This window comes from Peromyscus eremicus, chromosome 10 (genome assembly GCF_949786415.1).
Source record: "Peromyscus eremicus chromosome 10, PerEre_H2_v1, whole genome shotgun sequence".
Taxonomy (NCBI): Eukaryota; Metazoa; Chordata; class Mammalia; order Rodentia; family Cricetidae; genus Peromyscus; species Peromyscus eremicus.
Genome location: NC_081426.1, coordinates 23787954 through 23918640, shown reverse-complemented (window position 1 = coordinate 23918640; position 130687 = coordinate 23787954). Strand labels below are relative to the sequence as shown.

The 130687-nt window shown below is 45.7% G+C and overlaps 1 protein-coding gene across 4 annotated transcripts; it reads right to left on the bottom strand.

Moving 5' to 3' along the window:
• Positions 1–26052: 26052 nt before the first annotated feature.
• Nudcd3 (NudC domain containing 3) lies at positions 26053–127476 on the bottom strand. Of its 4 annotated transcripts, none has more exons than XM_059275492.1 (6): positions 126972–127476; positions 121148–121452; positions 65659–65791; positions 47037–47180; positions 33540–33728; positions 26053–28506 (listed from the first exon to the last, which is right to left on the bottom strand). In XM_059275492.1, the coding sequence occupies exons 1-6, from the start codon at positions 127161–127163 to the stop codon at positions 28396–28398; spliced, it is 1074 nt and encodes a 357-aa protein (XP_059131475.1). In that variant the 5' UTR covers positions 127164–127476; the 3' UTR covers positions 26053–28395. The 4 variants fall into 4 exon arrangements, 3 of the variants coding, with proteins under 3 accessions (XP_059131475.1, XP_059131476.1, XP_059131477.1); XM_059275493.1 differs by having other exon boundaries at positions 26053–26217; XM_059275494.1 differs by lacking the exon at positions 126972–127476 and adding an exon at positions 126812–126900.
• Between the last annotated feature and the right edge of the window lie 3211 nt (positions 127477–130687).

Below are 130687 nucleotides of genomic sequence, written 5' to 3'. Positions count from 1 at the left end.
TCCTACTAGTTCACTTCCATTAATCCTCTCTCCTGTTTCGCCAACACTTAAATCCATCCATCTATTCTAAGTATCAACTGTATTTCCACACACACAATATACATATATATAATGTATTATGTACACACACACTATATATATGTATGTATTATGTACCACACTGTATGTATGTATACACACACATACTTATATATTATATATGTTACTGACAGAGGTTGCTCTTGTCTTCGAGGGGCAGCAACAGAGTGAGAAAACTACTATAAGAAAGACACAGGGCTGTGGCCCTCGTGAGCTTCATTGTGCAGGAACATTGGTCAGACCTGCTCCTAGGGTGCTGCTCTCCACAGACCCAACTAAGATCTTGAACTCCATTTCCATCTCGTCAGAACCAGGGGGGTCATTGAAAACTCCACTCAGCTTTTCACCGACTTTCTTATTAGTTGTAGCCTCTCACCATGTGGATTTAATACACAGACAAGCCCCTTGGGTCCTGGCTGGCTGGTTAACCTTACAATTAAACTTGTCTCCCTTCCTTATGGAATTCCTGGAGTTCTGCCCACTTCTTGCCCCATGCTGGAATTCCTAGATGTCTCTTTTTCTTTTTGGCCTTTTTGAAATTACAATTTTATTTTTTGAGATTATAGTATAATAACATCACTTCCCCCTTCCAATTCCTCCCCCAAGCCATCCTATGTACTCCCTCGCCTGTGCTCTCTCAAATTCATGGCTTTTTGTGTGTCCGTGTGTTCCTAAACATGTAAATTAAAAACTGCTCAGGCTGCTGAGCAGTGGTGGCGCACGCCTTTAAATCCAGCACTCGGGAGGCAGAGCCAGGCAGATCTCTGTGAGTTCGAGGCCAGCCTGGTCTACAGAACGAGATCCAGGACAGAATTAGTTCAGATTAGTCTCTTTCTCATAAATAAAAACATCCAGGGGCTAAAAAGTGTGCTTACCTCACACTATCCAGTTCTCTTCTTGGAAATGTAGCTCTTTTAAGTTCTGGTTGTCTGCAGCTGTCCAATTCATTCAATTAACATTTTAGCCAGGATTGTTCTAGCTATTCTCAATGTTCTCCTCTGAGAACGTTACTTTAACCAAGATTTATTTACATGTGTGTGCATCTGTGTGTGTATACCACATGTGTGAAGTGCCTGTGGAGGCCAGAAGCCTGTGTCAGATCCTGCAGCCATGGAGATACAGGCAGCTGTGAGCCACCAGATGTGGGTGCTGGGAACAGAATGTGGGTCCTCTGAAAGAAGGAAGTACTGGTAACTACTGAGCCATTTCTCCGGCTCCTGTGGATATGTACTTTTCTTCCTTTTCTTTTCTTTTTTGAGACAAGTCTCACTTTTTAACCATGGCTGGCTTAGAACTCTCTCTATAGACCAGGTTACCTCAAACTCATAGAGATTTACCTGCCTTTGCCTCCCGAGTTCCGGGATTAAAAGTGTGTGGCAGGAAATGTAGTTTAAAAAAAGATTGATTATTTTTATGTACATGAGCGTTCTGCCTGTATGTATGAGCACTGTGTACACCTAGAGGTTGGTGGTGGAGGCCAGAAGAAAGCACGAATCCCCTGGAACATGGTCGTGACGTACCATGTGAGTGCTGGGAACCAAACCAGGATCCTCTGCAAGAGCAGCAAGATAAAAGCCCAGAGGTAAAAGAGAGACGGGATAATTTAAGACTAGCTGGCTAGGAATAAGCCAAGCTACGGCCGAGTAGTCTTAAGTAAGAATAAGAGGGGCCTGGAGAGATGGCTCAGAGGTTAAGAGCACTGGCTGCTCTTCCAGAGGACCCAGGTTCAATTCCCAGCAACCCATGGTGGCTCACAACCATATGTAACTCCAGTTGCCTTCTTCTGGCCTCTGCAGGCAACCCACACAAACCGTGCGACAGACGTACATGCAAGCAAAACACCCATGAATATAAAATAAAAATAAATCTTGAAAAAAAGAATCAGACTCCATGTGTGATTGATTTGGGAACTGGGTGGCGGGCCCCCCCAAAGGAGGCAAGAGTCAAAGAACCAACTACACACAATTTTTCTTGAGACAGGGTCTCTCTGTTAGGTAGCCTTGGCTGTCCTGAAACTCACTATGTGAACCAGACTGACTTCAAACCCAGAGATCACCTGCCTCTGCCTCCTGAGTGTCTGGGATGTGCCACCACAGCCAGCTTCTTTCTACATTCTTGACCTTGAACGTGTGTTAGATATATGATCGCAAATATTTGATTTCATTCTGCAAGTGGAAGTGTAGGTTATGTTTGCCTTCTTGATCATGTATTTTGATGTGCTAAAAGTCTTGATTTTCTTTTTTGTTTTTTGTTTGTTTGTTTTTTGTTTTTCAAGACAAGGTTTCTCTGTGTAGTTTTGGTGCCTGTCCCAGATCTCACTCTGTAGACCAGGCTGGCCTCAAACTCACAGAGATCCGCCTGGCTCTGCCTCCCGAGTGTTGGATTTAAAGGTGTGCGCCACCACTGCCTGGCTAAAAGTCTTAATTTTAATAAAGATCACTTGATCTATGCCATATCAAAGAAGCCAGAGCCAAATCTAAAGTCAGGAAGAGACTTATGTTTTCTTCAGATGTGTGTTAAAGGTAAGAGTTCAGCTCTTATATTTAGGGCCTGATAGACTTGGGGTTCATTTCTCTTTGTGGTGTGAGGTAGAGGTCCAACTTTATTCTAAGAAACAGGAAAATGTGAAGAGGCAGAGTCAGTGAGTAGCTTGACTGAGTCGGCTTCGTGGGGGTGGGGAGTGGCTGCCAGTGGCTCCAGGATTCTTCCTGGGGTGAAGAACACAGTCTAAATTTAGGAAGTGGTAAGGCTGCAGAATGCTGTGAACATCCTAACGCACTGGATTGGACACTTAAACAATGGATTTTATGCTATGTGAATTATACCTCAATAAAGCTGTTATTAAAGGGAGCAAACAGAAAGAACAGCTGGCGGCCAGATGAGGGAGGACAGACTGACGCTCCTGCCTCTTCCTTCGAGGAGAGAAAATGTGCTGTGGCCAGACCCCCACCATGCAAGGGGCATGTTCTGGAGTAAACAGACATCCCAGGCTCTTCCACTTCCACAGGGTCGCTCGCTCCTCGGGGAATAAGGGCTCTTCTTTCTCTCTCCTGACTCGGGCTTCAGGGCTGCCACTAGCTCTCAATCCTGGCAAATCACTTCACAGGAGGAGAATTATGGAAACACCTCAAGCACTTGTCTCTCTCCTCTTGGGAGTGGATGGTCTGAGGAGAGGGCAGGAGCACTGGCCACCCAGAGAGTCCTGGCAAGAGGTCAAAGTGAGACACAGGTCTCCCTCATGTCTCCTGAAGGGGCTGTTTCATTGCTCTGGGACAGAAGCTGGTAAGGAGGGGGCTAACTCCTGTTTTGGCCTTCACGTACTAATGAGCCCACCTTAGGTTACAACTGGGATTTGAACATGTCGACTGGCTGGTGCAATGAGGTTTCTTTGTGGACGGTAGGAGTTGGAAGTATGTTGGGGTCCAAAATTATCTCTGTAGAGTATAGCATGACTTTCTGAGACCAAAGTCCATAGGACCCACCATAGTTCGGTCCTTGGAGGATAGAGAGTGAGAAAGGGGTTCAGTGTCCTTCTAACGGCATCCTGGTGGCCTTCCTAGAAGGAAGGTATTGACAACAGCAGACCACGGTGAGGACTAGGGATCTGCATTTGGGTCCCCAAGGGTTGAAGAAAATCTGGCTGATGGCACTGCTGTATAGATCCTGTATGGGCACAACCTGGGAAGTTCAGACCCCTTCCAAGGCCCCAAGCTCTCTCTGGATTCTTGCCCCCCACCACAGAAGTGAGAGCAGTCCCTAAGGTCTGAAAGGCCATGAAGAGTCCCCAAATTACGGCTGGCTTCTCTGACGGGCACTGTACCCCCTTCTGGTGAGCCCTGAGACCCCAAGTGGCCTGGTTGGCCACTTGGCTTTCACATGGCCATTTGAAGCCTTTCACTGGGTCTAGCTAAAGATCTGATTTCACGTTTTAAGTCCAGCTCTTAAGATACCCCTGTGCCCACCTGACCCTGGTGGAGCCCTTCCTGGGTCCCTCACGCAGCTCCCCATCCGTTCTTCCTGTCTCCTTGTCCAGATCCCCAGCTGGAGAGGCCGTGAATCCTCCTTTCATGCCTCGACCAAGGTCACCTCAAGGGTTAGACACTGCAGATGGAAGTGGAGGGGACAAGGGCACTTTCTCTGAAAGTCCTCTCCCCTGGTGTCTAGAGCTACATGGTGTTCGCTTCTCTGCTAAGGTCCACGCAGCTCTTAGGGTGGTCATCATGGTGACACGCCACCCTGAGTTCATCATGTGCTGTGTGTCTTTTTAAACCATCTGAGGCAAGCCTCCACAGCTTTCCACACGGTTGAAGGCAGCTTTGCTGGACTAGTCCCTTCCCATAAGCCAGATCTTCCTTTCTGTAGTTCAGTGGGATCTGCGTCTTTGTTTCTCCTGTCTGTCTGTCTGGCATTAGGGGTTGAAGAGCTGATAATAACCAGGCTATACCCCATAAAAGCAACAGCCAAATGCCTGCCTTCTTGCGCCTCCTCCAGGGGCCCAGAGCTGGCAGGCAGAGAGTCTGATTCCCGGGAAAAGCTGTTCAGGCAAACTTAGCACAGAATAGCAATTCAGGAGCTGAACTCTACCTAGCAACAAGATTAGCAGCTGATTTTGCAAGCTGGTATTTTTATCCTAGGATGGGAACGGCTGAGAGTGGCCACCTCCTGCTCCTCTGAGTGCCGCTCCCTCCTGTTCCACCCAGGGACCTTGCTCCCTGCAAATCCCTCCTGGCCCCACGCCCAGCTCTCTCTTCCCTTCTTGCTATGGCAGTTTCTGATCCACTGGAGGTTTGGGTGGGGCCTCGGAGCTTCCAGAGGGAAGCATCTACCCTGGGTCCACAAGAAAACGTCAGAGTCCAGGGCTCAGAGGCCCAAGTTGGCCTTCCCTTCTCCCCACTGCCTGCCTTCCTTTGTCCCGTCTTCTCTACCCCCCTTCCAAGAGCCCCTGGCACTCTGTGGCCTACCAGACAGGGTGCTCTGTGGGAATGGGGTTCCTTCTTCCCATGGGGCACACAGTGAGCTCCTGGTGTCTGGTGGTTTCTGGTCCATGACTTCTGCTTGTACACTCGGCCTGCTCTCACCAGCCTTCACAATGACAGAACCTTTTGACACCCGAAAGCCCAGGAGCTTTCTGTGTGAACTGCCACCCACAACTACCCTCTTTTTGGGGAGGAAAAAAAAATACCATGATGTGGTGGTGAAATATGGCAGAATAGGACTTCCAGTGTGAGAACAAAATAATGTCGACTCACTTTCCCCAGGTCTTCTCTTCCTTGATGTCATTCAACACACACCAAGGAACCTGAGAGCTGTAAAGAACGCGGCAGGCGGGCTGGGACCGACGGTCTGGAGAGCTGGACTACGGCAAGTCTCCAGAGAGGCTGTCTTAGTTCCCACATGCTTAGGTTAGACACAGAGAGTCCTGCAGTGCAGAATAGCTGCAGGAATAGACAGAAGAAGTGAGCCGCAGGAAAAGCTGCATCTTGTCAAAGGATTGGGAAAGAGCCCACTAGAGCTGGGGCTGTGCTCCCCAAGGGCTCTGAAGAGAGGAAGAGTCAACACAACCCATCTCTCCACCAAGTGCCACAAGAGCCCAGGCCCAGGGGAAGGACCGTCTGCCCTGGCAAGCAGCACACCACAACAGGAACACAGGGTCTCTGAAACTTCCATGTCAATTTTCCCCCAAAGTAGTCGAGATGTTCACTTAGGTTACACCTAGAAAGGACTACCACCCGCTAAAGTAACCGAGACAGGAGTGAGAGTCCCTAATGAAATCATCAGTTTCCGTGACAGAATCTAAGATCACTGACAATACTAACAACCAGGAAAGCCACAGTTTAAGAGAAGCAGTCCACTGATGTTCACGCTGGGAGAAGCCGACACTAGAATGATCTCACAGAGAATTGAAAGCAGCCATCATTCAAATGTTCTGGCAAACAATTACGAATTATGTTGAATTAAGTGTAGAAATAGAGAATCTCAGCAAAACATGGATACAATTATTTATCGATTGATTGTTTTTTGGTTTTGTTGTTGTTGTTGTTGTTTTTCCAGAGAGAGTCTTTCTATGTAGCTCTGGCTGTTCTGGAACTCACTATTGTAGACCAAGATAATCTTAAACTCAGAGATCTACCTGCCTCTGCCTCTCAAGTGTTGGGATTAAAGGTGTTAAGACACCACACCCACTGGGCAGTGGTGGTGGTGCATGCCTTTAATTCCAGCACCTGGGAGGCAGAGGCAGGTAGATCTCTGTGAGTTCGAGGCCAGCCTGATCTACAGAGTGAGTTCCAGGACAGGCTCCAAAGATACACAAAGAAACTCTGCCTCAAAAAAAAAAAAAAAAAAAAAAAAAAGACACCACATTCAGCTTTTGTAAGTTTATTTTTTTTAAGATTTATCATTTTAATAATTTCATATGTATATCTGTGTGTGAGGTATTTGCATGTGTGTGAAGGTGTGCTAGGAAGCTAGATTCCCTGGAGCTGGAGTTAAAGGTTGTGAGCCACCTGTGCTGAGAACAGAACTTGGGTCCTTGGGAAGAGCAGTGCATGCTCTTAACTGCTGAGCCATCTCTCCAGTCACTACTCTTACGTTTTATGAAAAGAACCATGTGGAAATTATAAAATTGAAAAACGCAGTCCTTGGATTTAAAGCCTTGCTATATGGACTCCCGAGTACCCTGGTGACGACAGGGTTGGCAGCCCTCAAGACAGGTCAACGGGATTTACTCGTCAACAGCAGAGGACACAGACCAGAAAAAGAAATGGACAAGGCCCAGGAACATATGGGGGAAAGCAGATGATCCTACATTCTTATCACTGGAGTTCATTAAGGGGAAATAGTAGAGATCAAAAATATCTATCTATCCAAGCTGGGCGGTGGTGGCACACACCTTTGATCCCAGCACTCGGGAGGTAGAGGCAGGTGGATCTCTGTGAGTTTGAGGCCAGCCTGGTCTACAGAGTGAGATCCAGGACAGCCAGGACTACATAGAGAAACCCTGTCTGGAAAAACAACAACAAAAAATCCAAAACGTAATGTTTGAAAACATTTCAATTTTCACAAAGGACTCAAACCCACAATTTTAACAAATGAATCAAATGCCAAATAATACAGACCCAAATCAATTCACAACACATCATTAAACTTCCAAAAACTCAAGGCAAAGGAAAAAAAGCTACAGCAGCCCAAGAAAAGCTAGTATGTTGCCCACAGAAGAACACCAGTCCACAAGACAGCAGGTGTCCTGAATTCACGGCAATCAGAAGCAAGCAAAGAAGTTTTTCAAGGGATGGAAAGGAAGACTCCTACCTGAAAACTCCATATCCAGGAGAACCACACTCCAGGAATATGGAGAAAAACACATCCCCAATGAAGAAGAAAAAGGAGAAAGGTTGGTAGCATCCTAACCTCAGGGTTAAATGTCCCCGGACAAGCAGAGGGTATCGGGAAAGGAAAGCAATGGGCAGAAGAGATGGCTTGGCAGTTAAGACACTTGCTGCTTTCCCGAAGGGTCCCAGTGGGATTCCCAGCACCCCGTCAGGCAGCTCCAACTCCAGGGGATTGGATGCCGTCATCTGGCTTCTGTGAGTGCCTGCATACTTGTACTCTCACACATCCACATAAATAAAAAAAAAATCTTTTTTAATGTAAAGAATAAAAATAAGGTGAGCAAAGCAGACTGTTCCCTCACGGATTTCTCTAATCACATTCAATGGCTAAAACAAGCATTGCAGCACCATCCGGTGTGTTCCTCGGTGCTGGAGGAACCCTTCAACAATTACACTCTGAAATCTCAGAGGTAAAGGGACACTAATGGAATTAAGGTTCAGACACAGTAGAAATGACGAGGTGTGGACACCATCACTGTAACAAGTCGCAGAGGTACATGGTCATGCCAAGAGCAACCGCTAAGACCACTATAGACAGCAATGCACTGAAACGGGACAGAAAACAGAACGGAATCCTTACAGTAGTTCCAAGCATCTGCAGGAAAGCCAGAGACAAAAAAACTGGGAAGAATGAACAAAGAGGCCACACAAAAGACAAAACACCAAAGGCAGGACAATACCTAGTGTACCAATAATTAAAGGTGCGCCAATTAAAAGACTGAGCGAGTAGATTTAAAACAAACTACATTCCAGCAGTCAGGAGGCAGGTGGACCTCTATGAGTTCAAGGCCAGCTCACTATGGTCTACATAGTGAGTTCAAGGATAGCCAGGGTGATGTATAGAGATCTATCTCAAAAAAAATGAACAAAAGACCCACTAAACAAAAACAAAACAAAACAAAAGATCCACTGAACAAGAAATCCACTTCAGATAGATATGCTGAAAGTAAAAAAAGGGGGGGGGCACATTGTATAAACATTGGTTAAAAACATTTAAATTCTTATTAATATAGGCAGGAATGGCTATACTAATGCTGCATAATTGATTTTAGAGGAAAGAAATCATTAGGAGTGAAAATGGACACAGAGAGCCATCTACCAGGCATGGGGTGGTACAAGTGGGTCTTCCCAGCTATTTAGGGACTGATTCAGGAAAACAGTATTCGTTCATTTTCAAGAATTCAAAACCAGCCTTGGCAATATAATGAAACCCTATCTTAAAAAAAAATCTACCAAGGGGCTGGAGAGATGGCTCAGAGGTTAAGAGCACTGGCTGTTCTTGCAGAGGACCTGGATTCAGTTCCCAGCACCCATGTCAGGTGTCTCACAAAAACGCCCTCTTCTGGCCTTCATGGGCTCCAGGCATGCACATGGAGTACACAGTAGGTAAACACTTATACACATAAAGTAAAAATAAATAAATCTTAAAAAAAAGTAAATCTACTAAGAAGGTAGATGTCTATGTGCATGTACACACATTCATGTGTTTATGAGAGAGATTTCTGTCACTGTGATGTAACAAACTACCCGAGAATACCCACCTAAAGTAGGAGGGATTTATTTTGACCCAAGGTTTCAATTTCAGGTCACTTGGCTTCACTGTTTCTGGGTCATAGTGAGGTGATACCATGGTGAGAGGTACGGGACAGGACAAAGCTGTTTAGTTCACGGAAGCCATGAAGCAGAGAGGTAGAGAGGGAGGGAGGAGAGGGAGGCAGAGATCAGGAGAGGGAAGGGACCTGAGATAAGATACAGCCTTCAACTGCATGTCCCTAAGGATGCTCTCCTTGGGCTACAGCGATGGCTCAGTGGTTAAGACCGTGTGCTGCCCCTGCATAGCTGTGTTCCCAGCACCTACATGGCGCCCACAGCTGCCTGTGACTCCAGCTCCAATGGATCTGATGCCCTCTTCCAGCCTCCAGGGCACCTGGACTCATGTGCACATAGGCACCACATACAAACACATACATTTTTAAAATGGCCCTTTCCTTCTAATTAGTCTTCTCTTCTGTTTCTATTGCCTTCCAATAGCTCATCAACTTCTGACCCCATCAGTGAACTAATCCATTGACAGAACCAGAGTCTTCAAAATATCCCACTCTGAACACTGCTGTACTAGGGACCAACCTTCACTGTATGATCTGGGTTTAGCAAACAGGAAGAAAGAGAAATTTCTTCAACCCTAAAAGGGTCTACCAAAAATTGTACGTCATAGTGGCAGACTGGATAATTCCCTCTCAGTTCTGAATAAGTGAATGCCCTCTCAGTCCTTTCCAACATAGTCCTTGAACTCTAGCCCCTGCAGCAGGAGGTCCTAGAACTAGGGAGTTTGTAAGGTCAGAGGATCTAAAACCAACACACGCCAGTTTGCTTCATCTCTGTAAATTAACAGAAAACACCAAAATCAATATATATGATAGCTACTCTTGGATGTCAGCTTGACTCCAACCACAATCAACTAAAACCCAAGCATCTGGGCACATCTGTGAGGCTTTTTTCTTGGTGGAATCATTTGAGGTGTAAACCTAGGCCATACCTTCTGTTGGCAGCCAATACGAAAAGACATGGATGGAGGCAAGCTTCTGGTTTCTGCCTGCTTGCCCTCACTTTGGCCATTAAATGATCCTGAGACATTCTTCCACCTGTATTGGAACCTAATCCTTTGGGATCCCAGCATATACTGAAGATCACCTGAGACATCCAGCCTCATGGACTGAGCAACTATTAGATTCTTGGCCTTTCCATCAGGAGACAGTAACTGTAGGACTAGCTGGACTACACAGCCTGATTGGACAAATTAGACCAATAATAAATTTTGACTGCTGGACCTTGGTGTTTTGTCTCAGGAATGAGTCAGTGGCCAAATAAGGAATGGACCTTGGGCTCTAGCTTTAGGAATGGAACAGTTTTTAGCAAAGGAGAGGGAAGGGGAAAGAGCTAAACCTGTCTGCAGTGTTTGCTGTGCTCGGGCCTGTTAGAACCTTCAAAGGTCCAATTCTTCAAACTGACTTATACATTTAATCTGATTCATATACTAGAATCTCAACAAGGTGCTGGGCATGTCAGCACCACACTTAGGAGGCTGAGGCGGAGGACCGTGAGTTTGAGAGCATCCTGGGCTCCAGAGCAAGAGTCTGCCTTGAAAACATAACCCCCAACATGGCTTTTTGTAGACATACATATTTGTTCTAAATTCAAAAATGTATAGAGAAAGAGCCTACAATAAACAAAATAGACATGAAGAGAGGGTTCATGATGTCAAGGTTTACAAAGTAGCTATAGAGTTAAAATGGCGGCACTGGTGGAAGCGTAGATACGCAGATGAGTGAAACTGAACAGAAACCTCAGAAACAGAAAGTAAATATGCCCATGCTCCTCCTCCTCCTTTTGGTTGAGTATTTCAGTGTCCCAGAATAGTCTCTGGGACTCAAGTGATCCTACTGCCTCAGCTTCCCCCGTAGACAGAACCATGTACACTCACCAGCACTCCACAGCAAGAGGGTAGGTTGCTCGTGAAGAGAGAAAGGCATCGAGATTGACATAAAAGCCAGTTACCAGCAAGACTGGAAACCACTCCTCACAAGGGTTCCAAGTAAGGGACAGGGCACGCTCTAGAAAATCACCATAGACACAATGCAGGTGTGAGCGGATGGACGGTATGGAATGGCATGACCTATGTAAGTCGTGGCTCTGGAGGCGGGGCTTTGGACCGTGGATCTGTCCCAGCTCACTTCCATTCTGAGGAATCCTTTCCTTTTTCTATTTTTTTTTTTATTTAATTTTTTGAAGGTCTTGCTATGTAACCTTAGCTGTCCCGGAACTCGGTATGTAGACCATGCTGGCCTCAAATCCATAAGAGAGCCTCCCAAACTGGCCTCTGCCTCCTGGGTGCTGGGACTAAAGGCCTGCACCACCACACCCAGCTCTTTTCTTACACTACCTCATTTTTATCACTATCCATATGTCCCTCGTCCAATTTATTCAGAAACACAAGATTCTGGAAATGTAAAGGGTGTCCCTCTGGGCTCTGATCCATTGCTATTGTCAAACCTCCTTTTCCAACCTCTTATTAATCAATTGTGTGTCTGTTTATGCACACGTGTGCACTTGTAGAGGCAGAGGACAACCTGCCAGTTGATGCTCTCCTACGATGTGCGAGACTCGAACTCAGGTTGTCAGGCTTGGTGGCAAGTACCTTGACCTGCTAAGCCATCTTGCCAGTCCCCTCAGTTCATGTTGAAGAGGAAAGGGCAAGTCAATGGCGGGAAGGCAGTCCTTTCAACAAACAGTGCTGAGTCACGGAGACATTGGGAAAACAGGGAAAGGCCTGAAATACAAAATCCTCACGTTTTATGTACAAGTTGACTCAAAGCAGACTGAGGGCTTCGATGTAAAATACAACAACAAAACTTCAAGAAAACCGTAGGAGAAAGTCTTGGAGATCTAGGATAGGAAAGAGATTTTTTTAGACCTGACACCAGAAGCCTGATTCATAAATGGAAATTTTGAAACACTGGATCTCATCAACATTAAAAACTTCTGCTCTGAGCAAAACCACGTAAGAAGGATGGCAAGACTATAGAAAAGGATGAATTACTAACTACTATGATGTTGTAAAGTATATATTTGGACCTCTTATAGATTCTTGGCATGCAAACTCCAAAAGTCCTTAGAACTTGTGGGAGTGATGGGCTTGTGTATGCTAATGAGATAACTTTGGGGTTGGTGTGACCCTGGTAGCTTAAGGATGGGGGATGACCACTATAAAGTTCCTGTTGGGCTGATAGTCTTTTGTATGCTAACGAGATAACTTCATGGCTGGTGTATCCTGGGTAGCTTAAGGATGAGGGATGGCCACTATATGGTTCAAGGCAGGATTGGAGGATTGAACTTTAAACCTCCCAGGGCAGGGAAGGTCTGAAAGTTAGACTGACCACCAATGAGCCTTCATCAAACCATTAAGACATGGTTCCCAGTTTCAGAGGTTCTGGACAGTTATAACCTGTGAGGGTTCCTGGGCTCTAGTTCAGGAAGGCCCCTGCCCCCACACACTGCTCTATGACTCCATCTGTACATTCTGCCAATGCTTTTAAAGTACACAGGAGTTTCCCTTAATTCTATACCTCGCCCAAGCAAATTAAATGAACCTGAGCAGAGAGTTATGGGAACCCACTTTATAGCCAATCGCTCAGAAACACCTGGGGCTTGTGATTGACATCTGAAGAGGGGAGAATCATGGAGACCAAGTCCTCAATCTGTGTGATTCAACACTATGGCCAGGTAGACAGTGAGAACTGAGTCAAATCAGAAGATATCAGCTTGTTGATTATCGTGGCATAAAAGTAGACACATATATAAACATATATATATATATATATGTATATATACATACCATGGGAAAACATTAAATTACATAGCCAGCAAATGACTTTTATCTAGAGTATATAAAGAATATACATAACTTGACATTTATAAACACAGTGGATTCAATTAGAACTCGGCCAAGACTCAGCAGATTTCTCACCATGTGAGGCAGAAAACACATGAGAGATGCTCAGTGCTCAGAATCACTAGCCATCAAGGCATGCAAATTAAGTGAGGAAATGCCTTCACATATCTATTAGAAGGGACCAAAAAAAAAAGTACTGAGGGCAGATGCCGTGGCACACACCTTTAATCCCAGAACTTGGAGGCAGGGGTAGGCAGATCTCTATGAGTTCCAGGCCAGCCTGGTCTACACGGTAGACCTTGTTTCAAAAAAACGAAACAGTCCTGTTCAAATTTATATCCTTTCCGGCTACCTCTGTAATAGACTGTAACAAAGTTAGACTCTTATGACAGCACAAAGGATTCCACAGTCTAAGAGGTCAGACATCCAAAATGGGTCTTCTCAAGTATATGACCACTTCATCCACAGAGGCAGGTTAAGCATCCATGGCATGTGTTCTGACTCTTCTATATCCCTCTTCCGTGTTTATGGAGCCAGGTGATTATTTAATCTGTTGTTCAGGACAATTGTACCAAAACCCCAATTCTTCCTGTCACCTTGATTCTCCCTCCCCTAGCGCAGGTTCTGGGGACTGGGACGGGTCTTGTGTGGAGCTGCCACTCTGCTTATCACAGCATCAGTCAATCTGGGCACCGATGCAGGGAAACTGAAGCTCTTGGTGTTGCTAGTGGAAATGCAGAATGGCGCAGCTGCTCTGGAAACAGTTTGACAGCTTTAATAAAGTTACACATACACTTAAACATATGACCCAGCAACTACATTCCTGGGTATTTATTCCAGAGAAATAAAAATGTCTGCTCATTCAAAAGCCTGCATATGAATGTTAATAACAGCTTTATTTGTGATAGAAAAGGAACCTGGAAACTGTCATTGGCGGCAGGGACTGACACTCAGCTTCCCAGTGTCTCCTCCAGCACTCTTAGGTGTTCCTTTAGTCTGTAGGGACCTCAACTCAGGTAAAACTCAATCCTTGACTTCAATGCAGACAAGAATTTCATGATAAGCCGGGCGGTGGTGGCGCACGCCTTTAATCCCAGCACTCGGGAGGCAGAGCCAGGCGGATCTCTGTGAGTTCGAGGCCAGCCTGGGCTACCAAGTGAGTTCCAGGAAAAGGCGCAAAGCTACACAGAGAAACCCTGTCTCGAAAAACCAAAAAAAAAAAAAAAGAATTTCATGATAAGCGAGCACAAGCAGAGTTGGAGCTCATTAAAAACAGACAGGCACCCAGAATATACATACCTTTAAAAGAAGAGTTGCAATTAAAATTACATGTGCATGTGTGAGCATGTGGAAGCAGATGCTGATGCCAGGTATTTTGTCTACATGTATGTCTGTATACCATGTACATGCCTGATACCTGTGAAGGCCAGAAGAGGGCATCAGATCCCATGGAACTGGAGTTGCAAATAGTTGTGACTCACCTCATGGGGGCTGGGAACTGAACTTGAATCTTTTGGAAAAATGCAGCCAATGTTCTTAACTGCTGAGTTATCTCCCTATCCCTCTTTACCTTATTTATTTTGAGACAGCATCTCTAACTGCACCTGGAACTCTCAACTGGTTACACTGGCTGGCCAGCAAGCTCCAAGGATCTGGTGTCTGCCTCCCCAGTGCTGGGATTATAAGTGTGTGCCACCACAACTGGCTCTTTAAGTGGGTGCTGGGAATCCAAATAATCTTTGGCAACCACTGAATGAGCTAAGAGTTGCTAAATATTAAAATACTTAATTTTTTTTATTTATTTATTTTTGTTTCTTTTTCGAGACAGGGTTTCTTTCTGTGTAGTTTTGCGCCTTTCCTGGATCTCGCTCTGTAGACCAGGCTGGCCTCGAACTCACAAAGATCTGCCTGCCTCTGCCTCCTGAGTGCTGGGAGTAAAGGCGTGCACCACCACCGCCTGACCAAGACTTAGTTTTTTAAAAAATGGAGTCTCACTATGCAGCATGAACTGGCTGCATAGATCATGCTGGCCTCGAACTCACAGAGAAGTGGCTGCCTCAGCCTCCTGAGTGCTGGGATCAAAGGCGTGAGCTATCACACCTGGCAAAAGATATTTATTCAAACATATTTTCATCAAGGGGGGTAAGAAAAAAGAGACACTCAGGGAAAGAACAAAACATACCCTAATGTGGGTATGGGCTTCTCAAGGAACAGCCAGAATTATATATCTTAGCATTAGCTATATGTATTATTTTAGTAGCATCCAAGTTATACCAAAAGGGTTGCTAAGAAATTTCTCTCTCCCACCCCCGGGATCTATGTAGCTGGAACTTGCTATGTAGAGCAGGCTGGCTTTGAACTCACAAAGCTCCACCTGCCTCCCCCTCCTCAGTGCTGGGATTAAAGGAGTGCACCATAATGCCTGACCCTTTCTCTTTTGATAAATGGGATTATAGGTGGCTCTGGGGGTGCCTTGGATTGGATTAAAATCTGGCAAAGTAAAACTATGCCACTTGAGTTGCATAAAGGGTTTAGGATATCTTTTACTGTAAATGGGGTTTCTGGTGAGATTCCTAGAAAATTGCAAGTTTATAGATGGGAAAGAAGGCCAGATGGTGGTGACACACACCTTTAATCCCAGCACTTTGGAGGCAGAGGCAAGAGGATCTCTGTGAGTTTGAGGCCAGCCTGGTCTATAAAGTAACCAGGACAGCCAGAGTCACACAGAGAAATCATCTTGGAAAACCAAAACCAAAACAAACAAACAAACAAAAAAGAGAAAAATAAATGGGAAGGAAGAAAGGCCTTAAGCAAACGTTAAATATGCTAAAATTCTTGATTCTGAGTTGTTGAGAGCTCAAGCAGATTACAGATTTGGGGGTTGGGGAGGCTTTTTCCCCTTCCTTTGTCCCCATACTTTTTCCTATCTTTCTATTCTGTCTCAGAAACTATACAGCCCAGATGTCCTTCGATGGGTGGATGGTTAAGCTGTGGAGCATTCACATACTCTGTCAAGCTACTCTGCAAGAAAAAGGAATAAACCACAATACACTGGGCAACCTGAATGGGCCTCAGGGAAATTCTGGTGAATGAAAATGCCAGCCTCAAAAACATAATAAAACACTGCATAATTCTACATAAACCACACAGGAAACAGAGCAGCTATAGTGAAGTAGCCTCCAAAGGTTAGGGCCAGGGCACCTATAAAGAAGTGAGGAGGAGCCTTGTTGTGACCAAACTCTTCCATATTGATCCTGGCAGTGTTTCTATGGGGCTGTGTGCAGCTATACACACACACACACACACACACACACACACACACACACACACACACACGGCGGTGTTTCTGTGGGGCTGTGTGCAGCTACACACACACACACACACACACACACACACACATGGCAGTGTTTCTATGGTGCTGTGTGCAGCTACACACACACACACACACACACACACACACACACACACACACACCTGGCAGTGTTTCTGTGGGGCTGTGTGCAGCTACACACACACACACACACACACACTCAGACTTGGTGGGAGCTGCATGCACTCTGGTTTTGATCTTGTGCTGTTCGCACTGGGTATGTGTGTGCAGCATCTTCACAACTGTGCAGTTGCAAAACCAACCTAGGATTATTTTTGGCTACATAACAAAGGTAACAATGTGTCAAAGGTAATCGTGGTAGGTTGACAGCAAAGCCTATAGGACCAGCACCCTGGCCATCTCTGGCCCCATGACAGGCCTGCTGCTCAGCCCATCTCTCAGCTACATCTCAAACTGCAGACACTCCTCCCTACACAGGGACCAACCACAGACCTGTCCACTCTCAGTTGGCCATCCCAAGCCTCACCCAACAAGTTTGTCAGTAGATTCTCCCCGGTTACACCCTCTGAGGGCTGGATCATGTTGTCCCTCTAACCCAGATGCTCACACTGGGCTCCAGTGCCTCCCACTGCTGTGCAATAACCAACTGGGTAGGCTGGCTGAAGGTCCACAGGATCACTGTCCCTTACCTTGACCCTGCAGGGGAGCTGTGATGGACCAGGGAGAAGCAGGTACTGTGGTGGTCAACCCCGCCACTTGCTACAGGCAGCTGCCAATACAGTAGGGACCCACTGGCATAACTTGGGCCTTTAACTCTTCCAAGAGCCTAGAAAATGACTTTTTGCAAAATTTCATCTATTCAATGCCAGCAACAAATTAAAGTTTAATGTTTTAAAAAGTTCTGGTGATGGATGGTGGTGGAGGCTGTGCCACCCTGTAAATGTACATGCCAATGAGTCATATGCATGGTCGAAGTGAGATCTTCAAGACGGCTCAGCGCGCGCGCACACACACACACACACACACACACGCACGCACGCACACACAATAAGTGTAATAAAAAACATGAAATAATTTCGTGTAATGTGTATTTTGTCACAATAAAAATGTAGGCACCAAACCTTCCTGACGGAGGTGGGAGAGTATGTCAAAGGTGAATGAGAGAGGGAAGGGTAGGGGTCGGGTTTTCCAGGTATGGGGGGGGGGGGGCTGAAGCAATGTTTGAAGCTTTGTGGTCTAGCAAGCAGAGGAAGCAAAGGTGGGCACAGGGGCAGCAGCTGGAAAAATAAGGACTAAAGGAGAAACTTGGATGGGTCTAATGCACTCAAGGTAAGCCCCCGGTTGGAGAGACTAGGAGACCATGGGGCCTCCTAATTGTTGACCTCCTATGGTGTAAATGGGAGCCATCAAGTGCTCATTCGTTTGCAGTTTAGGTAAGTGCAGGACTAACTCCCAAACCTCCTGTGGGGACAGCTGCCTCTGGACTAGGAGTCAGACCAACCACTGAGTAGATATCCTGGAAGTGGATACCATCTAGCTGGTATAGAGACAATGGAGAGATGGGCATGCTGCGTCATAGATGGCTGCTGAATGTGAATCTGGAGAAGGTGCCTAGTGTCTGGAGGAATAGGTACATTTGCAGTAATATCCCCACACCTTGTGGACACAAGGCCCAGGCCTCCAACTCCCCATGTCCTGGGTCCAAGTGTCCAGCCTGAGAGCCCTGGGGAGAAGAAGATAATAAGAGGAAACCTGGAGCAGGAGGAGGAGGGAGGAGACAAGGGGGCTCAGAGGCACTTGGAGTCATAAGTCCCGGGCAGTTTACAAGCTAGGTAGCTGGGGCTCCAGTGTGCACCTCTCCGTGCTGCTCAGCAGACAAGGCTACCTGCATGCCCTTTACCACTGGATGTGCGTGTTTGCTCATGGAAGCATCAAGGATTAGCACGGGGACTGAAGTTATGTCACCTCTTCCCGTGAGTCTATACTCCATGGTTAGTCTGGGCAAAGCCTGAGGCTGAGCCCCTGCTGGACCACTGGACAGCCGTGAAGACTCTGCTCTGGAGTGTGGCTGGGCTGGGGTGTTTTGGAGTACCAGCTCTGAGCTCTAGCAGGGTTAGAGCAGTGTTTTCACCCTTCCTAATGTTGTGACCCTTTATTAACACAGTTCCTCATGCTGTGGGGACCCCAACCGTAGGATTATTCTTGTTGCTACTTCATAACTGTCATGTTGCTACTGATATGGATTGTCATGTAGATATCTGATGTGCAACCCCTGAGAAAGGATCATTTGACTCCAGAAATGTTGTGAGAACAACTGAGTTAGAGACTAGTGGACGACAACATGTGGATCAAGGTGAAGTGGGGCCAAAGGGCCTCCCTAGAAGGGAGGAGAGCGTCTGTTTGTGATCCCTGGCGGGAGGGTGGGAAGGCTCCCATCAAATGCCTTCTGCTGTGGCTTCCTACTTCTCTCTCACCTAGTTTTGGACCCTGCTAGAGGCCACAAGCTCTTCTGTCACCCTGTGAGGAAGGGCCTTGTATGAGGACACTCTATGTCAGCACCACTGTCCCAAGTGTCCTCTCAAGGTGACAGTGCCTCCTCTATCATCATTTTTACAAATCACCTGGTCTGTTATTAACCAACATCAGGCACAAAGTGCAGGAGAGGAAACTCCTGGGGCTCTGGTACCTTCCTGTGTGCTTCTTCAGTCGCTGCATGGGCGAGGGGCAGGGCCTACTTAGGATACTCAAAGCATCCGAGTAGGGAATGTCTGCTTCCCATCAGATGAGCCATAGCAAGTGATGCAGGCTGCAGTCAGGATTCCACTGAAAACTAACAACGAGGAACCACACTGCACGGCACAGTGGCTAGGGTGACTTCCCTCGGGAACCCAGCTTATACCCTACACACAGGAGCTAGAGACTCAGTGACTGTTTCTCAAAACACAAATGGCTCAACTTTCAACAAAACCTTATAGAAATACCTGTCATGTCCAATCCTATCCTGTCCAAATGTCCCTCCTCTGTGTTCTCCTGTCACCTGAGTATCCTGTACTACATCCCTCACGCCATCAGTGTTCTTGTGTCTATCTCCAAGTATCCCACTCTCTATCCCTGCTGGCCTCTTGCCCTCTGCCTGTGATCTCTTATATTTTGCCGTCCACTCTGTCCCCTTTGCTGCATTCTTGGTGGCTTCTCAGTCCCAAGTGGCAGGTTTGGACTCTGCTCCCACATCCAAGACCAGGGCTGTGTGTGAGGTAGACTCTGAGGGGTGTCAGTTCATAAAGAAGCTGGGCCTGACCCACTCCTAAAACACTCTCTGACTGTGGGATACTTAACCTGTTTCACCGTGTGCCTTAAGGTATCAGATGTCTCTTGGGGGATCTGAGAAAAGGCAGGATCTAGGTGGGACATGGGGGCTGGGTCCTTTGGCCATGCACACTCCTATGCCTTCTCTTGTATCTATCCCACCAGGCTTGGGTGCACTGCCATCCCACAGGCGGGGCAGAAGGGGCCGGGTTGCAGACAGGCTGGATGCTGGTGCTTTGAACTTCATCACCCAAGCTGGTTGTAACACAGAAACCTAGAGTAGCTTAAGCATTTAGTGCCCTGTGATGAGAAAGAGTCCCCAAAGGTAGTAGAGGCATTTGTCTGCCAGCAAGGGAGCATGGGAGCTGTCACCAGCCACTGGAGGAACAATAGGCTTGGGCCTTGGAGACAAGGCCAGGATAAAAACAGCTCTAACCTGTCTTTGGTGTTTTAGTTAGGAAATAAAGATAAAACGCACGAAGTACCCTAAAGACACTGAAGTGATTCCCAAGAGTGGTGAAACCTGTAGGAGCAAGGCCTGAGAGTGAGGAAGAACTTCCTAGGAAAATATGGGCTTCCGGCTGGCCAGTTCTGGAGTCTATATAATGCACACAGGTGAACAATCATACTCTTACTAGTCATGTGTACAGCTATAAGGAGATAAAAACGCATTTAGGAAGTTTGTACAAGAAACCATCTAATAAAAGTATCAAAGCCCAGCCAGGCAGTGGCGGTGCACACTTTAATCCCAGCACTCAGGAGGCAGAGATGGGTCGATCTCTGAGTTCGAGGCAATTTGGTCTAGGAGTTCCAGGACAGCCTGGGCTACACACAGAAACTCTGTCTCACAAAACAAACCAAAAAAATGAAAGCCTGCTTGATTTCACCACAAAGTGGTGATGAACAGCACTTTTAACTCCACACCCAGCACAGAACTATCACCAGCCACAAAAGACCACTAAAAAAGGAAAAAAAAAAAAAAAAAGATAAAAACCAAAGACCATCAGGATGCAAGGGGCCTGCAGGAGACTCTGGCACAGCTCCACCCCACCTTCAAGCCTCGCTCAAGAGTAAGAGAAATCCAGACCAACCCAAATACTCACCAGTAGGAGATAATTCACTTCAGAAAGCCAGAGCCAGTCCACAGAGGCAAGGGTGAACGAAGTGAGGACAAGCAGCCACTAACTTACGTATTTTTTAAAATTTATTTATTTTTATTTTATGTGCATTGGTGTCTCGCCATGGGTGTTGGATCCCCTAGAACTGGAGTTACAGTTGTTAGCTGCCATGTGGGTGCTGGAAATTGGATCCAGGTCCTCTGGAAGAGCAGTCAGTGCTCTTAACCACTGAGCCATCTCTCCAGCCCCTACTTATACATTTTTTAAGAAATAACTAAGCAGCAAAAACGCCATCATGGAAAATTCTGGTTGTCATTTTGGGGCAAAGACAAGGCTGCCAGGGGGTTCCTAAGATTCCAAACTGCCGAGGTTGGGAAATGGGGATGGCAGCACCAGCAAGATCAGGGCTGAGTCCACAAGGCAGGCTGTTCCCAGCACAAGGGTCTAGCCAGAAGAGGCTCCCAGTGGTGGCCACCAGACCCTGTGCGGTGAAACCACTGCTCTAGCAAACGTTAAATTCTTGATCATTTTGAACAAGGGCCCATACATTTCCATTTTATACACAGCCTCAAACCTTGGTTTCTAAAGGACAGCATGTTCCTCTGCAACCTGCTACAGACCTCAGAAGGACTAAGTTCCAAGACCCACAGTAAGGTCACAAGACTCTAGGGTGTAACAGGGGAAGGCAGGGAATAGTGTATATATATATATACATATATGAGACTATAGGGTAAAGAGCGAGAAGCTATGGATAGTGTATGTGAAACTAAGGGGCCTACTTAGAAATATGAGTGGCTGAAAGCTGCCGGGTGGGGGTCCGGATAGTGCAAATGACTTTTGTTTTTTGAGATATTGTTTCTGTGTAGCCCTGGCTGTCCTAGAACTCACTGTAAACCAGGTTGGCCTCAAACCTGCTTCTGCCTCCCAAGTGCCCGGATTAAAGGCGTGCACCACCACCACAGCCCAGCGTCCAAATGACTTTTTAATTCTGTAGGGTGTGATGTGTTTTATTAGACAGGTTTCTTGTGTCAACTGTCTGTCTGCAATCACCAGGTGTCTCCCTCTATTTTTCACCTTATTTTTTTAGGCAAGGTTTTCTCACTGACCCCGGAGCCTGCCTACTTGGTGAGACCGGCTGGCCCGCAAGCTCTAGGGACCCTCTGTCTCTACCATCAGGGCATGCACCACCTCACTTGGCGTTTTTTCTGGGAATCCAAACTCATCCTCACATTTGTGCAGCAACATTTACCAACCGAGCATCTAGATCCTCAGGCCAGGAGAAACATCTTGAAACTGGCTCAAAATCTTCTACTTCAGAAAACAATCAACCACGCCACGCGGTCTCTACAGCTCTCTCTCCAAATTCTCCTCTTCCCCAGTGGGCTCCTAGAACCAGTGCCTTTGCAGAACCGCTGTAAGACACACTGGAATCTGACCCACCTTACGAGTGGAAGTGACCAAATGGTCCAGCTAAACTATCTTTTAAAAGCTTCAATGTCTATGTTTCAAACAACCTCCTGCTGGTTCAATCAGGAGCAGATCCGAGGGCAGTGGCCACCTCCGCCCTGTGAATGGCCACACAGGCAGGGCAGTGTCTGCTGGCAGAGTTGATGTTAGGTGCCCATGGGAAACCAAGTCCTAGTAGTGTGGACACGGGGGTCCGGAAGAGGGGACTTTGGAAGGGCAGGAGAGCTCGTAAGTTATGGAGGGGGCAAAGGGCACCAGGGAACAAGATGGAGACACACCCACTGGGGGCAGGCTGGAAGGAGCCCATCAGTCAAGAGATAAAGGTGTCTCTGCAACCGCAGGTAGCTTCCTGAAGACAAGCGGCAAGGGACAACACCGGGTTGTCCATTTTCCGGGTTTCATCACTTTCGGTTGTGGCTAGTGCTTCCTCAAGTTTCTGGGGATAACAAAAGCCTGAGGTGACTCCTGCCATCCTGGAGCGGACCACCTCTGAAAACGCTCACTACCACACATGAAGGACAGCCAGGGAGATGGGCTGGGCTTGGCTCTGGACTTCTCAAAGGTGTTGGGAAGACCAGAGGCTAGTAGCTGCCAGTCTATGCCCTAAAGGATAAGGGAACACGTGATTTGGGGGGTGGGGTCTCAAAAAAGCAGGTACCACACGGAGTTAAGGGTGGGGAATAATGAGGTACAGAACTAGGGAATTTCAGCACAGAGGTGTGAGGTTAACTTTGGTCTATGCTGGGAGAGGCTGGTACATACAGAGAGCAAAATAGTGGCAGGCAGGCAGGCAGACGCAGTATCCACGTTAGGCCCTGTGGCCCAGGTGCTCTGCTGCTGGAACAAAGTGGACAAGGCCTCCTTGATGCTCCTGATGAGGGGTTGAGTCTTTCTTTACCTGGCTCTCCCCACAGTGGGAGGGCAGTGAGATGATACTGTCCAGATGAAGGCTGCCATCACCCTTCTAGCCCTACCCCGGGCTTTTGCTCGATTGGACCCTTCTGCCTGATGGACTGAGTAGGTCTGGCAAAGTCAGCTAACTCACCTTGAATTCAATCATGTTCTGCACAGAGCCAGGCTTAGAAATGTTGCCTTGGAGTTAAAAAAAAAAAAATCACTTCTCTGACCTTTAGATTAAAGAGTGGTGGCCACTCAGTGATGCTGGAACCTTCCAATGGCCAAGGTCTGGTCTGTAGTCTCTAAGGGCCACTATGTATGACCGGTGTCCTATGAGCTGGAGTTCCATATCTAAGGCCATTTGTTTCCACAGATAACTACTGAGGGGCTCCCAAACTGCCATGCTGGCACCATTGGGTCACAAGACGGCCCTGAGCCCAGTTCTGTTAGTCAAGCTTCCACCATGGATCTACAACAAAGCAGCTTCTCTGCCTACGGGAAAGGCCACCTCGAAGCCCTGTCTTCTGGTGGCTCTGTCCTATCCTGGCCTTATACAATGCCTCTACCGAAAGGTAGACCCTTCTCCTCAGCAAAGGGTTGGGGAGCCAGTGAGGCACCTGTCTAGGTTGTTGAGAGCTCAGAAAAACGACAGCTGGGGCCAGAGAGAAGCTGCCTGAACCAGTCTTATGTCAGGTGATGAGGGTGACTGGAAACCGATAAAGTAGCCACAGGTCACACAACTTTGGGGGTTACTTGCTCCTGTAACTAGCATGAAGAGTTGTATAAGGACGTCCCTGAGTCCTTGTCCAACTCTTTGCAAAACCTCATATGGAAAAGCAAGAGGAAGTTAGGCAAGGCGACTTCCCCACTGGAAGTCTACCCAGTGATCCAGAGGTTGACCCTGCAGTGATGTCCACAGTCTGGGCTGGGTATGACTCCGTTCCCACTCTGCACACCATCCCTGCAGCCACAACGGTGAGCTGGCCCTGTGATGGGCTCTGCTCCCCGACCCCACCCTGCTTCCCCACAGGGACAGCAGGGAGCCACGGGGTGCAGGTGGCAGCCTGCTTTCCCTGGCACGAGGTCTTCTGTATGTGTAGTAGGGAATCTTGGGCTCTTGACTGTGAAGGGATAGACAGTAGATCCAACACTGAGAGCTCAGGTATGCTGGGGCTCTGTCTATTTGACAAGTCAATTTTCAGTCTTAAGAAATAAAACCAAAAGCCGGGCGGTGGTGGTGGTGGTGGTGGTGGTGGTGCACACCTTTGATCCCAGCACTCAGGAGGCAGAGCAGGCAGATCACACTGTGAGTTCAAGGCCAGCCTGGTCTACAGAGTGAGTTCCAGGACAGCCAGGGCTACACAGTGAGACCCAGTCTCAAAAAACAAAACAAAACACAAAAGAGAAAGAAAACCAAAAATAAAGCACTTTTTAACACCTTGAACAGTTGCATCTGAAAAGGAAGAATATGGATTTTTTTTCTTCTCACCTGGCAGTGACTGTAGAAACACTAGGTAAGACGGGGAGGAGGCACCCCAGGCTTCTAGACCACATCCGCGCAGTGTCTTCTGGTGCCCGGTAAAGGCTCCTGGGCAGTAAGCTGTTCAGACATCTACTCTCCAGACCTTCAGGCAGGTAGGGGAGATCAACTGCAGTTGGCCACAGCCAGTCCTCATTCTGTGAGTACCCAGCTTTGCATCGAGGCACCACTGAGCAGGGCCACTAGGCCACTGACCAAACAGGAGAGCTTACTGGGGACTGGCCAGGCTCTGTACTAACTCCATGCTTTCTACTCATAAAAGCAGGCCATTCAGTTCCTGGCTGAGCTGGCTGCCAGCTGGCCCGATAGAGGAGCAGATTTGAGGTGGGGTGAGGGTCTGTTCCCCAAGCACAGTGTTCTGGCCAGTGAGTTCTCTGCACAGCAGCTGACGCCTCCTGGACATATTTCCACACAAAATGCTTGACTGTGCTCACTCATGCACTCTCAGGGCCAATCAATGAAGATGTCTTTTTTACTTTATTTATTTATTGGAAGGTTATTTCTGGTCCCAGGAATTAGATGGGCCATTCCAGTGTTCTTCATTCATTTAAGAAGCTAATTTTCAAGTCCACAGGCTCTGCCTATTGAGAGTAAGCAGGGTCAGTGATGGATCTTCTGGAATAGGGTAGAGCACAGGAAAGAACAGTCTGAGATCCGAGAGGATTCTGAGTCAGATACAGGATTATGGACTGGTGACAGCCTGTGTTCTAAGGGCTTGGGAGCCTGGTAAACAGTGAGAGGGGATAGTGCTGGCTTGTTTTATGTCAACTTGACATAGCTATAGTTATCTGAGAGGAGAGAATCTCAGTTGGAAAAGTGTCTCCAAAATCTGGCTGTAGACAGGCCCATAGGGCATTTTCTTAACTAGTGATAAGGGAAGACCCAGCCCATTGTGGGTGGTGCCATCCCTGGGTTGATGGTCCTGAGTTCTATAAGGAAGCAGGCTGAGTAAGCCATGAGAAATGAGCCGGTAAGCAGCACCCCCCTCCATGGCCTCTACATTAGCTCCTGCCCAGCTTGAGTCCCTGCCCTGACTTCCTTCATTGATGGACTGGAATGGGCCTTTAGGGTACAACAGAAGCCCAGAACTTGCCTGAAATAATACAACTGATTAATTGCTTATAGAATTTTTCTTTCTTTCTTTTTTTCTTTTTCTTTTTCTTTTTCTTTTTGGTTTTCGAGACAGGGTTTCTCTCTGTAGTTTTGGTGCCTGTCCTGGATCTCCTCTGTAGTCCAGGCTGGCCTCGAACTCACAGAGATCCACCTGGCTCTGCCTCCCCCGAGTGCTGGGATTAAAGGCGTACACCACCACTGCCCCACAGAATTTCTATATGTAGTGACAGCCCAGATAAGAAATAACCCAGAGAATTCAGTTTTGGTGTTGACTATGTATAGGAACTCAGGACTCATGGCTAGAAGTCAAGGATAATGGCCACTCCAAAGTGTCTTGGCAGTGAATGTCACAGACAGACCCAGACTTGCTTAAATACAGATTTTATTGCAAACCAACACCAAGGAGCCAGAGCAGCTTTGTACGCCGGACACTCAACTCTCCTGCGTCTTTGGACAAAGGGGGTGGGATCACCCTGCCTTCCTCAGACCTCAGCGGGTGGGATTTAGAGACCAAATTGTGGCTGTCATGTCTAAAAAGAGAAAACAGGCAACATGGCAGTTTCAGCGGCTGGGCGAGCGAGGGCAGTCAGTGCCTTAGGACAAAGAACGATCTACTTGGCTGGCTGGGACTGAGCCCCACCGTGATGAAGACGTGGATGGAGCAGCCACCACCACACCATGCACTATACATGCCACAGGGATCCCTCAGAGCACAGGTTCCTGCCCTATGGCCTACACCTAACACTGTTCCCAGGCTGCTTTTTCTACACCGGCTTCTTTGTGGAAAACAGGGCAAGGACAAAGGAGAAATGCAACACAGAAAATAAAACCATGCCGAAGGAAGGTAAGTTGCCACAGAAATGAAACATTGTCTCAAATAAAAAGATGCAGGGCTCTCCCACTTCAGTAGTCTTCTCTAAGACCACCCACAGGATGAGGGTCGAGAGAGAGCCAACAGGATTACAGAGAAGACTGGAACTACATACACACCATGAGACTTCTTCCTTCATTAGGTAGGACAGCTTGCATGGAACAGGCATGTGCAAATCCTAGGATCTTGATGGAAACTTCAGGAACAAGTAGCGCAAGTGTCCTGGGGATCTTGTGAATGTGACAGATTCTTCTCCCAAGGGTGACCTCTTCAGAGAGTTCATCAACTCAGTGACCAATGTCCAATCACAAGCTCAGGCTCCAGAATTGCTCTTTGGGGCCCACTACTCTCCCCTGACCACAAGTGTGGCCTATGTGGACCCACAGATTAACTCCTAGTACGGACGTTTTACAAGAGCTGCCAACCGTAAACCAGAAATCCCTCAAACGGCTGCTGTGAACCAGGTCCTGTCTACACAGTTGACGGAAAGCTTCTTGAAGTAAGTCCTCAACCTGCTCTTCCAGTGGCTCCTTCGGAGCATACAGAAACTACACTTGGTACAGGGCTTTTTCCAGAGGGCAGGCTGCCTTGGCTTCGGTGAGTGTTAATTCTCGATGGCTGTATGGTTACCAGAGTACAGAAACCTGTACACACACACCAAGACAAAGCCAGGCAAATGGAGATGCCAGGCAGCAACAGGCACAGACAGGGCCCTGTAAAGGGTTGGGACACCTGGGTCCCTGCTCCTTCGTCAGGTCCTCACACCCTGGCTGAAGGTGGTCTGCAGTCACAGAGGCTCTGAGCTCCAGGGAGCAGTCTGGTGATCCACACAGGGGAATCTTTTTTTTTTTTTTTTTTTTTTTTTTTGGAGACAGGGTTTCTCTGTGAAACAGTCGTGGAACCCACGGGAATCTTCATTTTCTTAGACTCAATTGTAGTTGCCTTTAAGCCAGTGGATAAGTTTTCCTTCCTGAGGCACCCTTCAAGGTCAAGGCTGCTTAGGGAATGTGGGTGACACGATCTGCCGATGGACTACTAACGTGCTGTGATCTCTTCCTGAAGGTGCCCAGGCTTTCCCGCAGCACACCAAGCGGAGGTCTTGTAAGGAGTAAGTAGTGGTGGCCAGGCTCGGCTCACCTCAGCAAGAACCAAAGCCAGGCAGCTGCAGTCAGGAGACAGTCTCCTTGCCACAGATGGGCCAAAGGCCAGAACCTCAGACTTTCTCCCCACATCTCCACCAGGCAAACAGACCCCAGGTTCTGCTGCGCTGCCCATGAAGCTGAGGCTGGCTAAGTGTATTCACAAAGAGATGAGCAAGAGTGAACACACACACACACACAGGTCTCAACAGGTGAGGTCCCACAGCAGCCTAGAAGCAGCTCCAAGGCCATGCCCCCTTTGCCCTCATGCAAGTGCCTGGCCACACTTCAACTTAGCTTTGTCTGAGAGCCTAGTCATTCCTTAGCCCCAGTCAGAGGACGAGCAAGCAGAACAGCGTCAAAACAACAGCAAGCAGAGAGAACGGGGAGGAAGGAAATGCTGCCTGCAGTGGCTGGTTGCTGTGGAGACAGAGCATGTGCTCCCAGTTTGCTGGGACATGTCCCTCCCTAATTTCAAACACCTTCATGTAGTGCTGGCCATAGAGACTACCAGGCAGCAGCTGGCTGTGCACCTTCTCTACAACAGTCTGAAGGTGCGAGGTCAGCAGGGAAGGCCTGGCTCATCAGGAAAGAAGAGATGAGGATTGATCAGGAGGAGCGAGTCCCTGACACGCAGGGAGTGAGGGGAGCAAGGTCTCCACCTCCCCAATGATGAGGGTTTCCTTTCCTTCTGGTCATTAAAACTGCACAGCCCCAGGGGAGATGTTGAACATGGCCGGGTCGAATCGCTGGCCTCGGAAGGGAGAGCCTTCAGCATCCCACCCCTTCTTCAGCATCTCATGGACTTTCTACAAACAGAAAATAGAGAGATTAAAGGAGATCACAAGGCACTGCATGCTTTCTCCTAGAACAGACTGCCTGTAGGCACAGAGCCATCCTGCCTCCTCAGGGCTTGAGGATTTACCTGCTAGGACCAACTGGCCAGAGGACTGCAGGCCCTGCAGTGGTTTGTGCCCAAGGGCGGCATCCTGGGACTGCCAATTCCTCTGCAAGACTCTTCTCCCCAAACTGAATTTCTAGCCTTCCAGCTTCAGCCTCCAGTAAAGCAGTAACTGCTCTGTATGGTTCATCTTCTGTCCCTTTCCCACTAAGTCTATCCAAATGCCACAGAACCTACAGTAATCTCCAGGGAGATGATTAAGATAGGAAGGGGTGGTGCCTCAGGCCCACAGGGACACAACTGAGGTGTGCAGAGGTGTTCTAGCACCCCTTTCCCAAGGAAGTTCTTGTCGTGGAGAAATGCATTATCAGACAATATAGGTTTGACCCGAAACGTGATGCTGCAGAGGAGGGGAGAGATATCAAAGCATCCAGCTGTGGAACAGGCAGTCAGAAACACCCTGCTGCCTTTTGAGGACACAGTAAGAGCCGATGGACTCAGCTCCTCCCAGCCTATGGCCTCTGTTGAACTATCTAGCCTTTGAAGGTAAGAGGCAGACTGGAGTTGTGTAGTTACAGCCAGGACAAGCTGGGAGGCTGTGCCCCTGAGGGCAATACCTGTACCTATGCTGATGGGCTAGCCTTCCTCTGAGCATCTGCCTTCCTCAGCTGCCACCACAAAGGTGCCCTAGGATGGGCACTCTCCCCTGTCTTCCAACCACAAAAAACCACAAAGACTAACAAGATGCGCGGCTAGACATTACCCCCCAGTGGAGGGCCTGCTGCAGACAGCCCCGCAGAACAGGTGCAGAGGTCACAAAGATGACAGACTGAAAGTAAAGTGGGAAACTGCCACTGTCAGCACAGTCACTGGATTCTCAGAACTACGGACTGTTAAACAAAACTCAAGCTTCCTGCGGAGAGGTTTTGTTTGTTTTTAAACCTAAGTGAAGTAGCAACAAGCACATCAAAGACACTTAGTGCACAGCAGACTTCCATCTTTGCCCATGAGACAAGTGACCGGTACAGTTTCAAACAAACCCAAGACGAGACCAGCCAGATAACCGAGGCTCAGCCAGCTGCAGGGTGAACAGCAGCTCTAAGGCCCTGGTGGCTGGGTGGGGACCCACTGTAGCAAGCCCAGAGGGCAAAGGGCAGGCTTCGAGGTTTGTTTTCACAATTGAGGGAGCCCATGATGCCCAGATAAATGCTCGGCTCTTTCTGCAGAGCACAGGTCAAGATCAGACCATCCTGTGTGCCACCAAGTCCACTCACAGGAAATGCTGGCACCTGCCTGGGCAACGTCAGTCACTGTTTGTTGGAGGGTAAGTGCCACCAGGCTGGAGGGATCCTAGACAGACTCATCTAAGTGCAGACAGAGCAATGGCACCTGTGTACTTCTTCAACCCCTTCTAGATGAACACCTGCTCGAAGAATCTCACTAGGGAAAAGATGAAGAACATTCCATTTCCACTTTGGAAAGAAGTGACATTATGGCAACATTAAAGACTTCAAAACGACAGAAGAAGTATATTACCACTTCAAAATTAAAATGCTTCAAAATACAAAGCACTGGTGGCATTAGAAGCACAATTTAAAATTCTGGCAAATTTAGAAAACTTCAAGTTTACACCATAAATGGGCATCACTACAGAGCACGTTGGGAACTGTGGCTGCCAATGCGCATAGCAGATGGAGGCTGATAGAAGAACCTGGCCCCATTTCCATTCTCTCTCTCTTAGTTAGGACTGGCAATCCTAGAGAAGTGACCTCAACCACCCACAAAACCCCTGCATACGAGTATTGATTATGTGGCTAACCTGCTGTATCAGGAAACCCAAGGCCATGGACCTCCCTTTCTAGTTCTGTTTCTTTGTTCAATAAAAGAAGATGCTAAAGATACTTTACATGGAACCCCAGAGTGCTGTACACTGAAGATGTGTCTTCAAAGCATTTCAAGCCTACAAAGGAGCTGAGACTTCAGCACTGACACCAGCCAGGATGTGCTAGAGTTAACACAGCCCTAACAGCTACAGGGCTGTATCACGACTACCCATAGCCAGAGGCTTCCCCGGCCATCCTGATTAGTTCCGCTCTGGCGAGGGAATCACACTGTATTCTACCCATGCACTGCTGGCCCTAGGCTCCTTGAAGGCCTTGCTGGGGCAGCTCATCTGGACAAGCACACTCATTTCCTCTATGGTCCTTGCCAGGTCCACGGCAAGTCCACAGCAGAATCAATGTAAACTCAAGGCAAAGCTCTTTCTATTAGACCACAGCATCTTCAAGGTTTTTCTTGGGGTTGTTGTTCAGTCTCCTCAGTTTCTCAGTGTTGGATAATAAACAGCTGTGTGGAAGCTGCTCACCAGCCATGGACAAGTCTTCTATGCACAGTTGTAAGAACCTTCCATTCCACACTCAGGTTTCTGCAATGTCTTGTGGGCAGAGGGCAGTCTTCATAGAAAGCCAACACAGGACACCCCCAAAGCCTTGCCTTTGCAGTGAGCCAGCTTCCCAGCAGCAAGTCACGCATGGGATGCTACATTAAGTGTATATGTGCACAGTGCACACACATGTTTAGCACTGTTATCTTTTGATCTTTTTGCCAGCATGTTTCAAACTAGCAGTGAGGCTCCTGGAGGCCAGAACCTTCAGAGAGCTAGCTGCCTTTGTTTACTGGAGATAAGTACACTACCCTATTCCCAACCCTGAAGAGTAGGCTGGGAGGTAGCCACTAGAACAAGAAGATCTAAGACCTACAGAGATGGGAACAAAGCAGCCAGCTCCTGCAGAGGACCGTTGTTGAGACTGGAAAACAAGGCTGAACTGTTCTCTGGATAAGATCAGATTCAAGAGGCTGGTCTCTTAACTCCTCGAAGACAGTCACATGCTTGCCCTCACTGATGCAGACTGAGTGTTTTCCATCTGTCCTTGAGGAAGAGATACTAGGCCATGCCAGAGGGCATCAGCACCAAGGGAAGAAAGGAGAGCTGTGTATGTGTGCAGTGAGTGCAGGGATCCAGGGGAAGGAAGAAGACAGGGTGGGGGTGGGGGCCTATACTGCTGCTAACTCCAGACAAATGACAATGGGTTGTTGTCACTTGTGTGTCCTGCAAGGGATACGATCCCAGGGACCTTAAGAATAAGAGGTGCCAACAGCTGGAGAACTTCTAGCTTCTCCAAAATCTCAGTCACAGTCTACAGAAGACTTCCTGGGGTGTGGCTAATGCACAAAGGCAGTTCAAGCCACAATGACTATCCAGTCTAGTGTTTCTCTACAACCAGTCTGTCCAGTCTGCGGCACAAGATGCTCAGTACCCAGGATGACGGACTCACCTCTCACGAAACACTCTCCCCTGGCAGCCACCTTACATACACATCTGAGTCCTTTTGTGGACAAAGCCCTGGTCCTGGACACAGGAGTGAGCAGATCCGTAAGGACTCAACCTTCTGACCAGTGGACAAGGCCACCATGACCGGATTACACTGTGACCAAGCAGGTCTGGCAATCTCTGCTAAGATGAGGGCTCTAAGCTTCCTAGTTGCTGCCTAAGGACCTCTGCGCACATGGACCCACAAAGATGTCCTTCCCCTCACCTCACTTGGGGGCAGGACAGAGAAGTAAACCCCAGCCCCTCTGCTAGAGCTCCTCTGAGGCACAATATATACTGAGACATCAAAAATTCCACCTCCTCATTGTGAAAAACAGACCATCCAATAACCAGGGCTGCTGTGCAGAGCCTACAGCCAGTCAACCTACCCTGCCCAGCATAGCGCATGCTTAGGACATGAACTGGTAGGGCCTGGGGGAAGAGGTAAAGACGCCAGTACTGCTTCAAAGGCTTCTTGACCTTACTCACAGGGACATGTCCTTGAAAAGACACTCCAGGGGCTGGAGAGATGGCTCAGAGGTTAAGAGCACTGGCTGTTCTTCCAGAGGTTCTGAGTTCAATTCCCAGCAACCACATGGTGGCTCACAACCATCTACAATGAGATATGGTGCCCTCTTCTGGCCTGCAGGCTGAACACTCACTGTATACATGATAAATAAATAAAATCTTTAAAAAAAAAAAAAAAGAAAAGAAAAGAAAAGACAAGACACTCCAGTGGCCAATGCAGCAAAAGAAGCTATCAAAGACACCTGCTCCCACGTCCAATGCTACTCTGAAGGGAAGGAGGGACAATTCACACAACCCATGAAGTAAGGCTCCTTCAGAGACAACAGGAAACACACACTAACTCCTCTAGGGTCCTGAGGGCTGGCTTTCCGTGGTTTTGTCCAAAAACACACCGTTGGTGATCCCTGTCTGACCCATGCTTGGTCTACACACACAAAAGCTTAGGTGCTGCATGGCTGGGCATTTGACAGTAAAAAGAACTCTCCGGATTCTTATAAGGAAGGACAGACAAATGTGTTTATCTAAGCAATCATTCTTTGGCACCGGAAGCCTGCCCCTGGGCACTACACAGGTCAGAGCCAGCCTTCTGCTCTCCCAGAAGCTGCTGACCTCACACTCTCTCATTACAGCCCCAGCACTTCACTCACCCACCTACGTATTTGCTCTGCATTGGCTGTTGTGTCAGAACCTTAGTGGGCCCTGCAGCCTGGCCCTCCCTCCCTCCACCAATGGGGCTCTAAGGCTCCAGTGGGAGCCATCAAAACTAAACAGTTCTGGGCCATGCTGTGGTCAGGGCACATCTACAAACACTCTCAAGGCTGTGACACCAGAGCTTGCAGCTCAGGTATGAGATGTGGCTGAGTAGCAGTGTGCAGCTGTCCTCAGGTAAGGAATAGAAGACATGAGCAACTGGGCTTTCCTAGGCAGGACACTGTAGAAGTGCAGCAGAGACTAAGCCAGGATGAACTTTTCTTCATGCCTTCTTCCCCACCAGCACGACCCACCCGCCTGCAGACGGTACAGGAGAGCCACGGTGCTCATACCAGCTCGTGGCTCTGCGGCTTGCCCTGCAGCTTCTGGTGGTAGTCAAAGGTGAGTCTGTCCAGGACTGCCTGTTCCTCCTCGTCCACAGTGGCCATGGAGCGCTCCTTGTTGATCTTGTCGATGTCAATGGGCTCCTCTCCCTCCAGGATCGCATTCCACCAGTACTCGCCAACCTTGCTCAGGTTCACCTGGGACAAGCAGGGAAAAAACTATCAAGCATGGCAGGAAACAGCCCAAGCCACTGGGGAAAGAATACTTAGCACTGTGGACAGGGCCGACTAGAGGACAGGCATACTGGGCTGGGACAGAGCAAAGTATGCGAGGGGCAGATATCCCAGGCTGAGCTTAGACCTACACAAAGGCAAGGTGGCTGCATGAGTAGGTATATGAGATCACACAAGGAACCTCTGAGCCAGGGGTCATGTTGATCTAGTATCTATCCTGTAGATACTAGTCCTTAGAGTCAGCATACTGTCTACCACATGTGCTCACACTTACTAGGCAGACATTGTTTTCTAAAATTCTCTGATCCAGCAGGACCTGGCCCTAGGCTTTCCCATGCTGCTGCATCCCCACCATGGAAAGCCCTGCTTGGTAAGGTCTTGTCTCTGCCCAGCTCAATCAAGTTTCTCCCTTGGCAATGATCTTTCTTTCTTCCAAGAGCAACATGCAATCTCCTGCTGCCTTTAGGGGAGGTGGGACTTCTGAGATGAAGGGTGTAACCCAATAAATGACAGAATCTTTCAAAGATTCCTCCAAAACTAGGGGCCCAGATGCCTGTTCTTCCTCCTTGGTACCTACAGGAGTTCTCCAGCCCCAGTCCTTACTTCCAATGGTCCAGAGAGGAGCCCAGGAGGAGCTGAACTCAAGCTGCAGGATAGTCTAGACACAGTGTGGTCAAGCACAACAGTATCATGCAGCAGCCTTTAGTATTGGAATCTGTAAAACTTATCCCATGAGCACAGAAACTCAGAAGCCAAGTGGAATTTGCGCAAGAGTAGAACAGAGAACATCAGAAGCATCTTGCAAAGCTGGTATTCAAGCAAAGCTGCTACGGTGACAAGGACACAGTGTAAGACGCAGGGCACACCATTCCCCGAGGCTACTGGTCACAGGGACACACACAAGACCCTGGAGGCACTGGCAGTTATCATTTATGGTTACTGGCTGGACTCATCAGAGTGGAGCAAGGTGATGTTTGCCCACACTGTATGATGGCTCTGACAGGATAAAACCGTTCAGTGCTCACAGAGGGGGATAAGGGTAGCTGGCATTTCCTTTGGGCCACCAATCAGCTACCAAATAAAGACACAGAGACTTATAATTATGAATGCTCAGCTCAGCTTAGGTTTGTCCCACTAGCTTTTTTAACTTAACTTAACCTGTTTCTATTCATCTATGTTTTGCCTTAAGGCTTTTTACCTTTCTCTCATTCTGTATGTCCTACTTTCCTGCTTCCTCCGTGTCTGGTTGGCTGGCCTCTGGGGTCTCTTCCCCTGACCCCCCAGTCTAAATTCCTCCTCCTACTTAACTCTCTCTGCCTGGAAGTCCTGCCTATACTTCCTCCCTCGCTATTCAGCTTTTTATTAGATCAATCAGGTGCCTTAGGCAGGCAAGGTAAAACAGCAACACATCTTTACATAGTTAAACAAATATTCTGCTAAGGCTGACCTTTAGAATCCTGGGGTCAGTCCACAATATCTAGGAGCATAGGCTAGCGGTACAGGAACATTCAGTGAAGGTTTTCAGAAACGAGTAAGAAAAACAACACAAAAACTTGTGTCATCATGACACGACATCAATACCTCAAAACTTCTCCTGATACCCAAAGCAAAAGGGAATAAAAATAGACAAGGGGTGCTGGAGAGATGGCTCACTGGTTAGGAGCACTGGCTGCTCTTCCAGAGGACCTGGGTTTGAGTCATAGCATCCACGTGGTAGCTCCCAAATGCCCATAACTCCAATCCCACGGGATCTAACACCTTCTTCTGGTCTCTGTGAGCATTGCACATATGTGGTGCGGACACACACACAGGCAAAACACCCCACACACAAAGACAGAAAACCACCTTTTTTAATAGGGGAGAGCACCTGCCTACGGTGGCAGCCCCACCAGGAAATGACTTCTGCTGTTTGGTCCCCTGTCAGGGACAAGGACAGAATCTCTAAGGACAGGCAACTAGAGCATCTTACAGTCAGGTTGCCTAGCAACAGGACATTGAGGCAGAGCCCTTGACCCTTTCACCCTGTAAACATCCTATACAAACATCCTGTTAGTTTGCCCCACCTTATGCAGATGACAGCTTCTTGCTCCCCCCACCCTGCAGGAACTATATAAACCCTCTTGGAGAAAAATAAAGTTACACCTTGATCAGAATCTAGACTTGGTGTATTTCCTTTGTATCTCCTGTCCCTATCATTCCGTCCTTAGGGTGGTCGAAAACCCGTTGAAGCCCTGCAGGTGGGGCAAGCTGGCGCCCAACGTGGGGCTCGAACCCACGACCCTGGGATTAAGAGTCCCATGCATGGGATCTAACACCTTCTTCTGGTCTCTGTGAGCATTGCACATATATGGTGCAGACACACACGCAGGAAAACACCCACACACACAAAGACAGAAAACCACTTTTTTTAATAGGGGAGAGCACCTGCCTACGGTGGCAGCCCCACCAGGAAATGACTTCTGCTGTTTGGTCCCCACCTTAAAACAAAGGTATTCTAGATATCCCGGCCCCCTGGCCTAAAAGTGATGTGCAATTTATGAGGTGGGAACCCTAAATAAGCCCCAGAGACCCTAACGCTGAGAATTCTGCTCTGTCTTTACCAAGCCTGAGCGGTGAAGAACCTTTGAGTAGGAAGCTTTCTCTACTCCAGAAGAGATTCTGAGATGCTTACAGAACTTCAAACTGCTAGAAAGAGAGCCTTTTGTCTTTAGGAGTAACAATCATGAGATCTACAATAAGAGACTATCAGAAGCCCCAGGCTCTGGAACATACACATTGGTGTGCCTATTTAAGATAAAGACAGCTCTCGTAAGTCAGGGCTGTGTGAAGTGGAGCCTCCTTCAGCTACCAGCCCACCAGGAGCACAGACCGAGCGCATCTGCAGTTCAGTTATTGCTAGACGATCCCCCACAGACCAGACTCAACTCCACACCGATGCTCCACAGGCATGGTGAGCACTGGAACAAAGGACAAGTCACTGGTCTGTCCCGCAGGAGAGAGTGGATTATATCTGCCAGGAGGAAGGGAGAGGTCTACTTCTGAGTCTAGAGTGCGGGGATAGGATGGGGCTCACCTTATGCCAGGTCCACATGTGTACTCAGCAAATCTAATAAAATTCATGATGAATCCTAACCCTTTTATCATTAGAAATAGTTTATCTGTCTTTAATTTCACAGAATGTCTAACTACAGGAACATGCCCAAGTTATTCCAAAAATCCTCAAAGGTTTTTGTAGCAGTCAGGATCAAACTACGGCATTGTGCACACCAGAGAAGTAATCACCACTGTATTACATTTCAGGCTTTTTGTGCATGTGTGTATGTTGCATGGACATGAACAAGTGTGTATGCCTGTATGCACAAGTGGAGAACAGAGAATGCTGGGTAATTTTCCCCTACTGCTCTCCACCCTATGGAGTTAGGCTAGCTGGCCAGTGAGCTCCTGGGATCTGGCCCCACTCCCCATTACAAACACAAGCAACCATGCCTGGTTTGGGCTGTTGTTTTCTATTAAAAAATAAACACCCACAACATGGACATTGGAGACTCAAACTCAGGTCCTCATGCCTGCACAGCGAGTGCTCTTACCCACTAAGCCATTGCTCAAGCCCCTCAAGCACCCCTCTCCCGCTTCTGTGAGACAGGGTCTTGTATGTAGTCCAGGCTGGCCTTGAACTCATGATCTCATGATTCTCCTGTCTCTGAGAACTAGGATTAAAAGTATGCGCCACTCACAACAACCAGCTAAAAGATTTTAAAACATCTTTAATTAAAATATTCCTTAGTCGGGTGTGCATGTCAAATGCTAAGTGGATATTACTAGAAGCCGAGGGCTATTGTACCAGAGAACATAGTTTCAGCCACAATGGTAACAGGTACCACGCAAATGTATCACTTATTTATACTGGTAAGAGATGTCAGCCACCTTGTTAAAAAAACAAAAAACAAAAAGAAAACACTTTTTTTTAAAACTGTGAAAGTCCCATAACTTTTTTTCAAAAGTCAACAGTTGAATGCCACTTGGTACATCCACTTGCAACCACCCACATCTGTATCCTGAAACATTTCCATCACTCCAAAAAGAAGCCTTGTACCCAGTGGTATACTCTTCATTTTACCCTAATAACTTCTCTCTGCCCACCCTACTAATGCTTTTGTCTCTTCCGATTTCACACAAATGTCTGGCTATGTCACTTAGAACAGAGTTTTGGAGGATCGCCTGTGTTGCAGCATGTATCAGAACTTCATTCCTCTCCACGTGTGAACAGCATTCCACTGAATGCACTTACTTACCACAGTCTACTGATCCCTCCTGCTGATGGACACTTCTCCACCTTTTGGCTACTGTGAATAATGCTACCACTTGTATGAGTTCCTAGTCACAATTCCCTCGGTATTTACCTAGGAATGGAATTGCTGGGGCACTTGGTACATCTACTTCATGTTTCAAGAAACCACCAGATTGTCCCCACTGGGGCTGTACCACTTCCACAGCCTGGCACTGCACAAGGACGGCCTTCAGGTCTATACTCCCTCACGGACACTCGGGATCCATTTCCAAGGATGTGGGAGCTCACTTGTTATTCTTTCGCCTGACTACAGGCAAGCATACAAGCTCCAGCACCTTCCTCAGTGACTCTCTCCTGCTACGGTTCAGGCTGCTCTTGGTGCTGGGGCAACAGACAGCACCGAAAGTTCTTGGAAACCCAAAACTTTTTTGAATACTCTGAAATTATCTTCTGCTGCTGTGTTTTTTAAGGATGAGCACACCAGGAAGGACTAAGTACGGCTGTACTGTCGGTGTGACACCAGGAAGGACTAAGTACGGCTGTACTGTCGGTGTGACACCAGGAAGGACTAAGTAAGGCTGTACTGTCGGTGTGACACCAGGAAGGACTAAGTAAGACTGTACTGTTGGTGTCACACCAGGAAGGACTAAGTAAGGCTGTACTGTCGGTGTGACACCAGGAAGGACTAAGTACGGCTGTACTGTCGGTGTGACACCAGGAAGGACTAAGTACGGCTGTACTGTTGGTGTCACACCAGGAAGGACTAAGTACGGCTGTACTGTCGGTGTGACAATTGCCCTTGTCCTTCATTGGCCTCCTTTTCCACGGAGCTTCCTTGGAGCATTTCATGTTCTGTTCTGGCTCCTTACCCTCACACTCAGTCCTACCCCTTTCTCTGTAAATAGTTTCATGTCCCAGAAGCCTTAGCTGACAAGTTCTGAACATCCCTGACTTCCTTGGAGTGCTACTTCTAGGGAACTCAGGTAAGACACTCTGGGAACCTAGTCTTCTAAGCAAACTATGTGGTTAGAATACACACAGGTCTCCAGGGGTAGAGTCGGGTGTTCTCAACACTCAAGACAGAACCAGAGTTGGGTGAGAACGGAGGACAAACACTCTTCGAACAGGCTTCAGGGGTTGCTGGCTAGAGACCACACCTTCCCAACGGCAGCCCCACGGCTTGCTGAAACTGACTGGTTTTGCTTGAACACCGGGTTACTTTTGAGGAGTCAGACTTGTGGAGGTGCAGTTTGCACACAGTAACTCACCCTGGTGCGGTTCGTTTCCTCAAGCCTCCGCTACAACCCACCCACACCAGGCCTCCTTCCACTCCAGTCTGCAGCGCTCATCTCGCAGTCCAGCTTGTCCACGTCCAGGATGTCTTCTTCCCCACTGACACCCACCGCTGTGGGCCTGTATGCATTTCCTTTCTGGAGCCTGTGGGCTATGACGCTCGGCCAGGCCATTCCATGATGCAGGTGATCGCTACCTGGCCATGGCACGTAGGTGTTCCTAGGTTTGGCAGTTAGGCGGGAAGCTGCTGTAAGGATCTTCACGACTCCACTTCTCGGGAGCGCAGCGCAGGTTGGCAGGGCTGCTATGTGAGCACCCTGGCTATGTCCACCGCCTCTCTCTCACGTCAGCAGTGAGGAGTTCAAGGCATCACAGCTCCTCCTTAGCAGCCACTCTCATGAGTATAAGGGCATCTCACTGTAAGTTTTACTTCACTTCTCTAATGATTCTGAGTTTCATCGTGTGCTTGCTAGACCGCTCATTTCTTATTTGCAAGTAACTTTGGACTCACACACTGCTCAAAGCACAGATAACCACACAGACATTTAGCAGCTGTGTGTCTGTACTGTGCCACTCTGTATGTGTATGTTTGCCTAAAACGTAAGAAATAATGGTGTCTCTGAACCATTTAAGAGTAAAGAACATTGTCTTGGCCCTTTCTCCCAAGTTACTTCCGAAGACTAAGCAAGTCTTCGGAAGTAACAGCCCGGCCTCAGCTTCCCTGCAGCACAGGACTCTGGTCCTCTCTGCTCTGCTAAGGACCACGCCCACAGTGTTCCTCTCCTGAGGTGTCTCTGGCCTACCTGCAGGTATCTCACAGAACGTTTGTTCTCTTGCTCCAGGCCTTCCCATACTGTCACCAACACACAAGTGTCATCCTTCTTAGGACCGTGTGAGGTCCCCTCTCCCTGACAGTCCAGGGAACCTGACCTTAAAACCAGTCTCTCCTTACTGACAGGGCATGGGCACTGCTAAAGTGAGCACCTTCTCTATAAGGAAACTACGTGCCGCCTCCCGGCTTCCTCCTTTCTCAGTGGCTTAAAAAGTCACTCTGAACCATCCTTCATTGGGTCAGAATTAGATGGTGCTCTACAAGGTCACTGTGACCTCACCATTTCCTGGATACACTCTCATTTTCCAGGTCCTCTTTTATCTACCTGGTCCCAGAACACAATAATTTCCCAGAGGGACACCAGACTATCACTGACTAAACAGTGCTCCCAAAATGTCCTCACAGAAACTTCACCCTCAGTGTGAATAAACTTACCTCAGCATCCCCCGATCTGTACCGATGACTCACCAGCATTTATATCCCTTTCCTTCCTTAGTAACGGAACCTCATTTCTATTCAGGGAAGCACTGTGCCCAGTGAGGATGGCTTTGCTCCTCGCAGCTGCCCGTGTGATTGAGTTTGGGCCAACGGGAATGTTGTGGGACGTTCCTTCCAGGAAGGCACCTTGGAACAAGGGCAGATAATGGGGTGAGATGACAGCATGGCGGTGCACCTGCTCAGCTCGACACCCACTGGGGGAAGAAAGATGTGGGCAGCCTCTGACTCCTGTGGATATGCTGCAAGCCACCACTGTACAGAGAGTCTCCTGATTTTCAATGTCATCAACCGCCTTTGTGAGCCTAAGACATTAAAACAAAACTAAGACACTGCACAGGTCAGACAGGACACAGCCATGGATCTCACCCAGGGAGGCACAAACACCTACGCTCTACAGAGTGGGCACAACAAAATGAGAAAAGCTATACTCCACTTTCTTCCTAGCACCCTGGAGGAGGGTGAAGGCCCACCCACTGCTCAGCACAGTCCTGCTGTCATCTGGAACAAGGAGTCTTAGCCTTCTGTGTGAGCTCCAAGCCTCAGTTCCTCCCTACTGGCATCCAGGGACAGAATGATGTTAAGAGTCATGATAAAAACTGGAAACAGGACTCGGCCTGGAGATGGCATCAACTGAAGGTGGGCTCTCATTCCAGTTCACATACATCCCAGGTTCGGGGCGCTTGCCAAAATGCTAAACTAACTTAATCTATAGCTTCCATTCTGGATTTATGAAGGGGTATAGTAAATGATACACAAGGACATCCTCACAGGCCAGGAAAAGCTGCTACATCAGGAAAGATGGCTTGTGAGTCAGGAAACAAGGGACCAGTTATTTCATCCTTAAAAGAACAACAAGAGATGTCCAGACAAACTGGCAAGGAAAATGAAGTAGTCCCTGGCTGGGGAGACACAGGGATGCCGGTGCTGACACATCACTGGCACCACTCTAGAAATGCTGCACCCTTCAGGGAGAGTCACGACAGTAATCATCCCGGGATTCCACATTTGAGAAATAATAACTTCAGGAAATCATCTCAATACAGGCAGGGAGGTGCGGCTTGTATAAAAATACTCACAGGGCTAAAAAAAAAAAATCATAAATAAACACAGTGCAGTAAGTTTTAAAGCCTGAACTCCAGCATCTATTTATTCAGAAAATATTCTAGAGCTATCTAAGCAATGTTAAATAGTCTGTGTGTATGATGTCAGTACATGAAGATGTGTGTGTGGAATGGCATTCACCTCCAGGCAGCTCCAACTACCTTCCCAACACAGCACTGTCTGAGTGCCCCTGAAGCAGAGCATGCTGCCTGCCTACAGCTACCCACACAATGCAGAGGGCAGCCAGCTTGCCAGCTCTCCACAGGGAGGAAGAAACGAGGACAATGCACTAGCTCAGTGCCTGGCTTCTGGAACCGAATGAAGAATCAGGAAAAGTAGCTGGTGCTGTTGCCACGGCTGATTTTACATCTCCGTAACCAGGCAAGGAGCTTGCCTGAGTCAAGAAGTCTCATTTAACATTCTCAAGTGTGGGAGGGAGGGAGGCAAGAACTGTCACACGGTTTTAGCTGCCACCCCTGCCTGCCCTGACTGTCTGGTGTGGGATCCACCGCAGAAGGGAGGAGAAACAGGCCACGTGGAAGGTGCTGAGAAGCAGGCGGCACGGTCTGCACCCCCTGCCGTGAGGTGAGGAGGTCAGAAGCTCTTATGGCAGAGTCTGGGGTACCAATAACAGCTCCAAACTCCACTCCTCTTCACAAAGGCTGCGAGGGCCCTATGCGAGTGTCTGAAGGCTGCTGTGACAAATACCAGATTGGGCCAGAGGAGAGGGCACTTAAAAACGTCACCCATCCATTTCTTGTAGTTCTGGAGACCAGATGTCCCAAATCAAGAAGTAGGTATGGTTGTAATCCCCTGCAGGCTTCAAGGAAGGATCCTTTGGCTTCTTTCAGCTTCTGGCAGCTGCTGGCATCCCTTGGTTTATGTCCACATCATTCCAGTCTTTGCCTGGTCTTCATGAGGATTCTCGGTGTCTGTCTCTGCTGCCTCTTTCAAGAGTGTCTTTCACTGAATTCTGGGGTCACCCAGAAAATCCAGAATGATCTCATGCTGAGATTCTTAACTACGCCTGCAAAGTCCTTTTCTCCAAAAGAGGCCATCTTCCCAGGCCTAACAAGAAGCAATAAGTAGGCATGTGAAGACCAGGAGCCAGGTGCTCATTGAAAGGATCATGCCGAAGTCAAGCATGGCTACAGGGACAGCTCACAGGCCAGCCCCCCGATAGTCAGGCAACCTTTGCTTAATACACATGCCGAGTCCACAGAGTAGATGCAATGTGCTAAGTGGAACAAAAACAGGCCCTTTATGAATAAAAATAATCTGCTCGGTAATTTATAGGACTGTCTCATGTATGTAATCAGAAGAAAAAACTGGCCCCAAGAGGTCATCAATAAATAAAGCAAAAACACACCAAACTTTTCATGTCTGTAACTGGACACATTCCTTAACATACAGCACTTACTTGCTGAGGCTGCAGTCATAAAGGGTGGAAGACCAGCCTCGCACCTCTCATTGGGAAGGAACCCCAAGTACAGGCAAGGACCTAGGCCGAGAGAGCCAGGAGAAGTGGTTATAACGCCCAAGGCCCCCCTTTCTCAAATCCCTTATTGTCCACAAGTGATCCTCCCCTAAAAATAAAATCCAGCCAACAACAGTGCCAGCAACTCTGAGGGACAGGAACCGATGGGTGCGGTATCTCAGGTCCAAGGGGCTTCCTTTGGCTCTACTAGAGATGGCATAGCACCCACAGATGCCATGTTCATGGCATCATCTGAATGCAGCTAGCTGTTTCTTTTCATAAACTGCAGACCATAGGTATCTGGCAAAATCAAACTAAAACCCTAATAGCAACTGGAACACAGGTAAGCAAGACCATAGCAGAACATGGATGAAGAGGATTCAGGGGGTCTGCAGGAAGGGAGTGTGTGCATAGATACCAGGAAGGAGGTCCTTACATCTGACTGTCCTCTACAGGACAGCTGTCTAGCTGTCTCCAGCCAGGCTAATGAGGGTACAGGTACAGTACAGGACTCTCTCCAGCCTGGGGAAGGTGTCACCACATCAAGGTGACACGAGAGCATCTCACAACCATGAGGATCATCTCCCTTCCCTCTTTGCCTTTTCCCTTGGCTGGAGAAAGCGTCACTTTCCCAACCCCAGTTAAAGGGGTTAGACCTTTTCAAGAGAAAAAAGTCCAGCCAGCCAGATATGGCTTTGAGGCTCAGTCTCACACTTGGGCAAATAACAACCCCATCTCAAAGTCTCAAAGGCCTGACTTCTAAGATTCTGCAAACAATGAAAGAGTACCATGTACCTCATAAAGTACCTGTGTTAAATATATGTTGGCAATTAATGTAAGATGCTAGTGTTTGGGCCATCAGCCATATTCTATTCCATTTTTAAATTTTTTATAGATTTTTACTGTTTATATGGCTCCCTCTCTCTCTCTCTCTCTCTCTCTCTCTCTCTGTATACACGTGTGTGAATCATGACACACATACAGAGGTCGGTCAGAGGACAACTTGTGGGAAATCAGCTTCCTCCCTTCACTGTATGAGTGCTAAGGTGAATTCAGGTCAGCAGGCTTGGTGGCACACACTTTTACCAACTGAGCATCTTGCTGGCCCAGTGTTTTGTTTGCTTCCTCTTTTCTTGAGGTATTTTCTTGCTATGTAGCCCCAGGAGGGTCCAAAACTAATGGTAAGCTTTCTGCCTCAGCCTCTCACGTGCAAGGATTATAGGTATAAAGTCACAATAGATGACTCTATCCTATTCCACCAGTATGGACACCCCCTCCTAAAAGTAACATGGCTCTGGACTATTTAGAAGTCAAAGTTGGATTTATCAACAAAAGCTCTTAGAGGTAATTTAGTAACAATCATATTTATAGACATAAAGCAAAAGCAATGACTAGTATGCAGATTCTAATCCCAGTGGATTCTGAACACAGATGGGGTCTGTGAACCCAAAGACCATTCCCTTGGGGAATGCTGCTGCTTTTGAGTGACACAGACCACTTGGAAAAGGCTCCCAACAGTGAGCTGTGCAGAGAGCTGGGATCCTAACTCATCCCATACTCTGCAGAGAGTTTAACTAGCCAAGGCAGAAGACAGGGCATCACAGAACTCTCAGTTCGTGGAAGGCAGCAGCCCTAGAATCAGAGAACCCTAGCATGGTGTTCACAGCAGCCATAGGCAATGCCTTCCAAGAGCAAGGCTACCAGTCCAGCACTGACATGTTACTCGTGCTCCAGAACCACCTGACCATGCAAAGCTCAACAGAGACTGGAAGAGCACCTGGAACTTCAAGTCGCATGCCAAGGAAAGGAGCTGGGGTGTTCAGATCTAGAAGTTCAGTACAGCACTATTAATATGCAGGTTTAAAGGTCAGGATAAGGGGAGGGGACTGAGCTGCCACACTTAAAAAGGCTGCATTAGGGTTCTCCAAAGAAACAGAACAAGTGAGATCTCTCTCTCTCTCTCTCTCTCTCTCTCTCTCTCTCTCTCTCTCTCTCTCTCTCTCACACACACACACACACACACACACACACACACACACACACACACACAGATATATAATACACATTAAATTGGCTAACATGATCGGAGGGGCCATCTGCAAGGTGTGAAGCCAGGGATGTCAGACCCTCAGAAGGAGAGAGCTCTATGGTGTACAGACTTGGTTAGATATTGAAGACCCAAGGGTCACCTATACAAATCCTAAAGTTGAAAGGACAAAGAATCCGGAGTCTGATACCCAAGGCAAAATGCATGCCTGCTTGGGAGAAGAAAGGCAGAGAGAGGCCAAATGTCTCTCTTCCCCCACATCATGTTCAATCTGAGCCTAGCCTATTGTATTGTTCTGTGCTGCCCAGATTCAGGGTAGGTCTTCCCCACTCAGATCACGGACACCCATGAAAGTCTTCTCTGAAACATCCTTGCACACACACCCATGCCTTACCAGTTCCTTCAACCCAATCATGCTGACACCCAAAGTCAACCTTCAGAGGCAATGAGTATACCATTGGCAGAACAGTACTTTTGTTTTCTCTGGCTGTGGAATGCTGCCCTGCCAAGGGATGTGCATCAGTGAGGTACAGAACAATCAGACAAACGCAGCCTATACATGGCTGGTGGAGCCCTGAGTCAAGTCCCTAGGGATATCACCAGTACTGACCATTGGCAAAGGTAGGCCTGGGTGCTGGGACATTCAGAACACAGGACAAACCAGATCCAGCCCCACCTCTGAAAACTTCACAAGCTACCTATCACATGAGCCTTAGGAGACCTCAAGAGGAACTGAGGCAGGTCAGGACCTGGAAGTCCTTAGGCACATTCCTACATGAGGGACCATCTCCACATGAGCAACAATAGTTCTATTTCGGATCTGACAGCAAGATGAGGCAGAAGATACTCCCAATCCCCACAGGCACTGAGTGAGTCCTGTTCACTCAGTCCCTAGCCTATGCCTCCCCCTGAAACATGGGGGTAGCTAAGACAGAGCCACTGTGGGCTTGAGAGCTTTCTTCTTTACCCACCAGCACCAACCTGGATACCCCAGAGAGGCCGGCCATCACTGAGCACCTCTTGTAAAATCTAACAGATACTGTCTTTAGTTTATGTCACATATGTGAAGAAGGCCTGAGGATTTTTTCATCCAAAGACTTAGTGTTTTTCTTTTCATCTTTATCTCTCTTACCTAACTTGTTCCCTCTGGAGGAAGAAAGAGGAAACAAGTTAATCCAAGGTATATTGTGCCAGTTTTCCTCTTGGGTGCCAGCATACAGTCAGTGACCACTCACAAGGGTCAGAGCTGCACAGGAGAGAAGGATGAGCTGCACACATCTGGCCAAGCAGCACACAGCCCCAAGTGTGGGGTCTGCTGACTACTACCAGGTGAGCTCTTCATTCAGATTCACACCTCACTGTCCTATTCTTGAACTTTACCTTGTGCCTTGCCAGGTGCTAGGTGAGATCTCCTTGGGGAGCTTATTAAGACTGGCACCTAGGAAAAATGCCACCTCCATTTTCATTTTAATGTCCTTGTTTTTGCCTTGATATATAGGAAAGTGGGTTCCCAGGAATGACTAGGACCCTGAGGGGCAAAGGATACAAACGGGAAGGCTCATGGAGACAAGACTCTGAGCAGGAGCTGGGTGCTAAATATGCAAAGAATTAATTAAGTCTGTTCCAATTACTGTAATTAAAGGTCTCACTGCTCATTGGGAAGACTTGGCCAAAGGGGGCATCACAGCAGGTTTAAAACCCACCTGGGAGCTCTGCACACAGGTGACCACACTTACCAAAACACACCTGCCCGGCTCAAGGCTCCAGAGGGAAGTCTCTGTGTTAATCTTGTGGGTGAGCTTCCCTTCCATGAGGACACGCTCTCCAGTTTCTTCCAGCATGGCCACTCGGATGGAGCCACTGCTAAGGGCCACAGAGACCTGAGAACACACCAGGAGAAAAGTCATCTTGCTTATGAAGGTTAGCAGCTACTGCATTCCAGCTGTGCACACACTGTGACACTTGGGCTCCCCAAGCATCTCTGTGAAGAAAACCTTCCAGCCTAGTCCACACTCCAAGAAACCTGCATTCTATCGGCTCCTTTAGGCAAATCCACCAGAAAGATTTCAGCTTTAGTAGAGCTGTCAGTATTATGGTGGAAGCTGCTGGCTTTCCACCCAAATCCTTTCCCGTCTGCAGTTACAGACTCTGGTTCTTGGGCTGGAAGGCAAGTGGAGAGATAGGAGTTGGTGCTTCCTTTCACCTTCCCTGTGACTACGTAGAGACTGCAGAAGCCTCGGCTCGAGGTTCCAGAGGGAACCCTTAGAGCTCTTATAGTGAGCTTCCTTTCCATGATGATCCACTCTCTGTTTTCCCCTCAAATGGCCACATAGACAGCCACCGGCGAGAGCTCTCTCTCTGACCTCTTAAGGCCCTGGGCCACTGTGCCTAGAATAACTGAGCTGCTTGCTCAAAACTTTCTGGCAAAAGACATGTGTGGCCTCTTCTTTCTCTGAGGTGCTATAAAGGATGTGACCATAGCTTGATCTTCATCCAGGAGAGTAAAACTAGTTCCTTCAATTCTGTTTTTGTCTGTTTGTTTGAAACAGGGTCTCACTGTGTAGCCCAGGCTGGCCTAGAACTCACTACATAGATTGGACTGGTCTCGAACTCAGAGATCCACCTGACTCTACCTCCTGAGTGCTGGGATTAAAGGCCTGTGCCACCATGCTTGGCCTTTTACCTTGGTTCTTTATGAAGCTGAGCCCAGCCACCTTTCTCCCTCTGAGCCTGCACTGGGCAGAAACTGTCTATGTGTCTACTCTGTTGTTGTGGGTAAACCTCTTCCTGCCCCGAATGTATGTCTCTACGATGAGCTGGGAACTAACTGCTAGGAAAGGTTCCCCACTTCATACCACACAACCAGCCAGCAGATCCAAAGCAGAGTGCATGACCCCAGTAAGGTGTACGTTCAATAATTAGAAGACAAACTGGAGCTTGTATTTGTGTCACTTACTATCTTACGTGCATGTGCATAGGTGTGCACCATATGCATGCTGGTGCCTGTGGGTGCCAAAAGGAACTGGAGTCCCTACAAGTGGAGTTACAGGTGGTTGTGAGCCCCTGATGTGGATGCAGGGAAATGAACCCAGGTCCTCTACAAGAGTAATAAGCATTCTCGAAACACTGAGCAATCTCTCCAGGCTTGCATTCATTCTTTTTTGGAGTATTTGCACAAATGCTAACTAGTTGCACCTCCTTAATCTGAAAATTTTGCACTAGAGATGTTCAACCTGTATTTGCATAATGCATACTAAATAAGACACTGGGAACAAATATATTAAGTCTATTTTTCTAATAGGTGTATGAAATTAAAATTCAGAGACTACCTGGTAGATGCTCATTAAATACTTAAACTCTTAATTTTCCAAGTCAGGTACCATTTGCTGATGAATTACCATAGTAAAACCTGTGTAATTTTGTGTATATTTGTGTTGGGGGGCACATGTGCAAATATCTGTGTATGAGTGTGTGTGCATGTGTATTTGCATGCATGTGAAAGCCAGAGGACACCCTTGGATGTTTTTGAAGCAGGGTCTCTCACTGGCCTGGAGCTTGATGATTGGGCAAGCCCCAGGAATCTGCCTGTCTCTGCCTCTCTAGCTCTGGAATTATAACTGCTTGCCACCATTCTTGGGTTTTGCTCCTTTTTTTTTTTTTTTTTTGTTTTGTTTTGTTTTGTTTTTTGAGACAGGGTTTCTCTGTGTAGCTTTGCACCTTTCCTGGAACTCACTCTGTAGCCCAGGCTGGCCTCAAACTCATAGAGATCTGCCTGCCTCTGCCTCCAGAATGCTAGGATTAAAGGCGTACGCCACCACCGCCTGATATTTTTTGAAGAGGGCTCTAAGGATCGAACTCAGGTTCTCATGCTCGCATGGCAAGCATTTTACCAACTGAGCTATCTCCCCAGCCCCTAAATGCATTTTTAAATATCCATCAAAAAAAAAAAAAAAAGAGGAACCCACTGGAGAGACGACTCAGTGATTAAGTGGCTGCTCATCCAGAGGACCCAGGTTTGATTCCCAGCATCTACGCACACGCAGCTTGTAACAGTCTGCAACTCCAGTCCCACCCAAGAGGCCCAACACCCCCATTCTGGCCTCCTTGGGCACCAGGCACGCTTGGGGTACAAGAATACATGCAAGTAAAACACCTATACACATAAAAAAATAAATAAAAATGAAGTGGGGGAGGGGTTCTCTAAAAAAAAAATCGGGGAGACGGTATGTGTCAGTGATCCCGGCTGACACTTCTCAGTGAAAATGCTGGGGTATTGGGCTGGAGAGATGGCTCAGAGGTTAAGAGCACTGACTGCTCTTCCGGAGGTCCTGAGTTCAATTCCCAGCAACCACATGGTGGCTCACAACCATCTGTAATGAGATCTAGCACCCTCTTCTGTATACATAATAAATAAATCTTTAAATAAAAAAAAAAAAAAAAAAAGAAAATGCTGGGGTATGCTTGGGGGAGGAGGCAGTAGGAGGACTGCCTCTACTGCCAGAGCCACACCGCCAGGCATGGCTCAGCTCATTCCTGATGATCATGATCAATGGTGACCAAATTAACCCAACCAGGAATTTCTACTTGCAAAGAACACCAGACCCAGGTCCCTTAACAAACTCCCAGTAGTTTTATATAACATGCTAATTTCCAAATTTGGGCACGACTCTTCCAGAACCTAACCAGAATAAGGAACGAACTCCTCAAAGGTGGTGAGCAGACAGGAGTAGCAGCAGCAAACAGCGCTTTGGGAACAGCTCTCTAATCTTCTGAGGCCCGACAAAAGGACAGTAACGAAGAAAAGCAGCACCCATGAAAGAGACACTGAAGGGAAGAACTGATGAGATGTTAGCACATCTGTGAAGACAGGAACAAAGAATGACACATGGCCCAGATGCCAGAAGCTGGGGGACACATCTGGCAGCAGCTAGAGGCTCTGGCTAGAAGGCAGGCACAAAAGCAGAGAGGCACATGTGAGAGGAGCTTAGAGTCAGCCCTGAGGACTGGCTGGTTCTGCAGAAGCAGCCCTCCTTCAGAGACTGACCTGCATTCTGAGGGGCTGGTGTGAGGACCGTGTTCTAGGTAAAATAGGAGTTCCTCAAACACAGAAACCATCAAGGCTTCGCACCCTGTCAGGAAAACCTAACTGTCAATTCTCTCAGCTGACAGATGGCAGGAAAATCAGACCTTTGAAATACAGCAGAGAAAACCATCAATAAAGCCCTACACTCAAGACAATGTGGAAAAATACTAAATATCAACAAGAAAAATAAACCTAGTAGGGAAGTGAGAACTCTTTCTCATGAAAAAAGCCAGAAGTATGGTGTGAAGAAGAAAAAGAGCCAAAAAGCAAAATCAAAGATGACAGACTTAATCAGGAAAAGTGTATTTAAATATTTCTATTTTATAACTTTGCAGAATCTAAGATGATATGAAAAATTACTGAACCAAAAATAAAAAAGAACTAAAAACATAAGTGCAAAAAAATAAAACTTCAATAGAAAGGCTAGAAGATTCAAGTCAAAGAAATCAGATAAAGAGATCAATTTACTAAGACGATACGATATTCCAGAAGTTACTAGAATTCTTATTAACTAATTTTCTAGAAGTATAAAAAACTATGCCTTTATGTTGAAGAGACCCCTGAGAGCTGAGCAGAATGAATCCAGGATGACTTAAACTCATGTACTTTGGTAACATTGTTTGAAGAAGGTCCTATTAGTTCTGAAGAGGACATGATAAAGTTTACTCACGGAGAACCCAAGTAGCTGAGATATTCCGGATCAGTAACACTGGATATAAGCAAGAAGAGGGTCACTGGGCTGCTCAGCAGATGTTGAGCCTGATGATCTGAGTTCTATCCCAGAGACTCACTAGGTGAAGGGACAGCACCAATTCCCAAAACTGTCCTCTGACCTCCACATGCCATGGCATGTATGTGTGCACATACATGTAAGTAAATACATAAATAAACAGATACATACATACATACATCATACATACATACAAATGTAATTTAAAATTTTAAAAAAAAGGAAATGCCTTTGGCACACATCCAAACTGAAGTAAATAAAATAAATGTATTTTAAGACAAACAAGATCTCTCTATCACATATCATGTAAGGAGGGTGAAAAAGCCTAAATGAGAAAACTAAAAGAAGAAATATTCAACTGGAATCCAACACAGCAGTGCTTCAGTCTCCAAGTTCCAGGTGCAATTGGAAGCAGTCAGTCATACTGGGACCAGAGGAGAGAAAGGTCGTCAAAAAGGAAGTTCATTTCTGGACAACACACGGTATGATTGAATCTCAATGACTTCAAAGTCATGAGGAAAGCACACTGCTTTTTTTTTTTAATTTTATTTTACAATATAATTTAATTCTACATATCAACCACGGATTCCCTTGTTCTCCCCCCTCCCGCCCCCCTCCCCTTCCCCCCAGCCGACCCCCCATTCCTATCTCCTCCAGGGCAAAGCCTCCCCCGAGGACTGAGATCAACCTGGTAGACTCAGTCCAGGCAGGTCCAGTCTCCTCTCAGGCTGAGCCAAGTGTCCCTGCATAAGCCCCAGGTTCCAAACAGCCAGCTCATGCACTGAGGACAGGACTCAGTCCCACTGCCTGGATGCCTCCCAAACAGATCAAGCCAATCAACTGTCTCACCTATTCAGAGGGCCTGATCCAGTTGGGGGCCCCTCAGCCATTGGTTCATAGTTCATGTGTTTCCATTCGTTTGGCTATTTGTCCCTGGGAAAGCACATTGCTTTTGACAATATAAAAAGAAAAGGCAGTAAGAAACCACTAAAAAACCAAAATGATAAGAGAAATTCCTAATTCAAAGGGATGTCAGTAAACAGGAAGGGGATCCTAAGAAGCTTTCTGGAAAAATCTGTCAGCATCCACTTCTATGAACTTTGGAAACTGGCCAAGGACAGCTACAGAAGAAAATCAGCAAGCTCTGCAACATCCTACTTTGCCCGCACCTCATTCCACTCTCTTCCCTGGCAGCTCCAATGCCTCTCACCACCACAGGAAGCAGTACAGGAGCTCTTCAAAGCTCTGTTCTCAAAGAACTACCATTATCTAACCCATCCAAGGTTCTGTAGAGGACCCTACCAACAAGGAAGGGTATGTATGCGGGTGCGGGTGTTCACACCTGGCTGTAAGGTTGTTTCACAAAAGCCTTTTCCCAGGGAATGTTGGTTAAAAATCATTACAGGCAATTGTTTGAACTCTGAGGCAATAGAAGACAAGAGAGGAAACTGAAGCAAAGGCTAGGGAGTAAACGTCCAAAAGGCTTTCAAAAGCTCTGGCGTCCTCCAGAGCAGCTAAAGGCAAACATATGCGGCTCAATGCCTGCCCAGGAAATACTAAAATGACCTTGGGCTCATCTGTATACCATCCTGCCTTGTAAACAGACAGTGCAACGGTCAGGGAGAGTTGGTAGTTCTGGGGGTTAAGGACCACTAAATTCACCAAGTAGGGAGAGTGTACTAGCTCTGCAGAAGAAAGACTATAGAACTCACAGAATTAGTTCAAGAAACCATTCAACAACTACATCAAGTACCAACAAAAATCAGAGAGAGGAACCTGATTCCCAGTGCAGCCATGCTGTGTTACTTTCAATAAGGATCTCTTTCTTTCTTTCCTTCCTTTCTGTCTTTCTTTTCCAAGACAGGGTTTCTCTGTGTAGCCCTGACTGATCTGGAACTTGCTCTGGAGACCAGGCTAGCTTTGAACTCAGAGATCTGCCTGTCTCTGCCTCCTGAGTGCTGGGATTAAAGGCATGTGCCACCACCCAGCTAATACTAAGATTTAAAAATTTGTTTTTTTTTTTAGTTTTTAAAATATTTATCTTATTTTATATGTATGAATATTTTGCTTGCATGAACACCTGAATATCATATGCATTCTGGAACTGGAATTTTGGATAGTTGTGAACCACCATGTGGGTGCTGGGAATCGAATCCAAGTCCTCTGCGAGAACAGATGCTCTCAACCACTAAGCCATCTTTCCAGCTCCCACAAAATGTATTAAAAAACAAAACAACAAACAAACAAAACAAACCAGAAGTGTGGCTCCTATACAGGGGTAAGAAAGCAATGAACAAATTCTGTCCCCATGAAAGCACAGACAAGGGCTTGTAAAAAAATTTTTTTCTATTAAGTAAGTAAATAAATAGATAAAGTCTACAAATCAGCCATTTTAAAATATTCTCAAAAACTAAAGAAACCACCTGGAAAGCACTAAAGGAAACTATCAGAACAAAGAATCCTAAGTAGAACACCAATAAACACATTGAAATTAGTAATCTTTAAACCAAATAGGAGTTGTGGAGTTTAAAAGTACCTGGAAAAGGGAGTAGACAGCTCAGCTTGTAAGAGTGGTGTGCTGCTCTTCCAGGACCGGAGTTCAATTCCTGCTACCCACACAGGGCAGGTCTCAACTGCCTATAACTCTGGCTCTAGATCTGATGCCCTGGTCTCCTCAGGCACTTGCAATCAAATGCACATACCCACATGCAGACACACTAATAAAAATAATTTTTAAGCCGGGTGGTGGTGGCGCACGCCTTTAATCCCAGCACTCAGGAGGCAGAGGCAGGTGGACCTCTGTAAGTTCAAGGCTAGCCTGGTCTACAGAGTGAGTTCCAGGACTGCCAGGGCTACACAGACAAACTCTGTCTCAAAAAATTTTTAAATTCACTGTTTTCCAAAGTAGATCTCAGCATTTGGAAACAGAGTCAGGCAAGCTTAAAGTTGGGTTGAGCCTGAGGACCAGAAGGAAAATGAAGAGGACTTCAGAGCCCACGAGACACCATCAAACACACCGACACTTTCAAAATGGGGCACACAGATAAAAAGGGAAAGAGAAATGCCAGAAACTACTTGAAACAATAATAGCTGGAGACTTTCCACATCTGACAAAATTGACCTACACATCAAGCCAGTGGATTCTAAGTAGACATGAGCCAGCCACCTAGAGCAAAACAATGCAGTGGTAGCCAGATATATGGTAATGGAGCTGCTGACATTTCCTAGGGTTCCAGCCATTACTCCCTCCCCCTGCTCCAAGTGACCTCAGGAGATTACGACTCTGCACAGAAATGAAGGCTGGTTAAAAGTGGGCTTCCGGGATGCAGCTTCCATGAGGTCTCCATCCATAATGGGGTGTGACTTTATTATGGCACAGCTGATTAGGGGGTCACCCGTGATCCTTGCCTGTGCTCTGTAAGAAAGCCCAATAAATTCCTTGGAATCGCCAAGTTGGACTTTGGTAATATCATACTTTGGTCTGAAATTCCAGCTCCAGGAGATCCAATGAGGCCACCCACATACATGCACCCAGACACACACTAAATAATTCATAAATAGTTTTTTTTGTTGTTGTTCTTTGTTTTTTCAAGACAGGGTTCCTCTGTGTAGCTTTGGAGCCTTCCCTGGAGCTCACTCTATAGACCAGGCTGGTCTCGAGCTCACTGAGATCTGCCTGCCTCTGCCTCCCAAGTGCTGGGATTAAAGGTGTGCACCACCGCCACCCAGCCATAAATAATTTTTACAAGTTTAAATTGTGTATCTGTGGGTGCATGTACCCATCCATGCTCATGGAAGTCCGAGGTTCCAGACACCCTGGAGCGGGAATTTAGCTGGACATGAGCTCCCCCTCTGGGTGCTGGGAATTGAACTGGGGGTCTTCTGGAATAACAATATGTGTTCTTTACCAATGAGCCATCTCTCCAGCCCCAAATAAAAAAACTTTTCAAAAACTCAACTCAAAATGTATCAAAAAGGCTTATAAGAAAACTGTAACTGACAAAGAAGCAATAAAAAATGTAATCTATGGTCTGAGCATGGCACACACCTTTAATCTCAGCACTGAGAAGGTAGAAGCAGGTGAATCTCTGTGAGTTCAAGGCCAGCTTGGTCTAAATAGGGAGTTCTAGGACAGCAAGGCTGAAGAGAGACCTTGTCTCAATCAAACAGTTCTTAATAAAGAAAATAAAACTATGTAATGAGGCTGCTAAAATATATGATTAACCATAAATTTTTAAAGAAAAATAAATTGATGCTAGTTTTTAAAATATATATTAAACACTAATTTTTCGTTTTTTAGTTACAATATAATTACATAACTTCCCCTTCTCTTACTTCCCCATATTTGTGTGTATGTATGTATGTATGTATGTATGTATACACACATAACTTGTTCAGTCTGTTTAGTGTTACTTGTACACACAACTGGATGCTAGTTTTGCTATCATACCTCAATCTATAAAAGTGATGGTCACAAAGAAGCCAAAACTATACAATGGAAAAAAGAAAGTATCTTCAACAAATGGTGCTGGCATAACTGGATGTCAATATGTAAAAGATTACAAATAGATCCATATCCATCACCATGCACAAAACTCAAGTCCAAGTGGATCAAAGACCTCAACATAAATCCAGTTACACTAAACTTAATAGAAGAGAAAGTAGGAAGTACACTTGAACACATTGGCACAGGAGATCACTTCCTAAATATAACATCAGCAGCAGAGACACTGAGCACAACAATTAATAAATGGGACCTCTTGAAACTGAGAAGCTTTTGTAGGGCAAAAGACACGGTCAATAAGACAAAAAGACAACCTACAGGATGGGAAAAGACCTTCACCAACCGTACATCTGACAGAGGACTGATCTCCAAAGAATATAAAGAACTCAAGAAACTAGACATCAAAATCCAATTAAAAAATGGGCTAAAGAGCTAAACAGAGATTTCTCAAAAGAAGAACCACAAATGGCTGAAAGACATTTAAAGAAAGGCTCAACATCCTTAGTCATCAGAGAAATGCAAATCAAAACGATTCTGAGATACCACCTTACACCTGTCAGAATGGCTGTGATCAAAAACACTAATGACAGTCTATGTTGGAGAAGATGTGGAGCAAAGGGAACACTCCTCCACTGTTGGTGGGAATGCAAATTTGTACAACCACTGTGGAAATCAGTATAGTGGTTTCTCAAAAAATTGGGAATCGATCTACCTCAAGACCCAGCCATACCACTCTTGGGCATATACCCAAGGAATACTCAATCATACCACAAAGATACATGCTCAACTATGTTCATAGCAGCACTATTCGTAATAGCCAGAACCTGGAAACAACCTAGATGCCCATCAATTGAAGAATGGATTAAGAAAATGTGGTACATCTACACAATGGAGTACTACTCAGCAGAGAAAAACAATGACAGCATGAAATTTGCAGGCAAATGGATGGAACTTGAAAATATCATCCTGAGTGAGGTAACCCAAACCCAGAAGGACAAACATGGTATGTACTCACTCATAAGTGGATTCTAGATATAAAGCAAAGAACAATCAGACTGCAACCCACAGAACCAGGGAGGCTACATAGCAGGGGGGACCCTAGGATGACTGTGGCTTATAATAAGTTTTGGTTTTACTCAATTACTGGGCAAGCCTCAATGAAACATTTCACTATCACTATTAGGATAAAAATTTATACTGTATCAAATAAATAAATAAAAATGAAAAAAAGTGATAGTCACATGAAAAAGGCTTAAATGTGTGGGTGTTCTGAATAACAGCACTGTGTTACACTATCTAGATCTCAGCAGGAAACCTCCAAAGAAGAGGAAAGGACACATAGGTTCAGGAATATGGTTAGATGGAAAAGTATAAAAATGACTAGAGAAGCACGGTCCGCTGAAGAAGCTGCTGCCCCGCTTTAAACAAAGTGAAAGAAACTGATTCAGAAAAGAGCAAGTCTTCACTGCACTGAAACTGGGCTTTGAGGAAGAAGATGCCCAGAGGGCCTCATTCATGAAAGTGCAAAGCAAGCACCAGGGCATGGAAGGGCAGATCTGCCAGGGTCTGTGTGGCAATGAAATCTGACAGATTACACAACAAAGTCAGGCAGCGAGTCAGAGGAGACTGCATGAGTCTCAAAAACAAAAAACAAAATTATCTGCCAGTGTTCTGATAATCTAACCAGGAAGCGTGGGTGACAGCCATATTGTTTATGGAGTGGTTCCATTAGTGTTTCATCCCAGAAGTGGGGGAAAATAGTTGGAAGAAGAAAAGTTGGAATTTAAAGTCCTATTAATGATAGATGAATCCATCTGGACTTTCTGATCTGCTATGAAAACGTCAGTGTGGACGTTATACTCTTGCTCCAAACACAACCTCAACATGTCAGCCCCTTGATCAGGACATTATTTCATTTGTCAAGGCTACATACATACAGTGGCGCAAGGATGAATCCTACCAGCAACTGATCCAGACATAAGGCAGTTCATAAACCACTTACTGTTGCTGAGGAGGCAACAGTCAAAGCCACAAGGGAAAGTTAAAAGCAGAAAGTAAATGCTTACTGGAGGAACCTCCAGGTAGAGGAACTATGAATGGGCTCAAGTGTTCTTCCACGGACTGATGGAAGCTGGGAAAGTCCTAAATGCAGCAGGACAAGTGACTCTTCCGATGCACTGGACGGAGGCAGTAAGAACACGCTGAAGTGCATGGGGAGGTGACAATAAAGGAGGAGCTGGGAGAACGAGTGAGTCACCTCCAGAGGAAGAAGAAGGCAAGCCAGTGTGGAGACCCGCACTGACATTAAAGAAGACGTGTTGTGAAAGTCACATGATCATAACAGACAGGATGAAATGGCTCAGCAGGTAGAAAGGCTTGCACAGAAGCTTGACATCCTGAGTTCCATCTATGGGTACCACAAGGTAGCAGAAAAGTGACTACCAAGAGTTGTCAACTGACCTCTACACATGTACACTTGCCACACACACACACACACACTGACACATATATACACTAATGCTTTTTTAAAGAGGCAACTTGTAATTAAAATGTCCTTCTAAAAGATCTCAACAAAATAAAAATTTAAAAAATCAACAATGAAGATCCCTAGGCACTGACATCATCGTAGCTTAATAATGGAGACTAACTGAAAGCAAATGGTTCTGCTTTTTGATACATTACAAGGTGAATTAGCAGCCCAATGCTACAACTATCACATAGACACTATCATCTCATAACAGTGATTATAGTGTATCGGGATATTTTAAGAGAGAAAATTCACATAACTATTACAGTACACTTTTAAAATGCTATTTTATTATTATATACTGTTAATCTCTTACTGTATCTACTTTTTATATTAAGCTTTATCATATGAATGCTGCATAAAGAAAACAAATCACATATACAGGTTTTGGTGCCATCTCTGGTTTTAAGCATTCCTTGGGGGTTTAGAAATATATCCTAAGGATAGAGAATACATACATTTATTCATACATATATATACGCATCATACATATACATACATACATACATACATACATACATACATATAAACAAAAACCTCACAAAACACTGACCTCTCTATCCACAGGGAGCTCCTGGAAAAAGAGCAACAACACAACAGAAAATGGGGAAGCGGGGAGAGACAGCATTCAGAGAAACGTAAGTTCACACTGGATCTAGAGGTTACTTCTTAAATTTTGTTGCTTGAGACAGAGTCTTCCTATACAGCCCAGCTGGCCTGACTGCCTCCGGAGCACTGGCCTTACAGGCATGCATCTTCACACCCGTTAGATGCTGCAATGATATTTTTCACCTAACTTTTACAAGGCCCAGAAGTTTGAGTAAGCATATTGTCGACAAATTTGTTGAAAAGCAGCAGCTCTTGTGCATTGTAGTGGGTTTTGGCATGAAAGTTTACTATAGCACTACAAAGGCAATTTTGTGGTAATTACAGGAACTGATCTGGTCTTGCAACTGTACTTTACAAAATTTATTCATATGGAAATGCAGATGCAAAACAAAATGTTAAGGAGCATTGTTGTTTATAGCAAGAGCTGAAATAACTTCAGTATAGTTTAATGATCATCCTGCTGCTTGAAGGGGGTAAAAGCAGAGGATGGGAGCTCTGAGTGCCAAGGGTAGCCATCTGAGCCCGGAAACTAGGGGTACCAAGTGTACCAAGAAGGGGCACTCAAGGATATGGAGATAAACAAAAGTGACCACAGCTGCCTTAGTGGGGCTAGGTGGACAACGGGGAACTTACCTGTGCTAAAGAAGGAATGCAGAAATACCTATACTACTTATAACATTTATACTTGATTATGTATGCATATCTGCTAAAGTAGACCCCAAACTAGTGGGGTTTTGACATGACCTCACAGCACAGGAGGCACCAAGCCAGGCCAGGGACTCTCCAATGGTCACATTTATAAATAGTGAGGTCAATTCAAATGCAGCCTAATAGCCTTTTCTGCTACGGAAATTTCCTGTAATAAAGTCTTCCTAACTTTTTTTTTTTGGGAACTCTCTATTTAGCCCTGGCCATCCTCACATTCACAGAGCTCCACCTGCCTCTCCCCCCCCCCCCCCCAGTGCTGGGAGCCATCACATCCCATGATCTTCCTACATTTTTTCCCAGACCAATTCTAAGAAGGGAACACAGTATGTTAACGCTTTCAGCACCTGTATCAAGCTCAGGAGAATGTAACTACAAGTCAAAGCCTGGGGACCGAGTGGCTATTCCAAGAGGCTCTTAGTGCAAGGGCAAAGCCAATTTAGGCATGCACAGGGCCTGAGCACCCACAGCCTCTGAGAGAAAAGAAAATCAGGAGACAAGTTCACTAGTTGTCCAGCAATATTCAATAATGACTCTGCAGTTAAAATCCTAGCACTTCCCACTCAAAGGAAGTCAAAACAAGGTGAGTAAGAGCTTGGCTTCTGGTTCCCACTCCAGTGCCACCTCAGCAGGAAGAGTTTTCTCATGTGAAAAACAAAAAACTCCACAGTCTAAGTCTCAAGGGGCACTACAAGTCTATGATTCAGTGAAATGCCAGCACTCTGACCTGAAGTGGGCAATCATGGACCACCATTCCTTGTCCCTACTCTGAGGCTTTATATAAGAAGGGAAGAGAAGTCTGCTGCTCTTCCCAAGCAGCAGAGAACAGTTTAAGCAAAGAATATGGTAAAGGCAGATGAAAAACTTCACATGAGGAATCTTTCCTATATATGCAAAATGAGACACTTTCTGCTTTTCCTCTGAAGAACACAGGCACACCCATCCATTCTCAACCACCCTTGAAAGGGCAGCGTGCTGTCCTCACACTCACTTCCACAGAGAGAAGGTAGTGAAAAACAGCTCAGGAGGCAACCCAAAGGGCCAGCACTGAGCTAGCCCTGTGAACAGAGCCAAGGCTCTCTACAGTGCTCCCCCCTCATTTAACCCAGTCTCACACCCACAGAGCACCAAACAGATAGCCGCCTACACAGGGCCTCTTCAGCACCACCCAGAACCAAGCCCAGCTCCATCTACCAAAGCTGCTACAGTCACGGCTACCGTCATGATTCTATCTGATGGATGCCGGAGACACACCAAAAATAAACCACTGCTGACAGGCAGCTGTGACAGGTACATTCAGGGGACAACAGGAAGGGAACCAGTCAGGAAAGAAGTGCAACTCTGAGGAAAAGCCCTTAGGCCAGAGGAGCCCAAGAGACACAAGAGAAACTTATTTCAAAGTTTTAAGAGAGGGCTGACACAAACTCTCAGCAATCCCTAAGAAACTGATCGGCCAAGACATTTTTAAAGCTTCAAATAAACATATATTCCACATCAAGCATATGTTCCTTCATGTCCCTTCCTCCTCCCCCAATTAGTCTCTGTTCCATTAGACAGCTTCAACATTATTTTCATGTCATGTATGTGTATACAAATATGCTTTACGTATGTATGTATGTATGTATGTATGTAAGTATATATGTATGTATGTAGTATGTATGCGAAATACAGCAACTACAAAGAGAAAACACACATTTGCCTTCCTGAGACTGGCTTAACTTGATCTGATGCAGCTCCAGCTGCAGCAACTTTCCTGCCAACAACGCAGCTTCCTTATGCCTGTAAGACTTTGGTGTGAATCTCTGTCAGACTCCTCTCTCCACTGCTCTGTTGCTCACCACCCTGCTTGGGTCCATCCTAGCTGCTGTGACGGTGCTGCACAGCACTGCTGAGTACTCCACACACTGACTGGACCTTCAGGAACACAGGAGTGACTGTGCTGCACAGCACTGCTGAGTACTCCACACTCTCGGGTCTGCTTTTTCTGTTTGCTCCTTTGTTCGTTTGAGCAACCTGCACACTGACTCCACAGTGCTAGACTAGTCTAGGTTTCCACCAGCAGTGTCTGCATTCCCTTTCACTCCCACATCCTCACCAGCACTGGTTGTCTATTTTCTTAACTGTCATTCCTGACTGCAGTGAAAAGGAAGCTTGGTTTTTGTTTGCTTTAGACAAGGCCTCACTCTGGGTTGTGGTTGGCTTGGAGTTCACAGAGATTCGCCTGCCTCTGCCTCTTGTAGTACTGGGATTAAAGGCGTGCGCCACCACCATGTCGTTTGGATTTGCATTTGTATGGTGGCTGGTGAAGAACAATTGTTTCCTTATGTTTATGAGAGATACATGTTTAATGCCAATCTCAGTGACTCAGTCTGCTTCATTTGTCTACTTACTAGTTGAATTGTTTCATTTCTTGTTGTTTAACTCTTTGTATTAGTCTTCTGTCTGATGCATAGCTAGCAACTGCCTCCCGTTCTGTAGACTCTCTTCACCCAATCAACTGCCTCCCATTCTGTAGACTCTCTTCACCCAATCAACTGCCTCCCATTCTGTAGACTCTCTTCACCCAACCAACTGCCTCCTGTTCTGTAGACTCTCTTCACCCAATCAACTGCCTCCCTTTCTGTAGACTCTCTTCACCCAATCAACTGCCTCCCATTCTGTAGACTCTCTTCACCCAACCAACTGCCTCCTTTGCTGTACAGAAGGCTTTTCATTACATGAGATCCTATTTGTCAGTGTTGGTCTTATTTCCAAGTGAGGGGAGCCCGTTTAGAAAGCTCTTGCCTGCACCTATTTCCTTATTTTTTCCTCTAACAGTTTCATAGTTTCAGGTCTTACATTGAGCAGACCAGGGATTTGTAAGAGAAGTTTGTAATATTATAAGCAGAGCATGGAAAAATATTAGAAAGAAAAAGAAAATGTCCCACCACATGGAGAATAAGGATCTTCACAGGTAGAGCTCCAATGCAAGCAGCATCAGTAGGTGTCACAAAATGCCTATATTAAAGTTGACAGCAGATCTGGTAAGCTCCCCACACCATCCCAGTGCCTTAAAGAAACAGCCAAGCCTGTGTTGAGTGAGGGTAGCTTTGGCTCTTGCCTGGGCTCCCATGAGTGGATGGTGGGCCAAAGGACTAAGTCACGGAGATGCACATTTCACCTATGCTGGACATACACAAACCACCACTCTGCCAAGCATTACTGCCTATGTAATGAAAGAGAGAAATGTTTGATGCCAGAGATCGATCTTGGTAAAACCACTGGGGCCATGTGCTCAGACAATGTCCACAGAAGAATGAGCCAGACCCAGGACTGCACCACCAGGGAGATCAGAGATGATACACTAGAGAGAGACAGGAGTCTGAACTACATGGTATGGCAACAGTTCTGTACCATGGTGCCTGTGGTACAGGGCATGGCTCCAACTCCCACAAGTGAGCCAGCATATCTGAAACCTGTGTCCCTAGAAGCTGTCTGGGTTGCCAACACAGGTCTTCTGAGTCACAGAAAAGAGGAACTAATTTTAAACTGTGCCTACTACGAACGCTTTCAGAGAAACCTGTAGAGGTAAGGTTCTTGCAGAGAGGATCTGAGTTCAATTCCCAGCATCTATGTTGGGTAGCTTACAACTGCCTGTAACTCCAGCTCTAAGGGATCCAACCCCTTCCTTCTAGCCTCTGTGAGCATCTACACTCACATGTACATACCATACACAAATACACAAAGATATACATAATCTAAAATTCAATTAAAAATTTTAAAGAGTTTATTCAGTGTATTTATTCAGTGTACAGGGGTATATATTCAAGTATATGCATGTGAATGTGAGTGTGTGTGTGTGTGTGCGCGCGCGCGCAATATCAAGGTTGGTGTTGGGTATCTTCCTCGATTTCACTCACCACCTTATTTCTTCTGACAGGTCTCTTACTGAACCTGGAGCTTGTTGATTCAGCAATGCTGGCTAACTGGTAAACTCTCAAGATCCTTCTGTTTCTGCCACTCTAGCACTGGAATTACAGGCACCCAACACGGCTTACATCTTTATGTGTGTGTGCTGGGGATCCGAATTCAGCAAGCACTTTATCAGTGGAGATATCTCCCCAGCCCTTAAGTTTGTTTGTAATTTATTGGCAATCCCACCACAAAATGAGATGGAAATCAACACCTGACCCACTAACATGCCAAGAAGATGTTAGACAAGTAACTTGGGTAAGATAGTCAGCACCTGTCCCAAACCATCCAAAACAGACAAGGTAAAGTGAGCCTGGTGGCCTGTTATTATGTGGGGTTTAGGGTACCAGCCAGGCTGCCCCACTGTCCCCTGAAAACTCGACTTCCACGTTACATGTTCTACACAACTCCACCTTCCATGAGGTCAGGAATTTATAAAGTAAAAGGTAAGACTCAAAGAGAGGCTAAGCTTGGGACAGATAAATCTGAACCAAAACGTAACTGTCCTTTCATTTATTCAGCAATTCGTCCACTCACAGAGGTATCTAGAAGCCCCATTTGCGTGTAACAAGGGAACCAACATTTGATAATTTAGTAATTTCTCTCAGCCTTAATTTCTCATCTATAAAGCACAAAATTGCTGTGTATATTTCACGTTCTCTTGAAGATTAAAATAAGGAAAGTTTCTGACACATGCCAAACTTTATTACAATGTTAATTCAATTCTGTAATATCCTATTTAGATCTGTTACCTAAGATTATTTTAAGTGAATCCTGATTATTTATAACAATCTACAATAATGTTATTTTTGCCATGGTTTCCTAAATAAACATCTTTCTCCCTGTAAAAAATTATGAACTAAGCCTAAGTTTAGTTTTAAACCTCAGAAACCCACCTAAGTTGGTAATATCAGCTATACATACCTGACATAGCCCCTGCCCTGTGGAAGAACCACAGGACGTAAGTCAAGACCCTCATTTAGTTAGTCACTGTAGCCTAGATTGATACGTGTATGTGTGGTGTGTGTGGTAATGCCATCCATGCACAGAGAGGCCACAGGAAAAGGGCAGGTGTCCTACTCTATCACTCTTTGCCCTATTCCTTAGAAACAGGGCCTCTCACTAAACAGAAGGGGTAGGCTGGTAGGCCAGCAAGCCCCAGCAATCCTCCTGCATCCATCCTCCACATATTAGGACTCTGTAGCACCAGCAAGCTTTTTCATAGACTTGTACTCAGGTACTCAGGCTTACACAGCAAGTGCAAGATCTCCCCCAGGAGTCACCTCCCCACCCTGACTTCTTTGCTCTCCCTCAGGACTGCTGGAACTGCAATGGGTACATACATGATCTGACACAATGGGGGGGGGGGGGCGCACAGGGAGTTCTGTGCCTGAAGAAAAGAGCATGAGGAAGTAGGATGTCTTTCCATTGGCACCCTGAGGTGCCAATGAGCCTGAGCACAGACAAGGTACATCAGGTAACACCACATCAATGGACCTCACAGAAATGGGATGTCCTCTGGTGATCTCTAGCCAACATTAGCAAAGAAAGAGGCTTGTCAACAGGAAAGCTTGCTCTCAACACATGTCTATGTGAAACCAGCAACACTCGGAGACAAGGAAATGTTAATGGACAGTAAGGAATGCCTGTCCTTCCTTCCTGTGTTGTCCTTTCACTGTCTTGGACAGTTTCAGTGTCAAGAGCACCCACACAAACTCACACTCTCCTCTTCTCTCTTCAGGTATTTATTCACCTCCAAAGTACACAAGGATGCTCTGCTGCCCCATTCCGTGTGGAACACTGGGCTGCAGGGCAGTACACAGACAAGACAGTCACTACGGCAAGGCACCTTAGTCCCCACTGGAGGTCAGCTAACTGGAGTTTGCTTAGGGAGGCTGAAGGCAGACTCTGTCAAGGTAATGTCTGGATCTGCTCTTGAAAATCAGGAGGCTAGTTGTCTACAAGGAGGCCCTGAGAGTGCCTGTGTCGTTATTAAGAGGCTAAGACATCAACCATGTGGGCTTTTCTCCAGCTTATGGCTGCTCAGACTAAGACCAGGGCTCACTGTCTCCAGGGAAACTTGAAGACCAGGTGGAAAAGGCTCACAGGCAAGGACAGCAAAGGCAACCACCCCCTGGGGGACAAGGCCTCAGACCCCAAAACCAATCCTCCCTAACTCTCTTGCAGTCAGGCCGGCTCCACCCCTGGAGCTCAGGCTGGCTGTGGCTCCGCCTGCCCCAGCCTGTTACCTGCTTCCCCTTCACCACATGCTTGGGCACCGGCACCCTGACCTCCAGGTCAGTGTAGTCTTGGGACCAGATGTAGTTCTCCCGGATGGCACCATTGTAACTGTCCGGATTTTTCTGGAACTGCTCTTGAATCCTGAGAAAGAACAGGAAAGTGAGATGAAGCTCAGCAAATCCAAGCAGAGAAGTCCCAAAGCAGCGTCACAGGTGTTACTCCTATGCCCCAGGGAGGGGTCAACACAAGTCTCAAAACAAAAAAAAAGAAAAAAGAAAAAAAAAAAGCTTACTTGTGGTGGTATTGTGTTCCCCAAAATATTGTGCACGCTAATAAACTTATCTGGGGTCAGAGACAGAGCAGCCACAACATTAAACAGAGGTTAGGCAGTGGTAGCACATGCTTTTAATCCTAGCATTCCAGAGGCAGAAATCCATGTTTCAAGGATACAGCCAAGCATGGTGACTCACGCCTTTAATCCCAGAAAGCGAGCCTTTAATCCCAGGGAGTGATGGTAGAAAGCAGAAAGGTATATAAGGCGTGAGGACCAGAAACTGGAAGCATTTGGCTGGTTAAGCTTTCAGGCTTTTAGCAGCACAGTTCAGCTGAGATCCATTCGGATATGAGGACACAGAGGCTTCCAGTCTGACGAACAAGACCAGCTGAGAAGTTGGCCAGGTGAGGTTAGCTGTGGCTTGTTCTGTCTCTCTGACCATCCAGCATTTCACCCCAATACCTGCCTGGGTTTGATTTTACTAATAAGACCTTCTAAGATTCCCTCTACACTTACTTGCTTTCTGCATCTGTGAAGGTCCCTCTTTGGGGCAATTTCCTTTGTGACACTCCCATGTGATCTCCCAGGAAATCACAGTTCTGCTTGCTGCCAGTTCAGAACCAGGCCTGTTAAGCAGGCAGCCACCTTGGTTAAGAAAATCTGGCTCATGAGCGCTGGGTGTGATGATGAACTGCTGGAAGAACTTTTCAAAAACCTCTATCCTGCAGCTGCTTGACTTCAATCAACACTAAGCCTCTCTTTCCTCCAGTAAGTAAATCAAAGCCCAAAGGACTGCATTTAACTGTGCACATCATTAGTAAGAGGTAAGCAATCCATTTAATGAGATGGTCTAAAAAACCTAGTCGACCAAATCCTATTACATACCTTCATTACAAACCCGGCACATGGACAAAACGGTCTAGCCAGGAAGCAGGTGTTAAAGATAAGATACAAAATCTGTCACAAAATTTACCATGTTAACCAAAGAAATGCCTTTTAAAGATAAGTTCAGACTCACAAGTTCACTAAATGAGTTGAGGATCTAATTCACAGACAAAAGCTTTGTCAGCTGACAAACTGGCAGGCCGGGAGCTCCACACACTATAAGGTGTGCATGTCCTTCCACTCACTCCAGAAAGCACAAGGCTGCAAGTGCCTGCATCCGTCCTGATACAGAAACAAGACCAGGATCAGGGAAGAGGACAGACACACCTTTTCTCACTCAAGTTCTAAAACACGATTGTCTTTACCCACTGTATGTGTACCATGTCTCCATACAGTCAAGAGACGTGGTCTCCAACATGGCCTGAATTCTCTGGGCCAGGTAACAGGAAGCTGTTGAGAGATGATTTGTGTCCTCCCAAATGATATCCTTGAGTCTTAACCCTGAGGTCTCAGAAATGATTCAGTTACAATCAGGTCATTAAGGTGGGCTTTAACTCATCATGACCACTGTTCTTAAAGGGGAGACTCTGGACACAGACTGATCCAGGAAAAAGATGTAAAGGCAGCCATGAGGGACAGGCAGAGGCTAGAACGGTGGGGCAAGAACTGTGGGCCTCTGTCCAAAGCTGGAAGGCCAGAAGGATCCTTCCCAACAGCCTTCAGGAGTGAGCCCGACCACACTTGATCTCAGTTTTTAGTCACAGAGTTGGGAGAATGAGTGTCTGACTTAGGCATCAAGTCACAGTACTCATGTGGTAACACAAGCAGAGAGCTGAGAAACGAGCAACTTTAGCACCCAGCACTGTGAGACCAGGCACTGACAATCAGCACGGACACGGACTTGAACGTCTAGGGAGGCACTGTGCAGCACAGAGAAAACACACCTGGCTCCATGACTGGACCGAACAGAGCAAGAGGAAGGCACCGAAATGAAGAGCATGCATAGAACAGGTCCAGCACTCCAAAGACTGTGGAATGGGAAAGCTTTTAACACAACAGCAGACTGAAGGGGAAAGACGTGTAACTTCTCTATGTGGATGGCCTCAACTTTCAGAAGAGGAAATGAACACACATGCCCAAGCAGGTTTGACTTGTGTGGTAAGAGAGTCTGGACCTTTTTGTTCCCTTAGGTAATATTCAAATCCCCTACCATATGCAAATATTTTAACAACCAAGAGAAAAACAGTTATTGTAACAAGCATGGCAGAATGTACCTGTGGCCCCAGGATTCAGTGGTCATCCCAGGGCCAGCAATTGCCCCAAGCCCCAGTCCGGCCCCTAAAGTCCCCTGGAATGGACTACAGAGAACGCAGGAACAGGAAGAAGTACTGCCTAGCCATCAAGCTTCCACAAGGCTCTCCCATATGAGACCCAGTGACAGTACTGGGCGTCCACGGGCATGGACACACATGAATATGGGGTGGGATCTCTGAAAAAAAACAGGGTAACAGTGGCTACCTCTACAGCTGGGAAGTAGAAAAAGAGAGCTCTCTCCACTGACAACCCTATCCATGTTACCATGTAAAAATAGACAAAACTAGGAAAAACAAGGACTAGAGACATGGGTCAGTGGTTTAAGAGCATTTATTGCTCTTACAGAGCAACTGATACCCACATGGTGGCTCATAACCATCTGTGACTCCAAGTTCCAGGGGATCTTGGTCTTCTGACCTCTGTAGGCACACAAAGGCAAAACACTAGCACACATTTAAAGAAAAAGAAAAAAAAAACTTTAAAAAATAAGAATATGAAAACATAAATAAAAGCCATCCCACATAAAATTAAATAAAAACAAAATGGCCCTAGTACTTGGCAGAGATCTGGGAATAATCACAAAGACTTCTCAAAAGGTGGGAGAAGAGTCTGTACTAGGGAAAAGGCCCTGGATAGCTGTTTCAACATATCAGATCCTCATGCATACATCAGTATGGCATGTGGGCTCACTTCTTCAGGGAGGTAACTGCCGGTCTCAGCCTGACCCCATATTAGGCCCCCCAAAGCTCTGCATTCCCATTAGAGGCTCTCTATTTGTTGCCTGGGACCTGCCGGTTTATCTTCCCACTATGACCTTCCAGTAGACCCCTGGTCCCCGGCATAGGCCTCACAGCCTCCATCTACAGTAGGCAGGAAAATTGCTCCTAAAACAGCCCTAGCAAGTCGCTGATTGCTTTTTTTAGCACCCTGAATCTACATTCTCTTTAAATAAAGTTGATTATTTCCAGCCGACAGTATATAAAAATATGTGTCCTGTCAAGTGCAGGTGGCTCTGAGCCCCACCCAGCAACTCCAAGGCCACCCCTGCAGCTGTAGGCTGGGGGGGGGGGGGGGCAGGAGGCGGGGGAAGGGATGAGCAGCAGTGCTTCAGCAGCAGGGTAGGAGTGAGGCGGTGAGTCAGCAGGCAGGCCTCACTGCAGCTCCCACTCTGCTCCTGCCGAGCAAGGGAAGAAGGCTCTGGACAGAGTAAAAGAAAACACAGAGCAGGCCCCACATCCTGCCGGGTACTATGGGCCACAAGCTCTAAGTCTCCTTGAAGACACAGCAGTTTTGATTGCTAAAGCCTTCCCAGCAGGCCTAGACACCACAAAGTGGGGCATACTGGGAAAACAGACTCACCTGCAATAAGTGGGCATGGCTGGTATTGTGACCAGGAACCAGCATCATCTCAGGGAACAGGAACAAGACTCATGCATGGGCAGGAGCCCAACCTACTTTGCCAGCCTGAAGCCCTGTCACTCAAAACAAACAGACCTCTTTGCTTCCGCTTACTATTTTTCAGTGTTAGGGGCTTTTTTAAGATTTTAAATCAATAGGTTATATGCTCTGCCCACTATTTCTTTCCCAGAGAAAGTGTGAATACAGTAGGAATTTGCTACATGATGGGAAAGAAATAGAGGGTTGGCTTCCCAAGGTCATAACCAGAGCAGAGGTGGAGCTTAGTGCTGCCAGGACATCCCTCTCCCCTAAGTGAGCCGTTCTTTCATACCTCTTGCAATCAATCCTGTCCACACTATAAACACTCACTGTGATCCTGCATAATGTGATGCAAAAATCACTGACACTGTGCATGGGTGACAATGTCCACCATCCTTGTCAGCCTTAGTCAACCTAGATATGATGAATCACACCTCACCACCCTCCTATGGCCTCCACTGTCCACTGAGTCATCAGGAGAGGAATCATATGTATATGCAGTGTACATATGTGTGCTATGGTCTGAAAATCTGTGTCCTTCCAAAATTCATGTGTCCTGTCCAAGCCTCACCACAACAGCATCAGAAAGTGGGGTTTGGAAAGTCTAGTGAAAGGGATTCAGTGCAATGAATAAAATGGCTAATGTCATTATCAAAAAACCCTCAAAGAGACCCCTTACTTTTTCACCATGTGAAGACACAGAACGCATTGTGTATGAGGAGCATGCCCATCAGACACAGAACCTGCCAACAACTGGATACTAAACTTCCAGCGTCTGAAACTGAGAAACAGGTGCCTGTTGTTATAAACCACAGACTATGGCATTTTGCTATAGCAGCCTGAACAGGCTGAGACAGAGTGTATGCACACACACTGTACCTATGTGATACATACACACGTGGGGCATATCTGTGGCATGGGCATGCCATGGGTATGAGGCGGTCAGTAGAAGGTAGCCATTCTCTCCAACTTTGAACTGTGTGTGTGTGTGTGTGTGTGTGTGTGTGTGTGTGTGTGTCTGTCTGTGTGTGTGTGTGCCTCTGTCTCTCTCTGTCTCTGTCTCTATATCTATCTATCTATCTATCTATCTATCTATCTATCTATCTATCTATCTATCTTCTACCAAGCCACTGTGACTGTGTGGGCCTCAACAACTCCTATCTATCTATCTATCTATCTATCTATCTATCTATCTTCTACCAAGCCACTGTGACTGTGTGGGTCTCAACAACTCTCTGGGCTCTCTGTGGCTTCAGCAAGCTCTTCCAGATGAGTCCTCGTTCCCACTCCTCCTGCTTCTGTAAAGGACTCTTCCTTGTCAACTCTTCCCTGGCTGTGCTAAGTTTAACCTCGATTTACCAAAGTCCTTTCTAACTGGTGGAAATCCAGTAACTTTTCCTCATTGCTGACACTTTATAAACCAGACACTGTTAGAAAAATGGTGCACTGTCATGCTCTGGAGTCCTTATACTCATGCCTGCCAGGCCCTAACCCTGCTTCCCTTCCTGTGTTCAATTCCCAGCACCGACATGGTGGCTAACAACTTCTATAACTCTAATTCCAGAGAATCTGATAACCTCTTCTGGCCTCCACAAGTATCAGGAACACAAGTACTGCACAGACATATATGCAGGAGAAACACACATACATATAAAATAAAATTTAAAAAAGAAGAAAAGAGCCTGCCATGGGCTGTTCTGAACAGTCTGGAAGATGATCTACAATAGCAATACTTTTGGTTTGAATGAGTGAATTTATTAAGGATATAATAAGTAAAAGTAAAGGGGAAAAATGAAAGAAATGGATGGAAAGATAGACAAATAGTAAAACATCATCAAATCGGGCACTCAAACATCCAGCAGAAGTTTACTGGGAAGACCTATTAAAGGCAGCCACCCGGAGTTCTCAATAGAGAGAACACAACCAGCCAGCCAGTCCTGGATCTGGAAACTATACTGAACAATGCTCCATGTTTCTGTGGGATGGGATGAAAACAGGGAAGGGAAATTATGAGACTCAGGAGACCTATCAATAAAATTCACTGACACTCCGCTAAAGTGATGAAGCAGGGTAAAAGTTTCATGGGCGCTCATTATGCTACTCTTTCCTTTCTGTGAATTTGAAACTCTGAAGAATTTGTATTGCATATGCATGTGTGAGAGAGAGAATGGAACAGTGTTCAAAGGTGTCAAGTCCAACCTTAAGAGAGAATGCTTAACTGTTTTTCAGGTGATTGACTGTCCTATTTCACCCTAACTAGCAATGTGGGTAATGCTTCAAAAACCCACAGCATCCATGTATCATTCTATCAGACAGTAAAACCTTGCAACTACAATAAACAGTAGCTTCTCAGTATAGTCTTAACTCAGATTTTCCTGCAGAACAGCTCTTCATTATGCTTACTGGCCACTTACATCCTCTATAAGATTCTAGCTCCAGCAGGACAGTGGTGGCACACATCTTTAATCCCAGCACTGGGAGGGAGAGGCAGGCAGATCTCTGTGAGTTAAAGACCAGCCTGGTCTACAGAGTGTACTCCAGGACAGGCTCCAGAGCTACACAGAGAAACCCTGCCTCTAAAAACAAACAAACAAAATTCTAGCTCCATCTTTGCTGTTATTGTTTGCCATTTCCTCGCTTTATGCATCTCTATATATTTTGATAAGGATTCATTGATGGCTTCACAGTTTATAAACACCTTCCTAGTCGGTAAGTTGCATTCATGCTACAAAAATGTGTAAACACAACTCTTCATTTTAATATAATCAAATAACATCAATCTTTCCTTTCACATCAGCTCTTCTATCCTCAAAACTCCTTCCCTCCTCGAGAACTAAAGAAACATCAAACCATGTGTGTGTGTGTGTGTGTGTGTGTGTGTGTGTGTGTGTGTATTTTCATGTGTGTTTAGGTGTGTATGCATGTGAAACCTGTTTTGCCAGAAGATTCTCAATTTTAATTTTCTTTTTGAAGAATCAACATCAGGTGGGCAAAATGGCAGAGTGGATACAGCCCTGGCCATGCAAACCTGGGGGCCTGAGTTCAGATCCTCAGATGTACAGTCAGATACAGCAGCACACACCTGCAGTCCCTGTGGGCCTATGCTAAGCTGGGAGGTAGAAACGGGAGAGAGAATTCTCCGACTCTCATGCGCTCCTAGCCTAGTGTATGTAGTTAGTGGTGAACAAGAGACCACGGAGGGTGTTCTCTGACCTCCACATGTGTGTGTCATCACACATGTGCCATCACACATGCGCACCTGCATTCACACACACATCACACACACATTGTGTAAAAATCAACTTCTGCCTTTGTTGACCTGTGGTGTGCCATCTTTAGTCTGGCTGAGCCCATTTTAAGCTAGGTTAAAAACAAACAAACAAACAAACAAACAAACAAAAAACACTACATGAGTCTGTATTTAATCTAAAATAAATAAAGCAACATATATGTGATCACTCATAATATACTCATGAATAATTCATAAGACTAACATGAAAATTTAGGGAATATATTTCAAAACATACATCAGTTGGCCAATCAATATCAACAAAATTAATATTCACTACAAAACTATTTTAATTAGCAAAAAATAGAAGCCTGTATAGTGACTTTTTCTTAAATTATGTTAATTTAACAAAGAAAAGAGGGTATTCATTTTTTAGAAGCATAAATATTTTTTAAATATTAGATAATCTATTCCCCCTAAATACTCACTCTGAATTATATAAGCACATCAGCCTCTGATTCAACTTTCTTTTCCTATACAAGCAAAATCAGAAACATTGACTAGCTTTTTACTTCAATTCCCTCAAAAAAGAAAAAAAAAAAGTCCCAAATGAGAAATGATTAAGCCAAGTCACCTTCACTATTCACACTATTCAAGACTATGGACTCCCCATGTCAATTTCTCAAAAATAGCCTCAGAAGGGGTTAGCACGATGGTTCAGGGGTTAGCACCTGATGACCTGAGTTCAATCCTGGGGACCCATGTAAGGGTAGAGAGAAAGAGCTGACTCCACAATTGTTCCTGACACCCCTAAAGGCCCCTTCCACACATCACACATCACTCACACACACACACAGACACACACACACACACACACACACACACTCTCTCTCTCTGAAATTTTTTTTTAAGATTTTCAAATGTGTGGCTGGAGAGATGGTGCTCAGCAGTTAAGAACACACTGGCTGCTTTTACAGATAACCTGGGTTTGATTCTCAGCACCCACATGGCAGCTCACACTCCAACTCCAGTCCCAAGGGATCCAACACCCTCTTCTGGCCTCCAAGGGCATCAGGCATACAGGCAATGTATAGACATATAAGCAGGCAAAACGTTCACACATATAACCATTTTTTTTAAGTTTTTAAAATTCATTAAAAGGAGAAAACACAAAAGGTTCAGGTATCTGCAGTCTACCCCTAGCCAAGAGAAGGGAAATGCAACAGGGATCCAAGCCCCTTCAGCAACACCCCACCTCCATCCCAGCATCCTCCCCTTATCAGAATAGGCCTGTTCTCAAAGCCATAGACAACAAACACTTCTCCAAAGAGCCACCAGTGCTCCAATGGGTAGCAACTTCCAACAGCCATCAATTCTTCCCCTCAAAACATAACTTTTGGGTTTCACTAATTCTGAATTATCCCCACCCAGTCTTAATCCGGACCTCAGCCTCAGTGTAAGAAAATTACAGCAAGAAGACTACAGTCTTCAGACACTACTGGAGAATGTAAACGTATACTCCAGGATACCATTTTGTATATATAACACCTATCCAGCGGTACAGAACAGAACAAAACGGAGTCAAAGTATGAAGACACACTATACCGGCAGAGCAAGCGGTTTCTCCAAACTGCCACTATGCAAGTGTGTATGCAGCTGGGAGCCTGTAATATGCATTTCTCACTGTGACTGCAGGTCACAGCCATAGTCAGTATGAAAACCTCACACAAAACTGCAGTTCCTGCTACACCATGGTAGGGGAAAGGAAACACCGGAGACCATCTACTGGCCAGTGGAGAGAGGTAAACAGCAACTACAAGCAGGACAGCAAAGCCCCAGAGCATGAAAGAACACAGTGAGCAAGTGATCCCAGGCCAAGGCAGAAGAGGTAGGAAACTGAGGCTCATATCCATACCAACTGTGAAAGAGAAGACACAGGATTCTGTGGCCAGCAGCAACCCACTCGGCAAAGGCACTGTGCAACAGGACAGTAAGCATACCCATGTCCTTGGTGGCCCATATACAGGGCCTAGAATAAAGCAGAAGCAATGGGCCTTGTGAATGCCTACATCTTGGTTTCTCAATATTGTTCCCTAATAAAATGAAATTTGAAGATTTTAGGATTGAAACACAGAAGACATGGGTAAGTCCAGAACATTTACATTTTGTGCCAGAGACTAAAAAAAAAAAAAAAAAAAGCTGGAAATAAATAAGAGTATGGGGTGGAGTGGTGGTAGGGGAGCTGGAGAGACGGCTCAGCAGTTAAGAGCACTGACTGCCCTTCCAAAGGACCCAGAATCAATTCCCAGCACCCACATGGCAGCTCACAACTGTCTGTAACTTCAAGTTCCAGTGGATCTGACACCTTCATGCAGACAATGAGCATTGGCAAAACACCAATGCATATAAATAAATGTTTTAAATGAGTTTAAAAGAGAGAGTCTAGGGATGTCAAAAGAGCACCAGGAGCTCCCCTGAGAGCCTACACGAGCCAGAGCTGGAAGAGGGTGGGCAGTACGGCAGGTAACAGCACTGAATACAAATGCAAAGAATGGAACAAACACAAGAAGCCATGCGGACAGAAATAGCCGAATAGACTAAATGAAGGGGAAAACACCGTTCTTCCTTATACTGAATCCCCAATAAATGCCGGAGGAAATGAGAGGAGTGAGAAATAGCAATTAGAGTATCAGAATAATAATGCTGGAAGAGCTGGCGGGGAGGGAAGAACCTCAAGAAAACAGCAGCTGTGTAATGCTGAAATATCTGCCCCAATAGGTTTACTAGACACTGGTAGGTTTTAACATGTCCACAAATTCCTGTAACACCGTTATCCTCTTCAGAGGTTGATTAACTCATGACTGTGATGTGAAGGGACAGGCCCAGGGGCTCTAATGAACTGAGAACAGATGTAGTAGAAAAGTCAGGCCCGCTTCCCTTTTCTTCCTAAATCCATTGCCCTCTTAAACACAAGAAAGCACCAAATCCAAGTCAGGAAGGTCCCACAACACAGCTGACCTCTTCAACATTGCCACAGTCATGAAAACCAGAAAGACAGAACTTGCCACAAGCTGAAGGAGATGAGACCTGATGCCTAAGAGTAAGGTAGATCCTGGACCCAACCCAATCCTGCAATAAAAAAGATGGCTAACTAGTAGGGAGACCAGAAGGATCCAAATATGGCTGTGCTCTGGTCAGTAGTAGTGTACGGTGTAGATGGTAACTGGTTTTGACAAATGTACCCTAGTAATCAGGAAGGAGGAGGAAGTTCAAGTCTATAGCCAGAACCATTCAGGCTATGGGGTTCACACAGGCTCAGAGCCTGAACTTCAGCATTGGCCTCAGTTTCCCCAAAGCCTGTTTTCTCATCTTTAAAACGAGGCCAACAATGACCCCCAACTCGTTAAGTGGTAATATTTTTAAGATTTTGTCGTATCAGGAGCTCTCTTTCATCAGCACCGGTTATGTGTGAGACACCATTCCTAATACTCTTACTAATGTGGACCATCAATACCACTGTATTAATTTCTCTTCTATTGTTGTGATGAAACACCATGACCAAGGCAACTTACAGAAGTAAGGTGTTTGTTGTTGTTTTTGTTTTGTGATGTTTTTGTTGTTGTTGTTGTTTGTTTTGAGATAGGGTTTCTCTGTGTAGCCCTGGCTGTCCTGGAACTCACTCTGTAGCCCAGGCTGGCCTCAAGCTTACATAGATCCACCTGCCTCTGCCCACCCCACCCAGCCTGGAGGGTTTTTATTGGGTTCATGGTTCCATAAGAATAAGAGTTCACCACCACCACCATCACAGTGGGGAAGCACAGAAGCAGGACAGCTGAGAGCTCACATCTTCAGCCGTAAATAGCAAGCACAGAGAGGGAACTGGACAGGGCAAAGGCTTCCGAAACCTCAGTCCATCCCCAGTGACATACTTCTTCCAGCAAGGCCACACTTCCTAATCCTATTCAAACAGTACCACAACTAGGGACCAAGTTTTCAAATGCCCAAGACTAGGAAGGCATCTGTCTATCACCAGACAAAACAGAATCGGGTATTCTAAAACAAGAGCTCAGAACTTTACAAAGTGGTCAGAAGGTATTGCAAGGTTAGAACAGGGACTGACATCATTTGATTGTTTTAAAAGGTCAAGCCAGGCACAGGGACACATGTCTGCATCTGGGAGGCTAAGGCAGGAGAACTGTGAGCTTAACAACCAGCCCAAACTACATAATTAGTCTCAAATAAGGAGAAGTAAATAAATAAAAGGCCATCATACAGCTGCCATGTGTGTTGGTCAGACGGCAGCGCTTGTGCCTGGCCGCCGCTCGAGGTGCCCATGCCGGAAGAGACCACTGGATGCCGCGGTCTGTGGAAGAATCACGAGCCAAGGGGGAGAGGGAGAGGGAGAGGGTGGGGGGAGGGGGAGAGAGATGGGGGAGAAAGAGACTGCACGGAGGAGGGAGAATACAGAAGGAGAGGCGATACAGAAAGAGAGGGGGCACAGAGGACACGCCTGCTTTTTAGGCTGGGATGATGTTGCAGGCTGGTGACGTAATTAAGGACACAATCCTTACAATGTGGAGAATGGACTATGGAATGCCAAAAAGAGTAGACCATGCAAGTGTTTGCGGGCACTAGAGTAGACCATGCAAGTGTTTGCGGGCACTAGAGTAGACCATGCAAGTGTTTGCGGGCACTAGCCTAAAGAGGGCAGAAGCCAGAGGCTATAAGAATCCCTTGGGGTAAAGGACAGAAGGCGGAGCCAGGGACGGACGATCAGAGCTAAGGATGGAAGGCAGCCGCAAAGCCTTCCCCATTTGTCCTGGGTCCTGTCACTCTCCTCTTCTCTTCAAGCCTTCATCAAACTCAACTCCCATTCTAACCAAGAGGAAGTCTTTCTGCTTTCCTTCACAATGGTTGCCTCTGGAATGAGGAGACGCAGTGGCTGCAAGCTCACATCCCACCTGCCACTTTGCAACCTCACATCACTGCCTGGTTAACTACTCCCAGTGCCACCAAAACAGTAAAACAGCCCTTCGCTCCCTTCTTTCTGAAAAGGCACCCAAACAAAACAAGTTTTGTTTCCTCCAATCCTTGACGGTCCCCTCCCCCCAACTCAAGTGTCCCAGGCCTTGGGACAAGGAAGGGTGTGTAAAGACAAGACTCTGGGGCTAAGGCGATAGTTCAATCAGTTAAGTGTTTACCATGCAAGCATGAGGACCTGAGTTCAGACAGCTACATAAAAAGCACCCACATAAAAAGGCAGAAAAAGGGCCGGGCGGCGGTGGTGCACACCTTTAGTCCCAGCACTCGGGAGGCAGAGCCAGGCGGATCTCTGTGAGTTCAAGGCCAACCTGGGCTACAGAGTGAGTTCCAGGAAAGTTGCAAAGCTACACAGAGAAAGCCCGTCTCAAAAAACAAAAACAAAACAAACAAAACAAACAAAACAAAACAAAACAAAACGGCAGAAAAAGTGGTCACAACTGTCATCCCAACACTGAGAGGCCGAGACAGCAAGATTCCTAGGGCTTGCTGGTCAGCCAGTCTACTGACTCAGTGAGATTCAGTGAAAAACCCTGTCTCAAAAAGGAAGGTATAGAATAACTGAGAAAGCCTCTGATTGATGTTGACCTCTGACCTTCACATGCAGATGCATAACACCTGCACCCCTCACACAACAAATAGGACTTCTGGGTGGGGGAAGGGAGAACTGCCCAAGCCCTAAAGATGGCATTAATACCATCACAAGACACTCAGCAACAAATACTCTAGCCCAGTGATGCTCAGCCTTCCTAAAGCTGTGACCCTTTAATACAGTTCCTCGTGTTGTAATAACCCCAACCATCAAGTTATTTCAGTGCTACTACATAACTATAATTTTGCTACTGTTATGAATAATAATGTAAATATCTGTGTCTTCTGAGGCTCTTAGGCGACCCTGTGAAAAGGCCAGTCCACTCCCTCAAGGGGTCGCAATCCACTGATTCAGCTCCTCTGTGCTTAGAGCTGTGATCTGTCAGCTTCCTGCTCCCGCTTCTGAGTCTTCCCTCCACTAGGAATTCTAACCCTCTGCAACTGTAAGTCAAACTTCTGTAAGTTGCTTTTGGTCATGGTATTTTATCACAGCAACAGAAAAAAACTTTATACACCTAGTTACACAGATCAAGACGGTAGCCACGACCACACACCTGTGCTTAATGACAGAGCTCGATGCTCCCAGGATACAAATCTACACTACAGACAGCTACAGCACAACAGCAAGTGTTTGTGTACCTAAACATAGGAAAGGAAAAATAAACAAAATAGCACGTCTGTACAGGCAGTCACCTGATTGCAGCTCCTGGGCCTAGCAGTTGCTTGGGACGAGTCAAGGAGCGGTGAGTGAACAGGAAGGTCAGACACTGCATTTTGTTCTTGACTTACAAACAAGATACACTAAATTTTTATGAAAAGTATTTAACTACAAACCTCAATGTACCTTTTTTGCTTTAGGAATTTTTTACATATTGATACTTCTACAATAATAATTTGGTTAAAACACAAAACTCTAATACAAAGACATTTCTTTTTTTATATCTTTATTATTAACCAGTAAGATGGCTCAGCAGGTAAAGGCACTTGCCACCAAGCTGGACAACCTGAGTTGGATCCCTGGGACCTCAATGTGAAAGCAGAGAGCTGATTCCCACAACTTGTCCTCTGACCATTAATCTCAGCACTTGGGAGGCAGAGGCAGTGAGTTCCAGGACAACTAGAAACCAGAGTTACAGAGTGAGGCCCTGTCTTGGAGGGGGGAAAAAAAAAGCCAAGCAGTGGTGACACACACCTTGGAAGGCAGTTAGATTTCTGTGAGTTCAAGGCCAGCCTGGTCTACAGAGTGAGTTCCAGGATAATCACGGCCACATAGAAGAACCCTGTGTTGCAAAATAAAACAAACAAAAAATCCCAAATAAACCCAAAACCTCAACGTGAAACTTGAAATACTGAACTTGAGAGAAGAGAACGAAGGCAGAACCCTGCAGGATAGAGACAGTAAAGGGCTTCGGGGAGGGTCAGTCAAGTCACCAACAACTGACAAAAACAAAAGAACAACAACAAAAAACTTCTGTACAGCAAAGGAAAGGATCCATTAAATGTAGAGGAAGCCAAGAGTCGGAGAGAACCTCTGTCAGCTATATATCTGATGGAGGATTAATATCCAGAATATATTAAAAACTCAGAATCAAAAAAATTGGCTAAGAAATACAAGCACTCAACATCCTTAGCAATTAGATAAACGTAAATTAACACTCCTTTGAGATTTCATCTTACCCTTGTAAAATGGCTATGGTCAAGAAAACAGGCAACAACAACGCTGGCCAGAGTGTGGGGAGGGAGCCCCAGTGGCTGCTGGTGTCGCTGCTGGTGGGATTACAAATGGTGCAGCCCTATGGACATCACATGGAGAACGCTCAAGCAGATCTATCGGCATACGCCTCAAGGACTCCACATCCTTCTATAGCAGAAGCTCTCAACCTGTGGGTGTGACTCCTTTTTGAAGGTCACTTATTAGATACCCTGCATATCAGATATTTACAATATGACTCATAACAATAGCAAAATTACAATTATGAAGTAGCAACCAAATAATTTTATGGCCGCGGGTCAACATGAAGGGTAGCACGATTAGGAACTTCAGGTTCTCAACCTAAAGGCTGAGCCGGTTCAGGAAGTAAAGAATCAGTAGCGGTATCTTGCTCTGTCCATGTTCCTGCTGCTTTATTCCTACCAGATGTGTAATAGAGGCAGCTTAGACGTCCTCACCTGATGAATGGATAATGAGAATGTGGTTACATGTACACAAAGAACTCTGCTCGGGAAAGAAAATGAAACCGGCAAGCAGAGGTAGGGACGCCTCTAATCCCAGCACTCACAAGGCAGAGGCAGGTAGACCTCTGTGAGGTTGAGTTCCAGGACAGCTAGAGCTGTTGCACAGAGAAACCTTGCCCAGATACATAGATGATGGATGGATGGATGGATGGATGGATGGATGGATGGATGGATGGATGGATGTGAAGGAAGGAGGGAGAAAGGAAGGGAAGAAAGAAGGGAGGAAGGGAGGAGAGGAGGGAGGGAGGGAGGGAGGGAGGGAGGGAGGGAGGGAGAAAAATGAAACCATAAAATTTGCAAGAAAATGGGTGGAACTAGAAAATATTACACTAAGTGAGGTAACCAGACCCTGAAAGACAAACACTAATGTTCTTTCTTATTTGTGAATTCTAGTTCCAAATCTTTAAAATTGAGTTTAGAGCCTGGAATAACCACACAAGTCATGACAATAGACTGGGACCATGGGGTGAGGGGGTAGTAGGACACAGGTATTATAATGAAAGAGGAAAAAAGGGGTGGGGAGAGTAATACAGAGGGAGAGGAAGGGAGGAGAAATAAATAACATTAAAGACGTTTGAAAAAGCCATAAAGAAACATTATTTTATAAGCTTCACAATACCTACATGCATACTTTAAACAAAGTTACACTACACAGGGTGATAATGCTCCCCCAGAAGTCATACACTATCCAACAAGACACCCAGTGCCAGGCCGAAGACACATCTCTTTGAGTTATTTGGGGGTAGAAACAACATAGGCTATTACCATTGCCCTTGGTTGCCTTCCGGAACTTGAAAGACCCTATTGTTGGAGACACCACATACTTCAGACACAGAACTTGGAGGAACCAAGTCAGTACCAACAGGAAAGTTTCCTTCCTGAGGAACAGCCCTCACTGTATCAGAAGATGCTGATATGCAAGCTGCCAAGGACGAAGGGCAATGAGTAGTTCTCCCCAGCTGTAAAGCCTGCAAACCACAATGACTGGTCCAGCCAGATATCCCCAATGGTGCAACGGCACTTATTTGGGGGGAGGGAATTCATGTCCAGTGCTGTAACCTAGTCAACTACCTTCAGCTAGAGAGATCACAGACTCTAGGAACTTACTGCCATCATCCTAAATCAACATAACTTCTGACTGTACTCTAAATACTTATCTTAAATCCGAAGATCAGCATAGTGGCTCTCTCCCCTCCAATGAAATGTTTCTTTTACAGCAGATGGAGGCCACTACAGAGATCCATAACTATTCAAAATGCAGAGAGTAAGTGACCACGGGGTGCCTAGCCCCAAGTGATACTTCTGCAAGATAACTCCTACTCCTAAGGCTCAGGGAACATCAAGGAAGAGAAGGCAAAAAGATTTTAGGGACCACTGCAAGATACTATCTTCTAGACTTGACAGGGAAGCTGCACCCACGCAACCTCAACAGTATGACTGCCTAAACAAGACCTGCATAACAACAGTGCCAGTTGTCATCCTGACATGGATGGAAGAAATTTCAGAGGACCCCACTCCTAGATGAAGAACTACAGGCCGGCAATGGCTGCTAAGGGAAGGAGAATCCATTTTCTTCAGGAATGAGTTTCTCAATCCTAAGTGGTCCACCCTAAACACGTTCATGCAAGCAACACTAAATAGTGTGTGTGGTGTGTGTATGTGTGTGTGTGTGTGTGTGTGTGTGTGTGTGTGTGTGTACGCGCACGCACACACGCCTGCATAAAAATAAAAACAAGAGGTCAAGAAACCAAGAGAGAGTGAGGGGAACAGGAAGAACTGGCAGGGAGGAAGGAGGGGTAGAAATGATACACAGTATACTCGTGTATGAAATTCTCAAAAACATAAATAAGAGAGAAGGTGATGTAGCTCAATGAGTACTTGACTAGTATGTGCAAGGCCCTGGGTTCAATTCCCAGGACCACACCACCACCACCCTGTCCCCCCCAAAAACGTATCTGTCAAAAGAATCCTATATAAATCTTTTTGATAAAGGGAAGAATTGCTTCAACAGATTCCTAATTGAACGCTTACATACATTCAACATTGCATTAACTGGTAAACACTTCAATCAGTCATGTTAAGTCCTGTGGTCCCAGAAAGAGCTCCTGCTCTCCCCTCTGGGGACCCTGCAGTCAACAGCCCCGTCTCTTGGGTGCCTCTCTTTTTCTTGTTGGGAAGTCATGTGTTCCCTAACAAGAAAGTAAAAAGCCAGAGAAGAGGTTTCACAAGTCAGTCTGAAGGCAAGTTCCACCTTAGAAGAACTTCAGATAAAAGGGATAGCAGTACCACTTGGTGCTTATAGACACAAACTTGAGTCAAAATCCCACTCCAGTCGCTGGCAGCAGTCTGACCTTGTACTACTTGCCCTGGCTCTCTGGGCCTAGGTGTGTTCATCAGGAAAGCAGGAGAAAACAACAAACATCTGCACTACAGAAACAGCACACGGCTCACATGCCCTAACAGTCCGCACACTTCACCGGGCCAACCACTATCAAACCGAGCAGACTACTCAAATCCAAGCAGATGCCCTGACACAGCCTGGGATTGCTACTGTTCTTAGCAATAGAATACCACAGCCTCACGGTGACAAAAGGGCTTTGTCTGTAGCCATTTTGGAATTCTGATCAGAGAGTTACTGTTGAAAGCTCATCTTGGGAAGAAATTGACCACCTCAAAGAGCAACCAGTAGTATGACTCCTGGTGACAAGGCATCACGGGAGCATTCAAGTCGGCTAGCTGAAAGCTGTGCAAACAGTACTTTTCCATTCTCCTTAGTTACAGGCTGCCAGGAGATTTCAGCACTGAGCAGAATGAAGACAGGCTGGAGAAACAGTCCTACTATTTATAAAGCCCCAAGTTAGCCAATTTGGTCGTCTTTTGCATATAAATGGGATAAGATCCTCCAGCAACCTATACACAGGACGGGAACGCTGGTGGGAAAGCCCCAAACCAGACCATCGGTCCTTCCAACAGCTCCTGGGTTGTGGCTGCATTGTACACTGCATTGGTGTACATTTGACATTAAGGTACCAGACAGACTGTCTAACTCATTGTGAACCTAACAGTTCATTGTGATTACATTCCTAAAAACAGCACTTCAGAGGAGGAGGATCACTGATGAACACAGATTGTTGATACATATACAAATTAGTAGTCCCTGTACTATTATTACCTTTTCAACTAGCAGGACTATTCCATCAAACATAATCATACAGACAGGCTATGGTGGCACAGGCCTTTAATCTCAGCACTGGGGAGGCAGAGGCAGGCGGATCTCTGAGTTCGCAGCCAGCCTGGCCTACAGAGCAATTTCCAGGACAGCCAGGGCTATACAGGTTTTGAAACCCTGTCTCAAAACAAACAAACAAATCATACAATTCAACTAAAAACCAAGTTAGTAAATAAACAATGTTTCAAAAACCCAGCCTGATTTTTAGCAATATTTATCATGTTCACTTGAGAATTGTCTGTAGTGAATTACAGAGTCTTTCAATAAACAGCCGGCAATGAAACAAATGTCAGAAAGTCAGCTTTGACAAGAGAGTGTTTACTTATGCTGCTGAGAAAAAGCAATTAGCTCTTGGCTTAGAAAGCGCCTTTAACAAGGAGACAGTTGCTGTAGGGCTATTTCATTCCCTGAGTACAGAGACCTGTTGTGAGTGGATCTGAAAGTCCATCTGTTAATGCTCCATATGAGATGATAGTCCAGGCAAGTTCAACAGCCATGACCTTAACCTGCCAGAGCCAAAGCAAAAGTTCCAGAGAAAGACATTAAGAGGCTTCTTTAAGTGGTGGGGCTGAGTGGCTCTTCCCCAGCGCTAGAAGAGACTGCAGGAAGTGCCCTCTCTAGAGCTTCCATACATTTACATCTGCTAAGACTTAGTATCCCCTCCAAAATTCAGAGACTGGCATTTAATAACCAGTGTGATGGTACAAAAGGTGATTAAGACATTAAGGCTCTTATGAAACATGCCTCTCCCAGTGTGCAGCCCAACTGTCCTGTCCTTTCCACCATGTAGTAACACAGTTTTTCCTCTCCAAAGAGGCATCAGTGAGGTGCCATTTTGGATGCAGGAAATAGCCTTCACCAAATGCCCAATTCAGCAGTGTCTTGATCTTCCAGCTTCCAAAATGGTAAGAAAAGAAATAACCCACTCTCTGGTAACCACAGCAGCCACTGATCTTAGATAATACTAAGGTCACAGAAAACTGCTGATATTTGACATAAATGTTAAGAACTAAAGAAGAGGGAAAGCCTTCAGTAAAGGACACCTTGGCCTTGGCACCTAAGACCCATATGAGACTTAGTGGACCCTAAGCTACTACCATCTCATCTCTATACACACACACACACACACACACACACACACACACACACACACACACAAAGGATCCCAGAGCCCAAAGGGTTGGAGACATAGCTCAGTGATTAAGAGCACTTACTACTTTTGTAGAGAACCTGAGTTCAGTTCCCAGCACTCACACTAGACAGCACTCAACTGTCTGTAACTCCAGGTCCAGGTGATCCAACTCCCTCTTCTGGCCTCCAGGAGTGCCTGCATTCATATGCATATATCCACATGCAGATACATACACATAAATTTTTTGTAAGATTTATTTTTATTATGTATACAGTGTTCTGCCTACATGCATGCTTGCAGGCCAGAAGAGGGCACCAGATCTCATTATGGATGGTTGTGAGCCACCACGTAGTTGCTGGGAATTGAACTCAGGACCTCTGGAAGAACAGCCAGTGCTCTTAACTGCTGAGCCATTTCTCCAGCCCCAAACATACATATAATTTTTTAAAATAAAAATCTTGTGGTGGCACACGCCTTTAATCCCAGCACTCAGGAGGCAGAGGCAGGCGGATCTCTGTGAGGTCGAGGCCAGCCTGGTCTACAGAGCGAGATCCAGGAAAGGAACAAAGCTACACAGAGAAACGCTGTCTCAAAAAAATCAAAAAAAAAAAAAAAAAAAAAGGAGGGGGAGGGGGAGAGGGAGGGAGGGAGGGAGGGAGGGAGGGAGAGGGAGGGAGAGAGAGAGAGAGAGACTGAGACTCCAAGGTCTGAGCCAAACCCCTGCCTCATCCCTGTTCTCCAAAGCCACAAGGAGTCTTCCAAGTCTTTTTCTGAATCTACCAGACACAAGGACAGGCCTCCTCCAGGATGCACTTGACTTCCTGACACTCACCACAAGCTGGGTGGCCTCCAGCCTCTATTCTACTGGCCTCAGTAGGCTTTTCTTGTTTCCTACACTGATCTGTCTGTCAGTCCTAATTTTAGGAGCCTAGTTAGAGGAAGAAGGTAGAAGCTGGTGTTAATTCCCAGTTTGCAGCACACTGTGAATCTCTCAGGGCCTGGAGCTACTTCCCAGCAATCTATACAGTCACTACTGAGAACCAGTGACCTTGTCTACCCCAGAGAAGACACAGAAAACCAAATGCTATCTAACCCAACCAAAGGCTCTCCACAGGGCCCAGAGTATCTTCAAAGGCACTGGAGCAAAGAGTGGGTGTGATGTCATGGGTGACAAGGCCATTTCCCAATGCTGCTGGCACTTGGTGGCTTCAGCTTGATGCTAGAAACACAGTCAAACCATGGTAGACATTACCATCAGGGAGAAGGCAAATCCCACTGACACTGAGAACTGTCTTCACTTTAAAGTGTAGTCTAAGACTGACATACCCTGCGGCCTCATTCTTTATCAGCCTAGCCATACAGACATACTCTCCATAACCCACACTACACATCTGAGGCCCTGCTTATGCCTAAGTAGATAAAAACGAGAGGCATGGTCTACCTGTCATTTCTATTTCAGCCTCATGTCAAAATAACAGACAGAAAAGTAATCAGTAAGTCTTTCTCTTCAAAAAAATATTCACTTTGTTCAGAATATCAAAAAATCACAATGAAGTCTTGGCAAGGGGGAGAATGGAGGGACTCTTCACAGAGAAGAGAAGTCACAGGCTGATATAATCACCTGAAGACCTTCAGGGCAGGAGGAAAATTAAGCTGGAGGATTCAAACAGAACGGAGTAGAACTGTAGCAAAAATGTGTGGCTTCAGCCTCTAAAGTAGATGAGTTCTCCAAGAGAGGAGCACAGCAAAAAGACAAAGGCTGATTAGACACAGAACTCCATAACACCCACGTTCACGGGTGGGAGGAAGACAAGGCTGAGGAAGAGGCTGAAAAGTCATCACTGGTAGGAAGAGAACTGAACGCACACAAGCCACGCACACATGTTAACAGGCAGCTGACAGCATCAAATGTGGAAGCATGAAGAAAGAGCACTGGAGAGGAGATGCCCAGTTCATAAAGTGCTTGCCTTACAAACACGAGAACCGGAGCTCAAACTCCTGAAGCTTACTGGCCAGCCAGTCTAACCAAACTGGTGAGACAATGTTAAAGGACAATCTTGTCTCAAAGAGTAAAGTGGAGGGGCATTGGATGAGTGATCAGATGCCTCAATACACACATGTCCGTCCCCCACCCCATTAAGTAAAATAATTTGAAAGTTTTTTAAAAAACAAAGAACATTTACTCTCACAAGAAACTTGGGTATAGCTTGTGAAAGAATCATCCTCGTAACTCACACACACACACACACACACACACACACACACACACACACACACAGCTGACATTCATACAAGAACAGGAGACAGGATTGAGCAGGACTAAAGATACAAAAGGAAGGTATAGGCAAAGTAAAAGTGATGAATGAACAGGAAGGGAACCGGGACAGGAGAAGGAGACTGACCATGCAAAGACACCAAAGACAAGGAGATCGGAATGAGGGCATTTAAAAAGTCAGAGAGAAACAATGGGCGCTGTGGGTTTAAGTCATTCATGCTTAGCTAAGTATGGCCCCTGGGGTCAATAAACTTCCTTTAAAGAGCACTGCTGCCACACCTGGATGTCCACATACAGAAAGAGATGGACTCTGAGCCACATCCTGAACCACATGCTAAATTAACTCAAAATGTATCACAGACCTAAGTAGAAATTAAACTATAAAATTTCCCACAGAAAATATTTTTAAAAGTATTTGTGCTAGGTAAAAATTAGATACAACACCAAAACTTGCAAGTCATAAAAGAAAAAACTGCCGGCCGGGCGGCAGTGGCACACGCCTTTGATCCCAGCACTTGGGAGGCAGAGCCAAGCAGATCTCTGCGAGTTCAATGCCAGCCTGGTCTACAGAGAGAAATCCAAGACAGGCACCAAGAGCTGTTATACAGGGAACATCCCCCCCACCCCCCCTACCACCCCCACCCCTACCCCTCCACCCCCCCCCACCCCACCCCACCGCCGCAAAAAAAAAAAAAAAGTCTTGTTGGGGCCGGAGTTTGGCTCAGAGGTTAAGAGCCCCAGCTGCTCTTCCAGAGACCCAGGTTTGATTCACAGCACCCATATGGCAGCTTGCAACCATCTGTGAGTCCAGTTCCAGAGGATCTGACACCCTCTTCTGACCTCCATGGATACCAAGCATGCACTTGGTGCACAGACATACATGCAGGTAAAACACCCGTGCACAGCCGGGCGGTGGTGGCGCATACCTGTAATCCCAGCACTTGGGAGGCAGAGCCAGGCGGATCTTTGTGAGTTTGAGGCCAGCCTGGTCTACAGAGCTAGTCCAGGACAGGCTCCAAAGCTACAGAGAAACCCTGTCTGGGGGTGGGGGGGAGATATCATGCACATAAAAAAAAGACCAAAGGCCTCCATTTTCTAAAGGTAATGTTGTGGCTGGGGATATGGCATAGGTTTCACATGTGCAAGGTCTTGGGTTTGATCCCCAGTTCCTCCAGCCCTAAATAAAAAAGCAACTTTAAGAGATAAAAAAGACAATTCAAAGACTGAAAACACATCTGCAAACTACATATCTAATAAAGTATACATATCCAGGAATACAGAGAACTCTCAAAACTTAGTAAGAAAATGAACAATTCAATTTTTAAAAATAGACAAGAGATCTGAACACTTCACCAAAGAAGACATAAAGAACCACACCATCATTGCTTATTAGGGAAATGCAATTTCAAACCACAATGACATGCCACTATACCTATGAGAATGTCTAAAATTTAAAAAAGAACTGAACATCAAATGCGGATGAAGATGAGGAGTCACTGAGACCCGACACCCCAGTGGGCAGTGACACGTGACAAACCCTTCCTTCCCAGATTGTAACAAAGTATGTGTCCCCACTGACACTTACAGACAAATGTTCCCTGGCAGCTTTATGGGCAACAGCCAAGCGAACAACCCTGTGGTAATCAAACTTTTACCACTCTGGACAAATACCTGAGAAAAACAATTTCAAAGAAGGAGATATTTATTTTGGCATCTGTTTGCAGAGGATGCAACCAGATGGATCCAGTTCACTGTTGGCTGCCTGTATTGTTTTTGGCATGTGGTAAGGTAGAAAAGCATGGTTAAAGGGCATGGTAAGGCACAGCTACTCGCCCCCTGGCAGCCAGGAAGCAAGAGTGTATCAGAAAGGGACACTGATACCCACAAGCACTGCCAGGGTCCACTTCCTCCAGTGAGGCCCACCTTCCCGCTCCAGCACCCACCGCAGACTACTCACACTGCCAGTCCATCACCAGATTCAGGTCAAACCCTCATGGAAACACACTGACAGACATACCCATTCTCTAGGTGGCGTCAATCCAATCAAGTTGACAATCAAGATTAGCCATCCCAAGAAAAAGAGCAGTGAGAGTGTTAACTGGCTGCTCTGGCCTAGGGCCCGAGTCGAGTTCTGAGCATTCATAGAACTCCAGCTCCAGGGGACTTCGTGCACTTTTCTGGTGTCCACAGGCACCTTCATCTACATACCTACATGTGCACATTCACATTCACACACACACACACACACACACACACACACACACACACACACACAATAAATAAATACATAAATGAGATAAAGGGGCTGGAGAGACAAGTTGGAGATTAAGAGCACTTACTACTCTTGCAAAGAAACTGGGTTTAGCTCCCAAAATCTACATGGTGGCTTATAATTGTCTGTAATTCCAGTTCCAAGGGATCCAATACCATCTTTTGGCCTCCTCAACCACCAGGCACTCATGTGTTGTACATACATGTAATTCATACACATAAAAAAATAAGTAAATTAAAATAATAAAATAAAGCCAGGTGGTGGTGGTATAGGTCTTTAATCCTAGCACTTGGGAGGCAGAGGCAGGTGAGTCTCTATGAGTTTGAGACAAGCCTGGTCTACAAAGTGGGTTTCAGGATAGCTAGGGCTATTACACAGAGAAACCAAAATAATAATAATAACATAATAAAATAGAGCAAAGATTAGCCACCACAAACCTAGATTAGCAGCTGATTAGTGGGGGAAAGAAGACAAAAAACAGTAAATGAGTTATTTTTATCTTATGTGTATTTTTTGCCTGCATGTAAGTTCTGTGTAACACAGGCATGCCTGATAACCTTGGAAGTCACAAAAGCATGTTGGATCCCCAGGAACTGGAGAGGTATAGAAAGCTGGGAGCCACCATGTGGGTGTGAGAAGCAAAGCCAGGTCCTCTGCAAGTAAAGCAAGTGCTCTTAACTGATGGCCATCTCTCCAGTCCTCTCACGATTTTTGAAAAAGTTTGATGGGGCTGGGGGAGGACAAGGTCTCATTATACAACTGAGGCTCCTGCTTTTGCCTCTCAAGCTGAATTTGTGGTCTTCCTGCTTCAGCCCCCCAAGTTCTGGGATCACAAACATGTACCACCACATCTGGCATAAATAATTATTTTTAGATGACTCCTATAGGATTCCACCCATATAACTCTAGAAAATGTAAATTAAGCTTCATGAGAGAGAAGAGATGAACAGTAGCTCAGGGCGAGATCAAGACTGAGGCTTGCCCCAGAGGGAACACAAAAACCATCATGGGCACGTTCGCAAAACCGAACTCATCAAGTCACATTCTAAAGCATGCAGCTTAGTATATAAGGAAACAGCCAGGTGTGGTGGTACACATCTGTAATTCTAGCACTCAGGAGGTAAGAGCAGGAAGAACAGGAATTCAAGGTTCTTCTCAGGTACATAACAAATTCAAGAGACAGACTGGGCTAGACCATGTCTAAGAGAGGAGGAAGAGAGTAGAGTTGAGGTGAGGGGGTTGAAAAGAAAATGGACAAAGGGAATAGACAGGAAGAGGAAAGGAAGCCATGGTGTTATCGTTGCTGGCTGACAAGAGCTACCCTGAAAGAAAGAACAAACACTACGTACCTTCGGCATAATCGTATCAACAGAATCAAAGCATACTGTGGGAGAAAGGTTCAAAGGAAAGTATCACTGGAAGGGCAGCAATGCCAGCCTGTGCCATGGTCCAGGAGTAAATAAAAACCAGGGTCAAGACAGCCTTCACAGGACAGGGTTAAGAAGCCCTTCTGACAAAGAGGAAGAGCAGCAGATAGAGAGGGAGAACGCACAGCCTTCTGTAGGGACTACAGATGCCCCAGGTCAGGACAGCGCCACAGCTTCTTCCTGGAACAGCATGAATCCTGCAGGTAAGCACAGGAGCAGCCTGCACCAGACAGGGACTTGTAACCCTGTCTCTGTACTTCCTTTTCCTGAATGGTCATGGAGGAGAACACCAAGGTTGTAGTATCATTCATTTGCTGAGAATGGACTGACTTAACACAAGTCAGAAGGAGCCAGGAGGGGCCGCTGGAGCAAAGGGCTGGCAGAGCAGCAAACCAGCCATCCGCTGCCTAACGACTAAATGAGAAAGAAGGCACACACAAAGGGTCGATATCACCTGGGCCATGACGATCCAACCAAGTACTTCTCATACTCACTTCCTCTACCTTGGCTAATCTGGGCATCTCTGAGGAAAGCCAGCTGGGGAGTTTCAGAAACACTCCATTCTCGGTCCAAGTCCACTTACTGCTGTGGATGATGCACAGCAGGACTCTGCAACAGCTGAAAGTGCTGCAGGAAGTGACTTCCATATGAACAAAGTCTACAGAACCCCGAAGATCTCACTGAGTTGTTCTAAGGAAGTCCTGGCTAGGCGTGGTGCCCCATGCTTACATTCCAGCATTCAGGAGGCAGAAGCAAGAAGACCGAGTTCAAAGTCAGTCTGTAATACAAAGCAAGTCTTGGGCCAGGGTTGGGTGCGCGCACGCACGCACGCACGCACAGATTTTTTTAAAGGGCTTTAATTACTGTCCCTAAAACTGTAGCTTTGGGGGGCTCTCCATCAGAGATCTGAAGGAGTCTTGAGAAGGCCTCAGTCACAAAAGTCAGGAGGAGAATGGGACAGTGACAAAACTCGGTGGGGAAGGCCGGCCTTGGTGACTGATGACATGCCTGACGGAGAACAGATGCAAAAACCGAGATCCTCCTTCAACAAGGTGATCAAAAGAGAGACGACGACGACTCAGAGCATGGGGAAAGCAGTGCATTCTTGTGCTCTTTGTAAGGTTTACATTTAAAAGCACTGAACAAGCTGAGTGTGGTGGGTGCAATTGTAATCCCAGGTGAGAGGATGCCTGGGTCCCATAGTGAAACTGGACTTGTCAGCCCCAGGTCACACAAAGGTGGGAGAATCAATTCCCACAAGTTGTCCTCTTGACCTCCACATACATTCCATGACACACAGCCATATACACAAAAGCACATGCCTGCACATGTACATGCACACACACATTCATTCTCTCTCTCTCTCTCTCTCTCTCTCTCTCTCTCTCTCTCTCTCTCCCTCCCTTCCCTCCCTCCCTCCCTCCCTCCTTCCCTCCCTCCCTCCCTCCCTCTCTCACTGAGTAAAAAGTAATTTTAAAAATTTAAGGAGCTGGCTCAGCAGTCAAGGCCACCTGTTGCTCTTGCAGAGGACCTGGGTCCAGTTCCTAGCACCCACACCAGGCAGCTCACAACCATCTATATAACTTCAGTTCCTGGGGATCTGCTGCCCTCTACTGACCTTCATAGGCACATGTGGCATACACTCATATGGACACATACACAAAAATTAGTTATTAAAAGAAAAAGAAATAAAGATTCCATTCATGAGGCCAGGGAGATGGCTGAAAGAGCCGGCTGAAAGATGGCTCTTTCAGCCAAGAGCCAATCAACGATCTTTGATCCCTTGGCCCCACATGGTGGAAGAAGAAACCTGAATCCTACAGGTTGTCCTCTGACCTCTACATATGTGCCGTGCCATGCCACATGCCACGTATACACATAAATAAAGTGTAATAAAAAGGTTTTCAATGGTCCATCCATATGAAGCATGAGAACCAGCTGATCTATTAAGCATCTAGAGCTGAGGGATTTGTATGCATGAAGTTCTAGAATAACAAAAGTGTTCTGGAACTAGTAATAGTAGTGATGCTTGCATATCCTTGTAAATATGCCCTAAACAGCCCATGAGGAAAGGTAAACATTAAGGTATCTGAATTATATCTCAAATTTTGTAATATTGTACACACATATGCATTTGTGGTGAGGGTTGTGTATGTGTGTGAACCTGAAGGAGAACATGAAGATATACTCCAGGGTGTGCCACCATTCACTATAGGATTAGTAGGGCCAAGCAAGGCCTTTATTTTTCACGTTTTGTAATTCACTTGTCACAGTAGCAAGTATTTTCTGATGTTAGAATTCTACAGTAAAGATACAACAAGAGGCCTGGATGATGACTTTGTGGTTAAGAGCACTTACTGCTTTTACAGAGGACCTGGGTTTAGCTCCCAGCATCCACATGGTGGCTCACAATCTTCTATTAACTCCAGTTCCAGGGGATCTAACACCTTTTCTGACCTCCAGGCACCATGGTGCACAGACATACACAAAATTTATATACATAAATATTTAAAAGAAATAAATACATTTTTTAATTAGAGGAAATTCAACAAGATACTAATACCAATGCAATTTGAATAATCTTCTCTATTTCCCACATTTTCTAAAACCTATTAGTATTTTTATGACTAATTAACAACTGCTTTCCTGTTACCTAAGTATAACACTTTCTGGGAAAGACAACATTCATAAAAAGCAACATCAGCATTAACTATCTGGCTTTTAATGGAACTCAGCACACATGAGATTTGAATGTAATCCTCCATAGTAACTTTCTGTGACTAAATTGAATGGGAGTTGGGTGGAGGTGGGGGAAGCCACCAGCAGCATGCTACAACTGTGTTTAACAGGACTATTTAATGAGAGGACGACTAATTGTGTATTTTTCAAGTTAATATACTGTTTGAACATACTATCAATTAGTTTCTAAGGAACATGATACACAACTTCACTGGGTCAGAGTGAAATGCAACTTAAAGAAATCAAGAAGATGGGTAGAGTTTCTGTCTAAAAGGTCCTGGGTTCAATCCCCAGCATGGGGAAGAGCAAAGAGGAAGAAAAAGATAACACCTTGTTAGGGGCTGGAGAATTAAGAGCACTTGCTCTTCTTCCAGAGAACCTAAGTTTGACTGCTAGCACCCACACTGGGCAGCTCCTAACCAATCTACCTTCAATGGCTCCAACACCCCCTTCTGGCTTCCTCGGGCACTGTACTCATGTGCACAGACACAGACACACAAACATATGCATAATTAAAAATAAAAAGAAATCATTTAAAAAAAATCAAGCAACATTGAAGAACAGTAATGACCCTTCTGTGGACAGGGAATGGTACATTTAGCTTACAACATTGAAGGAAAGAAAAATTTCTAAAGTCTAACATAAAGTAAATTATTTAAGAGAGGATAGTCAACTAAATAGAAGAAAAGCAATAAATAAGAAAACATGTAAAGTTTTATTTCTAAAACCATAGAAGGGCAATATTATGGTACACATCACTTTTATTAAGTAGGAAATACTAATAGTAAACCACTGCATAAAATATAACTCTTCCTATAAGTAAAGAGATATGAGTCAGGCAGTGATGGCGCACACCTTTAATCCTAACACAGGAGGCAGAGGCAGGCGGATCTCTGTGAGTTGAGATCCAGGACAGGCACCAAAACGACACAGAGAAACCCTGTCTCAGAAAAAAAGAGAGAAACAAATTAAGCCACAAATACCATAACTATTTAAAATTTGAAGGCACTCATTACCTATTATGACCTAGACTTGGCCAACTCAGGAAAGATCAGAAAAAAGGCAGTCAGCAATGTGTTCCACTGCATTACCAGTTACTACAAGACTCTGTTAAAAAGGTGCCAGACTACACCATAGGCCCTTCCTAAAAACCATCAGCGTCTATAACTCTTAACAACACCAAAGCTATCTCCTAGCCAAGAAAAGACATTTTTCATCATGGACTACATCTGGGGTTTCAAGGGCTTTAAATTTTTTTTTATTATTATGTGCATCAATGTTTTGTCTCCATATATTTCTGTGTACCATGTGCACACTTGATGCCCTGAGGCCAAGAGAGAGTTAGATCTCCTGGAACTGAAGTGACAGACAGCTGTGGGTGCTGGGAATTGAACCTGGGTCCTCTGGAAGAGCAACCAGTGCTCTTGACCATCTCTTCAGCCCATATCTGGGGTTTTAAATCACCTGGCCTTTAAACCTATCCACAACTCTGTTTTACCAGTAGAAAAGAGAACCCAGTACCTAGAAGAAGACAAAATAAGATGACAAAAAAGAACATAAAGGTAAAAAAGATCAATTGCTTTAACTTGACAGGGTGAAGTCAGCAAAGGTTTAAGACCTGGACCAACTATCAAATCCACACCTAGTCTCAGTTCCACAAGTACATGAAATATGGTTCCAAGGAAATTAATTCTATCTTACTCACTTCCTTTGTCATTATGATTTTTTGAAAAATTTGCATTAAGAAAATTTGGTTTTCCTCCACTAGAAAATCTTTGAGTCACCTTAGTTGACCTCAACCATCATTCTTTTCTACTTCCAATTTTTTGTTTGTTTGTTTTTCCAGACGTTTCTCTGTATATGTAGCTTTGCGCCTGTCCGGGAACTCACTCTGTAGACCAGGCTGGCATCGAACTCACAGAGATCCGCCTGGCTCTGCCTCCCGAGTGCTGGGATTAAAGGCGTGCGCCACCCGGCTACTTCAGTGTTTTAAGTGGCCCTACAAAACAGACTGGAGAACTGGCATGGACCCAATTCTCCTCGTCTTCAATGCTCCCTCCAGATTCTACTCAAGTCACATACACATTTCAAATGTCTCTTCCTCCTTTCTTCTGGCTTCCTGAGACCCTGAATTCATAAAAAGGCAGCACAGGCATTTCCTGGACCAAGAAGAATGACATCCCGTGGACTGGTACATTCATCACACTGGAGCACTGCTTATCAAAGCTATACCTGAGCTATAAGCCCAGCGAGCATCTCCGTGCTGTGATGTGTAGCTCCTAGATGGAACCTGCATGTCAAAGTTATTCAACACTCTGTGGAGGAAATGGCATGAGAACCCTGAACACTAAGAAATCTTCTCTTCAAAAAGGAGGAGGCTGCTTCAAATCACCCTAAGCTTCTTGATGCTGGAGTTACACTAACAAACAATATCAATTTCCCACCCATCAAGGAATGCTGTATCGAAGTACTAAAAAGCTCCCAGCTCTAAGTAAGATGGCCACAGTCAGGCACAGCAACCCAGGCCTTGCCACTGAGATCACAGAGCCTCTGGAAGGGCTCCAAAGACAAGGAGAAATGACTCTACCTCTAACCATGTAGCATGTATTGTGTCCATAGCTCAGACACAGCCAAGGGAGAAAGCAAAGGAAGAAAGGAGTCTGGGAGCCAAGCCCTGACCGAGGGCCATGTGAAAGCTGTCCACAGTTGAGATGGACAGGTGGTAATGGAACAGCATCCAAGTGCCTCACTCCACAGTAAACAAAATCAGAGCTCAGATGATTCAGCTGTGCGAGCAGATGGTCTCTGAACACAGGTGGTCTCCCCAAGGAGCTAGTCTGTGGTATTCTACAAATATAACACATGAATGCCTATATTAAAACTCAGACACCTTCCGTTGCCCTAATAGGGACTATCAGGAACATATATACACACTTGCCTCTCTTACACACACATAAAGGGAGAGGTCCACGACCTTCCCACCTCTGAGTATATTTTAAATAACTCAGTTAAAGAGCTAGACACATTTTGCTTACAAGCATACTTCATGAGATTTCCCACAAAGCACCTAATTTCCAGGGTTCTAGTGACAGTTCCTGGACAAAGGCAACCATTATACAGTCATCAGTATCTCTGTTTATAAAACTACCACAACAAATGGCTGTATACACACAGTGTATCCTAAAAATCCCCCTAATAAATGCCTCCAGAAAAATTCCTAAATAAGAAAATATTAAGCCACATTTGCTGACTCACAGCTCTAACCCCAGCACTTAGTGGCTAAGATAAAAGGATCACCACGAGTTCAAAGCCAGCCTGGATAGCACAGAAAACTGCAGAGCTACCTGGGCTGGGGAGACCTGTCTCCTGCCAGGAAAGGGAGAAAAGAACAGTGACCAATAGATTAACTTTTCCCTGAATTAAGAAATCAGAAAGTAGCTGGGCAGCGGTGGTGCATGCCTTTAATCCCAGCACTCAGCCAGTGAGTTCGAAGCCAGCCTGGTCTACAGAGAGAGTTCCAGGATTGCCAGTGCTACATAGAGACATCCTGTCTTGAAAAGAAAGGAAGGAAGGAAGGAAGGAAGGAAGGAAGGAAGGAAGGAAGGAAGGAAGGAAGGGGAAAAAAAGAAAGAAAAAAGAAATCATAAAGTAAATTTATGTTCTGATTTTCAAACACAAATGAAAAGAGACAACTCCTGTGACTATTGGGATGTATGGACTAGTGCTGGGTGACTTTGGGATGGTGGGGACTTGAATGTCAGCATGGATGCCTCTTCATCCAGTCACTGGGCAGAGTGTGGCTAGAAGCCACCCCACCTTCACACTCTCATCACACTCAGTGAGGCAGAGACTTGTTCTCAGTGCATCTGAACTAGACTCTGACTAATTCCAGATGAAACCCCAGTTCTTTTTTGCATGGCTTCATTATACTCTGAGTTTTACAAGAATAACAACTACTACGCAAATCTGATTTTAGCCTTTACTAAAAACCAATCACCCATGCATGCACCCCCAGTCTGTCCATCAAGACTCCACCAGGCTTCACGTGCAGTTCCTATCTGACACAGTAATTACCTCATTAGGGCCACTGGTATTTCTATAACGAAAAACAGGCCTGATGTCTCTTGAATCTTCTTCATACATGTGTACACACATGTACAATACTGTACTCTAGGAGTATGTAGATGAACAGTATCATTTACTTTCACTTCAGGGCAATATTATTTGCCATAAGGATGAAGCAGTGATTTAGCCAGGGAAGACAGTAGAGTTTAGAGTACAAACTAGCTTTATATTTTACATAAATGGAAGCTTGGGGCTCTTCCCCTCTCTGAGATACTGTTAGAGGTCTGAAACTCACAACAGGACATTAAGGTTAGGAAGGATATCTAGCATGGCAACATGGCTTCTCCTCAGGTTTTCTCCGGGAATCCCACTGTAGCCACCAGAAAAAGAAAAAAACAAAAAACAAAACCAAATCCACAACAACCCACTTATCCACAAAGTTTTGCCAATGCCTCCAATGGCCCAGGCCACAGTCTTGAATTCTTGGTAAGGACAAGGGCTGTGGCAACAACATAGTGAGCCCTGAGGAATAGGTACGAGACATTTATCTAAACCCAGACTGGAGAAAGTTCAAAGGTCAGAACTCTTCTATTCCATGAAGCACAAATGTTCTATACAAACACCACTTTCACAGAATTAACAAAGGACTTTAGCAGTCATCTACAACACTTTCTAGAAGAAACCTGTAAAATGACAAGTCTTAGGGACTTCCTCTAAGCACAAAAAGCTCTTCCAGCCTCGTGCCCTGACACAGGCTCCGACACTTTTTAGGAACAGGTACAGGAGACGGTGACCAGCTGCCTCTAGTGCTAAACAGTAACTGCAGAGACCAGCATCCCAGCACCAAGAGGGAACTGAAGGAGCCCTCAATGTAGGAGCACCACCAACACCTACACTTGCCCAGTTCAACCTGAGAACACAGGAAACATCGTGGACTTCACGTCCTCACGGCACCTGAGTCAGGTGCCCACATTCAGGCAGGTTAAAGTCTCAGCCAATACCTCTCTCCTGGGCACTGCCAAAGCCTTCTCTTCTGTTGTTGTTCGGTTTTCCGAGACACAGTTCCTCTGTGTAGCCCTGGCTGCCCTGGAACTCGCTCTGTAGACCAGGCTGGCCTCGAACTCCTGCCTGGCAGGAGTCTTCTTTTAAACACAGTCTCGTGTTTTGCAATAAATGTTGTTACGATAACCTAGCAGTCATTTGAAAAAGGATAAAACTCAATTTATATTTCACAGTAAGAGAATAAATTGCAAATGGGTCAGTTATAGGAAAAATTTATAGGAAAAACTAGTAAAAACCCTAAGTATGATTCAAATTTTCAGATGCCAAAAAGATTCAGTTTTATAATAAACATTTTAAACATTAAAGAAAACGTTTGTTTAGCAAAAAAAAAAGGGGGGGAATTAAAAAGCTAAACTGAGGGAAACACTGAAATAAGCATTACACATGAAGTTCTAATCCCTTCTCATACTACAAGCTCTTAAAACCCGAAGTAGACGAGTAGAACACCAACAGAAAGTGAACAAAAGACCGAGAAAATGACTCCTATACATGAAATGATACGCAAGCACCTTCACACAAAATAAAAGAACTATTTGTTTTTTTATTTGAAGGTTTAGTTTTCTGTTGTTGTTCCTTTTTTTTTTCCAGACTATCCTAGAACTATGTAGACCAGGCTGGCCTTGAACTCAGAGAGATCCACCTGCCTCTGCCTCCCAAGTGCTGGGATTAAAGGCATGCACACCCATTTGGGAAGCTGAGGCGCTTTTGAAGTTTTCACAGCACATTAACAACACCATGCCGCAATGATCATTTTAAACACGTCATTTATTTTTAAAAAATTCAATTGTAACTGCAAATATCTATGCAAATATCTATGCAAAAATACATTAAGGCCAAGGCAGACAGAAAGAAGAAAGACCACACCAGTCACTCTATTTCCAGGGAACACTTCAAATTCTTTTTGTTCTGATTTCCCTTAAACGTACTGCTAGAGAAATGCTCAAATTCTCATAATCATCTCTAGCTAGCCACCATTCCCCCATAACTCTACTGGAAAAGAGGCTGCAAGACTAGAGAACAAGAAAGCTGGAAAAACATCCGGCAGAAAGAACCATTCCCACCCACAAGGCCAGCCTGGTGAAGCAGAACACTAGGCAGTCATTCTAGAAAACGCAGCAGCCAGTGTCCGTCCACCAAGACTAGTGAGGAAGAGGAGGAGCAGCAGCACAGCTGCAGCCACTGGCTAACATCAGTAGAAAATGAGAAATGCAAGCATGGGGGACAAAGGAGCTGCAGGGCAGAGTCCCCTGCTCTGTGGGGGAGCCAGCAGGGGGTAGGGGTGCGGGAGAACACAGCAAACAGCTGCTACACAGGACCACTAGGTTACAAAGCCCTCAAGAGCAGGTCATGACCAGCCCACACCTGTGTTCCAGACCCCTGCAGTCACAGAAAGAGCACTGGCCTTCCTGGGAGATGACTGTAATCTAAGCTATGATGGGTGGGCTTGGCTACCTACTGAAGGCTGAAGGGGGCCCAGTACGTTTCCTTCCCTGCATTCAACAGCCCAGCAATGAAGAAAGTGGCCTGAGGCCCTCTCTAGACCCCAGAGAGCAGACAGTACTGCTATTAAGGGACCAGCACCCCCTCCCTAGTGAAGAATGGGTCAATTCAAACCAAACATTATGGCAGAAAAGGAGGAAGGGAAGAGGCAGTCTTTCCCGATGCACGGCACGGCAGTTCCACCCACAGAGCAGTGGGGTTTGCTTTCAGACAGTGAGCCCAGACAGAGTCAGAACTGCTCATTTAACTAACTCGGGGACAGCGGAACACCCACTCTAAAACTCCTACTAGTGGGTGGCCAGGAAGAAGCCTTCCTTTTTCCCTTTCTGATGGAACTGCACAAGAACTCATGGGAACAAAGAGCAGCAAAGAAGTCAAAGTCCTGAACACCTAACCCAAGCCAGCAGAGACTGGGCAGGGGCTTGGGGCAGGCTGACACTTTCAAGCCTCATTGCTTCAAGACTCGGAAACAATGTTTATTCCTTCTTCCACATTTGCTGAGTCCGAGAAGCAAAGCCAGCACAGCTGTGCAGATGATGTTTCTGTTGACAATGGAACACATGTGTATCATTGATCCCGGTTATAACTGAACTTAGAGGACACAGGCCTGGAAAAGCAGCAAGGGAAAAGGAAACCGTGGCAAGAAAACAAGAAGATCCAAGAAAATTTGCTGTAAGGTATAGGAAAAGCTGCTGCAGGCCTCAACAGCTCCTTAAAATGTCTGAAAACATGGCCCAGCCCCCAGTTTTTCCCTAATTGAGAGGAATGTTCATGGCACACCATCTGCCATGAGCGTATCTACTATGAAAATGGAAAGGGAGCCAGCAACCTCCATGGACAGCAACCTCCAGACAGATCTCGAAAAGGAGAAACAGCTCCCCAACCCGGGCAGGTTTTCAGGAGGAGGCACTGTCATCAAAGGGGGTGACAGCTCCATGCCCTGAAGACCACCTGGGGGACAGGACATGGAGGTGGAGGACAGTAATAGTGATATCCTAATCCTAGATATACATGGGTATGTGTTAGTTTTACACATACAAAAAATGTAAATTAACAACTACATATATCAAAGAAAGATAACAGGAGATAAAAAGTACAATGTGTTCATGTTTTCAGCCAAGTGTTATTTCATTAGTCAAAAGTTAACAAATTTTTGAAATAGAAAAGGTATACTGACCTTTATTATGGAAGAAAGAGAAACTATAGCTAGGCCAGTGCTTCACTCTAGAGTAGCACCCAGTTAAACATGCATGTGTGTTCACCCCCACTCTCACGGGCTCACACAGAGGAACTTCCAATCCTGCGATCTCTTCATGGCAAGTGCCCGGAAGAGGTGTATCATTTTTATCCTTTACACCCTATTTTTTGCTGTCCTTCAATATTTAGATACATAAATATTCACCACTGTTACAACTGTCTGCAGTGTTCAGTACAGCAGCATGACGGGCAGGCTTGTTACCACAAACAACAGGTTGTACTACACCACCGTCTTTGTGTAAGCACACTATGATGTCTGTACAACAGCTACATGTACAACACCTACCTATGCCTTCCTCAGGACTTATCACTCCATTAAATAATGTGTGACTGACTGTACTCCAAGTTTTACTCATACTGCATCATTTAAAACCCTACGTGTTGTCACTCTGTTTACACAACAAAAATAAGGCCCAAGGCCTTCCAGCTGACTCAGCAGGTAAGGCTATGGCCACCAGGCCGGACATTCTCAGTTTAATCCCCAGAACCCATGTGGTGGAAGGAGAACTGATTCCTGAAAGCTGCTCTCTGATTTCTACCCATTGTGGCACCCTCCTGTGCATGCACATATAACAAACAAATAAATAAGGCCCGCTGACATGCAGGAATCTCCCAAAGCCAAAGTCAGGGCTTTCAGACTCACACTCTAAATCCATAGGAAAAGATCTAAGGGGGAACAGATGACGGAATCGTGAAGGGGAAATGAACATAATGGTTTTTTAGTGTAAAGAAGCAAAACCTTAGGGCTGGAGGAGTGGCCTGGAGGTTTAAAAGCACTACAGCCGGGCGGTGGTGGCGCATGACTTTAATCCCAGCACTCGGGAGGCAGAGGCAGGCGGATCTCTGTGAGTTCGAGGACAACCTGGTCTACAGAGCGAGAGCCAGGACAGGCTCCAAAACTACACAGAGAAACCCTGTCTCGAAAAAACAAACGAACAAAAAGCACTAGCTACTCTTCTAGAGGACCCAGGTCCAGTCCCAGTACCCAAACGGTGGCTCCAACCATCTGAAACTCCAGTTCCAGGGGATCTGAGGCCCACTTCTGGCCTCCATAGGCACCAGGCACCCATGTGGTGCACAGACATACACGCAGGCAAAGCACCTACACACATAAAATTTTCCTTGCTCCCCTTGGAGATGGGAACACACCAGCACCAGCCCCTGGTTTCATCTCAGCTTCCAATCAAAGTATCAAGGCTCCGTGAAGAAGTCTGGTCTACTCCACAGATGACGGAGAGAAAGAAGAGACCTCTGGAGAGTCTCCCAGGGAAAGAATGTAAAGAAAGCACAGCAAGACACAACATCTGCAACCCAGCACTAGGAAGAGGAGGCAAGAGGACCCAACCGAAAGTCCACAGCCAGCCTGGTCTACACAGTGAGTGACAAAGTGTACTAGTGTAACGTGCTGGTAGGGTGCCCCTCACCCTTCCTTCACCCTTGCTCCTTACACAACTCTAGTGAAATTATTGGGTTGCATAGATAGATGGATGGACAGATGGGGAGGTAGACAGATAGATGGGTGGATAAATGATGGATAGATGAATAGGTGGATGGATGGATGGATGGATGGATGGATGGATGGATGGATGGATGGATGGTGGATGGATGACTGGATAAGGCCAGCAAGATGGCTCACAGAAGCACTTGCACAAGTCTGACAATCTGAATTTAATCCCAGGGACCACAGTGGAAGAGAGCCAACCCCCAAAAGTTATCCTCTGACCCCTACATTGCACACACTCATACAAATAATTTTTAAAAATAAAATTAGAAATAAAAGATGTGAAGGTAGGAGGAATATTTGGGAAGAAAGAATCAGAAGTGGGAATGGACAAGGATATAGGGAATGAACATGATCAAAGTACACTCTACATATGGGTGACAATGTCACAATGAAACCCACTATTTAAAATTAACATATAAATTAGTAAACAATAAAGAAAGACACCTCCCCTCAAAAAAAAAAAAAAACCCACAAACCCTCAGGTTTTGGGAAAGCGTACATTATTATATCCAAAGGACAAGTCAAATGAAAGCAGCAGCTTGGGCAGTTAATAATAATGATGGAACCTAAGTGATGAAACAAATATCACTGACTATAAATATTAAAAAAGGATAATGGGGAAACCATGTCCTTACAGTGTGTACACAGAAAGAACAGCTCATAATTGAACTAAGCTCCCACACTAGCCACCAGCAGACCAACTCATGGTAACTCAACATAACAAGAAATCCTTCCTGTTTTAACCATGTAAAAAGTTAGCTCTGACACAACCAACCCACTTTTCCCAGGGTTCTTCTGACCTTAATCATTTTGTCTATAAAACCAATTTCCTTCTCAGTTCAAGAAAACACTTGTCTTTCTGTAAAATGAAGGATTGTTAATTCTAGAATTACAAATAAGCCAATTAGATCTTTAAATTTATTTTAATTGTCTTTTGACTAGTATATTAGTAAATGTAGAATGGGGCTTGCAGAGGACTTGAGTTCAATTCCCAGCATGAATATGGTAGTTCACAATGATCCATAATTCCAGGTCCAAAAGGACCCAACACCCTCTTCTAATTTCCACAGGCAACAGGCATGCATGTAGTGCATAAACATCCATGAAAGCAAAACACACACATAAATAAATCTTTTTTGTTTGTTTGTTTTTGTTGTTTTGTTTTCTGAGACAGAGTTTCCCTGGCTGTTCTGGAACTCATTTTGTAGACCAGGCTAGCCTCAAACTCACAGAGATCCACCTCCCAAGTACTGGGTTTAAAGGTGTGTGCCACTACTGCTGGGCTAATAAATCTTTTTTTAAATGTAAAATGATGGACAATAGTCTAAACTTAGCAAGCACTATAGTGATAACTGATTCAGACAAAAATAAACAAGCTAAGATAACTGGGCTTGAGTACCTTGAGAAACAAAACATTTACCTAGCCCAAAGTCACATCCCTACAAGACACTTAGCAATTACAATGGAAAAGAGCGTAACTAGACGGGAGGGAGGGAAGGAGGGGGGACAGCTACAACTTCGCCAAGGGATGGCACTGTCAGCTTCCTACTACAAGGCACTCAGAATGCAGCACCACTCTACAGCACTCTTGCTCAAAATATGTAACATGAGTATCGTCATAAGGAAGCATCAGAAGAACCTGAGAAACTTCAACAAAAGAGGTAGGCTTGTAACAGGAGGGAGGGAAGAAGAGAAAAAAAGGGGAGAGTGGTGGGGAGGGAGGAGGTAGAGGAAAAGGGAAAGGGAAGGGAGAGGGAAAATAAGTTACCTTTAAAGGTCATCAAAAACACCAATTTAAAAAGTGTCCTAGGAAAGGGAGTCTGAGGAAACAGGGTCACAAATATAATGACAGTAGCAGACTAAACCCTGGCCAAGAAAAAAGGAAAGATTTTGAAATAAGGAGCAAAATCTGAACAAGGTCTATGAATGAGCTAATACCAAGAAATATGGGGGTTCTTGGTATGATTTTTGCAATTCTTTTAAAAAGCTGAACTACCTAAAAGTCAAGAGTTTTTTTAAAGACCAGATAATAATAGTGGTGATAATATACTAGTCTTTGGTTAGCCAAGAATAGACTGGTATCATCCCAAGGCCATAAGTACACAAATCACATGCCACACACACACATCACCCTTGCTTTGCAGAACCCCACAGTACTGTTTAAGGGACCAGATCTCCATGGGCTCCAAATCTGATCTTGCATCATAGTTCCCAGGACTCTTAGTCAATTCATCCGAGGACGTACTCCAGGAGCTATGAAAGGGAGTGCTGCAAGGTGGGACTGTGCATGCCCATGAGCACTAAAGCACTGCTTCCACACAGTGTCTTCATCCTCAGAGATGTTAAAACTCCTGTCACTCAGCCAGGTGTAGTGGCGCATACCTTTAATCCCAGCACAACCAAGTCCCTGTCTCAAGCAGGAGAAGAAGAAGAAAGAAAAAAAAAGCCTCTGGTCACTGATTCCCAGCCCCTCACAGCATGGCTCAGGAATGTGGGCTGCACAGTTCTAAGCTGTCACACAAATGTTGACAAGTATTGTAAAGCACCAGGGAAAGGGAGGGCAGGGCAGGATCCTAACAAGGCCAACTAGAGGAGCTCACACCCCAAGGCTCAAGACAAAGGAGAAGAGGCCTCAGGACTCGGTGAGTTTCAAACAAATTCAGAATCGCCCTAAGAAGACAGGGTAATATATGATGGACAAATGCAAAAATGGAGGAAAAACAAGCAATAATTGTAACTGAAGAATGTCATTCATGAGATGTGTTAAATCTACAAGGTTGCTCACTTTGAACGTGATTTTTAATGCCCATCACCACTCATTCAGCTGTTTACCAAAGGCCAAGTTTGTGCTAGGTGCTAGGATCAACAGTGACTAGGTAGACAAAATGTCCTCCTTCCGTGGGAAAGTCAGGTGCCAAGAAAGAGACAACAGTTCATGGAGACACGGACGAAGACAGTGGTGGGGGCAGCCCCAGCCCTGCACTCCCATCCGCTGACTTCCTGCCTCTATACTCTGCTGAGAAAAGAACAGGATTGGGCACAAGGGGTCCAAAGCAGACGTCAGAGCTGGGAGTGTAGCCGTCTACCACCTGCAGGGCAGAGACCAGAGGACAGCCTGCCTAGGACATACTGGGGCCACCACTGAGCAGAGACAGCACAGGGATCCTCTAGGAGCATCTCACGAGGAGGAGAAACAAGAACTACCAGAGACTGGGATCTTAGGTGCTCACAGAGACTCTAGGGGAACACAGAGGAGAGCTCCAGCAGCAAGTGTGACCACACTGGTACGACAGGGTCATCTATGCTTCCAGGCTTGTCTGATCCGTGACTTGAGCACTCCAGCCAGAGGCTCACCCTACCAAAGCTCCCTCCCTGCTCCCTTGAAGTCCCTTCAGATCACAAAATTCAGGCTCACCAAGTGCCACCTACGTGCCAAGTGCTAGGAACTCTGCAAACAGGTAGACAAAGGGGCTCCTAGGAGAACCCTGAGACCTCCTCTCTCCTCTTCACTCTGCCTCAGTGACACTCATCCGAGCCTCCACTGCATCGAACTGTGAATGCTTTAAACGTAACAGTCCCTGCTCTTCACGAAACTCCAAACTCATGTCCACAGCTCGTTCTGTAAAGCCACCTAGACTCTGGTCAGCTTCAGTCCCTTAGGTCGGTAAGCCGCAGCCAGCTCCAGTCGTCCACAGAAGCCCCTTTCCTTCCTGTGCTTTAAAGACTGTCAGCTCCAGCCTTTCAGTTGCCTGGCAACAAAGCTTGACAGGGAGAAAAATACACAGTTACATTTAAAATTCTAAGTGCAAAAAATACATATAATTTACTACTAAAGACAGTCATTATGCAGTAATAAAATATAATTTATTACTAAACATAATAAATACTAAATAGTCTATACACCTAGAAAGCCCAACAAAATTAAGTATGAGACTATCAGGAGCCTAGAAGAGACCTGAGTCTCATTTCCAGTTTCTCTACCAGGAAAAAAAAAAAAAAAAACATTAAAATTCCACACAAGACTTAAAGACTCACCCTATTCTTAGACAGAAAGAAAAATATAGATATCAACTCGTCCAAATCCAAAGCATGAATTGAATGTTTCCCTATGAAAGTTTCGATCAAATTTCCGTATAGAAAAATTAATTTCAATAAAGGAAAGTCTTGGGAAAATGATTAAATATGAGTCTTACCAAGTACTAAAATGTATTAGAAATCCACGGTAAGGTAAATAGCTTGGTAATGGCAAAAGAAATATATAGTTTAGTGTTTGTAAATAAAGAGAATAGGAACTGAGAAAAACCCAGAACCATACACAAAGACAGATCAGAACCTAGGGTAAGACAAAAGTGAATGGTACTTCAAGAACGGGCAAGAACAGCCCAGAAATGAGTTTAAGCCACTATTAGAAGCTGGGAAGGAATCGGGTTCCCTCATGCAAGCTGGCAGTGAGAGAGCAAATGGGTAGACTCTCTCAGGAGCCAATTTAGCAACATCCATCAAAATTAAAAAAACCTTCGGACGCAGTAATTCCTGTTCTGGGAATTCATCCAACAGATAGGCATACACATGTTCTAAGAAACACAACAAACATATTCACTGCAGCATCATTTGTGACATCAGCATACTGTAAACAGTTTAAATACACACCCCCTTAGGGACCCATTAGATAATGGCCATAATAGGATCCATAGGATATTATACTCTATGGCAGTCAAGAAAAACCCTGGCCACATATCAGTCACTGGGAAGCTTCTGAAAATCCACAAGATATACAAACCACACCCAGAGCTATCAAACAGACCTCTAGGGAAGGGGCCCAGTAATTTCCATTTTAAATCCCCAATGAGGGTAAGGTCAGCTGTGGTGAAGAGCCTCAGTGCCAACCATTCAATGGAAAGAAAGCCCAGGCTCCATTCCTCAGCAGAACATGAGCACAAGCCACTTTTCTGAAGGTAAAATGGTGATGGACAGTCCTACCTACCCCATGCAGTTTTAAGGACAGTAAAACTCACACGTGTGCAAAGGAGAGGGTGCCTGGCAACAGAAAGTCGGTGCCAGCCGCTTATCAAGCCTGAGTGATCGCAGCACAGTTAGGGATGTGGCAAAGTCAACAGCCGCAGATGTGCTGTGTGTACACATGTACTGTGTGTAATAGGCCAAGTACACGCACACACGACTAAATTTACAAAAGACGCTATGGACAAACTGGGTCCAGGAAGAACAATTCATTTCCATTACATAGTCTTGTAACTTTAAAAACTGTTACCCTTCATCCAACTGTGACTTACAAGAAATAGGACAGAGGACATGCTGAACCAGCTCACGGTTAACAATCAGTAGAATTCACAGTGGCAAGCCCAACAAACAGCCTGAGTTTTTCTCTTTTCTTTTTTTAAAAATGGTTCTGGGGATAAAAATAATAAAAATAAATCTTAAAAAGAAGGTGGTGGTTCTGGGGAATAAACCCAGGGCCTTGTTCACTGACTTCTTTTGACAAGGATATTCTGGGGCAGGGGCGGAAACTGTCAATTATGAGCCATCCGTGTTTACAGTGTTATTAAAGGCAGATTCAAACAAACCACACTATAGAACATTATAAGGAAACCGAAGGTTTAAATACCTGCTGAGAACATTACGATAAAACGCTATGAGGCAGAATTTGTTTTCAACAACAGACGACAGGGAGAAGGTCTGACAGTGAGCATGTGGGAGTGAGTCCTACACTCTTGTGCCCACTACGGTTTCTACTTCAAATTCTACCCAACCAAAGTTTTAGGAATTGTATATACTATGTATGTCTTTCGTGCAAAAATTAGCACAAATTATTATGGCACAATTCAAATACAAGTTGGTTGTCACAGGGTCTAAGGTAGCCAGGACTAGCCTCAAGCTCTCAAAGTAGCTAAGGATGACACTGAACTCCTGATCCACCTGCCTCCTCCCAAGTGCTAGGATGTGGTGCATATGCCACCATGCCTGATTCATGCAGTTCTGAGGACTAAACCAGAGCTGTGTGCATGCCAGGCAAGCACTCTACCAGCTGAGCTCCATCGCTAGTCCACTGCCTTAGCCTAAAAGCATCTTTCAGACAGTCAGACTATAGTTTTTTCTTCACAAAGGAAAGCAAATGAATGCATGTCCAGCCTAGTGAAACGGAGCCGATTCAGTCTCCAACAACTCCAGTCCTTCTTAACGTTTTCATCTGAACAAAGGGAACAGATCAGGGATTATCACTGTTTTGAAAAACCACGTTTTTCCAGGTTACTGCACCATGCTTCTACCTCTACCCCCTGACCTCTGTAATTCTGACAGACCAGGACACCAGGTCATTTCTAATACAGCTTCAATGCCCAAAAAAATCAATCAATCAATCAATAAGCTACTGCTTTCTAAAAACAAGGCCTGTTAAGTCTCACTATGAAATAAGAATCAAATGAACTGCCAAACAAAAAATACAAACGAACTGAGCATTACTCCTGCAATCCTAGCAGTAGGAAAGCTGAACAGGAGCTTCAAGCCAGTTGGGGTTAGAGAACTAGATCCTAGCTCAAGAATAAACTAGCAAGTAAATCAGCAAGTGAGCAAGTACTTTCTAGAAGGCAAAAGTCTTCCTAGCTGTGACTTAAATCCAGGTCCTGTGTAGGCCTCTGATGCCTGAGCATCCTTTAAAAGCAGTGATTTCAAGGTGAGTTTGTCTGCAAAATGAAACAGCAGGGAAGCTGGTACTTGTCCCCAGGTGAGCTCCACAGAGCCCTGATCTAAGGCAACAGGCAAACGCCCCTCTACTCCTAGCTCTCTTCTTGCTCCCTCTCAGCACATGCTGTGTGTGCAGTACTCACCCTTGTCCACGTGCAAGAGCCACTCCAGGCACATACACCCATCAGTGCACAGTAGGAATTCCAAGTACAAAAATAATGCTGGAAATTCTCAAGCTATACTGTTCAGCAAAATAGAAAACATGTCATAAAAGTTTACAAATATATGTATTTAGGGGCTGGAGAGATGGCTCAGTGGTTAAAAGCAGTGGCTGCTCTTCCAAAGATCCAGGATTCAATTCCAGCCCCCACATGGCAGCTCACACCTGTCTGTAACTCCAGTTTCAGGGGGTCTAACACTTCACACAGACATCCATGCAGGAAAAACACGAATGTACATGAAATACAAGTAAATAAATAATTTTTAAAACACAAATAGACATGTTTAAATGTATGCCTATGTTTACATACATAGGAAAAACTATAGAAAATATCCCAAAAATGTAGTGAGGAGTAGTGAGATTTTCTTCGTTTACACACTTGTCTGTTTTCCAAATATTGTATGAGTATCATCCAAAAAAAAAAAACAAGCATCTCTTTTTTAGGACAAATGACTTCAGTAATGATGGCTAGCCCCTGACTGAGTGATCACCCTATCAGGAACCATGCTAATCAGGTCTTCAGCATTTATTCAACCCTCACAACAACCTACAGGATGGACACGGGGACTTCTGACTATGCCACCATGACTTTACCAAGGGACTGTCTACAAGGGGCACTGAAGAAGGCCTTAACCAGCAAATGGAGAACTGTTTGAAGATAAACCAAAGGACCCAGCTTTCATAGGTAGTGTGACTGCACCCAGAGAGCCTCAGGCACAGGTCTCACTCTGACAGCCTGCCTAAGAAACATCACACAATGCCATCACAGGCATCAGTGCTACACAATGGGTGTCAGCGTTCTCCAGAAATTTCTATGTTGAAGCCTTCTCCTCAAGGTGAGGCTACTGCAGCTGGATCTCTGGAGAAGATCAGCTCATAAGGGCTAAGCACTCATGAATAAGTAGGAGACTTAGAAACAAGGTCCCAAGGAGCTCACCAGTCCCTCTGTGACAGAGGTTCTCAACCCCATTGGGGGGGTTCTATGTCACAAATCCTGCATATCAGATATTTACATTACAATTCGTAACAGTAGCAAAGTTACAGTTATGGAGTAGCAATGAAATAATTGTATGGTCTGGGGTCACCACAACATGAGGAACTGTATTAAAGGGTCACAGCATTAGGAAGCTTGAGAACCACTGCTCCATGACATGATGACTCGGAAGACTGAGATCAGCCAGGCACAGAGGCACACGGCTATACAACTAGAAAGTGGAAGCAAGAGGATCAGGAGGAATTCAAACCAAACCTGGCTAAATAGTGAGTCTGAGGCCAGTCAGGTTGATACAAGACCTCTTTTCAAGAAACAGAACAAAACAATGCTGGTGATAGAGCCCAATGGAATGCTTACGTAGCACATACCACGGTTTGATCCCAGCACTGCAAAAGCCAACCACGGTATTTATACTGCCAGGTAGTTACCTCTTCCAAATGATGCCATTCCCTTCCCAAGAAGTGCCTAGGTCCCTCTAACACCTAGGCACAAAGGACACACTGCCAAAAATATGAAAGCACACTAATGGCTTCATTTAGTACCATATTCAACTACATGAGCAGCTCCTACATCATGTAGTTCTGATGCCCTCTCCTCACACTGCCACTACTCTGCTTCCCTGCATAGGCAGGAGGAATGGCTGGTTTGGACATAGGCTTATAGTAATGACTATTCAACACGACAGCATGGGATCACTCATCCAAGAGACAAAAAAGGCACTTGGTCCTAGCTCTCAGGGTAACTGTTTCCAGGTGATAACTGATTAACTGATACTGTTTGTTGTATTGCTGTGGGTTTGGGGTGGGGGTGGGGTCTTCCTTTTGTTTATCTGGTTATGGTTTTTCTGGGTTTTGTTTTTTTTTTTTTAAGATAGAGTTTCACTATGTCACTATATAGCCTAGACCAGCCTCAGACTCACCATGCCTAGGCGATAATTTATATTTTTTTTTTCTTTTTTCACCCCAAGACAGGGTTTCTCTGTAGCCCTGGCTGCTCTGTAGACCAGGCTGGCCTAAACTCAAGAGATCTGCCTGCCTCTGCCTCCCAAGTGCTGGGATTAAAGGTGTGTGCCAGATAACTTATATTCTTATTGCTACTTTTTCCCCTCTTCCTTCCTTTATAAGGAATTCTGTTCCTGATTTACATAAAGAAAAACAGAACTGCCACACGCTGTCAAGATCCCTTCGTGAGCATCCCCAGACCCAACCACAGCTTTTTCCACTGCCTGAAGCACCACCTGCAGGTGGAGAGCCGGAACTGCAGGTGCTCTGGGACCAACCCAAGTTTCTCAACTGGGATGAAGCCGGGAGGTGAACCACAACAGGCAGCCTAAACAGGGCGCCTAGGACTGGCATGGGAGACGCTGAAAGCTGTATGTCCCTTCTTTCCACAGCTCTAGTCATGGTCACGGGCATTGGTCACCGGTCAACCACAACAGACACTGGGACTCAAGAGAAACCAAACAGCTTCTACTGTGGACAACTCCCGAAACTGGTGTACTTCACAGCCTTGCACAACCGGGGGACTTCTGTGCCCACGTGAGTGGTAACGGTGGGTGTCACAAGCACGCAGCGCTTCTTTCCCTCCGGTCTCCTCTCTGCCTCGCTCCTTACACGGGGCGTCACTGTGTTGCCCAGGCTGACTGGTCTTGCAAGCTCAGGCAGTTTCTCCACCACAACCTCACATGTAGTTGGAACTAAAGGCATGTGCCACCAAGCGAGGCCTGCAGGAGTTCGGACTTTTCCTTGATATATCCCAGCAGTGAAAGTAGGGTGAAGACAACAGTGAGATTTAGGGCAACTGGAGCTGGTTAGTGAGGAGATATTAACATCAGAGTGACAGCAAAATTAGGTCAAATGAACACTGCCTTCAATATCCCCCTTAATCACCCAAACAATACCGTACCTGTAGCGTTCCGTGTAATAACTCTACCTGCTTCATTATATGTAAATAAAAATGTATACTGTAGCCAGGCATTTGGAAGGTGGAGGCAGGAGGATCACACAAGGTTGAGGACAACCTGGGCTACATAGCAAGACCCTATTTCCAAAGCAAAAACAAAAATTTAAAAATAATTCTAAAAGAAAGAAATTAGTAAGTGCCCACAAAATGGCTCAGCTGGGTAGGGAACTTGCCACTAACCCTGATGGCCTGAGTTCAATCCCCAGCACCCACATGTGCCTGAGGATTAACAAAGAAGCACAGTACAGTCTGGGCTAAAGCAAATGTCCCTGTCATGGCTGTGATGATCGCAAGACTATTTGACAGAAGTCACAAATATATTCCAAAAGAGAGTTCATTGCACTGCTAGGTGAACTGTGTTTCAAAAAATATGAAATGATTGCTTCCCAGCCTTTTGGCTGTGAGGAAGTGTTAAACACACATGAAAACATCAAGTTTAACAGCCAGGCACAGCAGCACACACCTTTAACCCCAGCCTTGCTCCTTAGAGGCAGAGGCAGACATATCCTTGTGAGTTGAGACCAGCCTGGTCTACATAGGGAGTTCCAAGCCAACCAGCGTTACCACAGGGAGTGAGAACCTGTCTCAAAAAACAAACGAACAAAACCAGCAACAACAAAACACGGTGTATTATATACACTAATGAACAACTTAAAATAAAAATGCATATGCAAACTATAAATATATTATTTATTATCCTGTTTTTCTTTTCCCCAGCACTTATGCCAATTTTGGTTAAATAAGCATGTCATGGGACTTTACTGAATCAGAGAGGGAGTATCCGTCAATGCTGTCTAACACAGGCCATCAGAAACAGCAATAAAACTGTTGGGTGTAGGAAGAGCAAGCAGACAAAGCCAGGCATGAGGGCACACACCTGCAATCCAGCACTTAGGAGGTGGGAAAAAAGTCAGGAGTTCAAGGTCATCCTAGACTATAAGACCTGTCTAAAAACCAAAGGGAGAAAAAAAAATCAGTGCTCAAAATCTCAGGCCCTGGACTAACTGACTTCAGAAAGAGTTCTCAGAAGGGGAGGTCACCTAGATGTGGTCACCTGAAGATTTGTCTTCAATTATTTAACCGACAAAATGCCAAATCTTCACATCTACCATGGATAACCAATTGGTAGAGGAACTTAGGATCCAAGGAAAGGACAGTCGGCCTTGACTTTCCATTTTCAGATGTGCAGCTACAGACTAAGATGAGCTGTGAGGAGCCGGCTCACCGGTTACAGGACTGAAGGAGGAGAAGCTGCAGTCCTAAGCCCCGAATGTCAGGACAGCAGAAGTCAACACTGAGCAGCAAGTGAAAACGCTGGTTTCTGAAACACGGGCAAGTCTTCACTCTGAACCTACTACTATGGCAGCAGTCTGACTGGAGCTACAAGCAGAAAGCAGCTCACTGGTAAGAATTTAAAGTAGAATCCCTACCTACAGTAAGGTAGGTCCATTGCTCAAATCAAAAACAAACTTCCTTTATTTATTTATTTTTTTTAGAAATTATAAAAAATAGTCAAACAAAATTCCTCATTTGTATTTTAAAAAAGAGAAAAATAAAAATGAGGGGCTAGGGGATGGCTCAGTCAGTAAAATGCTTGCCTGAAAAGTGTAAAGACCTAAGCTAAGTGTAGTGGTACACACCTTTGATTTCACCACTTGGGAGACAGGCAGGCAGATCTGTGTGAGTTCAAGACCAGCCTGGTCTACATAGTAAATTCTAGGTCATCCAGGGCTAGTGAGACCTTGTCTTGAAAAAAAACCAAAGTGGGGCGGGGGAATTTAAAGCATAATGAGCTGAGTTTAATCTCCAGAACCCAAGTCAAAACAAAACAAATCAAAAGTCAGATATGGTGAAGGATTATAATCCTAGTCCAGGAAAGGCAGACAGGTGGGTCTCTGGAAGTTCATTGTCCACCTAGACTAGCCTATTTGGCAAAGTTCCAGGGTAATGAGACCCTATCAGAAGAGGACCAGCATGAAGGCTGTCACCTGATCTCCATGTGCACTCATACATACACAAAGATGCACATTAAAGCATTCCTTACTCCACCCCACTCTGTGGGAACTACTATTAATAATGCATTTCTTTTCTAGGCTTTTCAAATTTCACATGCTTTTCAAATTTGGCATTCAACAGTAAAGTATATATCCTTATTCTCACTTAGCAATAATTATACCATGAAACAACTGTATCTGTCAAAAGTTAGGCCAGAAAAACAGAATTAGCAGCAAGTACTGAAAAGGTTTCTACGAAGGCTGGCAAGATGGCTTGGCCAGTAGGGTACCTGCCGCCAAGTCTGACTGCCTGAATTCAACCCCTGGAGCCCAGACAGTGAGAAGTCAGAACAAGACCCCCATGGCTTGTCCTTTGGCCTCCACACATGCACCCTGGCACAAGTCCACCCCTACACACACTAAAAAGTAAATAAACACACAGACCCAGGCACGGTTGTGTACACCTCTAGCCCTAGCACTGGGGAGGCAGAGGTCTATATAGAAAGGTCCAGGACAGCCAGGGCTATGTAGAGACCCTGTCTCAAACAGATGGGTAGGTGGGTGGGTGGTGGGTGGGTGGATGGATGGAGGAATGTAAAAATAAACAAAATCCTTTTAAATATATTTACATGACTATGGGGGATGTCTACACCAGTCCAAAAATCCACATAGGCCATTGTAAACTCCCCAGAAACTGAGTGCAGATGCTGTCCCTAGAAGAAATTTCTTCTGCTTCGGGGAAGTTGCAGCTGATTGATCAAGTCCACTCATATAGGATAGCCTCCCCTGCTTAAAGTCAACTACTACAGACCTTACCCATACCTACATATTTCCTCAAAGCAATGCTGGCATGAATATTTGAGCAACTAGAGACTGTAGTCTTGCCTAACTTGACTAAAAAATAAACTCTCCCAATATCCACATTAGCAGTCTTCAAGATTACTTTATAAACAGACAGGCAAATCATGTTTTATTGCACTCAATAACAATGTAAGATATTTGTTTCGTTTTTGAGACAGTTCTCACTCTGTAGCCCAGGCTAGCCTTATACTCTTTATGTGGACTAGGCTGGCCTCAAACTTAAGTGATCTTCCTGCCTCTACCTCTAAATATTGGGATTATAGGTATAGACACATGAGAAGACTTTTCTGAATACCTGAACTCTGGAGCGTTGAGAAGACAGCCTCAAAAGAGCAAATGTTAAGATAGACTGGCCCCAAAATAAAAGGTCCTAAAGGTACACCTTTTTGTTGTTGTTTGAGACAGGGTCTCACGACGTAGATCAGGAGATCAGGCTGGCCTTGAACTCAGAGGTCCACCTGCCTCTGCTTCCAAGTACTGAGGTTAAAGGTGTGCCCCACCACCCACAGCCTAAAGGTACGTCTTAATTCTCCCCACCCACACACACACTGAGCTCCAGAAAGTCATGTTGATCTGAAGAGGGAAAAAATGCCTCCAAGAAATCAATCCACCTCAAGACCCAGCCATACCACTCTTGGGCATATACCCAAGGAATGCTCAATCATACCACAAAGATACATGCTCAACTATGTTCATAGCAGCACTATTCGTAATAGCCAGAACCTAGAAACAACCTAGATGCCCGTCAACTGAAGAATGGATTAAGAAAATGTGGGGGTTGGGGATTTAGCTCAGGGGTTGGGGATTTAGCTCAGTGGTAGAGCACTTGCCTAGCAAGCGCAAGGCCCTGGGTTCGATCCTCAGCTCAAAAAAAAAAAAAAAAATGTGGTACATATACACAATGGAGTACTACTCAGCAGAGAAAAATAATGACAGCATGACATTTGCAGGCAAATGGATGGAACTAGAAAATATCATCCTGAGTGAGATAACCCAAACCCAGAAGAACAAACATGGTATGTACTCACTTATAAGTGGATTCTAGATATAAAACAAAGAACAATCAGACTGCAACCCACAGAACCAGGGAGGCTGTATAGCAGGGGGGACCCTAGGATGACTGTGGCTTATAATAAGTTTTGGTTTTACTCAATTACTGGGCAAGCCTCAATGAAACATTTCACTATTAGGATAAGAATTTGTACTGTATCAAGCTGATAATAGAAAAATAAATAAATTAATTAATTTTAAAAAATGCCTCCAAGAACAAAACACTCTTTAAAAGGAAAAAAGAAAATACAGACATAACAGCACAACACTCGTGTCTAATATCCAATCAAAAGTTACCGGGCATGTAAAGAAGCAGGAAAATATCCAAAATAAAAAGAAAATTCATCACCAGTAGATCTGCACTACCAGAAATAACAAAGTTCTTAAGAGGGCCTGGGAAGATGGCTCAGCAGTTAAGAGCACTAGCTGCTCTTCCAGAGGACCCAGGTTCAATTCCCAGCACCCATATGGCAGCTCAAAACAGTAACTCCAGTTCCAGGAGAGCCAACACCTTCACACAGACACATATGCAGGCAAAACACCAAAGCACATAAAAATTTAAAAAAAAAAATTTAAGTTGTATTTAAAAAAAGAAAGAGAGGGCTGGAGAGATGGCTCAGAGGTTAAGAGCACTGGCTGCTCTTCTAGAGGTCCTGAGTTCAATTCCCAGCAACCACATGGTGGCTCACAACCATCTATAATGGGATCTGATACCCTCTTCTGGCATAAAGTTGTACATGCAGATGCAGATAGAGCACTCACATACATAAAATAAATACAAAAAAATAAATAAAAGCCATGATGGAAAAAAATAAAGTTCTTTTTTTTAACCTGTATATTTTTTAACATAATTGTTTTTATTACTTGGGAATTTCACCTCATGCTCTCCAATCCTGCTCATTTCCCAGTCCCTCCATATCTGCCCCTCACCCCTGTAGCATCACTGTTAATATTCTGACCCACCCCTTGAAATCCCACCCCCTTGGCACGGCCCTGCGTCCTGATGTAAAAGCCTTTTTAAGGAAAGAGTCCACCCCTTCCTCTCTCTTTTCTCTCTATTCCCACGAGGTGTGTCTCCTCTCTCACTCTCTCTCTTTCCCTCTTTCTCTTTCCCTCTTTCTTCTCCCCACCAAATCAAACTCTTCACTGAGCGCTGTCTGCATGGCATCTCTGTCTCTCACCCACTGTAGGCACCTTGGCTCTACCTGCCAAAGCCTTCCGCACACTGTATTAACAATCACCCCCATCAAAAGAAAATTTTAAAAATATTAACTAAAAACTAACAACAACAACAAATGTCTTTGCTCCTCCATCTTTCCCGCCCTGCCAGCACCTCTTCATTCATCTTAGAGGCACTGGGAGCTGTGGTGTGTAGCACGGTAGACCCTTCTGCCCATTCAGCTTTACTTGCATACGCTTTTGCAAAGAGTTGTTGGTCTGGTTCAAAGCCTCTGGCTTCTGGTACACCAACAACACTGAACCCTTACTGAAGCTCCTCCTGGGATGTTGCCCCAAGTCATGGAGATCCTGCAGCTATGGTTCCACAGAACCAGTCCTTTCACACACGCCAACAGGTCATAGATGGGGTAGACATTGGGGTGGGACAACTCAAAGCCCTGGATGTGGGTATGGGTGGTAGCTGATTTGGGACCGTCCCCCTCAGGCAAGGGGTGGAGTCAGCTCTCCTAGGCCCAGGCTATCAGGGCCAGCTCTCTCACACCATCTCTACCTGGTATAGGGGAAAGAAAATTCTTAAGAGCTTCATATGGTGGCATATGACTGTAATCCCAACACTCAGAAGCCTGAGGCAGGAAGATTGTGAATTTAAAGCTAGCCTGGACTACAGGAAGAACTTGAGGTTAGCCTAGGCTACAGAAAAAAAGAGAAGAAAAAAACCACTCTTTTAGTATCAGATTTCCTCCTCCACTTCTGGACTCCAAACCTTTACCACAGACAGCCCTTTTCTTTCAGAGCTCCATATACAAGACCAGCTTCCTACTCTCCATCAACTTGGTTGGCGCATCCAACACTTACTTTCTCTAAACTCCGTATTTAGCTAGACTACTCTATCTTTACAAAACTTATTTTGCCTCCTCAGTAGTAAGCCATTCTAAATTGTTTACTTCGCTTCTTTCTCTAAACGGAGACTAAACTCCCTCTCCAAAAACAGGTTAGAGTACAAGGAGTGGGAAGAACAGAAGTTGGAGAGGAAAGCAGCAGACCTGTCAAGAAAGGACCAGCCAGCAGGATCGGAGCTGAGCAGCAGCACACTGCCCACTCTTCTCCCTGGGGAGGACTGGGTGCACTCAGCTCCTGCTGGAGAGTGAGCAGAAGCACACCGTGAGGCTGGATGCAGGCAAGAGCGCTACACTCCAGCTCTGCACACAGCAGCTGCCTGACCCTGAGCTCATTTAAAATTCACAAGAGCTCTACAAGATGGGTTTACAGTCTCACAGAGAAATGAGACACAGAGATGGTTCAGGAGTTAAGAACACTGGCTGCTCTTCCAGAGGACCTAAGTTCAATTCCCAGAAACCACATGGCAGTTTCCGATTGTAACCAACACCCTTATCCAGCGTCCACAGGCACTGACATGCATGCGGCAAACAGGCACACATGCAGGCAAAGTACCTAAACACACAAAATTAAAAATAGTAACAGTAGATCATAAGAAGTGATATTGCTTGCCCAAAATATGTTTAGGAAGTAGCAGGGGCAGGTTATGAATGTAGGCCCTACATTAGACTGTTCTTCAGGTACACATCACTCCTTGGGATGCAGGATTGGAGGAATCATCCATTCAGCAGTGTTCTTGAAGGGAGAAGAACATTAAGAATCAAGAGTCGAGGATGTTCCTCAGTAAAGGAGTATCTGCCTAGCACGTGTGAGGTCCTAGGTTGAACTTTCAATCCTGTTCCAAACCAAAGAATCAAGGTGCTGTGGCTCAGTCTGCACGCAGATACTGTAGGGGCTCTGGTAGGCAACAAGCGCTCTCATTCTGGCTCTGGCCCTCAACTGGTGCAAGACTGTGAACGGATCATTCATTCGTCTCACACGGTGGAAAAGAAGACGGAAGCCAAGTGAGCACCCAAGTATCAACTACAGGACTGTTGTGCAGGCTGCAGAGAAAGCTAAATAAACGCTGAGCTAAAGAGTGCTGCTGAGCCTGGAGCCATGGCTCTGTAACGCATCGACTAGATGCTGAAAGGAGGAGCCAGCAGCACCACAGAAGTGGTTCGAAATGAGACTCATGATGTCTGCAGCGCTCGTAAGTCAGGTGCTAATTCACAAAGTTTGGTGACAGATAAACTCTCCTCCCAGAAATTTTCCAAGCAAGTCAACTTTTGTTCTAGGAATGATTCAGAGGCTATTAAAATTACACTTTAGGGGGCTGCCAAGATGGCTTAACAGGTAAAGGTGCCTGCCACTTAGCCTGGCAACTTGAGTTCCCTCCCTGGAACCCACATGATGGAAAGAGAGAACTGACTCTTTTTTTTTTAAGTTTTCAAGACAGGGTTTCTCTGTGTAGTTTTGGTGCCTGTCCTGGATCTTGCTCTGTAGACTACTAAAGGCCCAGCAGAGAACTGACTCTTGTAAGTTGTCCTCTGACTGCCACACGTGCACTGAGGCATATGCCATACACAATAAATAAAGATTTCATTTTAGCTGACTCAAAGTCCCCTGAAGTAAGGGAATCATGGATGAGTTCCTGAAGAAGGCCCTTGAACCACCTGGATGGAAGGCAGTCTGGCACACAAGTGTGTCTGAGGTGCAGCCTGAGAACAGGAGATTAAGACACAGGCAAGCCGGGCGGTGGTGGTGCACGCCTTTAATCCCAGCACTCGGGAGGCAGAGCCAGGTAGATCTCTGTGAGTTCAAGGCCAGCCTGGGCTACAGAGTGAGTTCCAGGACAGGCTCCAAAAGCTACACAGAGAAACCCTGTCTTGAAAAAACCAAAAAAAAAAAAAAAAAAGACACAGGCAAACATGGAGGAAGGCAAGACCATATGAAGATACAAGATGCTGTCTGCAAGCCACTGATAGAGGCCTTAGAGCAAACAACCCAGAGGACACTTTAATCGTGGGTTTCCAGCCTCCAGAAAGAACCATTAGGAAGTAAATTTCTGTTATTTAACCACCGCCCCACCAAAACAGAACTGGTATTTTACAAACCCCACAAAGCTAAACCCAATCATAGGCAAACTTATCCTCGGCAGAGAAAGGAGGACACTGCAGAGGAGCTGCTCCTACCTGGGGAGCACAGGGGGTTCCTTAGGGCCTTCGGGAGCACTGCTAAGAGTTCCTGGAGCCTCTGCCTCCTCCAAGCCATGGGCCGCCTTGTGCTCAGGGCCCGGTAGGCCTGGGGACTCCAACTTCTCGACTTCTGCAGCAGCATCAATCTCCACCTCCTGCACTGGGACCGGCACGGCTTCCTTCTCGGCTGAAGCAGCTGCCACAGCCTTGGCCTCTTCTTCCTTCCTTCTGATTTTCTCCTCAAGTTCCTTCTTCCTTTTCTCATCGTCCTGGCGAGCCATGTGATCAAATGTTTTAAAGACCTGAATATGGAACACCAATGGAGCAGTGAGTTCACCTGCCCCCATCAGAGCACACCTCACATAAAAATAACAAATCTACTAAGGACAGAATTAAACAGCAATAACCCAAAGCAAAAATGAAAATGCTCTACAACTTCACCAAAATCTGGTAGAACGGCTCCTCCTCAAGAACGTTCCGAAATTGACAAAATCAAAAACAAGTCCAAGTTCACAGTACTTATAAGTCCAGAGGATGCAAAGCTACACATGACTAGTTGTCATGACTTTTACCAACCTTGCCAGCAATGTGAAGAATACACTGTCCTGGTACTGTGGATTCATGAATGTACCAGCAATTCAGACTTAAAAAATGAAAGATGGCTGGGCAGTGGTGGCATATACCTCTAATCCTAGCACTCAGGAGGCAGAGGCAGGCAGATCTCTGTGAGTTCGAGGTCAGCCTGGTCTACAAAGTGAGTTCCAGGAGAGTCAGAGTCAGAACTGCTTCAGAGGAACCTTGTCTCAAAAAACCAAAAAGAAAAAAAAAAAAAAAGACAAAAGAAAGATGGCTGGGAGGTGACAGCACATGACTCTAATCCCAGCACCCAGGAGGCAGAGGCAGGAGGATCTCTGTGAGTTAGGGGCCAGCCTGGTTTATAAAGTGAGTTCCAGGACAGCCTGGGCTGTTACACAGAGAAACCCTGGCTCAAAAAAAAAAAAAAAAAAAAAAAAGTGAAAGGTGAAAATGTAACTCAACTTCAATCTACAAAATGCACCCAGGCTTACCAGACTACTGCTCCCCTTTCTGCCATGACAGCTGAGAGGATATAGGAATGAGTACTCAATTCCATCAACACCCACTCTGGGCCTACAGTGCGCAAGGCATGCAAACTCACTCCCATCACCTGGGACTTCTAACACAGATTTCCCAAGATCAGGGCCTGACAGTTCTCCTTTGGCATGCAGACACACCCTTAACCTTTTCTGGGACACAGTCACATCCGTGAAGGCGCTGGGACCATTAAACAGTTCCATCTAAAGGGCTGGGGATATAGGTCAGTAGAATGCTTGCTCAGTCATGAGCAGGGGCAATGGGTTCCACTCTCAGTACTACACAAGTACAGACTCACACTGAGAGAACTCCTACACAAGAGGTGAGCATCTTAGAGCTCTGATGCCCTGTCACAGACTGTAGTGGGAAGGAACACTTCTGAAGTAAGAAATCTATAGAAGGAGGAGGATCAGGTTCTCAACTGACCCTTAGAGAAGGAGTATGTCTTCCATAAGGGCCACTGCAGGAACTGCCACAGCTCCAAGAGTAGGATCACCAAGAAAAAGCAAGAGGCCCTGCATGAGGCAGAGGTAGAAAAGGCTGTGGGAACGACCTGGGACAGGGGTGGGAATCACCAGCTCCAAAGGGCTAGGGTACTGTAAGAATTCACTAGCAGTGTCTGAGTACTGCTTGGAAGACAAAAGTAAGCCAAGGCTACACAGAGAAACTCTGTCTCTAAAAAAAAACAAAAAAGAGCTTAGGAGGGAAAAAGCGAGATGTCTTACACCAGCAGCACTGTATTTGTTTTCTATTGCTGTGATAAAAACGTCATCATCAAAAAAACAACCTGCGGAGGAAAAGTTTATTTGACTTAGAGGTTACAGTCCATCACCAGGTGAAATCAAAGCAGAAACCAAAGCAGAGGCCGGTGGAATGACACCCACTGACTTGCTCAGCCTGCTTTCTTATATACCCCAGGACCACCTGACCAGGGTGTCACTGCCCACAATGGGCTGGGCCCTCCCACATCAATCATTAACCAAGAAAATGCCCTGCAGACTTCCTCAACTGAAACTACCTCCTTCTATATAACTTGCTTTGTATTAAGTTGACCAAAAAGAAAAAAAAGAAAAAAAAAAAAAAACCTAACACATACACCAAGAGTCTACTCCCCAAAATATCAGCAGGAAACTCTCAAGTTCCACAGAAACACATCCAAACTTTCTCTGCCTATATTCGCAGAGACTCTGGGTATCACTCTTGGAGAGAGGAAGTCACAGGAAGGAATCTTGGGATCTGAATCAGAAACAGAAAAACAAGCAGAAGCCGGGGTGGTGGCCTTCGATCCTAGCACTACAGAATAAGTTCCAGGAAAGCCAGGGGGTTACACAGAGAAATCCTGTCTCAAAACACACACACACACACACACACACACACACACACACACACACACACACAAAAAGAAGAAAGAAAGAAAAAGAAAAAGAAGCAGATGAGTAAAATGAGCTAATGCTGTACGGGTACTACATCACTCTATCTGATATTTCACATCACACTTCACATCACACTCCCTTACTAATACTGAACCCACCTTACAAGCCTCTTGCCAAAGGCTTTCTGTAAATTTAAAAAAAAAAAAAAAAAAAGCAGATCCTTGAGATTCACTATGATCTACCCAATGAAAATATTCAAGAATATGTACCTTTTTTAACAGTTTGACAGGGTTTCTTTGGAACTCACATAGATCTGTCTGCCTCTGCCTCCCAAGAGCTGGGATTAAAGGCATGCGACACTACATCTGGGTGAAAATCTGTTCTTTTTAAGTTTCTTGGTTGGCAGGGCATGGTGCACACGCCTTTAATCCCAAACTCAGGAGGCAGAGGCAGGCAGATCTCTTTTTGTTTGAGGTCTATATACTGGGTTCCAGGACAGTCAAGGCTACATGGTTAAGACCCTTTCTCAAAAATAAATAAATAAAATTTAAATTAAAAAAAAATCCAAAAACTCACATCAGTTTAAAAGGCTCTGTTTCCCAGAGTCCAAAACAGTGAACATAAACACTTGTTTGAAAGTAGATACTGAAAAGGAAAAAAAAGGCTCTTGGTCAAGGCTGACGGTTGAGAATAACCAGGGGCAGGAGAAAGGGGTGAGGACAAACAAAAAACTCTTAAACCTTTGCTTAAGACTGTTCCAGCCAGGCAGTGATGGCACATGCCATTAGTCCCAGCACTTAGGAGTCAGAGGCAGGCAGATCTCTGAGTTCGAGGCCAGCCTGGTCTAGAGCGAGATCCAGGACAGCCAGGGCTACACTGAGAGACCCTGTCTAGAAAAAAAAAAAAACAAAAACAAAAACAGAGAGACCCTGTCTAGAAAAAAAAAAAAAACACCAGAGACCCTGTCTAGAAAAAACAAAAAAAGACTGTCCCCTTGGCTTCAGTGAAACCCAGAGCCTTCACTGTGGTTGGTCCCCAGCTATCCTCTACTTTGGGCTCTTCTTCAGACCTCACCATCCCTCCATCTCCAGCAATATCCAGTTCCTCAATTTCAACAGCTTATAGGTCAGAACTTGTCTCCAATATCAAATTCAACTAAGTCTAAAACTAAAAAGACTAACCCCGCCTCCCAATCCAAGCGACAGTGCAGTAAATGAGTGTCACTGCTCCAGTCACCCAGATCTGGAACCTTGGAATCTTTGATCCATCCTTTCCCTTCCTCTGCTCCTGCTCCCGACCTCCAATAGATGGTCACCACACTGTAACCTATCTGTAAGAGGTGGCTGTTTTATAGCGTTACAGGGTAAGTTAATGCATTACCTGTCAGTTCATCAGATAAACAAGAACCAACCCTCAAATTGTGTTAAAGCTAAACTAAGATGTACTACACCAGAAAGTCAAACACCAGCTACCTCTCTACAACCAAAACAGAAGTGTCCACCCTACTATGGCACAGCTAAATGACAAACCAGGAAGATGGGGAATCAGAAAACTGAAGTCATGAGCTCCAGCTATGAGGAAATAGCTGAGTGAGGTTCTTGTCCCACCATTTACCCTTGTTGAACTGACACATCAAATTCATAGACTATGACGATCAAGAGGCCAGACTTCATTATAAAGTGACAGAAGGCTCCATTTCAGCTACCTCTCACACTCTCCAATTACTCAAATGGCACTTGGGCCACACTGATGAGGCTGAACAGTAACTCTCAGTTTCCATTCTGAAACTGAGCCCCAGGAGCGAACCACCCCACCGATCACCTCACCATCAGGTTGATAGTTACTAGAACATCCTAAGCTTCACTTTCTTCCACTGAGGAACTGAGGAAAGTAACACCTGAGAAGCCCACAGACGGGAGTAAAACTTCAGAAGGTAACGTGAAGCACTTGGTAGGTGCCAGAGAATCAGATCCTAACAGACAAGTCTGATGCTCCCCTCAAAATTTGTTTGTTTGTTTGTTTGTTTGTTTTTTCGAGACAAGGTTTCTCTGTGTAGCACTAGCTGTCCTGGAATTCACTTTGTAGACCAGGCTGACCTCAAACTCACAGAAATCTGCCTGCCTCTGTCTCCCAAGTGTTGGGATTAAAGACGTGCCAAACCACACACCTGAAATACTTTTAATCTCACCAAAAATCTAACCTTTCCTACAAAATGTTCTCAATTTCCTATCATCTCTATTACTTCCTTCCAAACCACTCTACCACACAGAGAGCTAGCAGAGTTCTCTATTACCCTCTGTGCTTTATTTTCTGAACCATGTATGAGAAGACGGGCCATTATTTAAATACCCACATCATCAGAGCCTATATTACAGCTGAGTGTTAAATATACTCATTAAATGTTTGCTTATTGCCGGGCGGTGGTGGCGCACGCCTTTAATCCCAGCACTCGGATCTCTGTGAGTTCGAGGCCAGCCTGGTCTCCAAAGCGAGTTCCAGGAAAGGCGCAAAGCTACACAGAGAAACCCTGTCTCGAAAAACCAAAAAAAAAAAAAAAAAAATGTTTGCTTATTACTACACTCAACAATGTCAACAATCTCAGCTCTGGAGAGTCAGAGGAAGGAGGACCATAAGTTCAAAGAAATCCTGATCTACCTGGCAAGTTCCAAGCCAACCAGGGCTACACAGCAAAACCCTGTCTCAAAACAAAACAACTTTAAAAAGGTGTCCAGACAACTTCAGTCAGTAATTAGTAACGCTTCAAAAACAATTTAACCTGGAACTTACAGATTTGAATCCAAATGTAAATTTCCTCATCATTTCGATTGTATTCGACTTTGTAGGTCACTGGCAAGCGGCCACACCCACCAATCAATACATACCGGTCATTCTTGCCACCTCCTGAGCCCGGGAGTTCTCAAGTATTCAAGTTTCTGCCGCTGTGAAAGTCCTTCCCCTCCCACCTGCACGGTTTGAATACATCCTAGCAAAATCCACTGCACCATTCTGGGGATGCCCACAGGATGCTCAGAGGCCCTCAAAAGCAGGCTGGCAGCTTCCAACATCTAAGAATGTCCCGCACAAACCCAGACTGTTCCCAAAGCACCGAGCATCCCTGACAACGGATTCGCGCATCAGATAACGCCTGGCCATTTACACAAAATCACCTAATCACCTTTGGCACTCCAGGGAGAACCGCAAAAGGTGAAGGGTTGGGATGAGGAGTGGCGCTGGTCAGGGGCGTAGGATGCGAGCCAGGGGCAGGTCTTGCGCCAGGAAGTGGAACTGAAATAAGGTCTTGCAGGACCCCAGTGGCCCTTCGCTCCCCACCTCACCTGCAACACCAGGGCCTGCGCGGCCCCGGGCGGGAAGCCCATGCGGTCCGAAGGGTGGCGCAGCAGACGGTAGAAGTCGGTCTTGCGGTAGAGAAAGCCGAAGAGCACGCGCAGAAAGTCCTGGACATTGCCCACGTGCTGCAGGATGCCCAGCAGGGCCTGGTCATAAAGCTCAGCAGCCCCGGGCTCCATGGCTCCGCTGCCCGAGGGACGCGAACTCAGTGGGCACCGCCTCACACTGGCCAATTGGCCCCTTCCGGCGTGCGTGCCTAACGGCTCCCCCGGACAGCGAGGACGCAAAACTTCCGGTCCGCGCTTGGGATTACTGACGGTAACAAACTGTCTTCCTTGCAGCCCTGCTGGACCTCCTCCGCCGCGATGTCTGCCTAAAGGAGACTGGTATGTACTCCAGTATGGTTCCTACACGCAAAAACGGCCACAGTTGCGGTGCAGAGAGAGCTTACCAGCCATATTTGAAGAGGGCGGAAGCATTGGGTGACGGCAGTATGACGTGTTCGCTGGCGATGTCACGTGATCTGGGAGCCTTTCTTTTTTCTGGATTGAATTCCTGCCTTGGTATCCCGGGTGCCTTCTTAAAACCAGGGCAACCACGTTTTGTTTGTGAGCCAGAGAAAAGGAAAGGAATGTTATCATAAAGTTGTATAAAATTTATATTAGTAACAGAGCTACGAGTGAGACTCAGAATGTTGCACCAGAAGAAATTCAAGGTGACCCGAAAGGATAAGAAAAGTGCGAAAAGCTCAACGAAGGAAAAAGAAGTATGGCATTGTAAAATGTGTATGTCTGTATCTGCATGTATAGTATGTGCATGTGTGTGTATACACATGTCATTTGCAATAAGTGATTGTCAGAGTACTATAAATCAGTATAAAGCAGATTCAAAGATTATTTTGAGGCTCTGAATATAGACATTTTAAGAAAACATTTGTGGGTCCGGCGGTGGTGGCCCATGCCTTTAATCCCAGCACTTGGGAGGCAGAGCCAGGCGGATCTCTGTGAATTCAAGGCTAGTCTGGGCTACAGAGTGAGTTCCAGGAAAGGCGCAAAGCTACACAGAGAAACCCTGTCTCGAAAAAAAAAAAAAAAAAATTGTGTAAAATTGTCACAGATGTGGTAGTTCATACGTGTAATCCCGGCATCCAAATTCTAGGCCAACCTGGGCTACAGAGTGAAAGCCTGTTTCAATCAAATAAATAAATCAATAAAAGGCTAGGGACATAGATTAGACCTCAAACCCCAGACAAATGGCTAAGGTGCCTATTAACGTATCAAAGTAGACCCTGGCCACCAGTCTCCCTCAGTCCCTACCTGTTACAGGATCCTCCTGGCTGCCATACCCTGCCCCTTACCCTAAACAGCTGGGCTTCCCTTCTCCCTGCTTCTCTGATTCCTGTATAACCCAGCTATTTTGGTTACAAGGTCCTTTTTGCCCTTTTGGCCACTTGACTCCAAGTTACTGTCTTCCTCTCCCCTCATCCCTGTCCCCATGGCCCTGTTCAGTCTACCTGTCATGTCCCCTTGTTGTGGGGTATTTGTGCACTGTGTAAAGATACATTGCTGTGATTCCTTTAACAAAGAGCTCAATGGCCAATAGCTAGGCAGGAGGTATAAATGGGACTTCCAGACAGAGACAGGAAGTAGGAGGAGATAATCGAGGTGCAGGGGAGACACCAACAGACATGGAGGGAGTCAGACATATAGAATGAAAGAAAAGTAAAAAGTCATATGGTAAAATGTAGATTAATAAAAGCAGGTTAATTTAAGTTATAAGAGCTGGGAGGAGGTGGGCTGGAGAGATGGCTGAGGTTAAGAGCACCAGCTGCTCTTCAAGAGGTCCTGAGTTCAATTCCCAGCAACCGCATGATGGCTCACAACCATCTCTAGTGGAATCTGATGCCCTCTTCTGACAAAGTTGTACATGAAGATAGAGCACTCATATACATAAAATAAATAAATAAATCTTTTTAAAAATATTTTTTAAAAAAGGGCTAGTGGGACAAGCCTAAGCTAAGGCCAAGGTTTTATACTTAATAATTAAGTCTCTGTGTCACTATTTGTGAGCTGGCAGCCCAAAGAAAAATCCAACTACATCCACCCTAGACTCTCCCAGATGCCTCTACCTCTGGCCGGGCTCTCCCTCATATCTACAATAAACCTTCTCCTCCACCAGACCTAGAAGCAGTCATGTCCTTTTTATTTCTTGTTGTCATTCAATGTGGCTAAATTGGTAGGGTGTGTAACTAATGTGCAGGAGGCCCTGAGCACTGCATAAATTGTATGTAGTGACCCACACCTGTAAACCCAGCACTAAGAAGGTGGAGACAGAACCAGAAATTAAAGGTTTACTTACTCATCTACATAGCCAGCTCAAGGCCAGCTTGAGCTCCATTCAATCCTGTCTAGAAACAAAAACAAAAACTTTGTTTTAATGAATTGCACCTCTACTAGACTAACATCTACAAATTAATATACTTTTTTTTTTAAAGACAGTGTCTCAAGCCAGACATTTGTGGTGGTGCATGCCTTTAATCCCAGCACTCAGGAGGCAGAGCCAGGTGGATCTCTGTGAGTTCAAGGCCAGCCTGGTCTACAGATGGAGATCCAGGAAAGGCTCCAAAACTACACAGAGAAATCCTGTCTCAAAAAACCAAAAAACAAACAAACAAAAAAAAGACAGTGTCTCACTATGCAGCCATGGCTGGCCTGTAACTTGCTGTGTACACCAAACTGTCCTCAAACTCACAGAAATCTGCCTGCCTCTGACTCCCAAGTGCTAGGAGTAAAAGCAAATGCCACCAACAGAGCAAAAATACTTATTTTATTTTCGTTTTTTTGTGGTACTGGGGATCAAACTCAGGGTCATGAGCTTGCTAGGCAAGTGCTCTACCAGTAAGGGACATCTCCAGCCTGAACATGTTTTGTTGTTGTTGTGTGGTTTATCAAGACAGGGTTTCTCTGTGTAGTTTTGCGCCTTTCCTGGAACTCACTCTGTAGCCCAGGTGGGCTTCAGCCTCAAACTCACAGAGATCCACCTGCCTCTGCCTCCCAAGTGTTGGGATTAAAGGCTTGTGCCACCACCGCCCGGCTTGTTTGTTTGTTTGTTTGTTTGTTTTTCAAGACAGGGTTTCTCTTTGTAGTTTTGGTGCCTGTCCTGGATCTTGCTCTGTAGCTCAGGCTGGCCTCGAACTCACAGAGATCCACCTGGCTCTGCCTCCCAAGTGCTGGGATTAAGGGTGTGCGCCAATGCTGCCCAGCTCCTGAATATGTATCTTAATAGTGTTTGTGCCCTAACGAATTTTAAGTAAAGGCATACACATAAATTGCTGTAAAATATTAATCCAAAAATGGTTGGTTTTTTTTTTTTTTTTTTTTACTTAGAACTTGTTTGAACTTAAAATGTGTTTCAAGAATCTGTGGGGCTGGATGATGGCTCAGAAATTAAGAACATTGGCTGATATTCCAGAGGATCCAGATTTGATTCCCAGCATCCACATGGTGGCTCATGAGTATCTTTAACTCCAGTTCCAAGGAATCTAGTGCCCCCTTCTGGCATCAGAGGACACTGTATGCACATGGAGCACAAACACACATAAAAGCAAAACACCCACACACATAAAAATAAGATGAAAAAAAAATTGGCTAAAAAATCCAAACTTTTTTTTTCTTTTTGGTTTTTTTGAGACAGGGTTTCTCTG

Bases quoted from the DNA above. Each gene is read 5' to 3' on its own strand.
- Nudcd3 (XM_059275492.1), bottom strand. From the start codon at position 127,163: ATGGAGCCCGGGGCTGCTGAGCTTTATGACCAGGCCCTGCTGGGCATC. The intron at 47,181-65,658 runs GTAACAGGCTGG...GTGTGTTCTCAG, and splicing joins ATGTGGTGAAGGGGAAGCAG to GTCTCTGTGGCCCTTAGCAG. The intron at 33,729-47,036 runs GTAAGTGTGGTC...TGCTTGTCCCAG, and splicing joins AGCCGGGCAGGTGTGTTTTG to GTGAACCTGAGCAAGGTTGG.